The sequence below is a fragment of the Aythya marila genome, assembly GCF_965140915.1.
Source record: "Aythya marila genome assembly, chromosome: 10".
Classification (NCBI taxonomy): domain Eukaryota; kingdom Metazoa; phylum Chordata; class Aves; order Anseriformes; family Anatidae; genus Aythya; species Aythya marila.
Genome location: NC_139051.1, coordinates 18,494,561 through 18,638,739, shown reverse-complemented (window position 1 = coordinate 18,638,739; position 144,179 = coordinate 18,494,561). Strand labels below are relative to the sequence as shown.

Below are 144,179 nucleotides of genomic sequence, written 5' to 3'. Positions count from 1 at the left end.
CCAGCTCTGGAAATGGAAGGCAAAAGGCAGCTCAGCTGCTGGCTGCAGACGATAAGGGCCCTCAGTTGACTTCCAAGCTCAGACTAAAAATATAGGGAAGGTATAGGGACACTCCAGAGTCCCTAGCATGCACTCACTGTCACCCAAAGGAGGGTGTTTTGTAAGTCTAAAGAGGCTTGAGATGGATCAAACCAATTCTTGAAACTAGCTCTGTTTCAGCTGAGTGTAACTGCAAAGCACCATGGAGAAGTGCCATCACGGAGCCAGGACAAGATTCACACACAACTGGCTGAATGGTGCAAAACCAACCCTCAGCAGAGTTGGTTCCTGTAGGCTCCTGCAGTCCCAGTGCTGCAACTGAAAGGAGAGCCCGTGCATCGAGGCTCTGTCTGACTGCCCTCATGGGACATTTTCAGTCTCGGTGGGGAGAGGTAGGAGTTTTTTAGAAGCATAAAGGAAAAGCGAGCCTCTTACTATCTCTTAAATCTTCCCTCAACAATGCGATTCAGAGCCAGAGCCCTTCCAGCAGAAGAGAGCAGGGCACAGAGATCGACTTTAAGTACAGCAACCCCTAGATCACTTGCAGCTTAAGGTGTTTAGTACACTTGACCTTTTGTTATGAGACAATAAGTACATTTTCTTCACACTTACTTCACAGCCTACAAGTCTGTTAAAAAATAGACCAAACCCAAAGCAGTCATTTGCTGTGACATTTTTGTTCCTCGAGCAACACAACGCTCCACCTTTATGTCAGTTTTCCTGTGGTTTGCTGGGTCGAAAATCCACGTCTAGCCCATGGGAGGTGAGTCATTTCCCTGTGCACTTCCACTCCTGCTGCAGCTGCAGCCATCGTAGGCTCTAGACGATGAACGTATGTAAAGAAGAAACATGCAGAGAGAACTATAATAATCTGGTAATAAAAAACGGAGCATGGTTGACAATAAGGGTATTCTTATTTAATTTCTTGCAACCATATCTAGTGATGTTAGTGGTTTAAGCATTACTATCCATCATCCCAACTAGAAATTATCTGACTTTCTGGTTACACGCGTTGTTGGAGCTCAGCAACACATCACAGTTACTTCTTCCCATGCCATGTGCAGGACAAGGACCTCAGTGACTATTCTGTGGAGTGGATGCCGAGCACAGCACTTTGCTCAGGCTCTGAACAGTGGGATCCCAAATGAAAAACTTCTGAAGGATGAATTATTAGGAGTGTCATTACAGCAGGAACTCTGATGGTTATCATGAGATAATCATCACACAGCTGTATTTATAAGACATGGGGCACAGTCTGGTGCTTCCTAGTCCCGAGTGACATGATCTCATAACCACACGCCCCTGGAGCTGTACCGTGGCTGCTGTTAACTGAGCCCTTTACGGTGGGGAAGTATGCATCTCTGTGCTGGAAGAACATGCAGTTGGCAGCTCGTAGCTGTAGTTTATGCAAAGCTGTTTGTTTCTTGTAAACAGATTTATTTTCCTTCAGTGGTAGGGACCTAGGAGAACGCAGCATATAGCAGCAAAACAGAGAGCATCCTCTTGCAGAGCAGTAGCGGGGGAAGGATGGACTTCCGCTGTGGGCAGAGTGCTCCCACCAAGGTTTTTAAATGAAGAAGTGTAGTGAATATGTAAGGCTACATAAGGTCAGAAAATCTTTTGCTGCCTCTGTGAACTCCCTGCTATTTGTGCTGCAGTGTTTCCAGACACTCTGCTCTGAGGCTGGGCTAACAATTCCTCACAAACAGAGGCGATGCCGCGTTATTGATTCCCCGAGTCTTTTTATAACTAACTGGTCACTGCTCACAAGCTACAGCTCTCACCCCATCCTCTGCCCTCTGACCAGCAGCAAGAAAGATTAAAGCGGTCCTTACCCTCCCCATTCAGGCAGATTTGTCAATACAGAGGCACACTTCACAGGTAACTACAGAAAATATCCATTCCCAAAGCACACACCTGACATGACCCAAGTTACCACACTCCCCTTGCACCAGCCCAGCAGGGAAGAGAACTGGGGACAAGGTCTGACAGCCAAACTCCCGCAGGACTTCTCAGATGGCCACAGGATGCACTTTCACCCAGCCTGGCCCTCTGTTTCTCATCAGGAAGGAAGGATGGTGCCCACTCACCGCCCACACTGTGGCCGAGGAGCAGCTCCAGCTCGTGCAGGCTCCCCCTGGCCTAACCAGGTCAGGGCCTGTGAACAGCATAACCACAGCCACAAGCGTGGTGATCAGAAGGGGCTGCAAAACATGCTGGAAACATACAGAAATATTTAGGTAGCTTTCTGCACTAACTTCCATTTTTCTTTGCTGATGGTGTCCCTGGTACCTATGCTGGGTGAACCCAAGTCATGGCTGCCCTTTGGTAGAGCAGGGTCACACCCCTAGGGCCGGCTGCCTAAGGGTCACTCATTCCTGATTTCCCTCCTCCTCCTTCTCCAGCAGCTGAGGCAGTGCTGTGCCACCCTTCTGCTTTCTCCCATGCCAAATTCCTCCGTGCTCCCGAAAGAGCACAGCTCTCTGACCCAGGCTCCAGCAAGCCTGATCCTCCCAACTTCGCATGAGAGGAACCCACAGCAGGACTTCTCAAAGCAGTGCTGCAGCTCTGCACAGCATCTCATGCCTTCATCCCGGCCCAGCCAAAACGCTGCCACTCTCAGCATCTCTGGGAAAGGCAATGGCTTCGGGAGCCATCCCACACCGTGCCCACATCAGAAACTGCCACTTACCTGCTGCCTCTCGCTCATGGCCTGTTCTGCTTTTATTGCTACCCTGCACGTATGCCACCACGGGGAGGTGGCAGCCAGCCTGGGTCAGCCAATGCCTGTGGCCGCATCCAGAATTTCCCCTGCCAACACAGTGCTGGGGCTGCAGGGAGGGGAAAACTGTCTGAGCCAAGGGAAGGATTTTGTGGTGAGGGGCGAGCCTGGGAGCTCACACAGCTTGTGGGCAGGGACTGGGCACGGGTCCCTGCACCCACAGCACCGGGGCTCACTGCCCCTCTCAGCCAGCAGTGCTCCATCAAGACAGGCTCATGAGTGATGCCGACTTATTTAGCAGAACACAGCCCCAAGAAAGGAAAAACCAGTGCCAGAGATAGACAGGGAGACCCAGATCAAAAAAGCAGAAAACACGTGTGTGCTGGAGCCAAACACGATGTGAAGTTGGTTAACAGCACTAATCTTTTCACAGCTTAAATCTTTAATGCCACTTACGCACATTTACAAAAGCGGGGTTATGTTATCACTGGTTTGTTTGATTTGATTCAGGGGAGCTAGCAAGTCTGTTTTACACATTTTTAGAAGATCGCCTAGGCTGCCCAGCACACTGGGTGGCTGCACTTCCTGCAGTCAATAAAAATCAGAAAACAAACAAAATATGCCCAGCAACTCGACACGATGCATCTTGCTAAAAGAATGCCAATTCCAGATTCAAGTGGCACAGACGCCAGTGCCGATTTTCATTGGGGAAAGCTGCTGTGAATTCATAATGCAACATTTCCAGCTGAAATAATACGCAGACCTGTGTGAACCAAATGTTCACAGTGGGCACATTTTTTCCTCCTACTGTTTCCAAACAAAAATCAAACATAAATAGTAAGAAATCAGCCCATCTCTGGTAATGAATGGCAGCATGAGAACATCAGTAATGTTTCCAGTGAAAACCCTTCTGGTGCACTGAATTAGGCTTTTCCTAGGGAGGGGCAAGAACCTTTGTGATTGAAAAATTCATTTTCTGGTAAATCCATGGGCTACGGAGAGAAGGAACTTTATTTTTTTAATCCTGACTCAGCTTTTCATTCAGCCTATCATACCTTTTAAATACCAAATTCACCGCTCAGTAAGAACCTGGCTCAGCACTGTCAGGAATCATTCTGCTAGCAGGGAGTCACGAGGTTTAGGTGCTGCTTTACCTTATGGTTCCCCCATTAGGACCACAGCTGGCTCCTCCCCACCCTCCTCATCCTCGCCCATGCCCCCATCTGCCTCCAGCACCCTAGCAAGCAGCAGCAGCAGGACGGGGCTGCAGGCTGCAGGTATCCAGGCTGGCAGCACCTGCCTGAGGAGTTCTCTCTCCCACTCCTGCTGTGGGCAATTGGGTGAAAAGGACACAGGGACAGGATGAGGACATGCCCCTGGGTGATGGCTGGGAGCCGCAGGGGGGGATGTCAAACTCTGGCACGCCAGCGCTGCTGAGCACCAGTAAAAGAAAGCAAACAGCACTGGAGCAGGGTGTTTTCTTTCCATTAAAGGCCTGGACGAGGAGGAGGAGGAGGAGAGAGGGGCCTCCTCAGCAGCCTCCTCACAACAGCTGGCATTGTCCGCAAGAGAAGAAGCAAGCGAGGCCACATGAGAAGTCGTCCACCCCTCAGCAAGCTCTGGTAACTCCAACAGGGAAAAACACAACAGGAAAACACCCTTAGAAACCTTCAGTGTCCATCCAAGGGGCCGAGCAGCACAGACACTCGCCCAGGGTGTGTGCGGCCTCCTGGCAGGCAGCAGCTGCGGCCTGGGAAGACAAAATTCATGAACCAGGCAGCAGCGAAGCTGAGAGTGGCCACTTCAGCAAGGAGCTGGCAAGCCTGGCCTGCAGAAACCTGAGCTCCACGTCCCACAGACAACGTCCTCAGTTACACAGGCACTCGGGAGAAGCACTTACTGGAGCTGACGCCTTGGGTTTTGCTGTGTTTTGTCATATTCCCTTTCTCTGCCACAGAGCTGCCAGGATCCGAGCCCTCCTCGATGCGTTTCTGCATTGCTGGGTGCCTGGACCTTGCTGCCTGCCCATCCTTTCCATGGCACGATGCCTGCTGAGAGCTACACGTGCACTGAAACAGCAGGAGGAGGCAAAATCCCAATTTTTACCCTCAAAATATATCTTTGCTCAATACACCAGTTCTTAATGTTCAGGTAATGCTGCAGTGATGAAAGGTGTGAGCTGCAGAACACCAAGTGAACAGTGAGAAGTGTTAAAAGGCTGTGATAAAATTCATTTCCAGACCCTCGGGGAAAAGGAAGAAGCCCATTTCCCCCTACCAGAGTTGAAACCTGCCTTGCAGAAACTGAGAGGCTGCATTTCTTTGAGAGGCTGCCTCCCGCTCCCTGAGAAACCCCTGGACTAGAAATCGCTCTGACTACACAACAGTGGTGATAAATGAGGATAAATACATATTAAGAGATGGAAGAGCAGATAAAAACAGATGTTGGCCATGCAATCAATCCATATAGTGAGAATAACCACCCGTAAATAACTTCCCCTACTTTACTATCTCTTTTTCCACAAGAATCAGTTGTGTTTTCTCTTTTTTCCCCCCATCAGCAATAAATGATATTTAGGGCTCTCCCTTAAACACCGAGGTATGCACAAGAAAAAAGTACATATCCTGCAGCATTACCTGGGAACCTCAGCCAGAAATCAGGACCCCATGGGGTACATTCTGCACGGAGCAAAGCCCTGGCACAGCACTGGCAGCAGTTTTAGTTTACAGGCTGCGGTCAGGTTCAGAAAAGCATGAGAGCAGCACGGCAAAGGCCATGAAGAGCAGAAGAGGGACCCTGTGGTGCCTCTTCATGAGCTACAGCAGCGAGGGGACTCCTCTCCCAGCAAAGCTGCGGGCGGTCAGCAGCTGCTCCTATCTGCTGTGCCAGAAACAGAAGACTTCTCCCACCAAGGGAAAAAAGAAACTAGGTGAGAGGGACCTCGGTACACATGGCACGGGAGGGCAGAGCAGCCTCCTATCTTCTCTCAGCACATCTGTGCCTGGCCGAGGTACCTGGTGTTGACAGGTTGCTTTCCCCCATCAACACCACACGGAAAGGTTAACAGATGCTTCATGGTCAGGTGATGGAGACCTGTTGTTCAGGAGAACAGACAGAAGCCCATATCCTCTTCTCCACGCTGTTTTCCCCCAGGATTTACAGGTATCGCTGCCCCTGGGCCCTGCAGGCCCATCCCGAGGCATGCTGCCTGGTGTCTGGGGTGCCAGGAGCCACACAAAGTGTCCTTCCCTCAACCAGCACAGGCCCCTGGGCCCGGCTGCTCCCAGCTTTGAGTCAGGGAGCCTGCATTTCTCCACAGTACAGCCTGCGTGCTCCTTAGGACCCCCCATGCTCTGTGTGAACAAAATAAAGTGAACAAATCAGAACAAAAGTCAAAAGTCTGTCCTCACCTGCAGCCCACCTCCACGCACCCTTTGCAGTACCCCAACCACATTCCCTTAGGAACAGCAGATAAATACATTTATTTCCTTGCTGTGCCACCCACCCCCTTCCCAGGAGTGCAGGAGGACATGCAGACAGACAGACAGGAGCCTGGGCTGTCCATATGTCAGAGAGGCAAATAGCAGGCTTCAGCAGTCTTCAGCTGTTAGCTGGAAAGGAAATATTCATGTCATTTTTCATTAGCATCTATATATCCAAGAAGTCCATCTTTAATGCAACATTTGTTCTCTTGCAAAACAATAGAAGAAATCTTCTTTTGTATCTATAGTCTTACACCTGTTTTGTCAGAGGTAAATGAAAAACAGCCAATGTAACGAGAACACGAGCAAGCACTGGCTTGTGTTTGTCCAGCCGTGGGTGGTTCCCAGCAATTTACATTCCTGGAGCCACACACAGAGGCTGGAATTCCCTCCCCATCCCACATCTGCATGTCCTGGCTGGAACCAGAGCCCTCGCACCATCCACAGCTGGTGGCAGGACAGCAGCCCTGTCACAGCTCAGAGCTCAGCATCTTCTAATCAAATCTTTTTTTTTTTTTTTTTTTTTTTTTGTGAAACCACTGGCAGTAATGCTTTCAAAGATCATTTACATCTTCAGAAAGATGTTCCCAGGGTGTTGTTTGGTTGTTTTGTTTGCTTTTGTTTGTTTTGAAAAGCAGAAGCTAAAGACGAAAAAAAGTCTTTAAAAGGATGTGTTTATCTACTGCCTTTGTTTTTTCAAAGAAATGAGAAAAATATTTTTCAGGATTAAAACAAATGTTTGTCCCACTTTTCCTCACCAAGTCAATGTTTAGTTTTCAATTTATTTTCAATGTTGGAAGAACAAAATTATTCTGAGATTTTCTGTAGAAAAATAATTGCATCTACATGCAATCCTTAATTGTATCCTTAACTCAAGGATACACAAAGATAGTGTAGTGAGAATTAACCCACTGGAGAGTTTCTCTTCTGGTGGAGATTTGTACCTGCTCATAAACCAAGCAAGTCACAATCCTGATGATTCTACTCCTTTTCAAGGTCATTTTTGAGGATTTTTCTTCATGTGTGTGTTTACAAAACCACTTCACGTATAGTGCGTTCCTGCTGAGGTAACTTGCTAGTATCTAGAGATGGGCTTTAAACACGGCAGGATCCAGGGACCCCCCAGCTCCTGCCATGCGAGGGCCTCGACCATCGACCATCCCATGGTGACCCCTGACCCCGACGGCCCTGAGCACAGCCCAGATCAGCACCTGCAGGGGCATCGGCCCCAGTGCCCCACGCTCTTCTGGTAACCGCCACCAGGAGAGGCTTGGGTCACAGACACAGGCTGGGTTTGCCTCTGTACAAACTTGTTCTCCCTCTCTGGAAACACAGGGATTTCTTTCGCCTCTCTGCCTCTCCACTTTATTTGCAGGTTGTCGCTGCTGGGCAGCCTCAGCTCTGCCTCCGTCTCCCCTCCCAGAGGCTGGCTGAGGTGGCGGCACGGCGCGCAGGCGCTTCCCAGCTCCTTTTCCCATGGAACTTGCTGTGGTGCTGCAAAAAGCATTACTTCTGCAAAAACAGCTCAGCGGGATTTGAGAAGTTTTATATCCTTGTTTACATTAGCTTGTTGGATTCTCCGAATAAGAGTTTAGCTTTTGCTGAATGATATATTTCACCTGGCAGAAGAACTGATGCTCCATTTCTTACAGAGGCTGAACTCCCATCCACTTTAAAAGCTGTCTGGCCAGCATAAGACCTGGAAAACCATTTAATGGAGCCATTTAGTACTGAAAATGGCCCAATAGATGCATGAAAAGAAGCTTGTTTAAATGTTGGAGACAATTAGGGCATCCCTTAAATTAGACAGTGGCAAATCTTTCTCCCTCCCCTCCATGACTCGCAAGCAGCAGATTTGACATAATTATTTTCCCCAGAAACTAAATCATGCTTTTACCCTGGAAAAACAAGCAAATGCATTGTATGTTCTCATTGTCATGAGAATGAGTTACTTAATAAAAATCTTAACAACTCAGACTGTAGAACTATTTCCTTGGATTGCAACACTGAAGGATTGTATCTAAAGGCTTTCTGTAAACTATTATAAAACACACACTGTCATTCCCTGAACGTGGAGAACCACTATAATCCTTAAAAGCAGCTAGATACAACACCACAGCCTGCAGACATAACTCTGGAGTCCATCACAGCAGTATGAAAACTTTCATTTTTAAGATTTTTGATTAGGTCTAACCCAATGCCACCGTCTGTCCCGCATTTGGATTAAACTGCATCAAAACATTTTACACATGGACAAGGAAAATAGCTAAGGAGAAGCACAGCCCAAAGGTGGGCTTTCTGCAGGTAACCCATCAATTTCAGGAACAGCTCTGTCTTCTTGCATTAGAACTGTTCTTGGCCAAGGACCAGAAGTGATGTCTGGCCAACCCAGCGAGGCAGCAGAGCTCCCCGCAGTGCCCTCACAGGCCGGGCACAGAGGTGCCTCAGCACCAAGAGCTGCGGGGTGCTGCAGCTGGCCAGGCTCGAGCAAATTCATAGCTACAGCTCTCTTCTGGGTCTGCAGCAGTCAAAACAATTAAATATGACAAAAAGTCATCTCTCTCTGCTATCAAGAACAGGTCAAACCCAGTTACCTTGCAGCCTTGCTGCTCTGGTCCCTGTCCTGCTGAATGCCAGCTGCCCCCTGCTGTGTTGCATTTAGAGTGAAGCGCTCTTATTTTCTCCATCCTACACATTAGGGTCACGACACCGAAACTCTAAGGAAGGGGATCAGAGTGAGCAAACGGCCGTAGCCCAGCTCCGAGGAGCAGAACACAAAGCCCCTTGCCTGGAAGATAACCTCGGGATATTTTGAGAGTACTGACTTGCGGCCCCGAGGGGGGCAAAGGCCAGGGACACACTGCCTCTCATCTTATCAGGGTACGTTGGATGGGGGCAGGAAGCCACATTCTTTACAGCTAAAGCTCCTCTGCCCTGGGAGGACAGCAGCTACCTCTATTTTTCAGACATGTATACCGGGAAAGACAAGAGGAATTAAGTTTTCTAGGCATGTTCAGTAACCGAGCTATGAGTGAGCTGCTGTATGTGTAATTAAGAGCAGTTTGCAGGACTCACCTCAGCTGTTTCCCTGTCTCGCAGAACAGCAGCAGCCCACAGCACATCCCTGGCTGCAGCCTCAGCCCAGCTTCCCGCTGTTATATCCAGAATGAGACAGAGCAAACAGCACGGATGCAAACGTGCCATTTCTGCTCTCGGGTCAAGAATGCAGAGTAAGGCACGGGCTCTCCATATGACTGAAAATGAAGATGTCTAGGGCAAATACAAGAAACACTTACAGTGCTGTTCACATTTTTGCAGCACGCAGGGTGTCTGTTGCTTACAGAGTACCCTCTATAATTTTATGGAGAGCAAAAACACCATGGGTCATCTTTCTTGTTCCTTTGATTTATTTTTCTCTTCCAAAAAGATTGCAATAGGCATTGGAAGCCCCAGGATCACATTTGCAGCACTTATCTGGGCTACAGGAAAGTCTGTTATTAACTTCTCCACCATACACACGCTGATTCACAGGCACAGCTCCAGGTTATCTTATCTGATAAAAGAGGATGTGTGCTTTTGGACACCATGTTACTGCCCATAAATACATCCTAGCCTTTTTTTCTTTTTGTTTAAATAAGCATTTAACATTGCTAAAAGGGAAATTCATACTTTAAAAGTTCACATCTCCCAGAGAAAAAAAAACAACTCCCCTACATAGAAAAAATTGAAAATGAAGAAAGAATTGTAAATCTCAGGAAACAAACAAAACACTCAGTATTTTCTGTAGAAAATATTTCCCCTTCTTTTAGTATACAAAGCTTATTGATTTTCCTAGAACAAGCAAGGGCACCAACAGAAGCCCCAGCCTTCTCGTGCAGAAGCAGGGCCTGCCCAGCTCCCACAGCCTCTCCTTTACCCACAAGCAGCTCCCCCAGCCCCAACCCAACTGATGTGAGGCAAGGTATTTTTCCCTCAAGGTGTGAGTTCAGGTATTTTTGCACCCTTAAACCACCACAGACACCGTACCCTTCTCCTCTCCTTCACAGCATCCTTCCTGCTGGAAAGCAGCCCAAGCCCTACATCCAGCTCCAGTGTTTCAGAGAGAGAAGTGCTCCTACAGCGCTGTGGCACAAAAGGGCAAAGAGAGGTCAGCTTCTTGGTGCTATGTACCTCTGCTTTAAATTTTTGACATATTACTTCCGTTAAAAAACCCTCAAAGCTTAGACTATATTTTTATATTTATATATATTTTTTTTCACCCAAGTGGAAAAAATAAGAACAGAAAAAGCATATGATGTCTTTAATTGGAAAGGAAAAATCCCCAACACATCCATGCTGTCCACATAAAGAACAAACAAAATGCTTGTGCTGATGAACTCGGTACACGCAGTACTGCAAAGTTCAGATTTCCTGCCAGAGTTTCATGTCGTCCACCCAGGCTAAGTTAAAGTATTTCTTTAATAAAAAACAAACCCAGGAACTCTGATAAAAACCTGGTTTTAGTTGCGACCAAGGTAAAATGCAGACATGGAACAGAAAACAATGTTGTAGTTGGACTCGACTGCACGACCAAATCACCTGAAAGCAAATCCCTTGCAGTTACTGTGGGCATTTTAAAAAGCGTTTGTTAACTTTGAAATGGATAATGAAAAATGTCTCTTTTCCTAAAAAGACAGCTATATTGTTGTGTAATGAAGAGCAGATGTCAAAAAGTATTTCAAAGCCTTGAAAAAAAATTAGGAGAACTGCATAAAGGCTGCAGTCCGGAACGCTGCCCGTGCTGCCGTGGCACCCACACAGCGGTCACGCCACGCGCTGCCCCACAGCACCGTCCCCAGGGGCTCGGCCACCCCATCGAGGGGCAGCAGGAGGTTTGTCTCCATGCAACCGGCAGCATGGAGGGAAATCACAGGACAGATGTGAAGGGAAGCTGCCCTCAAGGGTACAACATGAGGCACAGCCAAGCTGTGGAGATGTAAAACAGCGATGCGGAGCTCTTCTGGCTCCGTGGCGGCCCCATGCACAAGGGAGGATTTGGGCAGTGCTCCTTCGCTCCCTGCAAGCCCAGCGGGGCCAGGGCAGGAGCCAGGGTGCTCCCACCAGGAGCAGAGGGCTGGATCCTGCTCTGATCCAGAGCAGCAGAGCTGCTTTGGCTGCAGGAGGCTTTACCAGCTTACACCGCCGAGGAGCCAGCTCGTTTTTTAAGCACGTGTTGAAAGAGCAAAACTGGGTTCAAGTTTCATGTACAATTTTATTAGAGGCCAGAATTGAGGCCAACTGTTTATCTGGTGTTTGGCCTAAGTGCTGATAAAGACTTGGCTGAAATTTACATAATCTGCCATTAATAAATGCAATTTACGATGGTCTCAAGCAAAGACATGACCACTGCTGGCTCCACGAATGGTATGCTAGGCAGCGGCCAGGCTTTTAGTCAGTACAGAGATGAGACTTAATTCATTTCTTGTCCCTAAATGCTAGTTCCTTAGGTCAGACCTGAGACAAAGGCGTGCATTAATCTACAGGCTCCACGTCAGAACTGCTAGGCTTTACTAACAGGAACTAAGTTGCTTTAGTGCAACCAAATGCTCCAATTCATCATTCCAGTGGCCCATCTAAAGCAAGCGTTGGCTCCAGGAACCACCCTCCCATTACACTGATAAGCCCTGAACCTGAAGTGATGGATGTATGAGCTTAATTTTACACACTAGAAGCAGTTACGTGGAGAGCAGTGGGACAAATCTCAGCTCGTAAACACCTTTCCCGAACTGGAGGCATCGAGATCACAGACAGAGAAAACTTATTACTCACTTTGCTCCACCCACTCCCTGCTGCAACACACACACCAGCTTTTTTTTTTTTTTTTTTTCCCCCATGCACTGTGGTAGTTTGTGAGCAGGCACAGAGGCTGTCTGTGCGCTTTACGCTTGCACAGCCCTTACCCCATACACCAGGATCCCAGCTCCAGACTGGGTCTGCTCAATGCTCCCTAGAGGTCAGCAGCTGAACGCCCCAGTGCAAAACACTGCAAGGAGAAGCAGCAGAGGCAAGCTGACAACAACCTGAATGTACAGCAGTATCTCCGGTTTCTATTGGTGATGTCTAACCAGAACAGAATTCGAGGAAATATATTTATTTGGCAAACGTCGCCCTATTCATATGCAGCGTAATATAAAGGTGCATTTTCAATTGCCTATAATGCATTAAAATTTGCACTTAAGAATAATGGAATGTATACAGATCTGAGCCTTACATAAGCTCTGCATGTTTAAGGAATGTATATTCAAATGTACATACACATTTATAGTTTAAATTCGTCATTTGAAGAGTTCCATGTCCCTATCTGAAAGCCAAGACATTTCTTTTCAAGATCTGTGATGAATGAGATCCAGATACAGGGTTGTTTCACATAAAGCATTGTCAGTGCCAAAAGCTTCATCCAAAGAAAAATTCCAAGAACAGTTATGCGGATCTAAATATCAAAGACCTACTTCTGCTGTATTCCAAGCAAAAAAAAAAAAAAAAAAAAAAGACATCTATAAATGCATGGATAAATCACTTAAGAAGTACATGTCAAAGGATATTAAAGGCAGGCACCTAAAATAATTTCTAAAATATTGCTAAATGAGTAATTTTTGGATTGTCCTTTCAGGGCTTACTGTAACAGTGCTGTGATTTAGTTCTAAAAGATTCTAATGTGTTTATTTATTTTAATGTGGAATTTAACCATCAGACTTTAATTCCTCTAGATAACACAGCTCTACAGCAGGACAGAAGTCAAAGGAGATAAAGCAAACAACAGCAAACACTGCAAAAATTCCACTGAAAAGCATTTTTAAATTCACCTGGGTTCTTTCCTCCCTCGGTCTCCACATACTTTGAATTACTCCAATACTCCAAAACCAATGCCAAAATTCTTGGCATCGAAAGCTTCACCACTGCTGAAGTTTGGCCGCAGGCACAAAGCTGTCAGGAGCGAAACGTTAGCATTTTCTCTGGCAGCTCTCAGCAGCAGACCCAGGTGACAAGTCCTCCTCCTGCCCTGTCCACCCTGCTGCCCAGCTGCCAGCCCTGAGCACCTTTGGGTGGCGGCAGCCCACCTCTGTGGGTCACAGCTCAAGTCCAAGCACTTCCTACCAGTGCTGAGAGCAGAAAAGCCTGACTCATGGATTTGGCTGCTTCGCATCTACCCACTCCTTTGAGTTCAAGGAGTCCTTCATGAAAGAGAGTGTTATTTTATCTCGGGAGCAAAACAAAAGGGGAGCCACCAGGGCGTCCAGCTGCAGAGGCGGCACAGCACTGCGGAGGGCAGGCACCACACGCAGGGTGAGGCTCAGCAGGGTGGGTTAGCAGCTTTAGCTGAGCAGTGCTTGCAAAGCCCTCACTGGCACCAAAACATCTACACAGAGCAGCACCTGATACTGCTTTGGAGCAGGCCAGCAAACTTCTATTGATTTAGCAAAGAAAGAGTGAATCTTAAGCAGACGCCAGTAATGAAGAATAAGCCCAAACCCGAGTCTCCAGTGCACCTTTTGGTGAGTTTGTGCACCCACATTGCTGGCCGGGTGCCAGTGGAGAACCGAGGGCCACAGACAGCACACACAGGGGCTGGGCCACGGGGGCTTGTAGCTCATTTACAGACTGGAGTGAGTGCCAAGGTGAGAAGCAGTGAAGGGGCAGAGAGAAGAACCACAAGGAAGCTGCAGGGCTGATCGCCAGAAGGAAGGGACCTGGCAGCAGGCAGGGAGATGAGCACCATCAGACAGCCTCTGAGAACACACAGCAGAGGATACGCCGACTACCTGCAGCACCAGCGGTGTTGGGGAACTTGGGCTGCCTCCTGCAACTGCTTGTATCTGCCAGCCACGGCACTCTGAGTGAACCAGACTGAGCTGAACCCAGCTCACAGCCACTAACGGAGAGAAGAGTTCGGCCTTTGCTGAATCAAAGACAGACTGGCAGTGCTAGGGGGGTGAGACCTCACGGTGCCTATTTGTGCTTTGCAAGTAACAGCACCGCTGCCGTGGGTTTTTTTTTTTTTTTGGCCAAACACCTCGACTCCAACCCTCGGCAGCCAGGACAGAGGGAAGGACTGGTCTCCCCAGAGCTCTGCAGGGGGCCCGGCTGTCGCTCCAGAGTCCCTCTGGAGGGTCTGTCTGTGACTGACATGGCTCCCTGGCATCCCAGTAGTGCAGCATAACGGGCATTTCCATGCCAGAGCTAAAACCAACCCGAACATGGCGTAACTGTAACCACTTTTGTTAATAATCATGAGAACTGATCTCAATTAAAAGCAAGCAAGCATTACTGTGCTTATGTCATTAACCAGTGATGGCGTCCCTTTAAAGAACATCTTATATAAATAAGACTTGGATGACTTATAAAGACATATATAAAATAATTAAAACAGCTTATAATAGTGCCACAGTTGACAGAAACATTCCATGACTTCAATAGTGAATATAAAAATGCTGCTTGTAAACAGCAAGGCTATTAAATTTGCTTTACAAGCTCTTTGTCATATGTAGCATATCTGGCATTTGGCCACACACTGCATGGACCTGGTTCGCTTGCCTGGGCGAGATGCACAAGGTAGTGGCCCTCCTGGTTTTATCAGAGAATTATGGATGTCCTTGGCTTGAAGGGGTCCAAGAGCACACCAGATTAGACAGCAAACAGACTGCCATAAACAATAGAACTGCTTTGACAGCGTGGAAGAAGAGATCCCCCAACAGACCCAGCCCTAGCTTTCTTGGAGGTTTTGTGCTGCTGGAGCCCACAGGAACAGGGTGCTCCGCAGGGCTCACTGCCAGCAGCCCAGCCGACACACCACGGGGCAGCCAACATCACCTCCTAGCTGCCTGCTCCGCTCCAGGGGTGGCACGTCAGCGTTTTGCAGCTCATCCATTAAGTTGCGCTGAGCTGGGCTACGTGCCGACTTTTTTTTTTTTTTTAATTTTGTGAACATATGCAGAACCTAACAAACATACCCATGTAAGGCTGCTTTCATCACAGATTTTACTGGAGTTTGCTGCACTCAAGTTCTCTCCTCTTCCATTAACTCCACTTACACAGGATCAGACCCAGCCCTACTTCTCCTTCAGACTGCACAGAGACAGCGCTAGCAGCTGGGGAGCTGTGCTAACCCACCCTGTGAGCAACACCCCCAGGGAAGAGCCAGCTCCAGCTCAAAAACCCAAATAACTGTTTGCATGTGGGGACGGGCTGGGAGGTATAATCAGAGGTAAGACTGCAGTGAATACTGGCCTCAGCAAAAATCACAGACTTTTTGATGTGCCATAGAGGAGAATTTGATGCAGCCCTATAGTAAGTTTTAAAGACAAATCCAAGTGCTCTCCTAATAAAGTGAACACAATTTACATTTTTCATTGCTTATGAAGCTGATCTGGGCCTCTGGCTGTATACAACCAACGAAGCTTAATATATCTCCATACATGGACAATTATTAGCTACCCTTTCTTGATATTATCTATCAAACTCAGTAATTTTCTTCAATGAATTTCAAAGCTTATCACGTAGAAGTGCTTCAGGACACCCTGACAATTCCTTTGTTCACGTAAAAAAGCAGTTGAAGAAAAAAGTTTTTGTTGCAGAAAAGCAGTAGTTTCCTTTGCAAGAACACCCAGAACTTTGCTTTCAAAGCCAGCCACTACTTTAGCATTCTTCCCCCAGCACCGTTCTCTGTTGATCAGACAGTCTAATAAGCTGGTATTAAAAACATACATATTCCTTTCACACTGTCCTTTGGCAAGACCTTGGTGTTTTTTCTTACGTTATTCACTTACTTTTTCCAAGCAGCGTTGTGTTTTGAGCTCCCCCCACTTTTACCAGAAGGTTTAGAGCTATGAATCTCAGGCGTCTGTCAGTCAGAAATGTGTTTCCCATCTGGATGTCTTTCAGTCAAATTCAAGCCTCAAGAGACCTTTGCACTAAAGTGATTCTCAAAACAGAAAAGCTGTTCAGTGCACATGAAGAGAGCCCACCACAATTACATGTATAACAGCGGAAATTAATAATGCTATCATGCAGTTGTAATGGATCTAGTGCTTGCTGGCAGCATTGAGCAAGGAAATCTACATAGATGCTTTCTGACTGACGCGCAGATACGCTTCCCAGGAAATGAAAAATGTGCCAGTTTACCTTCAAGATGCAGAACCTACCAGCAGCACTTGATGGGAATCATATATCTGGACTGTAACAGTCATCTACCATAAGACAATCCTATTATTTTTTCTTTCTCTTACGCTCTATGAGTTTCTTTGCATCGCCATTATTAATACAACAATCCTAGATTTTCCACATAAAAAGGGCATTTCAGATAGCTCATATTTATGGGGTGCAGACTATTACAATTATTCATCACAGAGGGAGATGCCGAAAATCAATGAGATGCATTGCAGATAAACGTAAGCAGTTTTTATACAATGCACATGGGTATGCCAGTATTGACACAGCATAGGAATTGACTGATGAACATTTCCAGACGATCATATTTCCTCACGGTTATAACACCACTTTATCAAGCTGAATTCAATCTTAGACACTTCAGTGATTCACAACAACTTAACAGAGGCAGCTCTGTAACTTAACCCAGCACATTACCTCTTTCCAATCGCAGGGTAAGTGATGCACAGTATACAAGAAAATAAGCAGGTCTCAGAGGAGATGCATTTATCTGATTGATGAGGAAAGACTTTCAAACTCAGTAAGTTCATGATACAATGGAAATGAGTTGTGGGACTTCACACAAGAATATCTGCTCCTTTATGCAGGTATTCCTCGTGGTCGTTGCAGTTCTTTGAACGTAATCATATTTAAAACCTAGATTCAGCCTTGCTACCACCATGGGACCAGTATATAATTACTATGGTCAATGAAAGCAGCAGCAAATTCTAGCACTCCTCCCTGAAATGTATCTGCATTCTCCCATTTCGATCCAAATAAAGAGGGAAAATTGCTTATTACCAGTCTAGTTTTGAAGCTGTCTTCTGAGGTGAAGACAGTGGCAGGAAAAAAATAATATATATATATATTGCACCTATAATAATATATATATAATATATATATATTATATATATATATATATATATATATATATATATATATTATAAATATATATTGCACCTCCTAACTTCCCAAAGGAAGCAAAGCTGTGCCCTGACACCCTTCTGTGCCAGAGGTGCACACAAGTCCTGGAGCACCCTTTGCATGGTGGCCTCATGCCTCTGCCATAGCACGAGAGTGTCACAGGCTGGTAAGGCCTGAGGTCACCATGCTGAATGCCCTCACCAATCTGCTCTCTGGGGAAGTCCCCATCAGCAGTAGGGCACACGTCTTGCACATCCGCTCTCACTCTCCCAGCGGAGGATGCTGTGGAGCTGCCCACCAGGTGCCTGCACAAAGTCACTCACCTACAGCGACCTGCTCAGACAGTCCTCCTGGGTATCCGTCGGAGCAAAGGCCAAAGCTTAGGGAGCCTGAAAGATCATAACAATAAGCAGGAGCCTGGCTGATTGCTCACAGATGAGCAAGCAGCCCTTAATATCACAGCATCTTTTAGTAATTCTTTGCTTTCTTAAGGAGACACTAAACAGTAAGGTCAGGCATTTGCTTTCAGCTGAGGAAGAGCAGCATAGCTGTCTTTCTCTGGGCATCTATTCAGCTCTTAAAGTAGAGCCTGAGCATATGGCAGCAGTGTGTACAGTTATGGAACAAAATAAATAAAAGTCTTACCTGAAATTAAATTAAGCCAACAGAAGGAAGATCCCTGTGACTTGGCCATTTTAAGCATGCAATGATTAATTTCCCTAATAACAATGAGGTAGTGTCCTCTAGTGGTTAAACTACTGGACATGGAGTTCCGAGCCCAGCAGGCCAGTCTTCACCTTGCGGTGCACTTACTGTAACCTCAGCAACTCTCTTTGCATGAGTTCCACGCCACCATTAAGGTGCCTAACATGCATTTGATTTAACAGGAATTATGAAATAAATAGGCCCAGAGTGCCCAAAAATTTTCAGGAACTTGGGTCCCAACCAACTTTTACTGATGCCCTACTTGCAATGCTTAGGGCATTTTTTATTTTCCTCATAGGAGTTGTGAAGACAGAGACATCTCCAATCTGCTTCTTTGAGAACAGAACAGGCAGGATATTGAAAAAGGCACCGACAACCCTTTGGTGCATGAGACCACATGCGGACAATGCTGGGAGGCCCACAGTGTGGAATATGCCAGCTTCATTTCCCAAATTTCTCCCTAAAAAACAGGACAAACCACTCACTGTGAAGACTCATGAACATGGATCCTGGATTAAGGGGTCTGAAACCCAGCACATCATAGGGTCAAAAATACTGAATATGCTCAGATTCCATGGAACATTACCATCCCGTTCTATCATAATCTTATTATCCAACTTCTTTAACAAAAGCAAAAAAAATATTTAACTGTTCTCTAACATAAAAAGAGTTTCCTGATTCTGGATGCAAATCACACCATTCTTTCAGCTGAAAGCTATTCCTGAAATAACAATGTGCTAGACCACTTTTAACAGCTTGCTTGAAAACACCATACCAAAGCCAGGAAATGTGTGTTATGAGATTTCAGCTACGCTGCCAGCCAGTTTTAGAGCAGAGAACAGGTGCACCACAAAACTTAACTTTGATTAAATAAAGCATTATGTATTTTTACCTGGAAAAAAAAAATCACATTCCATAAGAAGATCAGCTAAAAGTGTCTCTTGTAAAGATTTAAAGATTAGATACAGCAAAGCAAGCCATTATCATTATAACAAGGTGTCTAGGGCTTTTTGAGATCTCCTGCATATAATGTTTCAAACTACACCAACTGCACTCCTCAAAATATAGCTAATTTCCGATTTAGCCCAGATTTAAATGGCCAGATCCTGAACACATAAAATCAGCTTAAGTTGATTAAAATTATTGTACTTAATATAATTGCATCAGATAAATACTCATAACTAAATTAGTCTCATCCAAAGCCTGTAACATATAGTAAAACAACAGCATGTAACACAAATTCAGTCTGAAACCAGAAAGGATGGAAATAATTCTAATCAGATATCTCTGCTAAGAGAATGCCATCCAGCCCTTAAAATAAATATTCTCAGCTCATTGCAAAGTTGGTGGATTTCCAAGCAATAATGATTGTGATACATTGAGACACGTTTCTAGGGAACTTGATGAAATGCTATAGTTCAGAGAAAAAATTTTGACCTAGTGGGAGTCCTGGAATTTTTCAGAGCATTGCATATTTCTCTCTATTTCAGCCAAAACCAGCAGGCCAGCCTTCAACATTAAATGTTTCTCCAGAGCACTTACAGCTTCTACAATGGAGACAGAAAGCCTAATCACATTTTAATTGAGCCAAATCAGACTTCCAAATTCAACACACAATCAAGAGAGATTTCCTCCAGTTAAAATATAAAACCATCAGGCCCTTCTACAACAAGCAAGTAACTTAGCAAAGACAGAACAGAGGGCTTAAATATGACCGTGTGCACAGATGAAAGCACATCTCCTAATAGCATTACCATCCAGAGGGTCATTGGTGTGTGTTCTCTTCAAGGCACTGGATTTACCTCTCCAAGATTATGCAACCTACCAAAACAGCTGGGTTCCCTGTTAGCTTATTGTAAATGCTGGTCACCTTTCTCATTACCATACTACTTCAAACTCCTCCTGTGGAGAGAAGGCAAGAGATGGTGGTAAGACTGCCACGGGACCAGAGAGGCAACTTACTGGAAGCAAGCCGGGCCACACAATTATGGCACGTAATGAGATATAGACCAAGAAGCAGCTCATGAAAAGATTTACACTGTAGCTCTAAGCTTGTTAAGCTGCATACTCTTTTTTATTGTTTTGCTTTATTGCAGAACACCTAGTTTCTTATAAGTGCAATAAAGGCTTCAGTAACAATTTCAGAAATACACCTCCTGTTTTTCTACCTGTTTAATAGACCTGCAACATATCCGTTATGAAATACTAATTCAAGACACGCGTCTGACGGCCTCCATTCTATAAACTCCTGACTACTGCCACAGCACATACAAGGATGGACATTGTTGCCTCCAACTGCAATGATCGAACCACTGGGCTGAACAATAACGAATGCTTTTGCAAAAGCAAGTTTTTACTGGGTCACTGGTAGTAGGAAACTTGCTTCAACAGCATGTAATTAAGTCACTCAAACTGGACTGAAGCTCCCCTTGTACAGAGCCATGAGGGAAACCTGCTACAGGCAGTCACGTTAACTCCTGGCAGTCACAATAACCATGGAGCTTGTTTGAGCTCTCAGATAACCAATTGTTTCAGTCTCTGGGGATACCAGTGCTGTAGATGGCACTCCTAAGCAGTGGGCTAATGCTCTGAAATATCCAACATCAAGCTGCTTAGAAGTCCACAATTTCAGTTCACTTCAACCCCAACTTTTTAACATCCCATGGAGTCTCAGAAGACTTCTTCATTCTCAGGCTTAAGTACTAAAAATGACAAGAGAGATATAAAGGCAGCAGTGATCATTATTGATGTTTAGTTGTGCATATTCTAAGTCCTTCTTGCACCTCGTTATGATTCTGTACTATTCCCCAAGACATATCAAAAGCCCTTCCCAGTTATGTCCATTTTCAATCCTACACAAAACTCGGAGAAGCATTTTATGGTAGTAGAAGTGCCAAGATGCAGCATAGACTTTTTCCTTCCACATTAGTGTGCAATACGCAGTTGGAAAGGTGAATGCTGAAGAACACACATTTAAAAAAAAAAAGTGTCAAAAAGCTCATACACAGAAACATTGATGGGACAGCACTGCCACCCAATTGTCTTCATTACTTGAAGAAACAAACATGTTTTTGTCCAAGAGCAAGTAATGCTCACACTCGGTCTGACAGTGCAATGACCACAGAATCCCAATTCAAATTCTGATAAACAGTTATTTTCTAGGGCAGTTTCTTTTAAAAATAGAAAAAAAAAATGTGATCCTTTTTTTAATGACTAATATTCCAAGTCCTTGTATACAGCAGGTTACTTTTAAGACACTTAAACTTTTCCCTCAACTATTTTGAAAAAAAATTAGAGGGTTTTTATTTCTCTCATCATCGTATGACTAAAGGAAATTTATCATTTGGTTCAAGCAAAGTATTGCTATTTCCTCTATGGAAATGGAAACACTAAATCATACATTTTTCTCACATACCATATTTTGAAAGGTCTGCATTCTTTCACGTTTCAGACTGAAACGTTCCCACAACTAAAGCTTTTTATAAGAGCATTCAACTCTTAAAGCTCTCCCACCTCCAATAACCAATCAAACCAAAACACACACCAGTTTTACATGTAACCTCGTTCATCCAAAATAAATAACTTAGTCTGTTCACTGGAGATTTATTATCTTAATGTGCTCATTTCATTGTTGGCCTTGGCAGAGATGTCCAGGTTTAGAAAGACAGTCAAAATTGACAAGCCTTAAATCCCACTGTTACAAAATTCTGTTAGGTAACAGACGGAAAAGATAATTAGCCACTACTCAACCATCACATGCTTAATTTGGAGCCTTTCTCCTATCATACACCCTCTCAGAGATTTTATCTTCATGACAATAATGGCTATTGTTTACAGCCACAGATTCTGGAACAAGCAAGAAACAAAAAGAACTCTTAAAATATGGAGAATATTCTATATTCTTTTCTATATTGTTTTTTAAATTCCATGGTTTGGTTACACATTAGTAATTTATGGCCATAAAACCATGAATGTGAAGCTAGTGTGAAGGAAGTTATCTTGCTGACAAAAAGGCAAGCTTAAGATTTTCCTACGCAGCCTCTTTTTGTGAGGAAGAAGGAATTGTACAATCCTTGGTTGAAGCAGAAACTGGTTGAACAGCCATCACGCACTGCAAAATAATTATATGTATGCATATACCAACAATTACGATAGGTTTCTCTTTAATTTCCACTCAATCAAAACTGAATCTGTGTTGTTTTGTTTTGGTTTTTTACACCTCTGCTCAAGCTTGTGAAGGAGTACAGAAAGAGTATTGAGGGTCTTGGTAATCCACCACACAGGTCTACAAAATGACTTTCCAAAACAAGCAAAAGTAGATGAAATATCATTTAACATCAAAATGGCTTGTTGAAATTTGTACAAGTTTTGTTAGGCACAACAAGAGTTTTATTTAGATAGGCTAAAACAAAGTCCCCTATAAGGTCTCTAGCAAAAGAATTAGCTTCTAGGATTTGTCGCCTCACTCTGGCTTTCCAAGTTAGTTACTCACAGGAGAAAGTCTTTCCAATCGTCAGATTTGAACTCCTCAGCCACTGTGTATTCATATCTTTCCTATTGTTTTTGTTGCACTCGTTATAACTAGTTATAGTTTCATCAATTTCTAAACAGCACAATAATTTAAAGATTAAAGATTACATGTTTTCAAAGAAACGTGTACTGATTTCTTCATGGGATATACAGACTAGGCGCAGGTAAAGCAGAGCAGGATGCCACATACTTGGTAACATGCGGGTACTTTCAAAGAGGAACTTTCACACAAAGCATTCTTCCATTTACACATTAACTGGCACTAAAAATGACCTGACTTCTGGTTGATGACACAGAGACTTCATCCTCCACTCTTCCACTAAAGAGCAGCTTGAAAACCACCCATATAGAGTGCAAAAGAGAAGCAAACTATTTTCACAGAATCAGGGGAAGTATCATTACGAAAGCAGCATATTTCTCAGATCTACAATTTTATTCTCAGTGGAACTCTTCCAAATTGTCAGAGAACTGAGCCAGCTCTTTGATTTGCAAAGCCTTTTCCACTCGCGTTTAAGTAGATGAACTGCAAAGCAGCTACAGCAGAGGAAGAAAGAAATGAAATACAACCAGAGCTGTAAGTACTAGATCATCATGAGTCCAGGCTGGCAAACCTGAGCTGCTGCCCACAAGGGAAGGAAAAGATTAAAGCCAAAAACAAATGAATAGAAGAACATTTCTAAGCATTAGAACAATCAAATTCGAGTCTAACATAACCTTCACTCGCTGCCATTCTCTGATGGCCTCAGGGTCTTCCCCCTGCCTGTGCAGAGCAATGTTAGCTTTCTGACTTCAGACAGCACTGATTAACAGTTGCTGGACAAGGGCGAGAGACAATATTATTCTTCTCCCCAGTCTGAACTACTATCAAAATATAGCTGCTTGGATATTACTCCCCCATCAAACCTAGAACTGTTCTTGATGACTAAAATGAGCCCATGATTTCCTGTACACTCTCTAAAACAGTGCTGAGAATTATATATAAAAAAATACACTTCCACATTTCCAAATGTCCGCAACCAGCTATAGTGTGGGGCACCAAAAGGATGCTCTAACCTCCAAAACACCATAGGCCAGGCTTCTAAGATGTTGTGAGCACACAAGAACTAAAGGAGCACATACATTTTGTGGGGACAATAACATTGTCCACTGTGGAAGCAAATGTTTGTCAACCCACTGCACCTCAAAGATATTTTACTGAGGCACACTGAAAGACTAAATTTTCCATAGTCTAAAATTTCAAGGTCTTTGAGCATGCCTCAAAAAAAAACCAAACAAAAAAAAAAACAAACAAGAGTTGTACCTCTGTTGTGTGACCACTATTGATTTCAACGCATCCACTGTATGGTAATTTGTTGTTTTTTCCTCCTAGTAGTCCTTCAGTGGTGAAAACTAAATCATATCCAACCCTCCAAACATTGTCCTTGTTGTAGAAATGCACAATAAATCAGGCCCAACTTTGTTAGCTCTGACCTTGCCAATGCTTTATAGGCTTATGTTGTCCACATCTAAGCTGAAACATTCCTTGTCCTTAACTGGAAAAATATTGTATGTGAATTAAAGCTTACAAACGTTTTTTTTTTTTTTTTTTTTTTTTTTTTAAAAGCAATAACTACCATCCCTTGCCATTCCCTCTTCCTTCTTTAATAAAATTGTCCTTAATAACAAATCACTCAAATAAAAGTACATCATATTTAGTTAAGACTGCATGACTGCCTAAGTAATGACTGCTCATCTCTAAGGAAAAAATAAAAGGTTAGTCTTTGGTTTTGCCCACACCCTGAAAATGTTTAATTTCAGCAAATATTTTGAGGAAGCTTAACAGTATGAAAGGGAGAGAACGTGTGTAACTCTGTAGTGGCAAACAATTTGAGAACGACCACAACACAAGAATGCCCAATTTTTCTTGTACCATTTGGGAAAAATCAGCCTTCCAGTTTTAATAAAGAAGAATATAAAAAAAACAGATGGCAATTGTTTTGAACGCAGTTTATTGCATTCTTCATTCGGTGACTCAGCTTTATTTCTCAGGCTGTATAGACCCATTACATCAAGAACCTCAGGTATTTAAAAGTAAGATAGAATTACTGCAACTACACAGTGAAGAATGTATCTATTATAGCTTGTTAACTTTCAAACATACACATTTACTTTTCTGAGGTCAAAATAAGGTAAACTTCCTGAGCTCTTTGTATTGTTCTCAAGCATATGAAGCCAGCTTTAAAAACATGTCTGCAGTTCATCAGCACTACTGCTGCCACACTTCATGAAACCCTTTAACTTAATCAGTACACTGGCATGGAAGGCTACATGTTTCTACTGTGACTCTTGCCATTCACATTCCTGCTTTGTGTATGCTGTCCATCTGTGCAAATTACATTTTCATGAGCAGACAGAATGAACAGCAATTTGCACCTATTAAACAACAAGCAGCAAAATGAAAAGGCTAACAATGATCGTTTGTAATACCTCTTCCTTTATTAACCAGGAATTTCCATAAAATGAGGCTACCTAGCTTTTCTTTTTGCAAATCAAATAAAGCACCTTAATTGCCAATTCAGACAGTTCACTATTTCTTATAGTACTGTTACTATCTGAGCAGTGATTAATAACCATAATGATTTTAATAATGCAGTGTATTCAGATTTCAATTTAAAGTAACTTGAGACTACAACTTTAAGTATGTTTACTGCAGATATTATTATTCAATGAGCATCAGAGTGATAGCTAAACTGCTGGCTGTCGTGCAAGAAAATGTCTGTCTGGAAATACTATATAAAAATCAGACAAATGCGCTAAAAACTATTGTCTATAGTGAGGTATTCTAACATACCAGTACAGTAGGAGACTCACCTTTACAGCTGCCCTTCCATTCCGACCGTAATTTATCTCAGAACTCAAGTTTCATTTCAACTTTGCATACGAAGTGAAGAGTGGGTCTTATACTTCTTGTCATGTAAAATTTAGAAGTTCTCCTTCCGTAACACTTTAGGAAACACACTGTAACTTCATTAAAATCAGGTCCTTTTTGCATAGCCTTGTACATACCCTGAACACTTACACATAGTGTGCTGTAATTGCTACAGACACCTAACTTCTGTGAGAAAGCAAGAGTTCTGGAAAGTTTTTAAATAGCATTAAATCAAGCTTTGCTCTTCATCCTTGTCTTATGGTTTAAGTAACTATGCATTCAGAAAACTGTCACTTTCCTTAGACATAACATTTCTCCCACAGCACATCTTTCATTGAACATGGGGTGTCACGTCCCTCCCACACCACTTAACCAGTAAGGAAATACAGCTCACATTTTAATCAACCAAATGAAATTAGACTAGATTATAAAGCATGTAGTTACTCTCTGGACTTTTAAGACAATAAATGGAAAACTGTCCTCAGCAGCAGATACATCTCCATTAGAAGTTATATGAGTTGTGTAGTCACAGTTCAGCAGAGGACTTAGCGGTTTTCAAATTAATTTATCAGCATATCATCTTGTATCTAATCACAACGAATGGTGTGAAACCCTGATGACCCATGGAATCTCTACAGCTCCTCTACAGCTCTACCACTGATCAGTTTTGTTTCAATATAATACTCCCTCAAGAGCAATGCAGACTAGAGAAAATACAAGAGACTTCTCCTGCCTTTTAACATAGTCACTGCACATTGTACTCGTTTTTACATCATGATTTCGCTGTATTCTCTGTAAAACTTGTACCTTCTGCTAACTAAGGCTTGGGTGAAGCATGCACAGCTCTTTCATAGATCTATAAAATAGAAGTCTGAAACTTTGGGCATTTCCAACTTGCAAATAGCATTAAAAAAGCTCCTTTCTGGGAACTCCTAAAGCTTTCTAACACTCTCAACAAGAAATGGAAAGAATCACATGGAAAGTTTGCTTGAGATGTACTGGTTTACCTTTGTTATTTATTTGAGTTACCGTGCAGAGTTACTTTACTGTCTTGCGACTAGATGGATTTATGAGTCAGTAATCATAAGGAGTGAGGAGAAGATGGAATTGGAAGCAAATTGTCTGGAATGTATGTTCTATCCCTCCAGAAATCAAAGCACAGCTGAGTTTTACTATGGCTTCCACTCCACAACTGCATCTTGCTGACACAATGTTTACATCTAGAAACAATAACAGATGAGGAAAAAAAAAAAAAAAAAAAGACAGAAGATTAGCATCATTTACAGAGCAGATGATACTGCATACCAGAAAGAAAAAAGGCCCAAAGTGGGCTTTCCTCCTTATAAGAAAATATTAATAATAAAAATCTGTTGAATGGTATGAGGTGAAACACTACTTTGGCTTTACAATCTCATCACACAAATTTTTTTTGAAATGTGAGTACATCTAACTTGTGTTTGTAGAATTTTGTTCTCTGATCCCAACACGGTAGGAATTACATTAAGCACATTAATTGCAAACATAAGTACAAATCTTTAAAGCATTTTCTCCAAGTTCCACATTTAGAACTGCCAACAAGGTGTCCAGAAGTTTCGTTTTTTCTTTAATTAAAAAAGGTGACTTTGAGAAACAGTAGGCAGGAGAATTCACCTCAGAATTAATTTCAGAGCTAGTATACCATGAAGCTTAAGCGATTTATCCAAAAAAAAGAAGTTAGTTCCATCAATACTTCTGTTTGCAACTTCCAATAGTTTAAGGATTTCCTCTACTAGTACTTTAGGAAACTGTTACAAACTCGCATTAAAACAGGCAGTGCATCGTGAGGTCTCATGGGGCTACCCAAAAACTGATGCATGGCATTGCTAAGACCAGAGCAGGTTCAGAGTTGGTATCACCACACCTGACTTACAGACAGGGGCCGGAGCTGCTGAGCTGTGCAGAGAACCTCTCCTTGGGGGGCCCAAGGGGCTGCCTGTGCTCATGCACCCTGCTAGGCTACAGCTGAGCCGCGGCCAACACTCGTGGCAGCAGCTTGAGACCTCCTATGAGCGCTACAACAAAGCCTATAAGAATCTACGGGTTTTTAAGAAACATCACTTGGGTCTTGCAGCGTTCAAATAATTAAAATTTAAGTGTTCCGGAAAAAGAAAGCAAACGGGAATTAGAATATTGAGACCAGCTTATTTGCTTCAGAACTTCACCATCTTTTCATGCCTACAAAGCAACAAGCAGGGCTGTGTCTCATTATACCCATACTTCCTCTGCTAAGCCAGAGCAGCGTCACCATATGAAACTGGGAACGATCGTAGCAGTTGCATCATGTCACCTGCAGCTATGCCTTCCCCTCTGCTTTCGATTAATCTGCACTTCTCTGATTATCACAGGATGTTGTCTTGGCAAAGACTAACTCATCTCATTTACAATAGCACTCCAAAACAAGCATAAGATCTCGAATTTGAGAACCATCAGACACACTAGTTTTTGTAAGTCCCACAGAAAAAATACATCTCCATTTACTTCTGGTATTTGTCAGCTTGTTTTGATTTTTAAAGGAACCAAATTAAAATCAAACACTGTTTCCCTTCCTGAACAAGCTATTACGAATTACTTCTATTCAGGCAGCAAACATCTTTCTGAACTGGGACCCCACTGAGCTGCTTATCCTAAAACACAATTATCAATAGGAGTTGCTGTGTACCCATGCCACTTCCTCAGGCTCTCAGGTGCACACACAGCGCCTGCCTTAACACACCCAGTTCAGAAGATCTCATACACTAAACAAGCAGTAGCAGCTGTAACTGAGGACCGATATGAACAAGCCTAAACTCCACTAAGCTTCTCTGTGGGGAACTTGTAAATAGCTGGATGCAGCTGTAAAGTGTAAGTCAGCCGCCAAGCAGCAGTACTACAGATATCTGGCCACTGGTGAGTGGCACCCACGCAAAGTCCTGGGCACCATCATAAAAAAGCAGCAGGTTCTCAGTGACACTTTTGATGGGTGGCAGCCATAGGAAAGATTAGTAAAGAATGAAAAGCTGTGGAAGATGTAAATAAAAATGCAGATACCAACAAGATACTACTTGGTTCATACAGAAAGCTAGGAATCTCCTGTTGGCTGCAGCTCTCAAATGTCATGCTGTATGTAAGGAAAGTAGAGAGCAGGCTATGGCTTTTCACTTCAGAAATTTTCAGTTTCCTTGTTTCTTCTCTGCTTTTACCTTACGTCCATCTTGCCCTCCCCTGTAGTGGCAGCTACAGAGTAAAACCACAAGGGTAAAACTACAGGCCAAATGACAAACTACCTTTTGGATTAACTCCAGTCTTTCTTAAGATGGCAAAACTTCAAGAAAGGTGACATCTTTTTGCTCTTACAAAGCATTGCATGTTATAACTCTACTAAATACTAACTTGAAGACACCATAAAGACATTAAATATCCTTCTAGGCTGGTCTTGAATGCATCCCCTTCCTCCCCCCCATTTTTATGCCAAACATGAATTTCCAAAATAAAGATAATCAGTTCCAGTAAAGCTCAAAGGATGTTATGTTCAACGGCAAAATAAAACAAGAGTTTGGATCTGATTAACGGAAACATGTAACTAGCTTTGTATCTGACAACACAGTTGAACTAATTACATGTAATGTTAGTTTTGAAGGGGAAAAAAAAGAAAAGGAAATGAGTGCCACAGACCATCACACTGGCCAAATAAAAATACTGCAGGAGTGATAACACAAGATGTGCCTCATCACTAGTGGTCTTTCCAAAGCTGTGCTTACTCCACCTCCAAACAGAAGTTTGATCTCAGATGAGATGTTGGGAGAGGTCAGAACTGCAGCAGGCTAGTAAGTCAGAGTCACAGCCCCACCACAGTCATCTCCTATTCAACATCTATATCAAATCAATCTTTTCAATTAAGTTCTGTCATACTGCCATATTCTGATTGCAGTTTCAGAAAGTCACTATTATATGCAGGATACAGCATTTTTGCACATTCAGGATGTGGTAAGCAAGCAAGGCAGGGATTATTTACTTTTTTCTAAGCACAATCTAAAGGTGGGTACCATCTAAAGGTAAGTACCATGCTTGCAATGAGTTGGAAGCTGAGTAAAAACAACCTCCTATTCTCACTGCTGTGGTAAGCATAGAGCCAAGCAGTAAGAATTAGTCCTTCATACTGCTTACCAAGATGTCACATCTCTTTTCAGTTAATTCTATTAATCTCCAGGAAAAAAAATTACTTTGGCAAAATTGTACAGAAGGAAAGGAAAAGTGGATGAACACTGGATGGGAAATCCAAGAGATTACCAAAAATATCATGATCAATGGAAAACAAAAACATCGAAGTCACACCTATTTAAAGATAAAGGTGAGTACATAGCAGAAAACTTTGGGCCTGCCTCTAGCTGTGGAAGACACAAGCAGTGCTAAATTCAGGGCAAGATCAGGGTAGAACATCACTTGGGGTTAGGCCCTTTATTACTGTTTCTGATATGCTTTGCACTTCATAATCAGCCAGGGAGCATAAGAAAGATCATTTCCCATTGGGTAAAGATAGAACGTGAACTTCCTTCTTCTGCAAAGCAGTTTTCTAGAATGGAAAATGTTTGCAGTTATTCAACAACTGGCACAGCACACAGTGCCGAGACCCTAGACCCGGCAGCTTTCTGAACTCAGCAAGATCCTGCAGCTCCTGGCAGAATAGCATATCCAAAATTACTACCTTAACTACATCTGGGTTTGTCAGTGTGCTCCCACGCTATGTTGCATGTAGGATGAAGTTATATAGTATGTAAGGCACAAGACATTTGTGTCACTTCACAGACGACAAGAAAGCATGCAGCCAGCACTGAAAAGAACTGCATACCTCGTATGCACAAGAGAGGACAGTAATACTGGTGAAAAACTTCCTCAGACAGCAGGACAAGGCCAGGGGCAGTTTAAGAACCCTTGGGCTTCTCAAGCTGCGAAGACCAGCAAGGAGTAGGGAACTGGGGTGCCCAGACAGGTATTATTTACCAAAAATACGTGTACGTATTCCCCACCCTGCACACAATAAGCTGACTACCAACTCATGTTCTTAAACTCCGTATTTTATCACAATTGCAGCTGACAGCATTTATCAAAATTTTCCTCATAAATCTGGGACTTCAGAATCCAGGATGTTCAAAAAATTAAAAAAAATCTCAACCTGAAGGTCAATAAAGAATTTGAAGTTACCACGTAATAATGTAACACTAAAATGTAATCAGTGTGAGACTGCTAACACAATGCCTAGTGCCTCAAACACCAACTTCTGCACCATACCTGGATTGTAAAAGAAGAGAGACAAAAGCTTGGAAGTCAACATACCAACTGTCAAATCAGATGTATGACAGCATCAACTCTTCTCATTTTATTAAATACATTCCAATGGTAGACAACTAAGCAGAAACTCATTTGTACATTAACTGTAAGCTATTAGACAAGCCTATTTTTTTCCTCAATAATTTGAGTCAGAACCATTGTCTTATTATGAAAGAGGACCTACCAGCCTTTCTTCAAGAGATGTTTTTTGTTGTAAGTTCGGGTATCAGTTCTGAAACACTCCTCCCTTTTATGGGAAGATTTTAGAGTTACAACTGCAATTAAAAAAGACTCCAACACAAAAACAAAAACAAAAATATCTCCTATTTTCTCAACAAAATCTGACTATACAGCATTATCCTAAGTGCCTCATAGTTCTTCGTGTTCCACAAACATTTTTACTGAAGCTAAAAATTCTGATGGTTGTCGACACCTGCAAATGTTTCCATGACAAAAAGTTCATTGCATCTTTGCCTAATGATAACACTACATTAATTATGAATCATACAATATCTGAAGTTTAAATTCAACTTAGAAACAGTTTTATCAATTCTTTCTGAGGAACTGTTGACATTTGTCTTGGTATAGCTTCTTAACATGTGGGAATTCATCTTCTGCTTCTGACAAATCTAGTATTACACTAAATTGAAAAATTAAAAAGTATGAATGCGTTGCATTTGCCAAACACAAAATGCAGCCACGAGTTATTTCACACAATAGAGACCGTAAGTTTTACACAAGCCTTTGAAAGCTAATAGGTTCTTCTGCAAATATTTATTTCAATAACTTGAAATAGATATTTTGAATTTTTCTGAAATCAATAATTTCAGAAAAAAGGACTAAAAAACTGTTTCAGTCTTAACAGAATCTTAGTTTACAGTTCAATACCTGTAATAAAATAATTAAAATAGGAGTTATAATATAGGCAATAGAATATAAAGTTGTTTTCTAATTCCAAATTAACACCTCTTGATGAGTTGTTAAAGTGTGTTTGGATACCAAACTCCCGAGGTCACTTTATGAGGTGAACACATTAACTCAGAAGTCCTCCACTGTTGAGGAACACTGAATTATCCACCCCTAAGACTCGCTGCAGTTTTAGCTACATTTTAATTATGGAAAAATGTATCTTCCTGTCTTTCTAATAGTGTTCCATTCAACATTTTTGACAGCAAAAATACGTGCAAAGTGAAGGAAGTCAATCAGCAATATTCAACATGATTTTAATCTCCACTGAGGAAAAACAAACATACAAACACAATGTATTTGGGAAAAGACCATATGGTACTATTACAGGGGCTTAGTTCATAGAAACGTAGTTTAATTTTATAAAAATTATATGAAAGAATAGCAACATCCTTCAGTAACACAGTATAGAAAAAATAAATCTCAACATTAGTTGTACATTGACCACCCATATAGTAAGAAATTTAAAAGTGCCTTTTAATAACAGTGTTGCAACTCAATATTAGTGCAATATGCCAATTCTGTTTTAAAGCAGATATTTATAGCAATTGTGCAAGTTCTTACAATTAACAAACCCCATAAATCAAAAAATAACAACTGAGGTAAGTATTCTGATTAGAATTAAACATTCCTCAAATAACTTACATACTGATTCCACTACAAGGAAAATATTGGTGTCCCTTCACAGAAATACATTAAACTTGTACTACAAATCAGTGATACTCGGAAGTTAAAAAAAGCTCTTGCAAAATATACACTTTAGTACATTTATGACCCAATGCTACAAACAGTACTTAATGCAAAGTATACCAACTTAAATAAAACAATCTTTAGAGTTAATGTACCAAATTTGCTTCTGAATACATTATTTTGCTCTCAAATTGCAGTACCTCCTAGAAGCTCTCGTATATGGTTATTAAATTAGCTTAATGTAGAAATTTCACAGTATTTTATTTAAATACGAACAATTTGGTTACTGCAACTGCAGCTACGACTACCACTAGTCTTCAAGCAACTAAAAAGCACTAGTTGGGGAAAAAAAAAAATCAAAATTTACTCTTATTTTTTTTATTCAGGACAAGAATCTGCAATCACATACATGATGTGATAACAAAAGGTATTCTGTATTTCTACGTGATGTTTTCTGCTAGAATTCTCAGAACTCTAATATTAGTTTTATAGTAGTGTTTTTTGTTTTGTTTTGTTTTTTTTAAGTCTGATTTACAATGCATAGTAACTATTGCTTTTTATATGCAGGCCTCATTTTGAGAGGCAAAAACCAGACTTAATGCTGAGCCCTTACCACTCATTTGCATAAGAAGCCAAAGATACTTCATCTTCTACTTCTTGATCTGTTTAAAAGTACTATGAAGTCACTATCATCAATAAGAATAAAATACAAATTAATGAACTTCCATTCTAATAGGCTGTGGCTTAAAAGCCAAGCAACTGAACTGTTTTCCATAGTATTGCACGATAGTGTTAAATCAACAGTTGAAGACTGCGCAGAATACACATGCAGTATTTAAGAAAAATGTCAATACATTTAGTCCAGATTACTCCCACCACTGTCAGAACCGTATCATGTGAAATAGGTCTGGGACAGTCTTTGGATAACAACTGCATAGTTCTTTCTATATAATAGAGTACCTATAACAATAAGAAACAATTAAAGCTTTCTACAGTAGTATTATGAACTGAAATAAGGTCCCCTTGAGTACGTCTAAATTAGCTCAAAAGGATTTGTTGCCTTTGCTCAAGATAGTTTCAGATGTTAAACAGAGTTAATCTGCAACCGTGTGTTATCTGTGATACATTATTTTAAAGGCAAGCTGAGTCCTTTCTGAATTTCTTATATTAACCTTGATAATGATGCGAAGACTTCCTGCTCCTAAAACAGTATTTTTTTTCCTAAAATTTAGTAACTTATTATTACAGTGACAAGTTGGTTAAGTCTGTAACGGAGTCCCTAATCATCTTTTCTACCTTGGGATTTTCAGCTTCACTGGCCACTCATTCTTTATCAATAAGCCCCAGGTTGTGCAAATTGAGGATAGAATCAGCAATAATCCGTGCTGTCCTCTTCTGGTAGCCTCCAGATGTCACCATCAGGATCGGGATTCTGCGGCTTCTGGCAGCCTTGAATACAACTTCATCTCTCTTCACAATTCCCTGCATGTTTACAACAGTTACAAAAAAAAGTGATACAAATATGATGTTTTAGTTCTAACAGACAGTCTGTTGTTTATGGAATTGCAGTATGGGATGCTTAATCAGCAATTAAGCCCTGCATTTTATATTGGAAAAAAAAAATAGTTTACAAGCCCTGTTAGAAACTTCACGTGCAAAATCCTTTCACAAACAACAAATACAAAATCTTTGTCTTGGTTTTTGAAGATACAATAGATAGAAGTTGCCTACTGTAAATTCCTGTAAGAACTCCTGCCCAGGAAATATAAGTTTTAAACGAATTGACCACAAACAAATGGAAATGAATAATATGCAAATGTAGCTGAAAAATATTTTGTAAAACCATGCACCAGTAATAGTTTCTGTATAGTCTGACAACTCTGCAAAAGAGTAGAGTAGGAGTAAGGGCTAATAACAGAAAATCAAGACAAAGGAAACTGAAGGAACAGATCCTTAAAGGAAATAACAGAATTCTAGAACAAGCTGTACATCCCCTGGGAACCATCACTGGAATCAGCAAATACTATCCCCACACAGGAACTGGAAGCAGTCACTATTCAGGGGAACCAGAGTGCCTCATTTCTCCTCCAAGATCTCTAGTGGCTGATCCTGGAAAAATTGAGGGAAAAAGACATGGGCTTACTCCCACAGCCCGCTTGTTACCAGAAAAAAAAAACAAATCAACTGAAAATGACAGCCTGCCACACTTGTAATTTACAAAGTTAAGAGGGACTTACCTGCTACATATCATGTTTTCTGGCAATAGCTTGGAGGCATACTTTGCGTATAATTAGCACTATAGCAAGACTTTAAAAACACAAAGAATATCCACAACTGACGACTGGACTCATGAGCCTTGAAGAAATGAACTTTCAAGGGTCAATGCCTTCATTTTTAGCATTTCCAATAGACTGGGATTTCAAATGTGGTGAACCAAGTCATCCACTCCCTAAGCCAACTAGATCAGAGAGAAAAGAAGGCACCTGAACCAGTGGTTGCAAAGAGAAATGACACACTGCCTTTCATCTCTGCTCATGACTGGAAGGCTCATTTACCCTTCTTTTCCCTCCTTCCTACATCTTATATCTTTCTTCTTCTATATGGCATACAACAGGCTACAGCAACTCATTGTTCTTGATGATTAACACTGTTCCACCCTGTCAGAAATGTGAAAGGGCACATCTAAGTATTTCTTATGTAGCACCAGCTTCCATTTCTCTTGATGGCCACTGCTTCCCAAAAAGCTCCGTTCCACCACACGAGATCCTACACCTCAGGCAGTATCCTCTCCAATCTGAAAAACAAGTCCAAGCCTCTCAGCTCTTCTTTTCTCATCCAGAGAGGCCTTTATACAGTCACAGAAACAATACCTGGTGATTCCAACCAGTTCTCAAGTTCCTCCACCCCAACCCATCAGGGATTTTGCAAGAAGTCAGAAAGCAAGGAAGGACAGGCTGCTCAGTGACAGACAAGAAGAATGAGGAATTGTATCAGAAAGGCAACACAAATCAGTACAGAACTAGAGCTCTGTAGAAGAGCTTTTGAAAACTAAAGCATTGCAAAACAGAACAGATCGAATGATGGCTCGATTAGAAAGGATTCTGAGAGCTCACAAATCAATAAAGCATTTTTTCCTGTATTGAACCAGTAGACAGTAAAAAAAATCAAATATAAAAACAGGACAGATTTGATATGCTGTCTGAGGAGGATGAGCCGTCTTTCTTTTTTGACAAAAGTGCCTAGCTGTCACTATCTCAGGAAGGTGAAGGCCTCTATGCAGCTACACAGAACAAATAAAAATTAAATCTGAAACTAGATTGGAAAGTACAGTTAAACTGAACTGAAAAACAGAGTGATAGTTGGAGAGAAATGAGTGGTGAAAGAGGAAAAACCATTCATTTCTAAAGAGCACAGACAGGCTGCACAAACTGCTAGACCTGGAAGACACCAGAAGAACAGTTCAAAAAAACAGAAGTGCCACAGAGGAAGTTACTTGTAAGATACATACTGGGGGCAGGTGACAAAGGTGTCAAATGTGCTATATGAGGGGAAAAGAGACAAAGAGAAAGAACCAGATGCAGGAGCAGAACCACAAGAAAAATAAGAGCTAGGCACACTGTGAACACATACACCCCTCTGAACACTGCCTGTTCAAAACTGGTATATTTTAGAGAGAAAATTTTTGAGAGAAAAATATATCATACTTAAACAGGCACACGACAACAGAAATATTTAGAGCCAGAAAAAGACAACTGAAAACATACGGTAAAAGAGCAATGGAGATGCACCTGTAACAGAAAAACATTTTGGTTTTACTTTGAGGTATGTGTCTTGCTTTCATCTAACAAATTGCCACAAGTAATGCACTCTCAGGAGTGCCTCCAGTATTAATTGAAGAGTGAGAGTCTGTATGTGTTTTAGTATTATACAAACCTGAGGTGAAATAGCAAGTCCTCCCAATGGATCGCCATCCAGAATGTCAGTCCCAGCATTATAAACTATGATGTCAGGTTTTAGTTCATTTAACGCTCCTTCCACGTGAGTATGTACCTTCTGCAGATATTCTGTGTCCTCTGTACCCCACTCTAATTCCACCTTGCGTTTTATGGCACCTAAAAAAGTTTGAGTTACTGAGCAAACAAAGGATTGCTTTGGAAAAAAAAAAAAGCAAGACTTAGTTACGTAAGTGATGAAAAAAGACATTTTGATAAATTTTGTAAATACACTACATTTTCACAGAATCTTTAATTAAAGAACATTATTCAGCTACTTGTTTTTGCAGCAAATGCAAGTTCGGTGACCTTGAAAAAATTCCATTGAAGACAGAACTCAATGCAGGAAAAAAAAAAAATCTCTAAAGCACAAGTGGAAAATGTTACTGAAAAGTGACCAACATACAAATCCATTTACCAATCAGCAAAGAAATCATTTAAAAAAAAAATCATTTAATTAATCCGAATAGAGCATAAGAGAACACTGAATTGTTTTTGCAGAGAAACAGCTGGAAAAAAACCACCACAAGATAAAAATAAAACATCTTAATTTGTCTCAGTGATATTTATCTCAACACTGAAAACTTAACAGCAAGGGATCATGAATGTACGTGAACTGCTTTCCGCATAACAAGATTTAGCTTTGCCCGAAGCGTTTCCAATTTAATGTTCTTACCTTATAATCCTAATAGAAGGAGCAAATATCTATTCTTAATTTAAATCAAATTATTTGCAATGCTTCTAGGAAAGCATTAGAAGTAGAAAAGAAGGGTTGAGAAGGCAGAAGAGGAAAGAAGTCCAAGGTTATAAAGCCTAGCTTTCCGTGCCTTTAGGCAGTCATGTGTAACGCTAAATATGAATTAATCAAATTATGTCAAACGTGTTTCAAGATACAACCTCCACCTCAGCATATCCTATGCCTTGACTTAAATGATTTGGAGCTCTAAATCCTAAGTGTGGATTCAGAACCCACCAAGTGTGCATGGAGGAATTCAACACACAATGACACTTATTTGTCGCAGTGATTGCTGGGTAGTATTTCCCTGCTTTCCTTGTTCAACATTAGCAAAACGTTATTTTTCTTTAAACTGTTTTTACTGCAAACATTAGTTTTCAAAATTTATTTCTCCTGAATTCTTCTCTTATTGTTCTATAAGTGTTTATAAAAGTCTGCAAAGTCGTCCTGTTCTGACCAGCACCTAGAGGCTCTTTGAGGCGAAGATTCCGCTAGCTGGAGAGAACTTTACGAAGGAGGTAAATGCATTAGAATAGGGAACAAACAAGCGTCATTCCAGTAAAACCATAAATTTGAGACAAACAGGAATAAGATTCCATACTGCTGCAGTTATCTTGACTTCATCTCCAACACAAAAAATTACACTGATTAGTTGTTACCCAGATCAGAGTGACTACTGATTTACAGTGATGGACCTAGAGGTTAAACCAACACCTCTTTGCATTTCATACCCTTTCATCCACTTCTTGCTAACTTGTGAATAAAATTCTGAAGCTTTGAGCACAGGTAAAATGACACCCTAACCATCAGCAATGCTTTTTGAAGGCCTGAATTTTGAGTTTAGGTTGTCAGTCCTCTAGCCCAGTGTTCATGGAAATAGTCTTTTTTCACATTTATCTTCTTCCTAAGTTTCTGTGCAATTCTAAAACATTTCTTTTCAGGGAAACAGCATGATGATCCTTAAGGCTAAGCATTAGGCAGTGTCAGTCTTTTTTTTTCCCCCCCCTAATGAAGTAGAGAAAAATGTACAGAATAGACTTCTCTAATAAAGGGGGGAGAACACAAGTAAGAGATCCAGAGAGACAGAGCAGCTAAGGGCTCAAACTCTCAGGTCACATGTTTATCTCCCTTCAAAAGGCTCCCTCTCTGATTTTGTTTTCAACCAGCCATCTAGCATGATAATTTTTCAAGAATTTAGTGAATTCTTATTTAGGTACCCTTATTCTAACTACAAGGAATTACATATTCATGTGCCTCTGGCCACAGCTTTTGGCACCTCATGCTTCATCTGCAGAAAGGGAGTGGTAGTACTGCCATCTTCAAAAGAGAGGGCTGAGAATTGAATCAAACTAGGATCCATTCTAACAGTACTGCTGCCAGAGTAGGCCTGCACCTGGGACAGCTGGCATTTGAGAAGTCCCAGGTCATCAGGAGAAACACAGAAGAAACATTCTGTGCAGCTCAAATATAGGGTACAGAGCAACAGGCACAACAGAGAGACTCTTCAGGCAGTAACTTTTTCCCCCCCCAGGAAAAAAAAAAAAAAAGCTCCAATAAAATTTGTAGCAATCCCATCATTTCAGCAGCTTTGAAAGCACAATCTGCCTCAATGATGATAAGGCCTAACCCCCAAAGCCCTCTGAGTTTAGGCAGAAAGTGATTTCAAGCATATGGAAGTAAGAAACAGTAACTGAATTGCTATGTAGGACTAGACAATGTGCATCTACACTACAGTGAATTTAATTTGCTACCAATTTTAATGGACACTATGTATAAAAGCAAAGAACTCAGAAAAACATATTGAAGGAATAACTGAGAAACAAAGGGCAAACACCAGATTCACCTCCCGGGCCCCTAACATTTGGTATTTTAAATTTCCTAACAAGGGCTTTGTTTTGGTCTTAATTCATCCATTAGAAATGTTACAATTTGATATGTGAATAAAGGGATGCTTATGCCTTTTTTTTTGTCCACACAATGCCCACACCTTGTGTTCCAGAAATTCATCCCAGAAACGAAGGAAGACACTTCATTCTAGAAGTGAGGGAAAGCTACAGAATTAACACTATTGTGATATATCAGAAAATCACCAAAAGTGGTATGTTCAATGTGAACTTAAAAAAAAAAAAGTCTCATTAACATACTTGCAAGGAGACTTCTTAGTAAATGAAAAAAGTTCAGTATTACAGTAATTCTTTCACATTCTGGAACATGAATTTTAATTATACTTACGTTTAGCAAATCCATCCCCCGGATAAATATATCTATTGTATGCATCCATAATATATACTCTCTGATCATCCATGAAATCCCTCTCATGGCCGTTTCCCTAAAGGAAATCCAGAGTTAGTTCTTTCTACCACACTCACACAGAACTACATAATCTGCAAATTCTAAGGTAATTAAGACTACAAAGGCCAAACATTTAAAACTCCTGTGGCATTTCCTTATTTATAGTCTTCAAGGTTATTTTGAGGTATAGAGCCTTGTGGGCTTTGACAGTATCAGTCCGAAGGCTGCAGGTATTATCAAAATCAGCATCCTAGTGTCTCTGTGAAGGTAATTATAGATCTCATTGCACATACAAGAAAAATAAGTGAAAATTAAAACCTAATTGTTTTCATCAGCATCTCAAAAGCAACCATGGCCAGGACTGCAGAACAGATAACTTTCCAATTGTATGAAATGCCACTTCCAGCATTCAGAATGGATTCTGATGCAAGGATACTGACATCCTAGTACAATGATAAAAGATCAGACTGCAGTTCCTCTGATAACTCACATGTTGGTGAGATAAGTAGTCATTGGAAAAATTAGAAACACTAAATACCCAATTTAATTGTTGAACATTTTATTATCACCACAAATTCCCTACAAAAATATTGTATTGGGTGGAAAGCTGGATGCTCAAGAGAAAATTCAGATTTTGAGTACTTCCCACCAACCCCATATCTGAATTTAAATAGTATTCTTTTGGTTCTCATTTAGAGTTTTTTCAACAAGTACAATATCTCTTCACAGCAATCCCCAAGATACTTTTATCAAAATCAATGTATCATATAGGACCTGACCACTACTTTATTAGAGTGATTCATTTAAACTATAGAAACAGAAACCAGAAATATCTTCAGTACTTCGGGCACATCACTTACATTGATTTTGCAAACCTTCCAGCAAATAGTTAAGCTATACTTCTGCTATGACTTCCTAAACAACAATCACAAAATGCAGAAACAAATGGCTAAAGCTAGTCAATGCACATGAAAAAGGGGAACTGGAAGCATTACATATTTTTTTAGGCTATTAAACTGCATCTCCTACATATTTCTTCAGCACCTTTGGTACACACAGAAACATTTAGGAGTACAAGAGCCTCCTGGTCAACCATTTTCTTCAGAAAGGTGAAACTCAAATGCACCGAGAACTGGGACACTCAATATTTGGGGATGCCTGCGTACTTCAAAAGGATCTGCTAAGCTACTACTTCACACACCTCTTAATCCCAAAAGAAAGGAAACAATTACAGTAAGGAGTGATTTAGAGTGTCAATCAAGGTCACTAGCATGACACCTGACAGCCAGCAAGTATACTAGAAATCTTTTAAAGGACACAAGAAACAACAACATCTACAACCTGACAGAGGTGCCCAGAGAATCAGAAATGCAAAACATCTTTTTGCTGCATGAATTATGCCTTTGTTTCCTGGCAATTTTAGATGCCTTAACTTGCAGATAAGAGAAATGACAGAAGATGGAATGCTTCTGAAGCCCTTAGGCTTCTTCACTGCAATGGAACCACTTCATAAGCTATTTATTTACACATACTAAAATATCTTCAGTACTTTAGATTGGACAATTTTAGCACATTAACTGCTTTTCTAAAAATGCCATTTCCTTCCTTTTAGGATTTTTTTTTTTTTTTTGAAAATCCTACTAAAGAGGACATTTGTTCTCAGTACCTACAGAAAATCACTCTATGAGTTGTAGAGATTTATTTTTTACTTCATTAGCCTGAAGTCAATCTTTCTATTAAACACTGAAGATAAAATTCATCTCCTGCAAAGGTTGCAGCAACAATCAAGCAGCTGAACTACCCGTAATTCCATTTTAAGAAGTTTCAGTTTCTTCTGGGATACTGAACTACTCTTCAGACTATATGCTACCAATCAACATGCAACTCAAAAATAAATTTACATCTAGCCACACGATGGAGCTACAACTCAGTTTAATTTTATTGAACTGGCTCACCAGCCCATTGGAACATAAGATAATTAAACAACTCAACTGTTAACAACTTCCATTGTCCATGATTAACTTTGTGTTCTGTGAATTGACATTTTATGCTACTATAAGAAAAGTGGTCTTTATCACACACTTGTACTTCTAGCAAAACATATGCAGTACTGAATACAGGTAAGTTACTCACCTGGTGAGCATCCAGATCGATAATTGTGGCTTTGGACACCCCTGGTACTCTCTCAAATAAGAACTGGATATGCGAGCAAAGAAAAGATGAAGAGATAGTTATAAATGCAGGTGACAGATTAACGGAAGACTAGAAGTTTGCACAGTGTGTTATAGTTTTGGCTTCAACGGCATGTATTCCAAATGACTCCAAAAAAATTGATTACAAAAGATCTAATTATTTCACATATTTTTGTGATTACATATTAAAAACTATACATTTCCGTGGTATGAAATGCATGAACAGCCATCTGTGCAAGTATTTACCTATCTGTAGGAAACGTTGGTGGAGAAAGGGCAGAAAAAGCTTTATATTTATATCCTCTTTCTCACAAAAGGTATCAGACAATGTAGGATCAAGGACATACAGCATTACACAGTATTTTACGAAGGAGGTTCCACATTGGGCTTAAGCCCAGTGGCACCGAATAACATATTAAAGTCCAGGAAAATAAGTAAATGCTGCTATAGCAGTGCTGGCTCTATGCAAGCATAGGTGGTATGTCTCTTCACACCAGCCAAACAAAAAGGACAGGTCCAGCTAGGGACCATGAAGCTATTTGTGGCATTGGTGCTGTCAGAGGCAGGAATGGAACAAGTAACAGCACGGAGAAAGGCACAGCAATAACTGTGGGTTGGGACAGGGTGAAGCAATAGCTGCGTAGGCCCCCAAATGGTGAGAAGCCATTTTCCTGAGACACAAATGATGGCACACACAAGGCTTATCAGCTGAATGGGAGGCACGCCATTCTGATGGCATCCGATTGTGTAAAATCCACCATTTTAAAAAAGCCACAGCAGGGACTGTATACATTAAAGTCACTTTTTAAGCTAGTATAACTCATTTGTTATTCCATGTCTATGAAGAAAAAATAATTCTTTACATCTTAACTTTGCCAAACTCCTATCTTTTAATACAGACATGGTAAAAAAACAAAGATTTTGTACAAACTGTCATCCGCTATAATTTCTCAATCTGTATTTTAAGGCTAGAGAAAATAGAACACTGGATTACTTTCTGCAAATTACAGTGTACAGAAATTAGGGTGTTATGTCATTTAGTGTGCTGCAGTCATTAGGGCTTTTTTATGTTTTGATTATTACTGATATTTTATAAATATTTCAGTATACAAATATACCATAGTACACTTGATAAAAATAAGCTCTAATTGCAGAAAGCTCTTGCTTCAGCCTTTCAACAGCTAAATAGCACATGAATTCATTCACATTCAGTGATTATTTTGGAGACATCCACGTTTTTATTCATGAATTTGAACTACTCTGAGGGCTGTACAGCACAGCTTGATTCAGAAACGATTTCTGTTTCTGCAAAGTCTTTATTGTAGTCACTGAAACTCATTGAATTTGCAGGTTCAACCGCAAGGCTGAAATAATTAATGCCGAGGCTATTAAAAAATCTGGTTTGAGTGTGTTTTTTTGTTGCCAGTGGTAGTTGTTTTTTTTCTTCAGGATTATTAATGCAATTGTAGTGGTTCGTATTTACATTCAAGATCCTGCAACCCCTGCAATTCTTCCTTCCACTTAATAGCTGCATATGCACTGTGTTCTGAAACGTTAAGTATCATAACATTTTCCTATTCCTATCCATCTCTAGTTTATATTTTCTCTGATTAAGATGTTAGAGATTTCTCATTAATTAACGTGGAGATTTTTTTCCATTTGCATTAGCAGTAGTAAATACAATTTTAAGAATATTTCTTACCTTAATAGCCAGTGTGATATCAGCATATGCACAAAACCCTCCACCTTTGTCACTTGAACAGTGATGAAAGCCACCTCCTAAACATAAAAATGTGGAAGAGGTGAAAAGCTGGATACTAGGGAACATGCATGGTCTTTACAAAGAGACAGATCACATCAGGTGTTTTTTCTCCTTTAGGAAAAATCTTGCCTAGAGTTGTCAATCCCTAGCCTAGCACCACAAGACACCTCCTAGGGTTTCTGTACAGGTCTTGTAGCACCTATCAGGCCACCATGCAAAGGATCAGCAGGTGCCCAGTTTGAAGGCCATTGTCCCTTTTACCTAGCAGGGACTGAGAAATGCACATGTGAGGTAGTGCCCACACAACAAGACGTACTGCTAATGAAGCCAATTAACATTATGGGCAAATGCAAGGACACGCGGAAAGTTCTTTTCCCATGCTGAATGCCGAGTCAAAAAATACCTAAGAACTATGGCTTTATCAGCATTTGCACATGCCATCATATTTCTATTTACACAAACAGTCAAGCCAGAAGGAAACTTTAAGAAAAGATCTTTAAAACAAAGTTGTATACTACGTATAACAAGTACTTCATCTTGCTCCTCCCAAAACACATACTTTTATATATTAACCCAGAACATTTTAACCAAGAAACCTGCTACAAATATCTAGGCAAAGAAAATTAACACTCCCTCTTATATGTCAGGAAATGAAAGATTTTTTTTTAAATGTATTTAATTTTTAATATTGGATATTTATTTTTTCAAAGATTACATCTTAAAGTATTATTTGTTACTAAAAGAGGAATAAAAAGGTAGTTTAATATTAGACATGTTACACAGCAAATCTTCGATTTCAAGGCAGAAATTTACTTTAAAAAAAAACAAAACACAGGAAAGCTGCATAGATGCAGAATTTATTGCCTTCAGAAATATCAAGAAGTATGGGTAAGAAATAATGGAAAATCCCGTAACTGATGAGCTGCGTGAAAATGACAAGCTAAGTCTTACATGACAAAATATTATTTCAATAGCTTACTACTGGTTTTACATTGCTATTTTAACATGAGCAAGAGAGCAGATTTATATTCACTACATTCTTCATAATTTATACATTTAAGTCTTTTCCAGAAAGAACTGCACAGCCTAAAATAGGGCTGTATTGGTTAGAGTCAACTCTCATGAACATCAGCCAATCGCTCGATTTGGTGTTATATAAATAAATTGGCTGATCATGTCTAGGCGAACTGTTGTATAATTTAATGGAAGGTTTTATTGAAATATTTACATCTGATCTGGACATCTTTATCCTTTTCTTTTCCTCATCACTACAAGCCAAACACTGTTCCCTATGTAGGTATCTATCATATCTTTACCCAGTTACCTTATTGCTTTCTAAAATAACTTTCATTTAGTTGTAAAGTTGCAACATGGGTGATAGCGAATAAAAAAATCCACTAGGACTTTCACCATTTTTTCCTTTAAAGTTGATTTAAAATTAAACACAACCCAGTCACTTTGTTATTATAAACAGAATACACATCACACTGAATGAAAATAATGATTTTAAATGTAGTTTTAGGTATCACTTAATGCATTACATTTGTACTTACCCACATTGATTGCCCAGCCTCTATCAACAGCAAGTTTTCCTGCCTTAAGAAAATTACAGTAAGAACTTGATGAATGAATGAAGCAAACGTTTAGCACTGTCTGCTCCTACCCCAAACGCAGCTCTTGACATTCTAACATGCCCGTTGAGTTTTCACATGTTTTTACCAATGCAGGTCATTCTGAATCAGAGTTCCGAATACAAGCCATACCAAACTATTCTCAGCATAATTAGTTGAAAAAAATATTGGATATCACATCTGTATTTCATTCTCTGGCCGTCAAACAGACTTAAAACTAACTGTGCTTTGAGGAGACGAACACTGACCCCTAGCAGTCAAACTAAAAAGTGAAAGTACAAGTATTGGTAGGAATAAGAGAGAGCAAGAACCTCCTAATATCCTTCCTGCTCATGTAAGAAATAGGAGGAACTTCAGCTCCAAATCCTGAAAATAGAGATCAACATAGCTTCAGCTGTGGGTGGGGACACAAAAATGCCACAGTATGAAGTGTCCTGTGGCTATGTTTTTTTTTTTTTTTTTTTAAGTAATGTAACAAGTACAGTGTAGAACATTAATCTTTTGCCTTTCAATAAAAAAAAAAAACCTGTGTCTGTTACACTTCTATAAAGTCAAAGGACATTGAAGGAAGGGAAAGTATTAACAGAGAGAAGATAATCAAGGCTTAAATTACATTTTACAAAAAAAAAAAAAAAACTGACATTCTGGCTAGGAGGACTGAAGCAAGCATTTATCTACAGGTTAAAATAAGTTAAAAAGAATATATTACTAGCTACAATAAAAAAGGAACATCATACTATTCTTTTCCATGATTATGGAAAAGAATATATTAATTTGTTAATATATTAACAAATATATTGCATATCATACATGCAAGGAAGTTTGGACAGTTGAGAATTATCCATCACTAGCATTTGAACAATTCTAGTTTAGTATTGAGGAAACTTGGATGGTAAATATTATCCTACTAAGAAAATGCCATCCTAAATTAGATCTTGAGAAAGACTATAGTTTCTGAACCATAATACCAATTAAGTTACAGGGAAAGCACATTATCTGTTATTTAGCATACTTCCCAGGGATTGCTCATGAACAACCAATCTTCCTATATTGTTTAAAATCATTAAAAAGAACAAAAACAACAGGAATTTTCATGATGAACAGGACCATCGAGCACAGCAGAAGATTGTCTGTACTTCTGACTTACACCGTACAAATTTACTGTCTTGTGAATCAAAACTGCTTTTCTAGTACATGGGGGTGCTGGTCAACACTTGCCTGAATGTGGCCCAGGTGGCCAAGAGCATCCTGGCTCGTATCAGGAATAGCACAGCCAGCAGGGCTAGGGAAGTGATTGTCCCCCTGTACTCTGCTGTGGTGAGGATGCACCTGGAGTGCTGGGTTCAGCTCTGGGCCCTTCACTACCAGAAGGACATCGAGGCCCTGGAGCATGTCCAGAGAAGGGCTACGAATCTGGTGAAGGATTGGAACACAAGTTCTATGAGGAGCGGCTGAGGGCACTGGGGGTGTTTAGTCTGAAGAGGAGGCTCAGGGAGACCTCATTGCTCTCTGCAACTGCCTGAAAGGAAGGGGTGGGGAGCTGGGGGTCAGCCTCTTCTCACAGGTAACCAATGATAGGACCAGAGGGAACGTCAAGACCCTTGAGAAATATCAAAGGTAGTATCTTAGCAAACTCTGCACTCTTCCCTGTTACTTTTCACTACCACCATTTCAGTCACCCCTTGTAACCACTGCCCCCCAAAGACAGACAGCATGACCAGTAAAGGAGGACACTGCACATTCCTGCTCAGACAGGGTTTTGCAAAGCAGACTCATCTTGATGACCATTACTGACTGTGGTCAGCAACACAACGCAGAAGAGAACTGCGCAGGAATCTGAAGTGAGACTGAAGGACTAAATGGAGACGGAAGGAAGCTACTTTTTCCTCTGAGTGAGGACCAAAAACTTTTAAACACTGTGGACTGCATTAATCACGTGAATCCAGAAAGCTATCTTTTTTCCCCTCTCTACTACTAGCCAATTCATAACATAAGGCTTAAAAGATAAATAAAACTGCCAGAACTCACCACACACTCCACTGAAAGAAAGCTGACTACACAGATATCAGCAAAAACGGTTTGGTGCTATCTACCAGCTCCTGGTAAATTACCAGGAAAACAATATTCCAGTGACTTGATGCTGGCTTGCAGTAAGGGATGCGCTGTATTCAACTTCCTACATCTCACTTTCGCCAGTTAACACCTGTTAGGGGAAGCTGTACTTTGCTACCTCACCTCCCATGGTGCAATATACCCAAAAGTTTACCCACAACACTTTCAGTAGTTTTTTGTTTTTCTCCTGCTTATGCAGGCTTTCAAGGCTCCAAAAAAATGTATCTGATGCTGCTATGCTGTACAAACTCTTTCACATTATTTCTTTACCTCACTTCGACGTTAAGTAACATGTACATCCAAGAAGACTGAGCAAAGGAAGACCATAAAAGCAGAATTAGGAAATGGATTTTAAGAGGCAAGAACAACAGCTGGACAGTGGCCAAAAATGGGCAAGACATATACAACTTATTTTAAAATAAATCCGCTTCCCACTCACGAATCTAAATTAAAACCAAACTCTGCAGCCTTCTCCTCCTCCCAGAGATAATTCTTACTTTTCAGAAAGTTATATACCCTCTTATGCATCCAGAACAACAGACCAAAACTTCCACTGGCTTTGTGTCTGAAGCTCACCAACTTTAAATAAATAAATAATAATAAAGTGCATGCCTTCAAGAACAATTAGATAAACCCTTAGCTACGTATGCCATGTTTCCAAAGCTCAGGTCAATAAAAAATATTACAGAAAAATAATTGGAGTCCTTATGTTACACACCTTGGCATCAGAAACCTAGCTTGCTTGAGAATACATTCATAAATACACAAAGTTCCACTTGATACTGTCTGCATGAGGTTCATTCCCTTATGACAATATTTCTGCATAAATGCCCAGGATAAGATATTTTACTACAAGCAATTCAGACTACTGCTGATACAGCATTTCTTGAGGACACTACCATGGCTCCACTGACTTCTGGAATTAAAAAACTTCTAAAGGTAGCAACAAGATATGGAAGAAATACAAATACATGCTCAACATTTTTCTAGTTAGTATTTTCAGTCTTTAACATTAAGCAAAACATAACATTTTTTCAATTTAAGCAACTCTTGCTCCTCCACAATAAATACACATAATTGTATATTGTTGTCAACTGTGCTGCAAGTTTTTTATTTGTCTAATTCACAGCATGCCCAATAAGCTTTGAAATCTGAGAAGGTACAGAGAATAAAAGCCTCCAGTCACTTTTCGATATACACTTGCAAATCAAGCGGTTCAGCTGCAGATTTAACAGAACACTAAAATATCTAAATAAATGGCTATTTTTTCCACCGATCATTCTACCTTAAGTTGTTCTACAATTAAGACATGCAAATACAACATAAAAGCAATATAGTTAATATTACCCTAAAAATCTGATTATAGTTGGCTCTCTATCATTTCACCCAGGAGGACTCAAACTAAATAGTTCCCAGATCCGCTTAGACACAAATGAGAGCAGTGACTGTTAATCTCACAAGCCTCACCAAATACTTGGGAAAATTGCTTCATCAACCTTTTAGATTCCCTTGCATCGTTCTCTCACACTGGACTCTCAAATCCAGTATTTTAACTGTTTCTGAATACCATGTTGCATTGTCTTTTTTGCAGTAATCGTAGAAAACCTTATTGTATTATTGATGTCTTTAATGAATTCTTGATACATTCAAGAATGTAAACATTTAAAAATATGAAACCTCAGTTTGAGTGCACAGTTGGATTACTGAGTACCTATATTACAGTTGACAGAAACAGGAAGCTACCCAATAGCCTATTTCTGAAAATAATGCTGTTAACTTTATCATTCTATTATAGCTTCCCAGTCTTGCTCACCTTTAATATCTAGTGGTTGCAATAAATTGTATTCTCCTATCTGGCATAAACATATTCTGAAAGGTTTGCCAACCCACAGAATAATGTTCTTCAGTAACTGGCTTCAAAGAGATACAGGAAAAAGCAGTATCTGCTTCTGTCCTTTCCACATGCACCCAAGAACAGCTGCCTTCAGAAAGGGTAGCTAAAAGGCAGCAAAAATCCATTTGTATCATAGTATTATGGATTTCAGATTAGATTATTTGTTCTCCATTTATGTAACTGTTACAGCTCAGTGCCTGTGAAGGGAGGCTGGGACAGTTAACATCTCCTGGCACCACGCTGTACAGTTTCTGAACTCTAGATCTACACTGACAAGTAATGAATAAAGGGCAGAAAGGATTCCATTAGTTAGAGATTTAAACTTATTAAGGCATCTTTTCCTCAATATGTGGTTTAAATAACTCATTCCTGGTTTCAACTATTAATTGTTTTCGTTCTTCGTACTTCTTCAACATCTCTAATGGGAGTTCTCTGGCAAAATTAAGTGTCTGGTGACACACAGCTCTTCTCCCCAGAGCACTCATTTAACTAATCAGAAAACAAATCTGTTAAGGTGAAAACAGGCCACATCTCACCCCAGTTCAGCTGAGCTGCTTACACAGTATCTACAACAAAAGAAAGAGTAACTTTCTTCATTAAAAATAGACACTAACTATTCAAAACCAAGCATAATGTGATTTTTAAATGTAAACGCTTACCTAATACCTACAGTAACCAAACCACAGCCATTAGGTAAGCATGTGCTTTCAAAACACCTTCTACCTGATTGTTTTTGAAGCCTCCCATTCCTAGAATTTGAGCACAGTTCAAGCTATTCAGTTTCTGTATTTGCTGTAAGTCCTGCCATCTCTATCATGGCTTGCACAGGCTGCCCCTTACTACTATCTGAACACTACAGACTATAAAATCAGGTTTGCCCTTCACCTTGGTATTTGCCAACAGGCGCCAAACTTTGCTCACTTCAGGACTGTACACTAGTTTACTTCCCTCTGCAGGACTTCAGGGTTCAAGGCTTTGCATTATATAAAGCTTTATAACTCACTGGTTTACATAAATAGGATAAAAAGTCAATCAAGAACACCTTACCATTATTGTTCCTCCTGTCTGGGTTCGCAGAGGTTTCAAAACTTTTCTCTGAACAAGGAAGTTGGGAAGGAAGAGAACCGGTGGAATTTCTGTGATGGTAGCCACAACAAATGACCACTACAAGGTGGGAAAAAAAAGTTCCAATTAATGTAGCCTGTCTTCATGATGACACTTATGTATCTCAGCAATTGCTATTTATTAAGTTACCTATCTACAAACGATAGAATGAAGAATCATTCAATTTTAACAGAAGACAATCATATGACTATCTCAGTTTTCTGGTATTCAGAAAAAGTCCTTTGACTTCACAATTATCAATGCTTTAACTATAGAACATTACTTTTTGGAGGTAAACAGGTGGTATTTCTCAACAGTTCATTTGTAAATTTATAATAATATTTATCATTTATATTCAGGTATCATAATATCTTTTCATCAAAGTGCTTTAGTTGCTTTCTAATGCTTGATAAAATACTGCTTTCAGTATTATTATATTTCAGCTTTAAAACAAGCACAACGTAACAAACCAATTCAATCCGGGCATTCTAAAATGGAATTGCAAGAGGCCACATTTGGATAAAATATACATATTTTTATCACAAATCTGAAAGGTCATCATAAAAGTTCAGCATTTAAACACTTGAATTTAAAAAAATAATAATCTCAGTGGGAAGAAGCAGAAGCAAGGAAGACTCAAATCAACAGCTATCCTCCTGCAGGTTAAGTGATTGCAAGAAACCCATAAATGGTGTCGGTAAGGAATAAACAAAGCTTTCTATTCACAGTTGAGGATTTTTACAGAGCAGCTCCAAGTCCAAAAACATTCACTGCTTTGGACTTCACTGTGTTTATGCAATTCCTGACATATGGGGGAAAAAGAAACATCTGACTGTAAAGAAAGTCTGATTCAAGAATACAGCTGCAGAGTTCAATGAAAATGCTTCTCAAGGAACACCACTATAGCATTTAAGAAATGTATTGCCTCAGACTGTGGGTAGTTATGCTTTTTTTCTTCCGTGTGCTAATTTTGTTTTCTAACATTTTCTGCAACACGTTTACAGAACAGCTACGTATATGTTTGAAAAAGAACTCAAAAGGAATTGGTCTGATATAATTGCAGACTTTTTTCAAGTTGTAAAAATAAGAAATGATTTTGAACAGATGAGGACTATATTAACTATGTTTTCCAGGCCATCAGTTAGCTGCCATAACATAAATCTTCACAGAAATAAAGATTAGCTTCCTTTGATACAGAATAACCCATCAAATGTGAATTTTTAAAAAAATCACTATTTTCTGCATTCAAATGGTATATATTATACAGAAACATCAGCTACTATTTCTTTTGGTAGATACTTGCTCTCACCGTCATCACCAATTTACTGATTCTGTAATGACATTCTAGTAGATACATAAATCTGTAACTTTACAGATTCCTACTGCTGATCAGAGGATTTAAAAAACTATTTATTTACATTCCTGTGTTTCATATAAAACTATGTACACATGTAAGTCTCAATTAAACATCACACCCTGTTTTCTTAAAAGGAGTAAAGAAGTTGGGTCAACCCTTAATTGGTCTATTTTCCTTCAATATCCCCTCCTCCCAAATTAACTACTAGGCAGTATCATTAAGTTTAGCTAAGAGCAACATCCCCCAGGAGCGTATTACATCCTCCAAACCCCTAAAACTGAAGAAACCTCAAGAGTTCTCAATTGTCCTTGTTTAAGCCCAGACTCTGTAACATATGCATTTAATGAGCATAGTCCTGCAGGACTTTATAATAAAATCATAACCACTATCAACTGTTATTCCTTGACTATAAAAACCTCCATTCTTAATATGGATAAACAATTTTTCAACGTATTTGAATATGTGGTAGTAAGGATGCAAGGACTAAAAATTAAACTGCAAAACTAATATTAGGAAGATAAAGCTAAAGTAGTTGCTTTTATGCTGATCATCTTGGACTAATACAAAAAGCACACGAATGACCAAAATCGAACTCTGAAGTATTGCCTTTCATGTTACGCATTCATCGCATTCCAGCATTTTAAAATAGCCAACAACATGTCAAATTAAAAATATATATATTCTGTAATATCTAAATTTAAACCGTGTTTAAATCTTTGATAAGTTTCTGGAGCAGGTCCCAGCTTTAAGAGAAAATTCACAGACTCAAAAATCCAACACCAAGCTTCCAACACAATTTTTTATTTAGAAGGTCATTGGGGATGAGCTATGCTCATCTTCAATAGATGATGGAAGTACATTTTTAACCTGAATTAACATAAAAACAAACAGGAGACTAAGAAGCTTGCAATAGTCACAGAAGCTTCCAGGTTAAGGTATGATGCAATATTATTAATAATTATTAATAATGTATTCATGTATTACAGAACTGATAAAATCTACTGGTAGCCAGGTGCTACTCCCGAGAAAACCAACCAGCCAAGAACTGCAGTTTTTTGTGTATCAGCCTTCCAACTGAAGAGTTAGGAATGCTAACAAGAAACAAATCACTGTTCACCAAATGCTACCTCATCCCCTTGTTTAAGAGGCTTAACAGACACTTCAGCTGCAAAGAATGCTCTACTGCACTAGCACATTAGTGTAAACACTGAAGCCTGTCAGGTATTTCTCCCTGTAACTGAGTCCTCTTGTTCAGTGTTCTATTCAAATACCATAATCTTTACAATAACATTTTTATATTCCTTCACCTGACACATTAACTCTCGCACAAAAATTTAGGTGAAAACTAATACATTTATTTCATCTCATGATTTTCTAAATGAATATTTTCCAGAAAACAACTACTAGCCTTCACAAAAGTTTTACCAATGAAGATTGAAAAAAACAAAAAAAAAACAAAAAAAAACAAGGAAAAAGCATGACATAGGAAGCAGAGAATGGGTGACAGCATGAAACTGCATGAACTGAGGACAGGAGCAGGGGAATGGTAAGGACCTGCAGTGGTGCTCATTTTACCCAAACCAAAACCACATGTTTTCAGCAACCAAGTCATCTGTGGTCAACTACAGCAATGCACACTGCCCAAATCCATTTTGTGCTGTTTTCTTGAACACCTCAAACAGCCAGAGATATCACAGGCTGAACTGATTGTACAAAGCTTCTTCTACTGCTTTTATGCCCAAGAGCCCTACCACCTTTGCTCTGTGTCTCACAGCAGATGCACTCAGACGACAGGGCATGAGCCAAAGCACACAAGCACTAGAAAACACTCTCTGTAATCACAAGATCAGAGCCCTCCAGGCCCATGTAAAATTCATTCTGAAGAACCTCTATGCTCCTTTTTGAAGGATTATATAAGTCTCTGATGTGATACATTGATCTCATACATAACAAGATGTCCACATGGCATGATTTCTATTGATTCATTTTTATGAAACACATCCACTTTTTACTAGACATAAAAATTTACATTTCCAAGAAAGTGATTACTTTTTCTTAATATCTACCTCATTTGCAAATATATGAGAACACACTAAAATTTGTAAGCTCAACTGAGTATCACCTGATTCAGGTCACTTCCAGAAAAAGCACATCTCATGTTTGACTGACACACAAGCATTACCCATGTTATTCACATTTCGGTATTTGCTCACTTATGTTATCGTAAGACTTCTGAGTCAGATTAAAATGTTTCAAGTGTAAGACTTAGGAATTGCAAAACGAGGTTAAACCTCATTGCCTAGAATTTCAGAATGGCGATATACATGAAATTCATTATTTTCCATAACACTAGAACAAGATGGCGAGAAGAGACAAAGAGACAGCAAGCAAATTATCCGAAGTCTAGTCATTACTTTACAGACCTTAATTCTTCAAAGGAGTATCTCAGAGGGGAGAGTCACCTCAATTTAAAACACCAAGTTTTGTTCTAAGGAGTGTTCATATTACCTTAAGCAGGCAAACAGGTACGCCCCTTCTCCCAAAACAGAACTGATTTACAGTACACTGCTTGATCTACTTTGTGCACAGCAATTTTTTTTTCCCACTACAATCAACCCCAGCCCAAAATAACTACTTTTGAATTATGAAATGCAGAATCATCCTAGGCAGTTTCTTCAGCTTCTTTTAAGGTACCAAACACCATTTCTTCTTGCAAGTGCATGGAAATATACCACCAAATTCATGTTCAAATTTTATATGACATAATGCAAAACTATGCCATTTTTTGGTAGATCCGTATCTGTCTGAACTAAAAAAAATAGAATAAAGTAACACAGAAGACTTCACATGAGGAAGCAGAGAGGATGCCTTGTGCCTTACCACGTCTAGCTATGCTGGTTTTCGTTTGCAACTAACCACTTTCATCTTTGCTGCTTGGCAGGAATTCACTAGCTTGACCAATATGACATCTTTCAATTCCTACAACTGTAGGAAATACGCTCTCAAGTAAAAGGGCAACATGGGAGATAAAATTAATGACATCTGGAATTGCAAGACAATACTGGTTTTGAACACCAGGACACAGGTTATCAGACAATTCTCTGTGAAGCCACCCTACAGGTACTAAAAATATTGTATTTCAAACAGAGCTATGCACATTACATCCTGCTCCAAAGAAGTGACTCAGTAAAAAGAGGTGGGTGGTTCCATGGAATTAAAAGCTCAATATCAAGAATAGCTGCAATAAGATCAAATCTAATGATGTATGAAATTGCAAGTAACTTCCTAGCAATGAATGAAGAAGCCTAAAAGAACACAGAAAAGGATTAAAAGTGAGGAAGTCACACAAATAATAGATTTCTTACACAGAAAAATAAAACATTCCAGAAATAGCAATACAAGGACTCTTTCATTGAGGAAGGACAAAGATGACTTAAAGTAACTTCTTTTGAATTATGAAATGAAAGATTATTTTTAATATAAATCTCTCCCCTTCCCTCCTAGTGAAGAGCTGCCACCAAAAAGCAGTGTCACCTGCCACTATGCAATTCTTTCTACGGATAACAATACATTTTCAGAAACAATGATCTCACATGTTTATGCTTTAAAGTTAAATGCAAGTTTAACAAATGGATGTTTCATTTTGAAACATCCGATTCATGCTCCCTTTTCTTTCACGAATATTTAACCTTGTATGGGCCACTACTGGAACCTTTACACAGATAACACACAAGATTATGCCCCACATTGATCTTTTGGCTCTTGTATTCCATTGACACAGTCGGTCTTTAAGTATGAAACCACTGTTTCCCCCCCCCTCAACAGACTAATGACAGAATTCCTACTTGGACACTCTTCTGAGATTGTATAAAACTCAAATCCATAAAGAAATCCTCACATTAAGTAATATGAAATAACATATTCAGTTTCAGGGCTCTTCAATAAAATTTCAACCTCAAAAACAGATTTTACTAGAGTAAAACAAAACAACACTTCAAGGCCAAATCCCTGGTACTAAGGAGAATATTATTTGAATCTCAAACATCATAACTTCCCTTATGTTTCAACTTTGCTGAAATATGCCTATGTAAGATGGTAGACCCTCTTCCTATCCATGTTCTGTAATTTGGCTTGCCTTGTATTTCTGTGATTTTCTTTCACTATTCTCAAAGTGAATGTTGAATTCAAAATATGAAAAACTCATCTATAATCTGTAAAAAACGATCCTATAATGAATCAAGTAGGATACATATTACCTTTCACATTGTTTCTAGACACTTAGCTTGAAAGACACATTAGTAAGTACAGCACCTTTAGTTTATTAAGGTAGCGCCTCGTGTGAACAACCAAAAGATCTTCATCCGTAGCTTCCCGTGCCTGTACAATCAAGTCATCTCCAATTAGCTTTTCTTCTGAAACAACAGGAGAAAAATTGTAGTTGTCATTGTATACAATCACTTAACTCCCCATACTCCACATTGCCTAAGAAGCTACTTAGACCTTGACTTAATTCCTAAATCTGTAACATAAATCAGTGCAACCCTTTGTGTTTACTCAGTGTTTATATATTTCCAAATACATAATCTATTGTAAGCTATTAATATATATATATTTTTCAGAAACTTTTCACAGTGTAATCATGGTAATGTCTTGTTTAAACTGAATGAAAAGACTGATACTAACAGAGGATGGACAGGAAGAAATACAAGACACCTTACAGTCTAAGACCTGATACACTTGAGAAATCTTAGTACTCATACATCAAATATTCCTTTAATATGCTTTAAGAAATTCCACAGTTGATACTAGTATTCAGTTCCCTAAATCAAAGCAGCACCAAAAAAAAAAATAATTACTTGAATATTCATGGAAGTGAACATTTACACGTAACTGTGGTATCTGTCACACTCCTAGCTTCATTTAATTTCATGAAATACCAATGAGCAGCTATTAATTCTTTCCCTTAGAGACCAAAAGATAGTTTATTTAAAACCTGGTTTTAAAAGAGAAAGTTGCAAAACGTCACTCCAAGATTTCTGTATATGAACAAAGGTAACACAATTGAATGCATACTTGCCAGAAAGTTCAAGTTTAGGTTGACTTAAAAAACACAAGCCGTTCAGAAAAAACATTGTTGCTTTTCATGATTGCTACATTAACAAATGTATGCTACATCAACAAAGTGTATCAACAAATTGCTACAACAAATATAAGGCATCATGCTGACCTTCCCAGACTAAATTTAGTATTTGTTACAGGACTGGAGTTTAAAACTATGCCTTTCCTTCAATTCTAATACTTGGAGTAGATGAAAATCAACTCAAAAATATGACAGATTTTGTTCTTAGTGTTATGCAAGAACAGCACCTGCAACAATATTTACTTTGGCAAGCTTATGTTTTTCTGGACTGTGGCTTGAGAAACATTTCATTCATGTCAGACATAAAGCCAAAATACTAACAGCTTCATTCCTGAGGAAGAAGAAAGTGAGTGTAGACAGATTTTCACTGATGATTTTCTAGAAAATAATAGGAACTGTGCAGATCAGCTGTTAACAGAGGTTACTACAGAGCCAGAGAACACCAGGAGTGTCAGAGATGATGAGGGAAGAGTAGACATCTCATGTAGAAAAGAGCTAGAGGAAAAGACTTCACACAGAGAAGGAGCAGAAAGGCAAAGGTTTTGATTCAGAAAATACTTGTGGAATCCAATACATGGATAGTTAACTGCTAGAAGGCAGATCCAGCTACTAAATGGTGTGTTAGAATTCATTCAATCTCAGTTAAATGAATACAAGGTAGCCTAAAATAGTAAGGGCAATACTACACTGCAAAAGATCATCAGCTGAAGGAGTCATTAGGACCACATAAATGGAACAGGCCTGGCTCTTGGATAACCTTTGTCTTGGCAAGAAAAGGTGTGTTTTTTGTTTGTTTGTTCTTTTAACCTCGATGAATGAACTTAAATTTTAGATAAAAATGTCAAGTTTTTATAGGATCTCCCTCTAACTTGTGTTCTTACATTTCTATTTCCTTCAAGTATTTCTGTATCTTCTAATTTATTTAAGCAGCAATAACAAAAACCATCACAAAAAGTTCTGCCTGTCAGTAGAGGTCTCAAAGTTCCTCCCAGTCATTATCAGAATAATATAATGACATTAATAAAAGAACGTATTTATACAAGTTGCTCTGATCTTTCACACTGGGAAGTGCCATTTGCCAGTAGACTGTCTGCAGTCTCATGAGTAACCACATTACAGCCCGCAGCAAGCTGGTCATTAACACTTGTAGTTTCACAAGCCAGATGGAATGTCTTCTTTCTCGTTACACCAGGTACAAAAGCAATGGAAGCACACTGGCTACAGAAATCTGTACACAGTACTCCCAAACTGCAATGCAGGTCTTGCAAGCCAAACTGTAAGCTTGCAGCTACCATGGGAAGGATTTTCCATTTAGTGCGACAAAATTGAAGTCTGCATTCAGTTTTGGATCAAGGCTTAGTCTTCAAAAGAAAGAACTCGAACTACAAATAGCAGCTATCTTCAAGGGGAAACTTAAAGGAAATGTTCTCATACACTAGCCTTGCACTGAAAGAAAATGTAAGAATCATTACGAATCTGTATCAAAACACGGCACTAAGCCAGGTACATAAGGCACCTGACTCAGGCTGTGCTTGAAGACAATATTCTGGCACTCACTTTAGAGGTAGAAATAGTTCTCATATCCCACATGAATCCTTCTCATAACGGCCAAGAAATGAAATTCTGTACAGTTCATGTTTCCCTTTGCATCACAAAGGCCTGGAATATTTCAAGATTGTCTAACACATTGCTATACTTATGTTTCTTCCTACTCCTTTTAACTCAGACTTGTAAAGCTCTGGGCCAGAATGAAGTCAACCAAGCTAGTTACTCTGACTAGTATTATTCACACCTCTGGGGAGAGCAAATCTCTTAATGAACTTGTATTTTCAATCAGATTTCACAAGTTTCACTAAGTACAGACACCATGATAGAGCCAAAAACAAAACCACAGGCTTTATTTAGTAAAGCAGGCAAGAACTTACATTTTCAAAGAACCATGAAATAAACCTTTGTATTCAAAAGCCCTGGTGTAGGATGTTTGCTCTAACAAGACACAATTTCATCTTTGCAGTATTTCATGTGGAAGACCTTCAAGAATGTGTAACATGTGACACTCAACCTACCTCAAATCCTACAACCAATTTAACATGTAAAAATTAATATCTGCATATACATCAGAATATTAAAGCACTGCAATAGCGACTAAAGTGCATAGCTTAAATCTATCCAAGGAGAAGTGAAGATGTACAGTCACTAGTATATTGGCAATTACTAACAGAAGCCTGCACTAATTACACTACTTTTAATCAATTTGTACAAATGTTGGTCTGAGTGCTATATTCTCTTACCTTACCTTTCAAGAAGTTAATTACTTTTCCCCACTTCCCTGCATCAAAGGGATGCAGTTTCTCCAGTCCCATGAACGTGATGTTGTAGTCTGGAGAATATACGATAGGCCAGCATCCTGATGGAACGTCTTCATACAACTCGCTTCTGTGAGGCCTTTAAAAGCAAACACCAAACTAGTCATTGCTTCTAGGAACCACATACACAACTCAATATTTTGAATTTATATTTTGAGAATTCAATTAAAGTTCTTATTATCAGCTTTTCACTGGGAACGGTTCCTGGCGATGCTATTTCCCGTAGTTACCGGAAGGAACACCTGCTTGGTGTTTCACAGCTCTTCGGCAGTGGGGTCAGGCTGAGTAACATAACTCGCTTCCCACCAGCACAGTCAAAACTTTTTAAATAACCAGTAGGGAAGAGAAGCTAGTGAAGAACATATGTTAGAGAATTACGCACACGAAGTTAACTGCAGAAATGAAGTAACGGAAGCATTTGCTTCTCTCCCCTAGTCCCCTTACGTTCACTGAGCAGTACCTCTGTCTTAGCAGGTGCAACCAGCGTTGTGAGCTGACATAACCTCAAATAAACACATCGCCAGGCTCCTTTAGAAGCACACTTGGTGACCCTTTCCTGAAGCACGCGTGCGCACGCTGGCCAGGTCAGGCCGCACCTGGGAGGCTCCTGCTCGCACAGCGCCCGCTCCACCTGCTCCTGCCCCTCCCGGGCCCCCGCCCAGCACCCCAAACACCTCTCTCGCTCCACAGACTTTACTCGAAGTTTACAAGAGGCTTCCCAATTTGCTGAGCAGACAGAAGGGCTCTTTGTCAGATGAACAATACAAACAGACCTCCCTTATTTCCAGCCGAAACACGCTCAAAACCGCCCTTCTAACGCACGCCCCCACAGGCACCAAAGCACAGCGGAGGCTTTGAGGCAGCGGCCCCACTCCCCGCACCAGCGGGGCCCCCCCGCCTCACCCCCCGCGACAGGCGGCCCGGCCGAGCCGGGAACATGCCGCCTGCCCCTCGGGGCTGCGGGAGCCGGGAGCGCAGATAACCGCTCCCTCCCGGCTCCCCCGAGCCTTCCAGGGCCAGGCCGGCCGCTGTCGGCGGCTGGTACCAGCTCAGGCCGCCCCCAAGAGCTGCCCCCCCGGCCCCGGTACTCACATCCCCGCCGGGCAGGCTGCGGGCCGCCCCGCCCCGCCCCACCGGCCCCACCGGCCCGCCCCGCCGCGGGGCGGAGGCACGGAGGGCACGGCCCCGGGGCCGGGCCGTGAGGGAAATGGCGGCCCGCTGAGGGGTGGCGCGGGGCGGAGGCTAGAGCAGGTCCAGGGCGACGGGCTCTGCGGGCAGGAAAACGCGGTTCTTGTGGTGAAAATGAAATGAACGAGGCGTTAGGGAGTGAGGAGGGACAGCAGGGGGGAGCAGGACGAGGAAAGCTGAGGTGAAATCGTGATGTTATCGCGATGAAGGGCTGAACTCCCTCGGGAATCACTGCTAAATTTGGAGCCACCATACACAAGTAAAACGAGCCAAGAGCCAATTTCAAGTCAAGAGCCAATTTCTAAGTGTACTTTACTAATCCCCTTTGAACATACAGAAAAAGCAGTTCCTCTCCCATGGTACAGCTGAATCAATACCAGCATCATGAGCAATGGCCCTCCATAGCAGCAGCGCCTGTCAAGCAGCCCATAAAAATGCAGAAGTACTCTTTCCTCAGGAGGAATAGCGCCTCTGTACGAGGGCTCCAGACAAATGTCTCTCCTTGTGAAATATGCTGGTTTGGGCTTGGCATGCGTTTCTGATGGATGCCTGGACTTCACCTTGGTGTTTATTCAGCAGCAGGAGACCGGTATCCTGAGAAAACATTCTGTCCCTCTGACATTATCATTTAATTAACATTTCTTTTTGTTCCAGCCCTTCATGCACATGCCTCAGCACTAGTTCAGCATATCTACCTTTTAGTCTGGTACTGACTGCTTAATGCTTGGTGTTTAATTAAAGCTTGAGTTGCTTTGTTAATTAGTTACAAATACAATAATATTTCATTTTCATTTAAATTAACTTCTAATCATAAATTAAAAACATTTGCAGACTAGCTTCCTTATTTGTTGGATATGGTAAATTGTTTTTTATATACGCTCTGCCATTTATCATTCATATCTGAACTGTGACATCCACACTCCTCAAAATGGAAAGTTGACTTCACCATTAATTTTTTCACCCCAACAAAAACAAATGAAAACATCTTCTCTGTGCTGGCTAGATGTGACATTAGTTGCTTTTGTTTCCCTCCTGTGCTACCGTAACTCAAGCTCTCCTTACCCACAGACTGATCCCCAACAGGCCTCTTAGGAGCACCTTTTTCTTTCTGCTTCAGTGGCAGAGATGTGCTTGATCTCTAAGAGGCACCCTAAGAAAGTGCTCTGCACATTTAGACTAATAACTGTTCACTCTTGCTGAGTTTAAAATGTTAGAAATTAGAAAATATTGTTTATAAATCCTCTGCATTACTGGATGCATTTGGGCATTCTGTGATTGCAAATGCACAGTGCCGCCCCAGAGGATGAACAACCCAAGTGTGGAAACATTTACGCTTAGTTTCATTACTGCAATGAGTTTCATTGCTGTCAGTTACACTACTAAGTTTTTAAACAAATCACATGGGGCATAATATTGTTGTTTGGTCTTATCTTTTTATATAGGAAGGTGACAACTTCCTCATGAAGTAGGCCTAAAACATGTACATGTACAACAATGACCCGTACTGGCTTTCGGCCATTCTCAGAGCTTCAGGTTCTGCCAGCAGAATTTTCAAGGCTGGTGGATTAGGAAACCTTACAGCATGGTTGAAAAAAACAGAGCAGAATAACTAACATTTTTGGTTCACTCTCAAAAAGTTTGTTTAAGAAGATTTGGGTTTCAAGTGATATCACAATAATTAAAATTATTTAAAATATGTGTAAGTGAAATATGTTGATCTAAAAAAAAAAAAAAAAAAAAAAAGACAAACCAACAGACTTTTAAATTAATATATATTGACAAAATGTACTGGAATACCCAAATCCATATTTTTTGCTGAAAGATATTTCCTTTAAGAGTTCTGCTGAGTTCTAATCTTTGCTTTACAATTAAAAAAGCAAAGCAACATATGTAAGTCAGCAGAAACTATGAGAATATGACCAAAGTCATTCAGAATAAAGACACATACCTATAACAAGTAAAAAATAGTTACACACAGTACAGAACACAGCCTTCCTTTTTTTTTTTTCTTTGAATCCTTCAAAAATTAGGCCCCAAATGCATTGTAAAAGTGAGAAAATAGATTAATTACAGCCCAGCTTGTACAGTGTACTGATGCTATTTTCAGACTGATAGCTCCATTTTCCTGAGACAAAGGAAATGTTTTATCCTTATACAGTTCTCCTTGTGTTGAGACAAAGTGCGACTTGAATGGTTTTGACAACATTATGGATAACACTGGTGTCCTGTGGTAAGGGAGTTTATTAATTGCTGCATACTTGAAAGCACAGGCATATCGTTGTTATAATAAATAACCATCAGCCTATTAACTCTCAAGGTTGGCCTGTTTAATTTGCTCTTTGTCATCCAGGAGATCATTCATTTCATGCTGAAAATCACAAAAAAACACCTTTGGAAGGAGAGACTTCCTTTCGAAGATAAATACTTTTTTATAATGTGGCTCTAGATTGAAATTCACTCAGGTAATAACCCCAGCCTTCCACAGAACTCTTTGCAAGCTGTTCATATGATTGGACTCTTTGAAGTCCAGGGATCCACTTGTGTGGATCCATTTCAAGATGGGTCCCGAGCCCAGCATACTAGCAAAAAACTTATTTCAGTAAACAGAAGAATGTGTCTGAATAGCGTCCCATATGAAAAAAGCTGATTAGGTTTGCCAGTAATTGAATCTGGTTATTACATCTGTTCTTACAATTTGTTGCACATTCATTCCTTAGAAGAAAGACAGAATTTGGCAAACTACCTTGTTTTTTGAAGGGACAGTAAAAGCCCATCATCAGCTTCTCAACCTCCCATAAAACAGAAAATGCCTTTAGTTCTGATGTTTCATTGTGTTAGAATGACTAAAATTTGATGATTGTTGAAACATAAGTTGTTGGGTTTTTTTTTTGTTGTTTTTTTTTTTTTTTCATATTAATTAACTGGAATTGGAGACAAAAGTCAGTGATAGCAAATCCATAATAAGAAGAAAATTGGGTCTATGGATGCATGTAATGAATCTGCATGTAATGAATCCTTTGGGTCACCGAAGTATGATGCCAAATTAAGAGTCATTGCACCTTAAAGTGTTATTTTAACCTCTTACAAAGTGTCCAGGTCCTGCCTCTAACATTCAGAGTTGGAATAATGCAAGAGCTGGGATAATCTCAGTAGGTTTGATCAGGGCCCGACTCACACAGGCATGCTGCTCCTCTGTATGGAGGCAACTCAGCCACCTCCAAACTCTCGCCTCCATCTCGTCATGGCAGCGTGTAGAAAAAAGCAGTGTGCAAATCATCTTGTGCTGTGGCTGTGAGACGCAAAATGTCCTTACTTTAAGGGGCAAGGCACCCTCAGGACAGAAGTAAGAGCCATATCACAGATAATTTGCTGTCAAACTATTTTGAGTTAAATCTTTTGAAACAGGTGGCATAAAGAAATATGCTACAGATAAAATCAGGATGAAACACTTGTAAAGAACTATAAGGAAATGGGACTGCTTTTACATTGGGATGTAATTACTTTTTCTGTATTTTTTTTTATTTTTAAATAAGAACTCATTAATTAAATTTTCTTTATAAATTCATCTGTTTTCCAATTGGAAAATGGTATTCTGAGAACCTGTGCTTTAATCTCTTTGATCCCAAGGGCTTTGATCTGCCATGTGATGACATGACTGAGATCAGGCATTTACTTCCACAGTGTGTAGAAAATGTGAAATTATTGATTCCTATAATCCAGCAGAGCAGGAAAAGGTCTGTGCTTTTTTTAGCTCAGAAACTGATAGTTTTCTTTCCTTATTGTTGCTCAGAACAGCTGGAAATGCAAGGCCTGAATGCTTCTTAAAGACATCATTATTCTTCTCGCATCCTTATCTTCACTGGTACTAGCCTGAGCCCTTCTCCCTTGCTGAATGGCATCTAACTGAAATCCTCAGCTTCTAAAACAATAGAGCATGATACCACTAGCCACCGCTTTGTACCTTCAGGGTCATGTAATTTTCAAAATGAGAAATACAGGCTATCACAACAGAATTCAGATGATACAAATCCCAGCAAAGGCTGGGATTATTCTAATCTTTGGGATTATTCCTAAAAGACTTCAGGTTGCCTTCTCAAATTCACTGCAGTGACTCAACCTAAAGCTTTAAACCAACTGCTGAAGGAAGCCAGGAGGCTCGATTTACTCTCATGTACTGTAAACATCTGCAAGTCAATATAAAAATGGAGAAAACTGTGTTTAATGCAATAAGGTGCTTTCCAGAGCAACAAGTTTTCAAAGTCATAATACATTTGCAGGTCCCTTCAGAGGTGCAACCAGCTACTTAACAGGGTGAACACAAACAACTGAAACACAATGAATTTATGAAGAATCATTATATGTGTGTATTACATAGAAACAGAGATAACAGGAGTATTATGGGAACAAAGATAGACTAAATACACCCTGCTACAGTGCCAGTGTAAGAAACGTTTGTTGGAAAGTATCTAGGTCAGGGATCTTTGATAATATCTACACAGAGGAAGAGAAAATCAGAAAAAGATAGGCCTTTTCTGTTTTCCTCACCACCTCCTATCTCGCTGATGGTCAGAATTAAAACAAACCCAAACCATGTTTTCTAGCTGCCTTAGCAAACAACAAACAAACCTACAATAGCAACAACTAAACCCTCCCTTAGTGTTTAAGGAGGAATTCATTTCTGACTTTAATTCCACAGGAAGTTACTTTGACAAAGACATGCTGATCACACAACCTGATAGCAATAAACCTGGCTCGTTTCTAACACTAATAGGCTGCTCATCAGTTGAAGTATGTCAATGACCAACAATTAGCACCCTTCTCATTTAGCTACTGTGATTACACCCATCCTTGTATTAGCACTGCATTAATTGCGGTTTATACCATCTTGATTTGTGGTGTGTGGTGATTAAATGTAGCAGCAGGGGGTAAGGACTTCTCTGACTCCCTCGACACCAGAAAAGCTGGGGAAAACCAGAGCAAAGCAGGGGCTGATTCAGCTCCCTGGCTACTGGCTTGCCCTGTGCTGTAGGCCTCCCATTCTGCTTCCCTACAGCTCTTCTCTCGCATCAGTGAAACTCTTGAGAGTATTTGAAGCTCTATCTCAAGCTTAACCATTAATTTGTTCTTACACAATAAGGAATTAATCACAAGGTGAGTTCTGTATGGTCATCTGCGTCTCTTCTAGTGCCTCAACAGAAGATCTTGATCTTTGTGAAATCCGTGTGTCCTTAGGCTACCAAGAGGTAGAGAAATTCTGCGATTCTGTGAAATCCCCTGTCTGAACGTGGTGGAGCCCTCAGGGATTTGTAGTTTCACATCTATGTAAAAAAGCCGTTACAGCCAAGCACAGTGAACCAAGACATGCAGACAAGTTTGCTGTCTTCCTGGCTGTCCCCATGTGAGAATAGAATCAGTCTTGCCTCTGAAACTGAGTCCTTCAGAAGTCGAACCAAAGCCTTTCACAGATGCTCAGTATTAACATGCTGTTTGGGGGTGCCTGAGGTTGGCATTCGGTTACAGGATTGGTTATGCATTCAATTAATGAGATAAAAATCTAAACATATTAATGTCAGAAATCCCTGAACAAGCCCCTATAACAAGCATTTCAAATGACTGAGACTTGTGAATTTTGCATCAGTGCCTCCATTGTCCATCAGTGTACACGCCTTATTAACGCTGCTACTCCTGTAATTATGCCTACTGCAAGTTTTCTGGCTTGCAGGAACGTTGGGGAGGTCAGTTCACTGGTGGTGATTCTTGGGTGGTTGGATGTGACGGAAAAGGAAATTAATTATCTTTCTCCAGACCACATTTTGAATCATGGGCAGTAGATAAGGCTCCAGGGCATGTACTTCAATAATGAAGAGAAAACAAAATATCAAAGTATCAGCTTTTCTGTGCTCCTGAGTAGGGCAGGGGTTCTTTGGACAGGCCTATGTCCGTATACCAGCACCACCTGAACAGGTAAGTAAAAGCTAAATAAAGTCATACATGGGGGGGAAAAAAAAAAAAAAAAAAAAAAAAAAAGCACGTTAATTCTGCCCAAATAGCCTGTTTTGGGTAATTTGTACTTTTTCTATATTTTTTTATTCCTAAGTTTTAAGCATATTTGTGTTTGAACTTGTCTGTACGTTTTATAACAGCCTGTCCTCGGGCAAGCTGTTACTGGTTTATTTCGATGTTTGCATGACTAAACAGGGGGGTTTGGGAGGGTGGGGGAAGAACTAAGTTCTGTGTTTCCTCCCCAAACCAATTAACCTCCTCACAAAACAGTATTTCCCTCTCCAGTGCAGGGATCATCCAGACTGGAAGCCATCCTCCACGTAAGCCCAGCCGAATTGCTGCAGTGTATCTGATTCCTTCAAACTGTCAAGACAGTTAAGCCTTTGCAGAGGCCCCTTCTTTGTACATCCAACTGTGTGTAACCTGATGGCCAAAGGCACAGCATCGGTCGTCCCTGATGACTTTTATTCCACTGTAGGTGCTCCAGTCGCGTGGCGCAATGCCTGTGTCCCGCAAGGACCACAGAGCCTCGTGGCACGTTTTGGGCATGAGGTGAGCTGGCAGATGTTTCAAGCTACAGCTAATTAGAAGCAGCCTCCCTAGTGAATAGTGAAGTTCAGAAGGAGAGGACTGTGAGTTATTCTAGCTGGGTGAGAAATAAGCCACACACAATATTTTCTCAGACTGGTGCCCTCTCCTGGTAGTGCAATGTGCTTTGGGTTGTCCCTGTTTAATCTCTGAAGACTGAACAGTTTACCTATGTTCTTAGACAATCATTTTGCCTGCAGTTTGTATTCACAAAGACAGAAAGGATAGCTGGGAGGAGGGAAAGGAGGTGAAGATCAGTTCAATGTGGAGACAGAGCTTTGGACACCTGCTTTTCAATATCAGATATACGAGCTGTTGGTTCATTAATCAAAAACCAAATACTCATGCATTACAAGAAGGTTAGTTTCAGCAGTTTGCCAAGTAAATCTGTCCATTTGACTGCATTATTAAACTCAGTATCTAATATCCATTTATAATGGTGTAACTAAAATGCAATTAACGTAATTTATTATTGATGTAAGCTAGCACACTGGAGATTTGCTCTGTTATTAGGAAAAAGGGTAACACTAAGAGATGAAGAGTAAATGACAAATAGTAACAAAATACAACCACATAATGTATATGAACACATAATCAGCTTTAATCAATAGACAAGTATATATTTGGGTCACCAGCCTGAACTAGAAGGCTTGCCTGATCCTTACCTGCTCATGCCCCACATGTACAAAGCTAAGCAAGGCCCAAGCCTGCCCTTGGATACTTACTTATTTTATTTTTTCATTCAGATATGGAAAAAGTTAAAAACATATTGCTTGTCAATTCATTACAGTCCCTTCTGAAAGAAAAGTAGATTTATCTGGTTGAAAAGATAACCTTTGCCCCTTAGAAAGCTAAACAATTTTTTTTCAAACCTTAGTCTGAACTGTACCAACCCAGTAGCAGCGGAATAGACTGCAGTCTGCAGCAGGACTCAGGACAGTGTTGCAAAATGCCAAAGTAGCAAAAACTACTGCAAATGCAATCAAATGTGAATTCCAGTGAATTCCAGGTCATATATCTACTTCTCAGATATGCTTATTTCACAGATCTGGATCAATTTATACCAACAGATGCAATTTAAATATAACAATTCACTGGACTTGCAGTGTACAAAGATAAGTACATGCATAAATCTGCTGGGGGGCAGAGTGCCTGTAGTTATAATGATGCAATTTCTTGAAGAATTTGGGAAGTCGATAAAATAGTTCCTTTACAGATGGTTATTGCACGGAAGGAATATCTTGAGCTCTGTTGAATTGCTTTTAATTAAATTATGTCATTTACAAGAAGATCTAGGATTAAGGAAAGGGCACTGTTAAGAGACTGAGATATTGCTTAATATTTGAATTATGAAGCAAATGTTGTTATTTTTTGCAAATATAGTACTTGCACATGCACATAGTCCCGCAATATAACCAATCTATTTAGTTCACCATGAGACAAAACTCAGGCATAAATTGGTAGGAAAAAAATGGTTATGGAGCCTTCAGTGTAATTTTTTTCAGTAGATTAGCATTACAGTCATTAAAGCTAAGCAGATGCGGAATCACATATGAAAGAAAACTCCATGAAGGTCAAACAAGATGTGTTCTGAACTCAGTAAAACTAAGTCCAGCATTTTACAAAGCTACGTAAATGTGTTTTTTTTTTTATTTGATTTTTAAATTTAAAAAAATGAGAGCTGTTCATTATTTATACAGAAAAATCTCATTTGTCTTCTGCTTTTCATCAAGTGCTTTTCAATTTGAAAGGATCATTTCATTGTAATTTAGTGAAATGTGAGTGAATAATTTACTACTTTTCTCTGCCCTCCTGTCCTACTAATTAGTCAGAGCCCAAAAGTTCATACTTTCAAATAATAACAAATCTTTATTCAAATAATTGGCAATAATCAGAGACTCAAAGCCGTTACAACAGTCAGTTTTGAACAAAGAAGGTTCTCTTTGTGAAATGAAAACTAATAAAGGAAAAATATTTTTTTCTTCTACTTATGCATCTCTAAAAACCTAGGGCTTCCTGTAACATACTGCTGGGAATCCATATGTGATTTCATTTGACAAACATGGAGCTAAAATTGGCATCCCTGTAACTAATTTACAATGCTATTGCATAAAAATATGGAGAGAAAATTTCACAAAGAGAAACTGCAAGCTGCAGAGTTGCTTTAAAACTTTTTTCCTCTATGAATTATGCCAGATACCTAGTTTTATAAGACAGCATGGCACTTCTGGGGCTCTTATCTGAGACACTCAAAGGATTTTACAAATTTGAGGTAGAATACCACAATAGTAAAAGAAGTTAATATTCATATGTTTCACTCAAGGTGTTCCATGCCTTTTACATTAGGAATAAGAACAACATTGTTCCACAGTTACTAAAATGAGCCACAATTTAAAAATTGCGTGGAAACCTGATGCTAAACACTTCTCTGGGGTCTGGGCTGTAATCACTGCTGCAAACGACTGTCTGGCATTTCCACTGCAGAAAAATTTAAAAACTGCAGCATCAACCTGGAGCAGATTTCATCTTATAAAAACACCTTGTCTTGTAGGATTACTGTTGCTTATACTGTAGCTAACCTTGGCACTAACCTTAGAATGTGTAATGCTAATAAATAAGTTAATCTTCCTGTCTCATTATCACCTGATTAGTATGCTTGTTATGCAGACAGCTGATCTGAGGCAGCGAGAACTTGTTCAAAAGGAACCAAAACCAATAAGAAAAGGAAATGGGGGAAAAAGGAGAATACAAATGTGTCACTGGAACCCTGAGAGGAAACGTTTATAAAGAACATAAACGGTGTCACCAAGGTGCGAGCTATTTAGGAGAAATAAAATGGAAGAGTGCTGATGTGCCCAGGGTGTTCATAAAGGAATAAAAGCTGACTGGCGATATTTGGTAAAAAGCAGATCACTTTTTGAAAAGGCAACAGAAGTCTGTTCAAGAGAGTATCACCAAATGGCACTGAGCTTGATAATCCAAAGCAAAGGAAGGCAAACTTTCTGCCAGCGTTACCCAGCTTGTTGTAACAGTGGGCTTCCAGATTCTTGCATCAGAAACAAGAGACTTGAAGATGGATTCAGGGATTATTGAGATGTGGCCCTATTTTACCTAGTCTCAGGTGAGATAGAATGACCCTGCCTTATTGTGAAATTTAAAGTAAAACTGGAACTGATACTTTTCTACTGTGTTGTGGGGTTTTATGCTTTTTTATTATTATTTTATTTTATTTTGTATTAAAACAACTTATTTAGATTTTGACTGCTGCTGAGCATTGAGAAGAATTTTTGAATTGTGCTGGCTTCTCTTTTTCCCTTTGGAGTTAGTGATAAGTTAGAAGAGGGCCATGCACACAAGCAGTTCAGATTTTTCATTCTAATGTGCACTAGCATACATTCGTCAATGTCTGATTGTCATCAACCATTATGCCACCAATTTGTCTAGTTCTGTTTCCATGAAGCTCATCACAGCTTCCTCTTACAAAGACTTATGCTAAATAATTTTGTCATCTGCAAATCCTGCTGACCTCATTTTTTTGTACTACCCCTCATTTCTGCCTTTCCAGATAATTAATGAATATATTAAGTACTAACTACAGCACAGATCCTTGGGACATACTAATATTAACCTCCTGCTGAATTGAAAACTGACAGCCTAATGAATTAAATTCTCCACATAAGAGCAGTGTTGACAGTAGAAATCAGGATGACTTGTGCTTCATTCCTAATCTGGAAAAAAAATCATAAAAAAGAAACTAACTTCTGCAAGTACAAGCACCTGCAATTTCTACAGCCTTTTATGGGACTTCTGAAAAAAACAGGCTACTGAGCACACAGAGTTTTAGGGAATTCAATCTAACTGCTATTGCCTAGGCTTAAAGAAGCTGAAAATATCTTAAGTAAAGACCAAAAACTTACATTAAAAAAAAATAAATGTCTGATCTCTGTATACCAGCTTCACATGGCTGTTTGAAGAATCATGAAGCTATCAAACAGTACCTTAAGCTTTTGTCACCTGTAAAATAGTTAAAAGAGCATTGGCATGACTATCCTTGCAACTCCAAAGCTTGCTTGGGTATTTCACGGAATGATGCAATCATAGTTCCGGAGACGACGACCTATAGAATTTAGAGTAGTTTGAACCAGATGGTGCAGTCAGACTTTGAAATCGGATCTGCATAGCAGATTTTAATGTGTACATGATGTATTATATTCTGTTGTATATTCCAACAGCTCATGCTTTTTCTTTTATCATTCCACGGCAATAACTTAAATCTCCTTTGGAAGGACTCGCCATCCAATAACAGAAATTTTTAGGTTTCTTCAAGGTCAGCAAGATGTCCTTATTTTTTGTACTTACATGATATTAGAATGGAAAATAAAATTTGTAATTGCGTTACAAATTGTAATTTGTAAAAACTTGAAATGTATTTTATGTACTGCTTGTAGGTATGGGGAAATACAGAAGTATGCTGCTGCATGGGTAAAGGGGACCTGCTGTGGTCTGGCCTCACCCCAAACCTGTGTGCAACTGTGGGCTCTACCACATGGAAAGGCTGTGAAGGAACCTGAAAGCGACTGGAGCAAGAGCTGGAGGAAAGGAGGGCTGAGGTGTGTACTGCAAGGGAAGGCTGGGGCAGAACAGGCCGAGAGGCGGCTGGGCTGTGCCCTGCAGCTCCCTGAGGAGGGGAAGGGAGTGGGAGGTGCCAGGGGGGCTCAAGCCTGTCATGGAGAAATGTTTCTTCACCCCCAGGGTGGGCAAGCACTGGGACAGGCCTCTGGGAGGGTGCAGGTGCCCAAGGGGCACAGGACAGTGCCCTCATTTCCAGCACAGAGGAAAGGCAAAACTGTTTTGCAGGAGGAGAATGGGGAAATTGGAAAGATTCTGCGGTACAGCAACCGGTCTCATGCTGATGTTTAAAGCACAGAAAATAGCAAACCAATTCAGAGCAGTGTTAACATTTAAAAAGACTCAGAATTACTGTACCTGAATGCCTATTTAAAATTTCTGAGGTGTACATACCGGATTTGAAAGCAAGTAACCTTGAAAAGTTCATATTTCATTCTCCTTAGTACTATTACCTAAGTCATTAAACATATTCACTTGCCTATTTATACATTATATTAATTATTTTCAAGATTTAAGACCTCTGTGCTTTCCTAAATTTCCCTGATGTATTTAAGGGGAAACAAAGGTTGGCATTTTTGTTTGTTTGTCTCGTCTCTTTCTTGTGAATTCTCATCACTCACGCATTCATTCAGTTGTTCAGTGAATACCTCATTAATATGATTTCTATCTCTGTATAAAGGCACACGGCAAAAACACTATTATGTAACACTTTGAAAAGAGCTATAAATAGCCTACTTTAATAACCATGAATTTACATTAGAAAGGTAGAGAAACTCTGAAGTGAAAAACATTTATTTTTATCTGATGTTACTGTTTCATAATCTCAGTGTTATCAGACACATCCTGAATAATTTAGTAAGGTCTTGGGGTTTTATACCATCTGGGAAAGTCTTGCATATCAAATGGGTTTGTACAACAGGAAAAGAGGTTTTGAAAGAACTACATTTTTCTTTTGGGACTTGATCATGCTTACCTGGTACACATAGAAAAACTACCAGTGACATCCATGGCAGATTAGAGAATGCAAAGAATGGCAGGTTTGGCTCTTAGTTTACGTTTTTGTCCTTGTTCTTTTTCTAAACACAAGTGGTTCTTTCTGAATAACTTGAAATAAATCAACTTTACTGGAACTTAAAATTTGCTTTCCTTACTACCGTTATCTGGCTGCCTTAATTATAGAAATTTACTGAATTTATGCCTTCGTTCGGCCAAACATCTTCTTGTGATGCATCTTGGAAGGAAAATACTGGCAAGCATAACCAAAGTGTTCGGTTTTATAGTTGTTATAAATCCATCATTGACTCTGTAGAGAATAGTTGTAAGGCTGAGGGGATGTTCTCATAAAATCTTCAATAGGCGTATGAAGACACAGAAAGTCTAATACAGTAAATTGAACATGATAACTACTAGCAAAGAAAGTGATAAAGAAATAATTGAAAAACGAATGTTGTTTTATATACTGTGTCTATGATACCTATTCTGAAGTAATGAAATGTAATGCCCGCTCTTGCAATTCAGTCTCTGCAGGCAGACAGGAGCAGCTGAACACAGACATAATGCAGAGGCAGCTACCTCCTGTCAGCAGGACTGATGCCAAGTCAATGCAATTTTTGCCAGTCAAGCTTTGCTGTGTGCATTTGTCCATAGGTAAGATAATCCATATAATTTTTAAGTAATGGCTGGTTATAACCAAACGCTCAAATACAAGGAACAGCTAATTCCCACCACCCTTTCCATATTAATGAGGGATCCCAGTTGTAGTATCTTATTCCTCTGTTGACTGTTTAAGTACATTCTTGCATGTAGGACTACTTTCCATACTTCTTTGACTGATGTTTTCTGATGGAGATAGTTTCCAGGGTGCTGCAGCTGTGCGGAGGGAAGCTGACAGCAAACTAAGCACAGCAATGAAAGCCATGGAGCTTGGGAAGGAGCTCCATGGCCAGGAAATACATGGAAATACTTTGAGAACACAGATGAGTAAACAGACACAGTGGGGGCAGCTCAAGTATCATCATATGAGGCCTGATAAGGAGGAAAGAAACTGACCATTGTTCCCAGCTACTTCACAGGACAGAGTCTTACACTTCAACTTAAACAGTGAGAGCACCAGGAAAAAAGTCCCATCTCCATTATTCTTGCCTGAATTTACTATTAGTTGTCTTTCCCCAAGCCTGTTAGCTGCCCTTTTCGTTTCCTACTCAGTTTGCTGTAAGCTTCTAGGATTCCCAGCCAGAGCTTCATCCTTAACCGAACGGTCCTTTTGTTAGGTGTGCTACTATTACCTCTCTTTAGACTCTAAATCGCGGTAATTGATTTGGAAGGTCCGTGAGGGCAGCAGCACAGAACATTTTGGTTGCTGCACTGCGTGAGCCCCGACTCCCCATGTGTAACCGGAATGCCTGCACGGTTTGATGGCGTGTGGTGTGTTCACCTGTGCACAGGGGGCACGGGTCGAGTAGCTATAGAAAGTGTAGCTTATATTGTGTGTAACTTATGATATGCAGTATCGTAACTTACGATATGCAGCTTATATTGTGTGTAACTACGATATGCAGCAGTTATAGGGCATCTGTGTGTGGTGCGCTTCAGAATAACCTTCCCATTGCCCTGTCATTTTGCTGGCGTTTTTCCTCTCGATGTGCACTCGTTTGGCGTTGGTTTTGTTCGCTTGTTTTGCTGAGGGCAAAAGACTTCATTTCTGAAGACTTCACGTTATCGGGGCGTTTAACAACAGCGAGAGCCCGAAAATCCAGCCAGGTGCTCGGCGGCCACTTTCGCTTTCCGAGGGCGCCGTGGCAGCCCGGGCTCGCTGCGTGCCCAAACTTCGGCACAGCCGCGTGCGGGGCGCCCTCACCTCGCGGCTCCCTGCGGCCGGGGCAGGCCCGGCCCTTCCCCAGGGGCCCGACCCGACCCCGCGGGGCCCGGCCCGGCCCCTCCGCCCCCGGCCCTGCCCCGGCGCTGACGTCCCTCCGCCCGCGGCTCCCGGCCGCCCTTTCCCGCTCCCCGCCGGCGGCGGCGGCTCCCCGCGGCGGAGCATGGCCCCCCCCGCGCCCCGGGCGCTGCCGCTCCCAATGCTGCTGCTGCTGCTGCTGCCGCTCGTCCTCCAGCGCCTCGCCGCCTCCCCCAGGCTCAACATCCCCAAGGTGCTGCTGCCCTTCACGCGCGGCACTCACGTCAACTTCACGCTGGAGGCCAGCGAGGGCTGCTACCGCTGGTGAGTGCGGGGCGGCGGGCAGGGAGCCCCCCGGGGGGCGGCCGGGCGGGGGCGGCCCCTTTCGGCGCGCCCGCTGCAGGGGGGCTGCGAGTGAAGGATGGGGCCGAAGGGGACCCTCAACACCCGCTAGCCCCGTACGTGCCCCCCCCGGCGGTCCTGCAGCCCTCAGTGCTGTGGCACCCTGCTGGGGTCCGGGCTGAGGGGCAGCAGGTGCCCGGCTGCAGCGCAAGGCTGAGGTGGGGCGGAGAGCCCGCTGCTGAGGCCCTGTGTCAGCTGGGCAGAGCGAGGTTGGGTGCCCCTGGCTCCTGGGGGCCTCCAGCACAGCACCCAGCGCCCCGGCGGGGAGGCCCACGTGGGAGCCGAACCTGGGTTGGGTCGCGCACCCGGGGTTGGCGGCAAACGCCTCTGTGTGCACAGGTGTAGAAACCGTGTCACGGCCTGCACGTTAAGTGCACGTTACCTGCTCCTTACCCTTCCTTTAATGCGCCAGGACTGTAATTTGGATCAGTAATTGGCAGCAGGTCCCTGCCTGAAAAAGCTCTAGCAGTCAGGAGATGTTTGGGATGATGCTTCTGTACGTGCCAGATGCTGGTAACACTTTTTAGTTGTTATTTTGTGGCTGTCAGTTACTAAAATAGGTTTTCTAGGGCTATTTGTTTGTGTGAGTTTTTTTGGCGGGCCTATGCTTCTCGTCCCTGAGCTAGTTACAGGCCTTTGATCCGTGCAACTTATGCATGTGAGGATGTTCCCGTGTACGAGAGCGGTAAGAAGAGCTGTGCCAAAGTTGACTGGGAGCAAGTTACTCAATAGAGCTGCATGTTGTCATGTAGTTTAATTTTATGGACTGTTTTAGCAACAAACTCATAAGTACAAGGCTTTTCTTACTGTAATCTGTAAAAACTGAGTCCTTTAAAGACTTTCCTGTGTGTAGTAAGGTACATTCTAGAAGGGTAGGAAACTTGTCAAAATGCTAGTAAAATCTGCAAGGTGTAGATCGTCGTCCCCGTTATGCCAGTGCCCTGCTGGGGGATGGCTGCAGCCACTCATGCATGTGCCAGATGCTGTCTGTCAGAAGTCTGCAGGTGTTTGTAAATCTCCGGGACCTACAGATGAAAAGAGGTAGGAATGTGCTCCAGGGAAATGCCAGATTTGGTCCGCACACATCTCCGCTGAGGGTGTTTGTAGGCACTTCAGAGCATGGCACACTGGTGCTGTGTACCAGCTGCAGGTCACAGCCCTTGTGCAGATGCTCTCCAGTCCGCTTTTCTATCCTCTCTTCTGTATGCCTTCAGAGATTGATTTTAGTTGAGAATTAAGGAAACTACACTGACTTCATACAGTGTGCCATTGTTTTCTCTACTGGGGTTGTAAATGTGTATTTCTTCACTTCTGCTTTGCAGGGGCTGGCAGGATGTGGGTGGTAGAACTCAACATGTGCTTACAGAATGAGCAGAGGAAGCAGTAGCTGGGGAGGGTTGAGCAGAAGCAGAAATACTGCAGTGCTCTGAGCACCTTTGTTAGGCTGCATCTGTGGCTCATTCCCTCTATATCCATGCCCTTGAAGGCCTTAAACTGTGGGGTATTGAGAAGAACCATACTTTGGAGGGGCAGGCTGCTCTGTATTGACTGGCTGACAAGTTTCCTGTACCTCCCTGAAAAAGTCGTTGGCGGTAGCTATTACTGGAAGAAGGCCGTTGAACTGAGCAAGTCCAGAAGTAGCAAGCGTAATGACTTCAGAAGTAGTGGCTGTGTCTGTAAGATGGGGGGGTGGGCTCACATACTTGAAATCAGGAATTCAGAGCGGAAATGATCAGACTGAGGCTGTGTCTGAGGAAGGGACTGAGGTGCTGCTGTAGTGTAACAGCTTTATATGCTGCCTCCTACCCCCCAACCACCCACATCACACAACCTATCTGCAAATGGTGTCCCTTGAGTTTGTGAAGAACTGCATCAGTCATCCCAAGCATTCCGAATTCATACCTAATTTCTTGAAAAATCAGCCTATAACATGTTGTGACTTAGTTGCTTTCCAGTTTTCTCGTTGCTCTGGTACTTCAAGAGAAACCAAAACCTACATGCAGTGCTGATGTTGCAGTACTTGGCTGGCAAAGGGCATTTGCTAGCTCCTTATCTTGTGTTTCTGATACTGGTTTGTAGATAGGTCTTATCAGTCCATGGGATATACATGATGGCTTACAGTACTCCAAAAAAATATGTTACAGTTGCTGACCAAGGTCTGTAACTTGGCTTTGAGGCTGGCAATCTAATCTCTGATACTCTGTTTTTTTGTTGTTTTCCTCTGGGTGCCTGTTTTACCAGAGGCCTAAAAATACATGTTCTCTGATTCTGACTGAAGAATGCCTAGTGTGAGGTACTGGCTGTCATTTACCATGTTACGAGGTGACTTGTTTTCCTGTGATTGTTAGCTCCTGCTAGCCTTGCTCCGTTCTTTGGTTCTCAGCTGTGCTGCATTTCCTCCTTTCAGGGCCATGGCAGCAGGTAGCAAAACGCTCCCTTGTCTCGAGGAGGTGCCTGATTTCCCAATGCGTTTTGAAGCTCCTGCAGACAGCAGCAGGAGCTCAGACTCAGGCTGAGGTACCTGTGTTGGCTAACTGACACAGGTCCTGCTGCTGTCCACATCACCTGCAGCTGGCTCCTGAGGATGTTGGCTTGAAACTGGAACGGGTGGCGTGAGTGCCTGGCATAGATCTTCTGCCAGAGCTGAAGAGGCACAAGAAATAGTTGTGGTTTTTCTCTTAACAAATGTGTCACCCTACAGCGTAGGTTTACTGCTGGGGAAACAACTTCTGAATCTGAGCATATCCTGCCTGGTAAGGAGGACGGGCACAGCAGGGACTCTTGTTTCTTAGTTTGGCAGCTTTTGCTGCTGAACACCTATGAAATGCTTTTTAGACTTTTGCTCTCTTCAGTCGTGGGTCTCATCTCAGTGGCCTAAGCATTAAGGGTGACTACATACACTGAGGTTTAAACAGACGGGATTATTTGAAATAATGCAAAAATGTGACATCTGTATTTTGGCATTAAACTGCCATTTTCCAGTTTATTTTCTAATTTAAAATCAGGCTAAGCTAATGTCAGGACAACTTGTGCAGACCGACCTTTGTTTATTGCGTTCTTTTAGTTGCGGTTGTGTGTTTTTAAAACACGATGCTGAGTAGCAGCGGGGCAGCGCAGCCTGCTGCTTTCCTTCAGGCAGCTAGGCAAGGGACAGAGAGAAGCACTTACAGCGAAACGCCTTCGGCCACCTGTTGGCTTGACAAAGCATGCAAGTTGCAGCTGGGCTGGACTGCAAAAACTATCACTGCTGGCTTAATCTGCTTCCCCTGAAGCTAGCAGGCATGTCAGTTGATCACCATTACAAAATCTCACAAGTGCTTCATCCTTGGTTCGTTTTGTGGTGTGTGATGTTTCCATGTGCCTTTAAAGAAGAACCAAATTGAGGATTTTTTTTTTTTTTTTTTTGCCGCTTTTTGTTTTCCTATTACAACGTGAGACATCCTGGGAGAGGACTGAGTGAACAACAGAGATAATCTCCCGCTGGGTAGTTGAAAATCCTTAAGATTTGAGGGAACTCTGCCAGGCTCCCTCTGTGCTGCTTTTGGAATGGATTCAGTTCCCATCCTTGCTTCTCTGGGAATCTACTTTTTATCATACGACTACAGTTGCCTGTGTGCTGCTCTGCCTCTTGTGTGTTCATTTCTGTATGCCAACAGCGGTAGCCCTGGGAGCGACTAGCAGTAAGGCACGCGCTGTATTCCCCAACCCAGTCTTACCAAACTCCTGAAAACCTTTACTATCCACTTTCTCTCTGGTGACACATCTGCCTATGTAATCCTAAAATACTCGATCAACTGACAGTTGTGGTGCATCTCTCTCTGCAGAGGTGGATTTTTGCTCATATAGACAGTTGCTTTTAGTCTGAAGATCTGAAGAAGCAATGCTATGTGATGAAGAAATAAAAATTAGCAGAGTATTGCTACATCTAAGGAAAAATATTTGCCGAATTTTTAACCAGATGATAAACAAATTAAATATACTCCTTGAAGTATTCCTTCAAGGTGATATTGCAGAACAGTCCATGAAAAGTACAGGAATAGGGCCAGGTATATCTGTAAATTATAACCTTGGCATGCAGTTCTGTGTCCAAGGGAGGAAAACTCATGAATGAAACTGAAATCAGCAAGAGGGCTGGCTGTCTTTATTGCAAGTTTCCTCAATTCCTCTGCAAGTAGGATTTTATCCAGAAGGAAATAAATACTGGGGCTTCTCTTAGCCCCCCCTCTCCACCACCTCGCTCTTCTTTCTAGCTCCTCTTCCCCTGCCCTGCTCTTTCTTCTAGACGCTGGTATGGGATTGAGAGCTAGTGCCAGAAATGCTTCCCGTTGCTTGCTTCTCAGGATCTAATTTTGACCTCTGACAAGCTTAGCTTTCACTATCACACACTGACGTGTTGCTGAAGACCTGCTGTAAGTGGGAGATGATGCAAACTGCTGTCTTTGCTGTCATTTTAAAGCAGAAGTTTCTTGTCCATCTAGAGCACGGTAGTGATCCCTTCGTGTATGACAGCAGAGTAATGCCGCTGCAATACGCAGCCTTTTTGATTTATGCCGCACCCTTTGCGTATTTGGCCCTGAATTAGACATTGTTTGAAAACAGAATGTGTGTTTTTTTAATGTTGCTGAGTGGTATCGAGGGGTCATCAAATAGGTTACAGTGTTTAAAGAAAGAAAGAAAGACAGAAAGACCATTGCACAGACCATTTCATGAAATAAATCACAACAGGCCCCGCTTCACGTAACAAGTTCAGGCAGTTGCCTAAGATAAACAGACATCCTATTGGTAATAAAATTAAAAATGTATTTGTATTAGGGAAAAATGAGTTATAAAATCAGCTGATATTCTACCGCTACCATGTAGCCCAAATAGTATCTAATCACTCCAGTGTCAACTGAGAGTTAACCCATAGCCGGCTGTAAAAGCTTAGAATTGGCTTTATAATTGGAGCATGTGTAAGTTTACAGCTAAAATTTCATACAAACTTCTAGTTTTTCTTTGTTCCTGCCTTTTTCTAATCTGAAAAATATCCCGTAATTAGGTTTAGTTTCACAACAGTGCTGTTGGTGCTTACTGTAGTGGCTGTGTGCTGCGTTACATGATGATGTATTAAAAGAACAACCACAAAACACAGTGAAACCCCTGTTGCGTACTAAACACAATTTCAGAGTACAGAAAAGCAAAATATCAAGTTAGTTAATAAATCTCGTAGCAGAGATTATTCAACAACATGAAGAACTAAATAATAATAAAAGCCAATCCCATACATATATGCTTGTTTAAAAAAAAAAGCCTGCCTGCTTATGAAGGGAGATCTGCACCCTCAGCTTAAAAAGCCTACAAACCAAGTACAAAAAAAAACTGGCATGCTTGTGAATACCCATGTTGTTTAAAGAAACTTGCTAAATGTTGGGAAGCTGCTTCATGCTTGCCTAGGTAGCCACAGAATAACAGGAAAATAACTAATTGGTCATTCTTTAATTAATCACTGCGTAGGAAATTCAAATGTACTAATAATACAGAAAGTCATTATTTTAGGAACAACGTAACCAGTATAAAAATGCTCATGTTTGTGTGCGTTGCTTTTAAGTAACTAGAATAGAACAAACAATTTTAAGGTTTAAGCTTTTGATTGGGGTTTAAATTGTCCATTGCTTCCTGCTGCGGGTTGTCATTCCCTTGATCAGATGTAATATTTTGAAATTTCTAGGTGAGCAATTGCTGCTGTTGTTACAAAACCCTTTAAAACTTGTCTTTCTGTGAGCAAAACGTTGGAAGCACACCAATGGGATGAATTAATAATTCATTGGAGTAATGGATCTTGCCCAAGATAAAAATATGATAATGCTCCGCAGTGCCTAATGAACCTGTGCGGCTCCATTAGCGTGCACAATTAAAAATGCTCTGACTACGCTGTGCCCTTGGATCACCCGCCTGGGGCCTTGCTGTGCGGACGGGTGCGGTGCGATACGATCCAGCCCCACATGCAGGGAAGCAGAGAGGTGGCCCCAGCTGATTTGCTTGGGCTGTAAGAAATGCTCTCTTCCTGTCTTAGTGACTGCCTGGAACAAAATGGGGTGGTAGTGTTTGGCTTGACTGGGCTCGAGGACCAAGTCGTGCTTTTTGTTACTTAGACCTGCAGACCCTGGTTTTACCTTACTGCAGGGATTGCAAGCCAAGTTCCTAGACTGCAATTGTTAACTCCAAGAAAACTGAGCGTGTTGTGATACCTTATTTTTTTTTGAAATGGGAACATTTTCAGTCAACAAGAAACTTGTCTTCCATGGGTTGTTCTGGCTGACTCTGCCAGTAACAGCAGTGGGTACAGCTGGTGCCTGCTGAGAAGGGCCTACAAGCTGCTGCTGCTGCTGGCTCGACACCCCCCACCAGCCCCCTGCCAACTTAAAGGCTGTTTCCCGTAGCTCCCAGGTAGGTGGTTTTGAACCTCCTCCAAAGAAAAGCCTGAATCAAAGCAGCTGTACCACCTTTACTGGGTGGGATCCTGGTAAATGGTTTAGATTGCATCTGTCAGATAACTGGATGGCTTCATCAGAGCTGCTGCAGTCAGCTGGGAGAACAGCTCCTGGCTGGCTTTGTCCTCGGGGCGTGCTTCCACTGTTGTAGCCCTTCAAAGGAGCAGCAGTGATGGCTGCCAGGCACCACGATGCTCCTGATGGGTGGCATTTCTGTGACCTGTGTCCCTGTGGCAGCTCCTGCAGGGGCGGCACCAACAGATGGGATCTGCCCTGCTCCTGGGGCACGGGGGTGGCCTCCTGGTGACAGCTGTGGTCACGGCTGCTTTGAATACTGGCCTCAGCTGTACATTGGTACACTCAAATTTAATTTCAAGAAGCTTAGTTTTCTAATATTTACTTTAATTCCTCCCCTCACCCCGAAGTAAGAGCTGGGCTTCGTGTGAGCTTTCCTTGAGTTAATTTCTGGAGCAGTTATCTTCAGAAAAGCCATACAAGTCAGAGCATTAAGCAATAGATGCATCAATTTTAGGTCAAAATTCCTTCCGTATGTGCTTAAATTTCACCAAAGATACGACTTTGGATGTTTTACAGCATCACATATTTTAACTAAACAGAGTAAATCAATACTTTTTAATTTCTTAATTAAAATAGTTTTCTCACTTGTTCAGGCACAGCAAGCGTGTGTAATTGTGATGTTCTGCCATCAGGAGCCCCCCGCCCCCCTTTTTTCCAGAAGGCCATCTCAAACACCTGGACGCCAGTGACAAGTAGTGAATGGAACTTTTTTTAGGGCTGTTAGCTACAACTGTTTTACCTTCTGCTTCAGTCCTGTGTGCGTGTGGGTTTGCTCGTTGTTCCACACCTACTAAGCTAATAAATAGCCAGGCCAGAGGTTTCGTAACTCTGGAAATAGCTGGAGATGGCTCTTAGGCTGAATTGCATTTAGCGGTGAAGTTGCCACAGTAGAGGGAAATGTGCTTCTGTCTGTCTGGGCTCTGGTGGACCTCTGGTTTGTGCTTTTCCCCCTTTTCTAACCCAGGCTCGCTTCTGCTGAAGCCCCTGATGAGCTGTTGCACTCCATCTCCGGTGAAAGTCAAATTCTTACTATGTAGGACATCTAATGTAAATTATTTAGATGGTTTTTAAACCAGCCCTTTGACTTCTCTCTAGCAGCAGTTTAACTCCTGCTAAAGCAACTACATAATCTTGTAGGTCCTCCACCAGGCCAGAGGTTGCAAGCATAGAGCCAGCAGACCAGGGCGAGCTCCAGTGTTCGCGGAAGGCTGTTGTCCAGGCACGGTCCTCGCAGCCCACACGTCTGACAAGCATCATCTTTGCTGAAGATATAAGTAAGTTCTAACTTTTGTAAGCACATCATGCTTGTTTTTGGGCATCCTGGCATCATCTAGAAACAAAGTAGAGATTTAAAAGTGCATGAAACAACAAGTGTCCATTCAGATGCACAATCATGTTGCACTTTCCATAGGCTGGTTTTTAAAGTTCTGTTTCTTAAAGGCCTGGAATCAGTATTGATGAAGCATCTAGAGAAGCAGGTAATTTTTTATTTATTTATTTATTTATTTATTTATTTATTTATTAAAAAAAAAGAAAGAGAAAAGAAAAGACAGTGATTGTGGAGGCTGAAAATACTTTGGCCTTTAGAAAGCTGGAAATTGCCTTTGTGTCTATCATACAATGTCGCTGGTTAGTTCATACAGTGACAGGTATGCAAAAGCAGATGGCTGAGTAAATATAGTGCAGTCACTAAATCAAGCAGGATATAGGGTTTTATGGTCTCTGGGTAGCAGTCATTAAGTTCTCTAGGACACAAGCTGTGTCTGACAGTTGTGCTGTACAAACTCTTAATATGCACTTAAAGTGTCTGTCACTGTTAGCGTAGTTGGAAATAACTTTTTTTTTTTTTTTTAAGATTTATTCTGAAGCTCAGTGAGGAAGGGAACTGTGAGGAAGGGAACTACTTTTCTTGCTTGTTTGGCCACAGTTACCACTTGACCGAGAGTTTCTTAGTCAAGGTCATGACCTTCACTTCCCTCAATGTCAGTGTCTTGTGTCATCAGCTTAAATTTGGGGTGAATTTTGTCTTGCTAGTGCTATTGTTTGGATGCTGAGCACTTCCAGTGCTGCTGATTCATGTGCTCTTTTTAACATCTCTTCAAGCGACTGGACAAGTTCTTCGTTGTGATGCTATAGTTGATATAATTCATGGCATCCAGATTGTGTCCACAACAAGAGAACTTTATCTTGAGGATTCACCACTGAAGCTAAAAATTCAAGCTTTGGATTCTGAAGGTAAGCAATTTACTTGTACTGAAACTCTTCATTGTTTGGTATGTGCTCTGGTTTTATTTGCAATACAATTTGAATGTTAAGCCAAGCAGAGCAATTCAAAGGGAGTTCTCTGGATAATGCTTTCAGTGAGCTATTGTTTTCCTTTAGGTATAAAACCTACATACCCAACTACCTGAATAGGAAAATCAAATGCTGCTTGATTTCTAATATCTTTTTCTTGTCTTTTTTCCTTACTTGCCCAGGACAACTAACTCTGGTGCTAAGAGTATTTTAAAAATCAGGTTTTAAAATCATTACAATGAAGATATCAGCTATTAGCAATCCTACCTTCAGGTCAGGAGCAAGAATGTAGTGGAAGAAGACGCAACACTTGTTCTGATGAAATGTCATGTCAGGATTTAACTAGACTGAGGAATATGAAGTCTTTTTTTTTTTTTCCTTTTGAGCTGAGATGTTCTAATGAATTTTGTGAAGGGACGTTTTGAGTCCAGTCAAGCATACAACAGGATATTCAGAGATGATATTAAGGACCAACCACCTGTTGGTTGGATCAATATTTTTGATTATTATAGAAGCACTTCTTATTGGGAGGTATAGTTTAGATTTAATCCATATCCAGCACATATGGATCAAATCTGTAGGAGCATAAAGCTTCTGCTTTTGATATTGTCTCTTGCATCAGAAGGAACTACGGTTCTGGTAAGAATTTCATGCTTTGTTTCAACAATCAATTTTTATGCACATGTGAACACTCACATGAACTAAACGATTTTTAGGACAGCTAGTGGAAAGGAAATGATATGGAAAACAGCTATAAAAGCTTGAATTGTTCATTTTGAATAGTTAATGAGCCCATCGTATGTTTGTGTAATTGTAAAACCACAAGTATCAGGTTATGTATGACAATAATGTTAATAATGAAAAGTGATTTTGTTTTCTTACGCTACATGTAAGACCAGATTCTTGGTTTGGTATTTTGACAACCTCTCAAGAATACTCAGTGGACAAATTTGCCTTGGAAGCCATCCAACTTTGAAGTTTGGACACAAGCAGTGGTTTAAACCCCAGGGTGAACTTTTAATCTAAATGATTGAAACAAAATGTTTGTTAAAAGCCTTAGGACTAAACATCCCAACATAAACTTAGGGGATTGGAATACATTTGAAAGCTTTGAAAATCAGTTCCTTTTCATCCAAGTAACTTGGGTGCCTGTGCTTCTGAATTCAAGGTGTGTGTTTTTTTTATTTGTTTGTTTTTTTGTTTTTATACTTAAGAAATAGGAAAAACTCAAAATAAAATGTTTATTCAGTTCTATGAAAATCTGGAAAAATCCACTAAAATCCACCAGTTTTGCTGAGAATTTGCACACCACACAGAGACTGAGTACGTTGTATTAGTCTGTGTACTATGCAACCTAGGTTAAGAAGTTATGTACCAACTGTGATGTGTTAGGGACAAATAGTGATCATTGCATCTTATATTGCCAGATTATTGCATCTGGTATGCATTAGATCATTTTATTGATATTGATGCTTCCACTCCTGTAAGAGCTGATATACCTTCAGGAATAGTTTTGTTCCTTACTCTTCTATACATATTTTCCAATTTTTTTTTTATTTTTTTTTTAATAAATATTTTCTACTTATAAAAAGACATACAAAAAAGTCATGTTTTTTTTTTTTTTACCTGTTGAGCTTTGCTGAAGTTATTTTATTATGAATTAACTAGAGAAGAGTTAAATAAGAGAGAGACTGGTGATTTCCTTTTCAGATCTAAATAAGTTTGAAGAATTGTCAGAATAAATTTGAGCTCTTCTATTCAGTTTCTTTAGTGGTACTGTCACATCTCCACATCTAGAAAGACTTTCATAAGCAAGAGTAATTTAATTCATGTGAATAAACCATTTTATTTATGGGAACTTAAAAAACCCCAAACCTTCTAGTAATCCTTTTAGGTATTTAGAAAGGGTAGAAATCCCTTAACTTGAACAGAGTTTGTCATGCCATAATTACACTCATATGACAGACCTTCAGCTTGTTGAAACAGAAGCCTAACAAAATGATGATTGTCCTGAAATTTACAGCCGTGTTTGAAGAACTGCAGCTTTGTATTGCCTGGCTATTGTAACAGTGCATGGAGCTCATACTTTAGGGAGATTGGAATGTTTCCTAGTTTTCTGACTTTCTGCAAATTACATTTTGATTGTATGTCATAGTAAAGTTGTAAAAATTATATATTTTTTTTTGTTTTACATTTAAAATCTTTGTGTTGTACTTGCCCCAATTCTGTATGATGAACTAGCTGTAAAAAATCAGGTCAAAGGGATTTTCTGGAGTAGGAAAAAAATGTTGCTTTTAGTTGACTATAACACTGTTTTAATGTGAAAAAAACATTTTCTCTACCAATGTAGCTTTTTTTTTTTTTTTTTTTTTTTTTTTTTAAGTATTTCAAGACATCTTCCAAAAGCATAAGATAGTCTGCTAAAATTATTGTGGATATTTTTTCAGTCTGGGAATGACAAGCAAATTTATCATAGGACAGTGATATAAAGGGAACTGAAATTGAATTAAAATGTGAAGTTACTGCTACGTAACTAGAATGCTTTGCAAGCATAATCTTTGTAAAACTGATTAAAGTAGTCTGGCATAGTCTTTGTGAAAGAATTGCTGGGGGCAGTTGGGGATCTGAAGTATAGTCAGTCTTCTGGAGAGATGATACAAAATAATTGTAGTTGTTTGATATTCAACTTGTTCTAAGAGCCCTGTGATACCACCACTAAAGGTCAGTAGGGCTTTTGTCTATGGATATCTGAAAGTCTCAATTGTTTCTCCTTGTTATTCTTACAGGGCTTTGAGGATGTTAGGAATACAAGTTAGTTCACTAAAAGTGCTTGTAATACCATCTGTGAGGCATCTGGAAATCTACAGTGTTGTGAATTTTTTTCCCCCTCATCCCAATTCTTTCTTATTTGCTTCTAGAGTACCTTACCTAACTGCAGCTTTGACAGTAGTGACCACCTTTTTCTTTTTTTTTCCTTTTTTTCTCCGTTCCTCTTCTTTTTCCCCTGTAGTAATAGTTGAACATCAGGTGGCAATTCCCTCCATAACTCTTCAGGAAAAATAAAAACCCTCCACATGTACAGTCCCCAGTTAGAGAGATCTACCCATAACTCTTGAGAGCAAATGGATTTTGGGTGGGTCATCAGTGATTTTCCCTTCATCCAAGGTGTACTTGGTCTTCTGTGACTTTAACTCAAGGAGACCCAGCAGCTCCTGCCTCTCCGACAAGTCTCGAATCTGCACTCGCTGTCTCTGTAACCTGATGACATAGGAAAGCTTTTTTACATCAGTAGTTGTATAAAGGCTGAATTATTTTCAGAGCACAGGTCTCAGCCAGCAGCGCCCTTTGAAGAGCCTGCGAGGGTGATGTGCTGGCTGGCTAGGGTGGCCTGTTTGGCACCCTTGTGATGCTGCAGAGGGGTAGGGACGCACTCGGCACCCATGGCAAGTGTTGTGTTACCTGTCTGCCTCCCTGGTGCTGCCTCTGGCAGGGTTAACCTGTGGCTTGCAGCTGCCATCCATGCTGTGGAGATCACTGGTCCTGTCTTGAAGGAGTAGGACCCTGCATCACCTGGGGAATGCCCACCACAGGTTGTCTCCGACAACCTGAGTTTGCCTTTGTAGTGGGGGACCCCAACAGGAGCCACGGCATCCAGGCCCAATGAATGGCAAGTCCAAGTCTGTAAGGAAGCGTTTGTGCTTGTGGTACCACTTTGCTGCAGCATTGGCTGTGTCCAGGCATCGCTTCTCCATGGTGCCGTAACTTGCTTTGTGCTCCGCTGGCCGGCTTTATTTTCAATTGGAGCAAGAAAAAAAAGTGTAGTACAGCTTTGCAAAGCCAATGCATGTATCATTAAAGAAAGCTAGACTTGACTGTGTGTTAAATAACACAGTACCAATCAATTTTAATTATATTGCTATGTGCATTTTGAGTTTTTTGTTTGTAGTCCTATTTATTTGAGACTCAGATATTTGCAATAAGTTGTGTACAAGTTGGAAAGAGAACATAGGCTGTAAATTGTGTTGTCCTGTCTTAAAATATTCTTGCATCTTAAAGATGTAATTAACATTAAAGCATAAGAATTTGAGAATAAATTTGCTTTGATTCTTAGTTTTATGTAAACCTGAATGTCAAAGGGAAGAACACGATTGAAAATGTAGTTTAAAACATAGTAAATACTGGGATTTATTTGTCCCAGCTGACACTGCAAGACCCATCTTGAAGATGAGATGTGTGTATTCAGTTTTATTTTTGGAAGATGAAGTGGTATATGGCATTGCAAGCTTGACAGACAAGTGGTTGACAGAATGATATTGAGTTTGCACAGGTCAGTAAAGCAAACTAGATTGTGATTTTTGTAGTTAGATACTGGTAGTTCTCTTAGGGATAAGATAAAATTCCTAGGGAAAAAAAGCTTGTGTTCCAGGAAGACTTTACGGGTTGTTACTTGTTTTTGTTTTAATTTACTTCGTTGTTTCATAGGAAACACCTTCAGCACATTGGCAGGATTAGTCTTTGACTGGACAATAGTAAAAGACACGGATGCTGATGGCTTCTCAGATTCCCACAATGCCTTGCGGTAAGTTCATTTACATTGTCCGCAAAAAAAAAAAAAGCAAATCTCCTGTCCTTTAGGTTTGCAAATATTTCCCCACATCTAGGCAGTTAACTAAGCTGACCTCTAAAATAATACTTGTGTTGATTGTTTTGTGTCTATGTGTATGTCTTTTTGTTTCCTCTTTTTTTTTTTTTTTTTTTTTTTTTTATGCCTACTCAACTTTCTGGACGCTCTCATCCCCGTTTAATTTAAAAACTGATAGCATTAATGAGCAGCCCAGGTAGCTCTAATCCAATAATCCAATGAGTAGAGAACATTTGGTGCAAAGATTTAAAAACAAAACAAAAAAACACAACAGAAGTCAACAGAAAGGGACTTCCATTCCAGAAAGGAGTTCTGTTGGCTCATAGAGCTTCAGGTTTCAGTCAACACCCAGTTCTGGCACTGAAATAGCTTTCAGAGTAGCTAACATTTAAATCCGAATTGGCCAAGTGACTGCTTGCAAGCTAGATATAGCTCACAAGGCTAGATGGAATAATTCAGTGAAAGATATTCAATATAGTTCCTTTCAGACAAGCAATGAACGGAAAGCAGTTGCTTGATAAATAAGCCATGATGGTTGGTTCATTACCAGGTCTGACTCAAAGAATAAATTTACTGGAGTTTAGAAGTGCTGTGTTTTATGGAAACTGCTATCTGAAGACCTTAAAAGTGCTTTTCAACTCATTAATGAGTTCAGTGTTTTCCAGTGCTCTTGTATAACAGTTTCCCTCTGTTTAATGGAGGTGGACTTCTTGCTCAGAAGTCAAGGAGCTCATCTGTGGCAGGGGTAGGAAAAGAATCCAAACTGTACGGTTTTATTTGCTCCTACAGATATGTCACCAGACCATCTCTTGCTGCTGTTTTCTTTCTCTGTTTATTCACTGTCTTCTCTATGTCCTTTTTTTTGGTGTTGATTTTGTTGTTTCTGGTCTTCAGCTTAAAGTAATTGAACTTCAGTGGCTTCAAACAGAAATTTCAGTTTGCATCCTTACTAAACTACTGAAGGCTACTTACCATTATCGTGATGGAATATTTTTCAAGTCATACTCTGAGAGTTTTATCCTTACAGTGACACCAACATACTCAAAGTAAAATAGTCAACAGCACTGGGATCCTATTCTCTAGCAGTGTTGTGCTAGGATTCATTGTATTAAATGCTATACTGAATTTTGACATTGCTCAATGGGGATGTTAGCAAAAATACATCCCTGACACCCGTGAATCTGACCAGACTGCAAACACATGAAACATGGATTTTTCTCACAAAAAAGGTTACAGATGTTTCTCAAGTGCAACATTAATCAAAACTTCTTAACGTACAGTGATCTTGTAATATTAAATATTCGAACTCATTTGGCAGAGGCTTCAGCTACTTCAAAAACAGGTTCCAACAAAACGTAGATAGATTGTAGGGACATAGTAACATAGGAAACTGTCTTCTTTCAAAGAACCTGGCTTTATTCATAGGATGCTTGACTATGATGTAGGGAAATCAGCTCACTAAGAGAATAAATGAGTATGGGGAAAAAAACAAAAACCAAAAACCACAATACCTAGTAAATGCATCCAAGCTTCTTCATATCGGTCAAAGTTGTGTTCTGGTTCATTAAGCTGTTACTTTTATAAACATAAGCTGCTGGTCTTTCACATCCGCTGTTCCACAATAATCTAGAGAGCTTTTGCAGTCTACACATAGTGTAAAAATTGGAGGGATCATTGTAGACAACATGTGCAGTTTTCTGATATCATTTTAAGGCTGACAAACAAGCTTCAAACAAACTTTTATCAGTCACACAAATTAACTGCAGATATGTACAGGAATAAGTAAAATTTGGATATCTGGTCCCAGGCAGACATCTTAAATTTGCTTATGACATGGAAATTGGATGTGAATAGATGGCAGTGGTGTTTCTGTGTGTTTTTACAAAGATTGGTTTAAATTTTTCTGCTCATTTCTCATTTCACCTTTCAGTATACTCAAGTTTTCAGAATCCACTTATATTCCACCCTCTTATATACTGGAGATGGAAAAAGTTGCCAAGCAAGGAGATACCATTTTGGTGTCTGGAATGAAAACAGGGAGCTCTAAATTAAAAGCAACAATACAGGAAAACGTCTATAAGGTAAGAAACTTGCATGTGAAGTTCTATTTTTTATTATTTTTTTAACATTGGACTATAAAACTAAATTATAGGAGTACTATAAGTTTGCCCTGCTGTATTGTTCCTTAAGACATCAGTTGCCACTGGGGATATCAGCGCTGCCTTAGCCTTATTGGATTGACTCTAGAGTCCATATCACAGAAGGTGACAGTATTAATTTTGATCTCCATGGGAGGGTTGGAGTTTGCAGTTGCCCTGATGCAGCTGCCTTACCCAGGACAGTGCATGTCCCAGACATTCTTTCTAAACCTGACTCTCTGACAAAGGCCCTGAAGCAGAAGAGTACGCTTCAAGTGCTTCTGTAAGATTTTATTACTCCTGATAGTCATTCCTATTACATATATAATTAGAATCATGCTGGGTAGTGCGTTGGCCCTTTAGGTTTGTTTGTTTTTAACTGGAACTCTTTAGTTCTTAGAATGAACAAGTAGCCAAAACAAGGATTGTTATCTTGTATATACCTTTATTTCCTGTTATGCTTGAAATAAATGTCATACAAATACTTGGTTAGTTTCTAATTCTACCTTATTAGGTCCTGGTTTCCCAGGAAGGTCTTTGGAATACAAATGTCAATGCTACAGGAGTGCTAAACTGCAGTATTGGCAGTCTTCCCGGTTGTTATATAGAACTGTTTTTACTTTGTAACTTGAAGTGACTGAGTTTTTCAGTTCTCTCTGTTAACAGTATGGCTTTTTCTGTAATAGCAATTACACACACAACCATCTCAGTTGTTTGTAAATCCTGACTCCAATACTTGGCATTTTTCTAGTATCAGTTCAGTTTCATACCTAAAAAATCTCTTTGTATAAAGCGTGTTTTGTTTTGTTTTGTTTTCTGAGGTTCAGCTCATATCTGCAGTCTGGTTTTGCAGTTTTGTTTTATTACATGTTGTACTTAAGTCTGGCTTAAATAAAAACATTATCTTGGACTGTCAAACCTGCACCTGTAAAAAGTGTTCTGTGGAAATATTCTAAATCAGTGTAATACAGGTAATGTGGCAGAAATGGTAGGACATGTTGAGAAATGTGTTTTTGTTACAGGTTTAGCCCTGATAAATAGTTCAGATGAATATAGTTACTCTAAAATTATACAGTATTAGTCTGACTCAATACTTTTTCTTGAGTGCTTGTAGCTTGGTTGGTTTTCTGTTTTAACGTTTTTCTGAATTAGTTTTGAATGAATACTGTCAGTGCAATTGAAAAGATATTACTGCGTTTGCAGTTTTTTGGCTTGTGATTAATAGTTCATTTAAATCTTTCATTCTGCCAGACAACACATTTTCAGTGAACATCCCTTGAGCAACCACGATATAACTTACACAGTTTAAATTATAAAACTGTATGTTGTCTATTGTATTTCTAATGTAATAGACCAGTGAGTTTGATACAGATTCCTTAATGAAGTTTTAAAGGATCTCTTTTATGGAGCTGCCTTGTTTTACAGTAGGCAAAGAGAATTTCTGTATGTCTAAACAGTCGCCATGCATCTGTCTCAAGTATTCCTATATCATTCAGAAGACTAAACTAAAATGATGTCCAACACAGACATGTTTTTCTTCAGCCTTGCACGATACTACTGAACCATGCATAGATTGGAATTGCTTCTCCATTTTGGTTGCTGGGGAGACTGGCAGTAAAGAGAGAATAAAATCAAAGAAAGTTGTTTCTGGAATGCGTCCAGAAAACTTTCATTTCACTTTTCCTTTTGAACCATGTCCAGATTATTCCTCCTTTGCCTCCGTTTCTCACTTTGAAAATGGGTGGTGATAGTGAGTATTTGAAGTACAAGGCATGCTTCATTAACGTTTATGCTTTGGAGATCCATAGCTTCTAAATGGTACAGGGATCTAAGTCATCGCCAGGCTCCCCGATGCTAAAACAGGACTTAGGAAAAAGAGTGACTAAAGAAAGTTGTGCTTGAAATTGTGACAGTGGATGAACACAGCTAAGCTACTGCTGCGAAAGCAGCTGCATACTGCCATGCAGGATAGGCTTGCACAGCGGTATTAATGCAGGTGCTGGGAAGATACAGGAGCACGTTCAAGAGCAGCATGGCTGGCTTCTGTCAAGCACGTGGTGGGCATCGCTCTGCATGTGCCCGTCTGGGGCTGATGGAAGATCCCTGGTCCCTTTGAGTGATGGGAAAGCTCTGACAACCTCCTGGCACACAGAGCATAATTTGAACAAGTTTTGTTGTCTCTTTTGGATTAACTTCTTTTTGGAGTTGATGCATAGAGCAGATCTACATACAGCTCATTGTCTTCTGCATTTTCCTGTCTTTGCAAAACTTGAGATGATAATAAAGAGCTACTTACAGGAAGTAATATCTTTCATTATAGATTCTAAGCTATTGCTGCATGTTATGTTTCAAACAAAGAAGTGAACTGCTTTTTCTTTTTTTTTTTTTTTTTCTCAATCAATAGCATGTACATCCTGCAGAAGTCAGATTGCTTATTTTGGAAAACATCCTTTTAAATCCGGCATATGATGTTTATCTTCTGGTAGGAACATCAATTCAGTACAGAGTTCAGAAAATAAGACAAGGGAAGATTACAGGTTTGTCCTCTTATTTGTTTGTTTTTAACAAGTGTGTGAATTTTTCACTGCAGAGAAGTTTTTAATTGGGTTTCGATAGGTTTGTTACTATATAACAATCAACAAAACAATGAAGGTTGTTTTTCTAAATCACAATGATACAGCCATTTAGGATTTCTCTCATAAAAATTATGACTATAAAGGATATAATCTCACAAATTTGTTGAGTACATGAAGGTAAAGGTAACTTAGAATAGGAGCGAGTGCTATCATAGAAAGAAGAAACTGTCTGATTTACTAATCTAAATTTAGTTTAAGATTTTTTTATAACAGGGAATGTTTTATTGACAAATGGATTTGCTCCATTTCTACAAGTGTTGGTTAGCTGGCTCTACCTCCACTTAAAGCTGTGGAAGTTTGTAATTACATCCCTTGTTTACAAGGAGCCTGTGCTGTTGATAACTTTCCTTAAACAGAATGTAAACAGCTAGATGCAAAATATTTGACTAGGCACATCAGCAGCTTGTAGAGAAGAGTGAAGCAGCAGAAATCATCAGTAACTTGCAGAGAGTAACTTCACCACTTTGGAAGCTGGGAATGAATTGGATGTTAGGTCTGAACAGTGGGATGATTCCAGTTGAAAACTGAAGCTTCAAAGAAACGAAAGTTAGGCAAAGTAGCTCATTTTGTGTGCATGTGTACTGAACACAGAAATGCTGTTTCGGTAAGACATTAAAAATACTGATTTAATGCACGCACTAGGCATCAATAAAAATTAATCAGCAATAATTAGCAGCATCCAAACACTGACACACTTGCTTTTATTGTTTCATATGTTGTCTTGTTTTATGTGCAGAATTAATGATGCCGTCTGATCAGTATGAGCTGCAGCTCCAGAACAACGTGCTTGGCCCTGAGGGAGATCTGTCTTGGCCGGTTGCCCAGTTGGACCAGGCAACATCAGTTGTAACTGCAGTGCAGCAGGGACAAACTAATCTCGTACTTGAGCACAAGAGTATCCTTCCTAGGTGATGCTTTTCCACCCAGATCCTTGTGGCAGGAGACAAACTTTCCACCCTTGGCAGCGCAAAATGATAAAATTACTTATATTTGTACTGATAGCCTTGAAAATCAGGAGCACCTGATGGAGTATAGAGAGCAGCACTGCTGTGAATTCAGTCTTAAAAGCATTGCCCAATGCCTTGAAATATTCTAAGAAATCAGGTTGGAAAAGATCAGTTAAATCATGTCTGTTTTCCTCAGTCAATGTGGGAATGTGAAAGGGCTTTATTTAATTTTTGTATTCAGATCAGTATTCTCTGTTGGGATGTCTCCAAAATGCTCGGTGTCTTTGAGGATAGTGGGGGTAACATTTATCATTAATATACAATTAGCTCTATATATCTCAAGGGGCACCCCTAGAAACATGCTGATCTTGACTTTTGTCAAAACTTATATGTTCCTTTACTGAAACTTCAGGTATTCGCATGCAAGGGGTTTCCAGGTTACCAAACAGCACTATATATGTTGTAAATCCTGGTTATTTAGGTTGGTACTGGCTTAATTTTCCTGATTGCTTAATAGCGTTTCTTGTCTTTGTTCTTTTGTTGGTGTATTTCTGTGTGTATATATACCCTTTTAGTTCTTGTATGACTTATCTTAGAAAAGTCATTCATAAAGTTAACTCAATGTGAAATGGGTTTAGTAGTGAATAGTTATTTTCTTTCAACTCTTTAATCAGCAACTTAAAACAATTAAGGGACATCTTAAGAGCGTGGCCACCAGAATTCTAATGCTTTTATTCATTACAAAAAGAGGAACTGAATGGTCTGTGCCGTTCAATATTTTCTGTTTTGTAGGTTTTACGATTCATCCAGGTGACAGATGGGTCCTAGAAACAGGCAGACTTTATGAAATTACAATCGAAATATATGATAAATCGAGCAATAAGGTGTATTTATCTGAGGTAAGTGAAATGTTGATATGCTTCTGAGTGTCTGTCTCCTAAATTCTGTCTTTTAAATTAGTTGAGCGGTTTGTTTATGTAGAGCTATGACTTTCAAAGCTGCGTGTTTTCTTTCCCCTGTGCTTTTTTTTTTTTTTTTTTTTTTTTTGTGGTAGTTCATGTGAAAGTGCCCCTTAGAGTGTAAATGCTGTAGAAAAACTGGAAGAAGTGTGCTTCACATGTGTAGCATAGGCCCTGCACTAGAAATTGCAGTTGTGGAGAGGCAGTACTAATGTTGTACTTCATCCACTCCTCCACCTACCTCCCCCAGTATAATTTTGTTACCTGTAGAGGCAGTCTTTCCTATTGTAAAAGAACAAAGCATAAGATAGGCTTATTATACTCCTGAGAATCTAGCTGATTCCTTTCAGTTGATTATGGGAAAAGCCTAGATGATTAGCTAGCATTAAAACACTTAATTGTTTGGGTAGTCAAATAAGATGAATTTTAGGTATTAGGTACCAAATATATTGTACTCCTTAAAAAAAAAAAAAAAAAGATAGTTCATTTGCAAGCAGAATAATTTTATTAAATGATTGCTGTTCAGAATATTGAGTTTCTGTGACTATTAATTTATTTGTACCTGCTTCTCGAGATATAGATTTGAGTTTCTGCCAAATCTCAGAAGATATGTGTTATTGTGGCAGTATAATCACATGTTCTTTCACTTTTGTGTTGAAGAATTAAAAAGTAAGAAATTATTGTAAAATCCGAATTTTTAGTGCTATATATATTGCTACTTCTGCGCTAAATTACATCTTGTGGTTATCATAAAAAGTACATATTTTCTGTGGAGTTAATGATGTGTCTGAAAAGTATAGTCTTGTTGAAGGATGGAAACTTTCATAGGGTAACAGTTCTTACTCAGTTTCAGATGAGCTTCTTTGAACTTTGTTACTGTAGGATTTTCTCATTGATTTGTTGCTAATGTTTATGGCTGTCTACGGCATTAATGCTAATTATCTGTGGTGATGTTTATGTAATGTTTTGATTTTAGAATATCAGAATTAGTACAAAGTTCTCTGAAGAGTATTTTGAGATCCTGAAGTCGTCTATGAATGGATCATATCATTATGTGAGAGCAATAAAGAAAGGTCAGACCGTTATTGATGCTGCACTGACATCAGTAGTAGATCAGGTATGTCTTTACAGAAAACTGTTCTGCTTTTACCATTAGGCTTAAAAATAATTTACTTACACAGTAGTGACTATAGTAGATGGCAGACCTTGTAAAAGGAAAGCTAAGAATTGCATGGATCTAAGCCATCGTTGTTTAAACAGATTAAGAAAGTCCTTACTTCAGGAAAACTGTCAATTAAGTCAACAGAGGATTTGCTTAAATAAAGTCTGTGGGATTTTGCTACTGAGTGTGTGGCAAATACCTATTGAACTAGTGGTGCACAGCACTTATGTTTTTTTTTATGGCAGATACCTTATGTGGGCACATACCATATCCTTGTGCAGGTGCAAAGGTCTCCTCACATTCTGAGTGAATTTTACAATTTATTGTGGTAGGATCATCAGTGTCATACCCTGGCCTTGTTCCGCATTCAGTTACATTTGGAAAGTTTTCTGTCATTTGGTAAGTGTTGTTAAATGCTGGAATGAAAATCTGCCAAACGTATCAGCCTAAAAATTTCCTCAAATTAATATTCATTAACTTTCTGCTAGTTGCGCAGGCTGCTGAACGTATGGCTAACTAGGACACGTGGTGTGAAAGTGATTTGCTTTTGCTTGAAATTTGGAAAGATTCAACATTTGAACCCATTTGCTCTGAAGTCTTTTTAGTTATTCCTTGAATAAGATTTGATAGGTCCTTGTGTATGATACACCATGCTCATTCTTTGTGTCAGAGAGGTATTCTTGAATGAAGTGAGGTCTGGTGAGAGCTGTTGAAGCTTTCTTTAGTAACACTAGCAAGAAACAGTATATTGTGCAGGCGGGTTATGGCATTAAAATTACAGCAAAGTTATAAAGGCCAGTGTTTCAGGATGGACTGAGAAATGGGTCTTCTAGGCAGAGATTCAGTTTTACCTCCTGCAGAGTAGAATGAGCAAGGAGTAAATGCATTTATGGAGTTATCAGATTAGTTCTCCAGATGAGAGTGTATTTCCTATTGCTGTTTGCCTTTAAATAAGCATGGACACTTGTATCTCCATAGTAATATTACTCACATAATTGAATAGCACACATCACTGCCATGAGCTTACTATTTGCTCACAAATAATGCTGTTCATAAGGGACGCTTAATTGCTTTCTTTTCTATATGAGATGTTTTCAACATCTTGTCTATATATGACTAAGCATTATTTGCAGGAAGTGCTATGATGTCACTTATAACACTGTACTGTTAATTTTTGTAGGATGGAGGAGTACACACATTCCCAGTTCCAGTGCGAAACCAGCAAGAAGTTGAAATTTATGTTCCAATAGTTCTTTCACCCAGCATTTTGACGTTTCCCTGGCAGCCAAAAGCAGGAGCCTACCAGTACACCATACAGGTATGCCAAAGATGTATCTAAATGCAGAAAGGATTGCTCAAGCAGATGCAGTGAGGCCTGTAACTACTTCAACTACTTACATAGAATTGACATCGAATAATTCAGGCACAGTGATATCCAAACTTTTATATGGAGGAATTTTGTTTTGGTTATATTTGTAGGAATTAACGTGTAGATAAATAAATAAACAGCCTTTTACTTTTTACTTTTCACCTGCTTCCAATTCCCTCATGAGCCACCTGTATGTGCACACAAAGAGTAGTTTGAAATTAGAGAAAACATCATATATACGAAATTCCGTGCTAATAATTAGAGACTGACACTTTCTGTAAAGGGATGGAAGTATGAAAATGGAGTATCAAGAAACTGCAAAAAGGGTGTGTCGAGGTGAATGAGCAGCACCCTGCCAACCTTTTCAGTCAGTATCCTTCACTCTTGTCTATCTCATGCTTGTAATAAAAAGTTACAGGAAAGGAAAGATAGTTTCACTGACGGTATTGCCTTTTAAAGGGTCCTTGTTACATTTCTTGTGCTCTGTTTGCTCCAGTGTTGTCAATCTTTCCCATAGGCTTTGTAAAGCAAATGATCTGTCTTTTAGTATCTTGTGTATGTTCTACTGGAGAGAAGAACCTCCTGCTTTTTGAACTGAGACTCTCACCTCAATGCAGTATCCTCAAGATCCTGTGCTCCATGCACAGTTCCTGCCTCTCCTTTTTAGCACAAAGAAGTGCTGAGTTTTGAGTTTATCATCTACTAGAGAGTATACAAAAACAGGCAGCAGGACACATGGTGTTTAAAGTAAATATATCAATTTTGTAAATATAAATTTGCATTCTCTAGTGCAAATGTGAAGTTATTTCCATTGAATTTGAAGTTGTCATCTGCATTTTAACTTTTGTGGGATTAGTAAGAATTCATTCATGCCATACCCAACCACACCAGCAGAGTGTGGTAAAAATTCTTAGTACAAATATGTATTTTCAGTACTTCATCATAATTTCTGCTAGAACCCAGTGAGGGAAAGTAAATGTCTTTTTTTTTTTTTTTCCTGTTTTCCACCTCCTTTGTAATTCTATTCTTGTCTCACCTTATTTCATATATATAATCAAATTTCTCATTAGAGAACACTCGTTCATGTTACTCAAATAATCTGTATCAATTAGCTTCCTTTACTGCGATTTTTTAAAATAAAAAAGATCTTTTTTTGACACCCAATATTTAAATTAGCTTGTATTTACTGAAACTGGGATCACTTTGTCAATGCCCAGTCAACAATACTCATGGTTGTTTAGAGTGACACACAGCTTGACTATTGTTCCTTCTTGCACATTATTTTTTTCCTTCTACTTGGTAGATCTTGAGTCAGGCTATACTAAATCAGTGAAGAGACCTGAAAATATGATGAAAGAGTTTTTTGGATCTAGCCAAATTCTGCTTATAGTTAAAGTAACTCCCTCCAGATGGTGTCAGAATGACTTCTAGGTTTTACTTTCTCAGCTGTCTTTGTTGGTTCCTTTATTCATATTTGTGCTAATAAGATGGCTTCTGCTGCAAACATTTAGTTAAAAATAAATAAATAGGATGAAGTTATTTCCTTACATGCACTAGAGAAGTGAAATGGCATTTTATGAAGTACATGGATTTCAAGCTAGAGGTTATTTTTTCTAGTGAGGGCGTCACCCTCAGTGGTAACAGTTTGTGAAGTTCAGCTTTGGATAACAACTAGGCTGAAGCAGAAGTTGGCTTATTCTCTCTTAGAGAAAACTGACTGCTTGAAAACAAAAGTATAGGAACACATTTTGTCTGTATGGCAGGGAGATGTGATGCTATAGTATTATCAAGAATTGGGCTATTATTATGTGTTCTGTGTTCTGCTCATTTCCCTGTTTTAATTGAAAATACAATTACAAAATGTTCTGAACATTTACATTCCTTAGCAAAACATTTCTTGCTGTATCTTATGCATCATCTTCTTAAGTATTCATCCACTTGTCTTTGTTTGGTGCTCTTTGTGTAATCAGATTGTGAATGTGTTCATAGAAAGGAAAAAGGGAAATTATCCTTTTGATTTTTCTGGTAGAAGCTATTAGGTAAGCCACTGTATAGTTTAGATTTATTTTCTATACTGTACTTCTAGTCAAGATTTATCTTGTCCACTTTTACATCAGTTTAATTATGAAACGGGCTAGAGCAAATGCTGAGGAAACTAAAGAAATTAAAAAAAAAAATCATGTTCACCTTTAAAACAAAATGTTCACCTTAGTTTTCACTCTGAGGCAATTTTGATATTTATTTTGGAGTGTGACAGTCACTTTTTTTAAACTTGCTTTAAAAATGCCTTCTCAATATACATTGACACAGTTTTATTAATGGACATTTCACCTAGCTTACAATGTTATCTAAAAGCTATATATTTTACAGCATTGTAATGATTTTCTATAGTAACTAGTGTGTAACTAGTGTTTAACATCAAGGAAGACAATTCTCTGCTTATGCTGGCTAAATGCTTTTTGGCCCTTGACTTTATGGAATACGAACCTGCAGCAGATACAACCCTGTGCTGTCTGCCAAGAGCTGTTTTTCAGTGTGTGTAATCATTTGTCTCTATTGGCATGGACCATAACCCCAAGTAACTAGTTCTTATCCTTCTGTGGAATAATTTTGGGTTTATTGTTTTTTGTTTGTTTGTTTACATATGTGTTTTTGTGTGTGTGGTAGTGTTGTGCTTTTTTTTTTTTTTTCTTTTTTTATGGGAATCTGCATGATAAACCTGAGCTTATAAGTTTGGCAGTAACTGACTCTTCCCTTGACGCTTTTGTGGGAGTGTAGCCTGTACATCTCGCAGACCCTCACAGTGCTCACCGCAAGCGTGGGCAGTTCCTATGCATATTAGCTGATTGGTTGCTGGATCAGCATGTTTGTCGAATGGCTGCAGGTAGATGTGCTTATTTGCAGCATAAAATCAAAGAAGTAATGCCAAGAAAATGTGTTTTTGTTTGTTTGTTTGTTTGTTTTTTTCCCCCGTTGTCCCGTTCCCTCCCTGCCTGCCCTGCTTCTTTTCTTTTCCCTTCAGATAACAATTCTCATTGGCAGAAACTAGTCAGTACAGAGTATCAGGTTAGCAGCTCTGAGATCCAACATCGTTGGATCTATGCTTTGGCTATCAGTAACTGAAAAATAGTGGGAGTTTTCAGATGTACAATAATCCCGTGTGCCAACTTGTGAAATCATATGCTGAGTCCAAACACTATCAGTTTCTGGGAGCGTCAGATTCCTGCAGCTGGGAGGTATATTTGGGTTAGTAGCACTGGTGAGTATGTAGGATATGGGCTTGAAGAAACCAGAAAATAAAATGAATGAAGAATGGTAATCTTCTCATTTTGTACTTGACCTTGTTTATTTGATAGTTCTGAGGTGTTATTTTACTTATATCCTCAATAATAGCATTGTTCATCAGTGTGTTCCTGGCTTCTCATGCAAAATCTTCAAAGCCTAATTTTTTTTCTCTGTATTCTAGGCACATGGTGGAAGTGGAAATTTCAGCTGGTCCTATTCTAACCAGGCAGTTGCTACGGTGACAGTCAAAGGAGTAATGACAACTGGAAGCGATATTGGCATCAGTATTATTCGGGCAAATGATGTTCAGAATCCATTGCATTATGGAGAAATGAAGGTAAAACTTGGTTTTCTCTGGCTGCTCTTAAATACAGCTTTTGGAAAATAGTAGAAGTTGAGAATCCCATAGGCCTTCTTCCACTTTCCAAGATTTTCCCAAGAGATTTTCCTGCCTGCCCTGGGGCAGGTTAAGTGATTGTTTTCAGAGTTTATGCTTCTTCAGAATCAATCTGTCTCTTCTGTATTAATTGTAGTCCCTTTTATGCCTCCCTCCTGATTTCCTTGGTAAGTCTCTTTTTTGTTGAAAGCTCTAAGCACAATAAGTGAACAGTTGTTCTCTGCTGGTCTAGCTATCTAAGCAGACAAGCCAAACTAAATATATTTTGCAGGGTAAGAGGTGAAAATTTTCCCTTGATATAAAATGACAGGTATCATCAAGATGTGCAAGGAAATTCCTGCCTGAAGAAGTGACTGGGATGTTATACAGTGCCACTTAACAATCTAGGTACTAAAACTGGACAAGGAAAAAATAATCCTTTAGAAGACTAACAATGGAAAAACATACCTCCTGAGAGGGGGTGTGCCTTCTCTGTGTATATCATACCCTATTCCTAGCATTTTGTCAGGGTGGTAAGTGTGTGATGAAGAATAAAGAAAATACAGGAACAATATATGTAATTACGCATAGGGCAGTGTGTGCAAGGATAGGTGAGGAAGCTGCTCTGTTCACTACTTCCTGTAAAACTACAATCTTAAATACTTCAGCATGTTATTGATTGGGAAATATTTTGTTGCATCCTTTGGATGCAAATCATTTTCATTAATGAAACTGTGTCAGTGCTTGCTGCCTGTCAAACTGTTTGGAGATGCCAGACACTTAATGTGGTAGAATAAAAACAAAGTATTACTGTGTTTTGTAATTACTACTGTGAAGCAGTACTAAACTACTTTCACAAATTCAGATGCTTTAATCTATGCTTTAAATCTACACCTCTTGCAAAGACCTAAGCATTGGAATGGAAATGTGACTGAGAAGAGGAATTTTGCTCCTGACCTCTTTAAAACCGAGAGTATACTGAGCATGTGTGACTAACCTGAGAACCAGAAATAATTTGTCTAACTGCATGGTCATAAATGAAATAGGTTTGTTTGTGCCATGCAGATACTATTGAGGCTGGCAATCAACCTCTGTCTGGCCAAGGCTTTAAAATGATGATAGTCCTTGTTTCCGAGGGAGCACAACAATTGATTTAGGAATCATGTCTTGCAAGCCTTGGGGCAGTGCACCTTCCTTCCAGTATACATGCATGTAATTTAGCAACTGGTGGGGAACAAGCTGATTGCCTTCCAAATACGTAAATTAGCTATACAAAATACCTCGTAATTTTAAAGTATTGCCATGTGTAGCACTGCTGTTATTGTTAAATTGCACTTCTGTTTTACCAGAGTCCCATCTGACAAGTGTTAAAAAATATATATATAAAAAATATATATATATGTATATACATGTGTATATACATATATATATATGTATAAAATATATATGTACAGTTTTTGATCAAGACTCCCAAGTCTGTCCCAGAGTGAAGAGAGAGCTATGTAGGCACACATCTCCTTATTCAGATGTTTGTGTTGGAAAAGATACTTCTAACAAAGCTTCACTTGGAACTACTGCGTCTGCCAGTGTTGCTGCTGTTGGGTGTATCTTGTTGTTGTTTTGTTTGTTTCTTTTGGGGAAATTAGCTTGTGTTTTTTTCTTGCATGTGTGTGTGCTCAAATTGACTATATCAGTTCAACAAGATGGATTTGAGATAGGTACTACACTTCTGCACTTCATGCTTGGTCTTTAAATGTCTTTAGTCTTCATGACTGGTCATTAAAACTAGAGTTTAGTTTATGAACTTGCTCTGAAGTAGCTTCCCACATGACCAGGTTTCAGCAGTGAAAAACAGTGACAGTTACTAGCAAGAGATGCAAGAATGAGGGCTTTCAGTTAAAACTTCTTATCCCCAAGCATAAGTCAAAGCCTGAAGACAGAAAAACGTACTTCTCTCTATGTGAGCTTTCAGAGCAGTGTATTGCATAATCCAAATTGGTTATTTTTGAATGCCTTTGTTCTTGTGCTAGGAGTTGCATAGAATATCTTTGAAGGATTCTAGTTACTGACCTCAGTGAGCAATAGGAATAGTCAGCTGTGTTCAACAAGGGTTACAATAGTAATTCTACCATATGTTTCAATATTCTGTCTTTCAAGATGTTTGCAGCTGGTTAGGAAACTAAGGTATTGCAAATGAAAAGCTTTGATCATAGTGATTGCTAGGAAATACGCAGTCAATCTGTGGCAGTTTCTTTAACAGTAATGGGGAAAAATAGCAGCAGATTACAATAATAAATAATATAGCTAAGGCTTGTTCATCAACATGTTATATACAAGAGCATGCAAGTTCAGTTTCTGCCAGTCTTACTTCAGGAAGTAACCCTTTTAATTTCAAGGTATCTCTCAGATAAGCATTACTTGTGGAAGCAGAAGGTTGTAAGATTAGGCATTAGAAATCTGGTTACTTATTTTAGATTTCTGACATTACTGGGGAGACCTTTGAGCCTTGGATGCCTTTGGAAATGTTTTGCCAATAGAAATGCACAAAAAAAAAAAAAAAAAGGCAGTCAAATAAGCTCATGTGAGAAAGGGCCATTAGTTCCCCCAGCTTCTGCAGACCTGCTGTGAGAGATCCAGGCTGGAGGCTGGGGATACTTGCTGACTATGTCAGGTCTAGCTCAAATATTTGCCTTGTAGAAGTCAAGCTTGGATGCTTGAGCTGGCCCAGTTGGTTATGGTACCTCCTGGAGATAACATGCACCTTAATCCTCGCTTTATGATTCATGCAGCAGAAGGGAGAGTTGTGCAAGTAGCAGTAGAAGGATCCCCAGGCTAATGAGAACTTGAACTCTTAAAGGACAGGAGCACTAACACAGTAAGAAGCTTTCCATGGCCTTTTTTGATACATTTCTGTGGTAGGTAAACACAAAAGCAAGTTTGAATATGAGAGAGAATACTTTAAGCCATCAAAGGGAATCAGCAACTGAGACATGACTACAAGAGGGCTAATTAAAATAAGGAGAGCATAGTGAAGTCTTCCAGTTCACCTGGTGCCTTCCTGCAGATTTGATGCACCTCTGTCTTATGTTTCTTTCCTCCTTCAGGTGTTTGTAACTGAACCTAGTGGGATGGAGTTCACACCATGTCAAGTTGAAGCACGTGTTGGCCAAGTATTGGAGCTGCCCCTGAGAATTAACGGCCTAACCAATGTTGAAACAGGCGAGACAGTCCCACTGAGTGACTGCTCACACTTTGATCTAGTTGTGGAAGTAGAAAACCGTGGCGTGTTCGTGCCATTGCAAGGTGATTTAACCCCACCCCTCCCTGTTTTGGAACGTAAATTAAAATGTTACTAAATCATATACCTCCTTTAAATCAGTGTTTCATCTGCTATGTAGAGTATTGCTAGAGATATGCTTTTAACTTAGAAGATGGGGATCAGAGTAGGTATGCAGTTTTATTTTGAGAATGTATTTACTTTTTTATGCAGAACTCCTTTGATATTTTTGATGTTTTATGGGACTCTGAAAGCATTTTGGCAACTAATTTGTTGGAAAAAGTGCAGTATGTCATGTCTCTACTGATACGGTGTTTTTAATATGCTTCTCTAACAAAGATGAATGTGTTTGAGGTAGGGCTGGAGGATTTGTAACACTAAGACTAAGAACTGCTTTGCCCTTCTTGTCCAGCAGTGCTTTCTGTTCTATAAGACGGTGTTTGCTTGCAAGAAACTAAGATGATCAGCTGATAAAATTTTGCCAAAGCTCTATTGTTCTTAAAATCATTGCTTTAAGAAGTGTAGCAAGAACATGGAATCTGCATGTTATTTTCAGAAATTGCCATTAGTATTGCTTGGCTAAATGGATATTGAGCAGTGTGCTTGTTCCTGAGTCTGCTGAATTTAGTATGTTATTCAGATGTACTATTAATTTTTTCCCAGTTCCTCTTGTATGGAAGCTCTTTCCTGTGCTAGTAAGTCAGTAAAACCAGTCTGCATTGTGCCATCTGTTTGCCTGAGACGCAGCTATTTTAAATGTCAGTGCATAATTTGCTCTTGTACTGTTTTACTTCCTTGTTGTTGATGTTTTTTTCTGCAAAAAGAGGGGTGAGGGTAGATCCCCCAAACTCCAATATATTCTGAGTAAGCAGAAAAGTTGCACAAAAATACCTTAACTTCAACTAGAGAAAACAGAAACTGTAGGCAATGCAGCATGTTTGTGCAGGAAGGTTCGTCTGAACCATGCCACTTATTTGTGCTTAGTGATCCAGTTTCATCTTAAAACAGCAAGATCAAATTATTCCATTAAGAGAAATAAAATCATATTAGTTTGTACCAGAGAAAAGACTCATGACCTGCTTTGGACAGGCTGAAAATAAAGAAGTTTGAGAGACATGAATCGTTCAATTGTTGGGTTTGAGATGAAAGACAGTAGTGAGTGTTTTACTTATTCAGATGGAGAGCGTGTCTCTAATTACTTCTGGTAGAAATGCTTCTGCTGAGAAAAGCTATGTAGAGCTAGCATTAAAGTGTCTAGGCATTTCTCTCCAAATATATATTTATATGTTTTTAATTTGTTTGATAGGAAGGCTTAAGCCAACTGCTGATTTTTGTAGTGGAGTCAAAGTGAAAGCTGAAACTCAAGGATACACTACACTTGTTGTTAGTTATACCCATGGCCATGTCCACCTCAGTGCCAGCATCACCATTGCTGCCTATCTACCATTAAAAGTAAGTGTTCTATTTGTTTGTAAAGCGATCTATACCTTAAAATGCCTTTAAGTGACAAATCACAACTTGATATTATGTAAATAGTAGGATTAAAAAAAAAAAGTTGGATGGTTGATTTGCAGGAAAAGTCTTATGCTTTGGTCATTGTGTTTTAATCGTCATCTATGGAGCATATATGTGTATATGTAAATGTTATATTTTTTATTATATATATAAAAATAACGTAGTGGAGTTTGTCTACATAGGTACTGTGTCTGCAACCCAGAAGTTAATTCAGTGGTGAACTAACAGATTCTTTCAACTTCTGAAGGGGAAAGTGAATTTGAAATCCTTGCCCATTTTTCAGATTTTTGGCAGAAGTCACAATTGCTTCATCTGAAGAAATACGCAGGACAGTTAATAGGAATAACCCTCATCTGAGTGAACTGCGGAGGAGTGGATATTTTGAGGGTGGAGGATAGCAAGCTTTATAGCACTGAGTTCCTCTTTCTGGTTAGTTTGCAGTTACCTGACTTCTACAAATTATTTTTCTTCTTTTTTTTTTTTTTTTTTCTTTTCAATTTATTTTACTTTCATGTTCATCTTTTCATTGGAAGAGTAGTAAGAAATTCAGGGGTAGGGAGCAATACTGCCAGGTAAATTAAATGCATAAATTAAGTTGTTAAATAACCAAATTTGAGTATGTAAAATGCTGAAAAACAACACTGTAGTACAACATCCAGACAATTCATTCATGAAACTGAATCCTTTAGAAATTGTGTATCTTTTTTTTTTTTTAACAGCCTACTTCAATTAGTAAAATAACTGTTCAGTATACGCTAAATGGATTGAAAATGATGTGAGACTAATCTTTTTTCAACTGATCATTTTAAATAATTAACAATTGGATTAAGAAGGTAATAAGGGTGCAGTTACGATTCTGTGTACATAATAGTAAATAAAAGTAAACGTAGTTTATGATTTCTGCTGTAATAGTATATAAACTTTTTTTTTGCAAGAATGGAAAGCTGACATTCATATATGACAGTGAAAAGGAATGCTTTTTCCCTACAAATGAGAGAAATGTTGGATAGTTTATTAAAAAAACAGTAAGGAAAAAAACCTGAGGACAGGGTCAGTATTTGGAAATATAAAACAGTATACTTGTGTCTTCAGAGGTCAAGCACTGAATCTGCAAAACTGAATTTTAATAATTTGACCGTGGCTTTTTTCCAAAATCTGGAATAAAAGTTTGTGCAAATCATTCAGACTTGACTGTAATGATGATTTTAATTTTTAAAGATGCTTTTCTGACAAAAATCTTAAATTGCAGAGTATAATTCATTGAAGATGCTGAAACACCCTGAGCAGTGTGTGTAAGCTTTTCTGTTGTTAGCCGTATGAGACAGTCTCTTTAATCAGGATATTTTTCATATGTATGTCATCATTCACGTTTACTAGCAAACCCCTTAGGGCATTATAACGCCACTTTCATCTATAAAGTAAAACGATTCCAGTGTACTTAACAGAGCCAAAATATACTGACATGGAGAATAGATTAAGTACACTTTTAAAAAATCTTTGCTTACGTATTCTGTGCTTAAAGAATAGAGATAATTTTTAAATCTGTGCTAAAATAAGCTTCACAGAGTGAAAAATTTTGCTTTAAAGTGTAGGATGGTCATTTCCATGTTCGTTTCCCTCCTTTCTATAGATAGAAATATTTATGATGCCCCAAAATGGAGGATGCATGCATTTTTCTGTCAGATGTCTATCATAAAACAATTTATAGTATAAAAAGTGAGGAAAAATAAACAGAAGTCAAAGGGCAGGCAGACACTCAAAACTAGATCTCTTGTTTTTCCCATTGGGCTTTACCTTTTCCCATTACCTTTTATATTACACATATAACCAAGGAGTAACTGGGAGGAAAGAGGAACATTTATGCCAACTCTTCCCATGCCTCCTCTCTCTTCCTACGCAAAGGCACCTGTGGGAAGAATTGAACCATCTCTTGTTAGCTGTTATTTCTTTCTTACTAAACTCTAAGTCAAATGGGGTTGTGGAACGCACACTACAAATGGTTATTGTGTTTTAATATGTCAGGTTAATTTCTGTGATGATAAACAGCACAGTCTATCCCAGTGATGCACATCAATCTGAAATTTCTTGTAGAGGTTTGAAGTAAAACTTGTGTAAAAAAACAATTATGAGCACAGAACTGTGCTGGAGAGAGCACTGTAAAGTGAAAGGAATTTTGAAGTGTAAAACTGGATATTATTTCATTCATTAAAGTGCTGTAAATTTGAAAAAATGTATTATCTCTCTGTGCTCAGGAGAGTATATTCAGAGTCATTCTCCTGTGGTAGCTCTTCATGAAAGAGATGCAATTAGAACATAGTTAACTTTTCTCTGCATCCTTGGATTCTACTGAATAGAATCTGACCGGGTGGAATCGCTGTAGGTGATGCTAATCATTTTGGTACAACTCAGTTCTTAAATAATCAGATGTACAAACCACTGTAAGTAAAAAACACAGACCAATCAAAACAACAAATAGGATCTTCTAGGAAGTTTTTTTTGCAAAGAGCAGTCAAAGTATTTGTGAATAGAATCATTAATCCCTAACTGTCATTCATTCCAGACTGTTGATCCTCCATCTGTTGCTTTAGTGACTCTGGGTTCCTCTAAAGATATGTTATTTGAGGGAGGACCTAGACCATGGGTACAAGAGCCTTCCAAGTTCTTCAGGAACATCACTGCTGAGGATGAAGAAAGTATTGGCCTGTCTTTATTTGGACTTCCTACATCTCGGAATAACATCCAGCATTGGGTTAGAGTATCTTGCAAAAGCCTGGGAGAGCAAGTAAGTGCCAGAAGGTGTTTGTATTGTCCTCCATCAAATGCTGAGCTAAGGCAATTGAGAACAGGCTTCAGACAGATTTATGATACCATATACCTTTTTAAATAATGAGTAGTTTTTATAATAAACCAGTAAAGAGCTCACATTAAGTACATTGTTTATGCACTTTCTTCATTGTGATGCTGGTACAGGTTTTAGAGAGTTATTTCATAATGTTATGTTATAAAGTGGTTTATGATGGGTTTATTGCAGTATAAAGCCAAGTCACACTAACCTTATGTTGTAGAATGCATTAGAACAGATAGATCCAAATAACTGCAGCTTGCTTCAGTTTACATAAACAGGAATGTAGCAGAAGGTTACTGCACTAGACTGACTCTTCAGTATGACCTGCTCCTCTGAACCAAGTTATCTGCCAGTGTAATTGTGTTTATTCAAACAAATAACAGTCATGTGAATGCCTGTAGTCATGTTCCACCTGGTCTTGTTTTCTCCAAAGTGCAGAAGTGATTTGTCCTGCTTTATCTACCTTGGTCAGTTTATGAAGCATTTAGCTTTGATTTCTTCTTTTTTTTTTTTTTTTTTTTTTTTTTCTCCTGTAATTTTGTGAGGCCTAAGTGTTTCAATGTGGCTGCCAAATTGGTTAACTGGTTTTCTCAGCAGACATTGTACAAAGTATAGCTATTTTATACCTGAAGAAGGGCAACAAAGCCAGTGTGGGTCCAGAAAAGAATTTTTAAGAAGAGTTGCCGAAGGTACTGGGCTTGTTTAGCCTGTAGAAAAGGAGGCTCAGGGGAGACCTTATCTCACTCTACAATTACCGTAAAGGATACTATAGTGAGATGGGGGTCATCTCCCATGCACAAACTGATAAGGGGAAATGGCCTTAAGTTGCACCAGGGGAATTTTAGATTGGGTATCAAGAGAAATTTTTTACTGAAAGAGTTGTGCAGCATAGGAATAGGCTGCCCTGTGAAGTGGTTCAGTCACCATCCCTAGAGGTTTTCAAGAAAAGTATAGGTTTAGAACTTAGTAGTGTGGTTTAGTGGTGGACTTTAGTCCTAGGTTACAGGTTGGACTAGATGATCTTTAGTGGTCTTTTCCAACCTGAATGTTTCTGTGATTCTATTTCTGTAACTGGGGGTTGAGAAAGGACAAAATATATTTTTGTTGACTGTGACTGTGAATGCATTGGCTGACTCTCCTCGTGTTGTCCAGAACAGATAGCATCTGTGCGTCTTTGGCTACCTAAGGCAGATAACCAGATCTGCCACAGCCTGCTGGGATAATCTTCTCTGTGTTTATGTCCAACTTGTTTTGTTGAGGGCTTAAGAGGGCATGTAAAATAAAGCTCAAGATGTTTTGAACATCTTCAGCTGGCTATAAATATTGTCTTTGAGCTGTTCTGTTCTCACTCTGACAAGAAAAAAAAATCAGCCTGTTAGCTTTTTAAGTTATGAAAGGTTTGTTTGTGTCAAGCTAGATGGTAGTAAACATGAATACCTAGAAGAAGTTTCCAAGAATAGTACTTTGATAATGGCATAGAACTTCTCTTGAAATGCATGTCCTTTTAAATCTTGTGTCTTCAATAGTGCTATAAATCCACAAGAAACATATTTTGCTTGTTTTTTTGACAGAGGAGTATAATTGAGATGTGTGAAATAGAATGTGCCTGTACTGAATAGTCTTTTACTCTCTCCTCACTTTCCTGTTTTCATAATTTTATAGGCTATTGCCTTAACAGTTGGAAACAATCCCACAGTGACCAACCCTTTTCCAGCAGTTGAGCCTGCTGTGGTGAAGCTTATCTGTGCTGTCCCTTCACGACTCACTTTGACTCCTGTTTATGGAAGTCCTCAGCTTGATCTCTCCTGCCCTTTACTGCAACAAAACAAGCAAGTGGTAAGGCTAAGAAAAGAAACAGAAAAAAGTGTTATTGTAACATATAAATCAGTCTTTGGACCTCTACATAAGAAACAAAACAGTTGATTTGAAGATTGAGAGGGTACCAGTAACTACAGGATTGTGGGCAGCACTTGTATCATTAACTGCTTTTGCAGAGAACAGTCTAAATGTGAGTTTCCTGCAGTGGTTGTTTGAATACATTTATAAAGAGATGTTATCAGAAAGCAGGAGTATATGCAAAAGCACACATATTGTGTCTTCTCACAAAAGAATCACTGTGAGGGTTCAGTGAACCTGACCTGTCTCAAAACTGGGGCTAAGCAGAAGGGGAGAAGCGAATGAAAGCAAGTCGAACTTTTACAACAACAGCAAAAAGAAGGCGGGGGGGAGGAGTATATATGTTTCCAGTGGTTGTTTTTAAGGATAATCTTTTTCCCTGTATCATTTCACTCTGATCGAAATACTCTATTGAGTATATATAGAGATATTTTGCTGTGCATTATTATTACAAGTGTACATTTGTATGTGCAGTGTGTATTGTTCAGTGACATCAGGTTTATTCAGTTTTGCAAATATGGGTGGTAGTGCATGAACAAATAAGTATGTATAGATTAACAAGCATTAAAACTTTCTTCTGTATCCAAATGAATGCTGTCATACCTTGTCTGCCGAGTAAACTGTTCTGTTGTGTTCATATTGCTTAAGGATATTTGCAGGTCATCCTAGTTTCATAAAACTAAAATACATATGGAGTTGAGGAATCTTTCAATGTTATTTCTTTTACATAACAAGATAAGAAGTTTTTGCATATTATAAGTTATTTTAGACTTCACCTATATTTCTAGCTCTATACATGTATGTGTCAAGAGCTGGACTATATCAGTGCACTGTTTTTGCTAGCACATTACACGAGATGAACATGAAAATCTTGTGCTATATCTTCTGACTAATAGCAACATTTTTTATTTATTCGAATTCCAAATATGATATACCTGAGCAGTGTAGTTTGGTTTTGGTTTAGCATAATTTACTGGTTTAAAACTAAGCAAAACCAACAGCAAAAACCCCTTGCAGTTGAAGTACACTTAATGACTTTGCATTGATGGCTTATTTTAATGAATATGACTCACGTGATGAATAAGTGTTACAGAACTCAAAATAATTTTTTTTTTTTTCATGATTAAAAATCCCCTTGCATCTTTTCAGTTCAAAATATTCATTCTTTTTCAGGTTCCTGTTTCAAATTATCGCAATCCAGTATTGGATTTGGCTGCTTATGACCAACAGGGAAGTAAATTTGATAACTTCAGTTCCCTGAGTGTTATCTGGGAATCAACAAAAATGTCTTTAGCTAATATTGAGCCTAATATGCCAATGGAACTGATTCTGAAAGAAGATGGAAGCAGTCAAAAGAAAATGCATGGTAAAAATTAGTTTAAATGAGCATTTCATTATTTGAAGAGTCCAGAATTAAATCTATATGGTAGTGTCTGATCTTGATTAAGAAAGTAATGTAATCTGCAGTCATATTTCAGCTTGTCCTAAGCTTGCATTTAAAGCCTGCATTATTAAACAAAAATAAACAAAAAGCCCATTTTTAGTGAGGAAAATCATTGTCGTCTTAGAATGAAAATGGAAGAGGTGAACAGTTTATACTTTGTCTTTTTCTGCCCCATAATCAGATTTATTTTGCTTTTGTTTGGTTCCAGGCTTACAAACTGTTTTAGTTCATCACAAGTCTGGAACAACTGCTATTTCTGCAACTGCAACAGGATACCAACAATCTCATCTCAAGGCAGCTAAAGTAAAAATACCGGTACTCAGAACTCTTTTTTTGTTGTTTTTTTTTTTATTTTGGGGGGAGAGGCGAGGGGTTGGGTGGGCAGGGCAGGATGTGCAATTATTTCCTTGTGATGCTTAATGTGTAGTATTTCTACATATTTATTTTCCTAGTGCATAGTAACCTAAAAATAAGGCAACTCCATAACCAGTTCTGAAGAAAGATTCATACCACTAGATTTTCTTAATGTTTATGGCTCTTTTTTTTTTTTTTTTGTCTTCATCATTATTTTCTGCTATCCATATCAAATATGTCCTATTCTTTTCCCTTTACATCTTTCATTTAGTTTTCTTTCAATCCATACTTCTTTAATGAACTGGTGAAGCTCAGCTACTTATCCTTCACCAAACAAACCATGAGTTTAATGCCGTTTTTGCACGGGAAGGCAAATGTATTATTTCCACTTGCAAAACAGGGTAGGGATGTTATAGGTAAGCAAAGCAAAAGCTGGCTGATACTGTCATATGAACTGTATGTAAAATCTGTGCTCCGACTAATGTTCTTGTTCTTTGATCTCCATTGGTCAGGGAGTAGAAGGGAGGGGATACTCATTTATATGGTGCTAGCCATATAAATGAGTTGTAATGACAGAAGTCAATAGCCATTCCTTACAATACTTAAATCTGTAGACATTTAACACATGGAAGAACAGCAGTGTAAAGTAGTGATGATAAGCACAGAAGGCAGATGTAAACAGTAGCTGCTTTTCTGTTGTTGGTGGTGGTGATGTTTTATTTTAACTAAATTTAAGGGCAAATTTCAGCCTGCGGAACACCCTAACATGCATAGTAACTAACTTAAAATATTGTGCTTCTCTAAATTCTGTTTCAATTTTGGTAAGCAAGATTTAAGTAGTTCCTTGACTCTGTACAGTTCTGAGTCATGTACCATAAATACAGAGTTGAGACAAAGTGAATTACGGCGCTAGTGGTTACAGTATTTTTAATCCAAAGTGGGTCACAAATAGACATTCATAATGTGAAGTATCCTATGTCCCAGTTTTCTGTCAGTCAAATTCTGCCAAATCTTGGACTGACTATTACTTCAAGTTACTAGATTAGAGAGGTGGTTCTGTGCCACCTGAGATACTCGGTTCTGTATCTTTTTCTCTTGAGAAAATTGAGTTGTAATCAGGGTGCCTGGTGTTCTTCAATAATTCTGTAATTTTATGTGCTCTGCTTCATTGCATCAATATTCAATATTCTCTCTCACATCTAGGCATTAGAGTGAATTCTCTAAACTTCCTATCAAGTTGATAGAAGTTCACATTATTTCAGTATGTGATATATACATGCATAATGGTACTGAAGTTCTCATGTAGTCTTTGTGTTTGGGAGAAAGCTTTTCTGCTCAAAGTGTAGTTGTAGGCATCACTTCTGCTACAGTTACATGGATTTATGTGTTGCTTGTGTAAATTAGATGATTCGCTTTTTTTTTCAAATGCATTAGAAGTCTGCTATATTCTGCTTTCAAAACTGTCCATACTTATTTTTTTCTAACAGACAAATAAAAATCTAATAGATGGTATATTAAGATGTCTTGATCACTGTTCCCTGTTTAAGTGGAACAGTCATTATGTCGTTAGGGCTAAGATGACATCCTTTCTACATCAAGGAAATCACTCTACTCATTAGGTGAAATGGGCACATAATACTAACTTCCTCTGAAAACCATTTTCCCTTTTTAAGCTAATGTTGTTATGAATGAATGATTAGAGTTGCATCTGGTCCAGTGTTTATGTACTTAAATTTCAGGAAAAATTTCTTTTGGTGGCCTGCTAGGAAGAATCCTAAAAAGATCTTGAAAGAGAAGAAAATAATCTCTTTCCACTTGCTTGTTCTGTATGAACTTAAAGCAGGTCTCTGAGTTAATATCCTATCTGTATGTCAGACGTGGTTAATTGATCCTGTGAAGTCTTGAGTGAATAGGCCTTTGTTCTTTAGCTTGGACAAAGATGCAGAATATGATAGCATGTCCTGTATCTGACCTTACATGAAGAGGAACACTAGCAGCTGAGAAGAACGCTAGCAGCTGAAACAATTGCTTGATCTTCTGGATGTTCTATTAATGGAAACTTCTCCAGATCTGGCTCTTTGTTCATCTGCTTTAAGAATTCTTTCCTGCATATGAAAGAGACTTGTATCATTTTCTAATGTTTAGTATTTGCTGTCACACCTGGTAAATGGAATTGTTTCTTTTAGTATGAACCTCTTCTACCTGTGTCTGCTGCTATTGAGCTGATTCTAGTGGAAGATGTAAAAGTCAGCCCTACTGATGTCTCCATTTACAATCACCCTGACATACAGGTAATGCATTATTTTGCTGATTATTCTAGAATATCAAGAATTATGACATGGGTAAGGATGCCAGTTTTAGCAAAGTACGAGCAAGATGCAATTTAATTTGGGGTGCTTTTTTGTTTTTGCAGGCAGAACTGTTCATCAAAGAAGGTTCTGGATACTTTTTCATTAATACCAGCGTTGCAAACATTGTCACTGTGAGTCATGAGGAAACTCAAGGTGTTGCTTTGGTGAGTGAAGTAACATAATTTTATGTCTGTTTGGCAATCTGAATGTTATTGTGTGTGTGTGCGTGTGTGTGTTCCAAGTATTGGAAAGGGATTGGTATTGGATGGGATGACTGTTCTAAATTCAGTCTCATACTTTCAGAGTGTGCAACCTCTAACCCCTAACAAAAAGGTTACAAGCATTGTGAACAGGATTACACATCTTCTAGAAAGCTAACAAAGCCTATCTGACACTTGTAGTAATATATTGGTTTCATTCTGTCATATTTACACTATTTTATTTTTATTCTTTTAGTGGAGATGTAAGAAATCCCTTTCACACTTAAGGAGAGAATGCATTATGTGTTTGTTTTTTTTCTGTCTCCAATTTTTCTTAAGGGGAAAATATAATTAACTACAGTAAAATACTACAGTGGTGCAGTTGTGTACTCTAGAGCAGAAGGAAGTCTTGGCTAAGAAATGAACTAAAATATGTCCGCACACAATTAGCTTTTATCACAGCAATAAAGCTAGCTATATGATAGCCTTGCTGTGTTTCAGTGCGCTGGCAACCTACATAATCTTTCAAAGCTATTGGTCCAGATCAGCTGTCCTTGCTGCTCTATAAGCATATAAAATAAAATTTGTGTGTCACACTTGCTTCTCCATTTTGTTTGGATGCATGTTAATGTATGCCCCCAGTGTATGCATCAGTACCCTCCTTGGGAATGGCTGTCATTTTGACAGATGATATTTATTAGGACTTTATTTTAATTTTGAGGCAAAAGTAAGAGCGGTGCCCTCAAAGAACAAAATGCCAACTGTTCTAACTCCTCTTATTGGTTACTCCTGTAGTGCTGCCAAGTAATGCTATGAATTTTATTAAATTCCTTTGAATTGGGAGGCCTGGTTGTCAGTCACCCTTTGTTTCAGAGAATTATTTTCCATGAGTATGTAAGAGTAGGACACCAAACATCTGTGCTGTCTCTGGCCAAAGTGAAGGCCCCTGTGGTGGAGAGAATAGTCAGGATTGTCCCTGGAGTGTGTGTAGCAAGGTCAGGCAAAACTGCAAGAGAACTGCAGAGGTAATGCAGACAAAAGGATGGAAGTGTGACCTTGAGGACGTGTATGGAGAGAGGACTTTAGGATGGGTGCCTAGTTGTGAGAGCTTTTGCTTGTGAGCAAAGCTCTGTTTCTTTATCACTTGGTTCTTGCTGTATGCTGGTGAGTGTAATGTAAGTTCTTTGTTTAAAAATAAAGAAAAAAATGTATCCAAGAAATACCTGACTAGTCAATTGTTCTCCCACTTGGAAAGATCTTCCACCAGTAATAACTGTAAAGAATCTCCTAGGAAGCAGTATTAATGCTTTACAGGCATAATATCTATCCTTATTTTTTTTTCCTAATAATTTTGTTTTTCTGTCCTCTAAGAAAAGTTTCATTGATACATTTTTGTTGTCTATTGTTATTCTGATGGCAAAAGGAGAATAACAAAATGTCACACTTGCTTCTAGATGAAGATTTTTTAATTCAGTTGCTGCCCAGGGCCATTTGCACTAGCTCAATACTATGATACTGTTTAACTGCATTTTACGGCTTTAATTTTGCTTCAGTGGAAGAATTATCTGTGTCTAAGGCTTGGAGACTTCTGCATCCGACTAATTCTGCCCTAGAAGGGAAACAAATTTTATCCTGTGAATGACAGACAAATGAAAATAAGAAATGCTATAGTAGAATTTTCTTTTGACGTTATAGGTGCATCCTCTGCTTCCAGGATCAGTGACTGTAATGATTCATGACTTGTGTTTGGCTTTCCCTGCACCAGCTAAAGCTGAAATTCATGTATCTGATATACAGGAACTGTACGTCCGAGTTGTTGACAAGGTTAGTAGCTTTGAACCAGTGTTAGTAGATGATCCAGATTGTCCTGATACCTTGTGCTGATTGTAAGCATACACGTAAGACATGTACAGGGTGGTACTGTGTAGTGGTTAGGGCCCTCTGCTACAGCTCTATCACCGTAGAGAAAGTTTTACCTCCCTGTACCTGTTTCTCCCTCCCAAATTTATGTTAGGTCTTAATTGTTCAGAGTATCAAGTGTCTCCTACTATTCAGTGCAGCAGCAATCTCAACTTTTGTATTTACACATCAATGTTAATTCATAATTTATATGAACACACTAATTTACATTTCCTGTTGTTTGAAGTGCTTGAGAGCGATTCTTTTAGGAGCATGTTTTGCCCCAAGGTCGTTTTCCATATGTTATGCTTTAAAAATGAACACAAAAAATGTCCACCTCACTTTACTTACCAGCTTCAGTAAGTCTTATACAAAATAAGTGTTGATATTCCTAGATGTTTTAATTTCAGCTTACCAGCTGAAAGGCCTGAATTCATTTATTTAATTTGATACTAACTGTAGCTGGCAGGGATTATTCTTTAAAAGCAGTGCTAATCTATGCTTTGGGCCTTATCTCTAATATTCTACAAAAAGTGTAATATAAAATAAAACATGTATGTCAATAAATAAGAATTATTTTTAAAATAGTTGAAAAATGACTGGATTTGACTGTATTTCAGGTGGAGATTGGAAAAACAGTTAAGGCTTATGTCAGAGTTTTGGATGACTCTAAGAAACCTTTTCTGGCTAAATACTTTACTGTCATGGATCTAAAACTAAGGGCGGCATCTCAAATTGTTTCACTTGTGTAAGTTCACGGATTTGTTTTTTTATTAATCTGCAAATGTTTATAGGCAGAATAAGAAAAATGAATAAAGATATTTGCTTGGGGGCACAGTGGTATACAATGAATGGTCTTTTGATAATGCATTTACTTCAAAAGTTGCGTTTCTAAAGTAGAGCTTCAAAGTTTTGATTACCTGTTAAATGTCCTCAAAAAATTGCTTAACTTAACCCTCTAAGTCTCGTTGGCTGATTTATGAAACTTCCCATGTGCTGTAACATTTCATGGGGCCATCAGCATCTCGGAAGGCATGACTTTGCAAATAACATGAGGTGAAAAAATGTATTTGTGGAGACATGCTATCAAGCTCATTGGCTGCTTTTTATAAGCAGGTAGGTTAAATCCTTGTATTGTCTAGAAGCTTCCTATTTTCCAAGCTCTAAACACAATGATTAAAATCAGAGGTAAAAAACTTTTTGGACTGATTTTTATTGTTGAAACAATGAATAATAAAAGCATTCGTCTTTGTATGGAGAAGTATGTGCTCGTTTGTGCATGCATCATGCAGTACTCTCTGGCTGTATCTATCCCACTCCATTAATTCGTGTTAAGGTGTGTACTTGAGGCCTGTCCCACAATTGCCTGTACCTGTGAAATTGTTACTGGATTCCCTGGCAGAGTTGTGGCCTGCACCAGCTAGCACTCTTGTTTCTATTTCATTTAAAAATGAAATACAGGCTACAAAGAGCCATTTCATTGTGTTTCATGTTGAGTTGTGGTATTTACGTAGTCACTTAATAGTTCTTATGATGAAACTGATATATACTAAATAAGTCCATTGCAGTTGTTATTCATGTACTTTATTCAATGAACTTACATATTTTACTGTATTTCCTCACTACAGCCCACTTGCTGAAGCTCTCGATGACCATACTGCAGCATTTTTAGTGCATGGGGTGGCCTTAGGTCAGACTAGTCTTATGGCAACTGTTACGGACAGAAGAGGACAAAGAATCAATTCAGCTCCACAACAGATTGAAGTAAATCATTTCAGATTAAATATGTGTGTAAACAAAATCTGTTATGATAGCACAGGAATAGTATACTTTTGTTAATTTATAATCTGCCAGAATAATCTGTTTACTTTTTCTGCTCAGAATTTACCCAAATGTTAGTCTGTTTCAGATTTCAGTGTTTTTCAACTGCAAACGATGAGTTTAGTTTCTGCATGCTCAATTTACTGTAATTACGCAAATAAAGCCCCAGTTTTACACTTGTACGTAATATATCTTGACATAATTTGTCTGATTAAAATGGCATGAAGACACGTATTCATATTTCCATTTTTAGGTCTTTCCCCCATTTAGACTACTGCCAAGGAAAGTGACCCTGATTATAGGGGCCATGATCCAGGTAAGGCATTTTCTAACATATTTTCTTTGTTTTGTAATTTCTCTTTTAAAATAAATGTGTACAACTTACTTTTAGGAGTAAATTTTCCATGTTAGCTCTGTTCTTACTGAATGTACTGATGGGCTGAGGTCAACTGATGGGCTGAGGTCAACTGCATGAAGTTTAACAAGGCCAAGTGCCGGGTCCTGCACCTGGGGCGCAATAACCCCAAGCAGAGCTACAGGCTGGGAGAGGAATGGTTGGAAAGCTGCCAGGCAGAGAAGGACCTGGGAGTGATGGTGGACAGTCGGCTGAATATGAGCCAGCAGTGTGCTCAGGTGGCCAAGAAGGCCAACGGCATCCTGGCTTGTATTAGGAACAGCGTGACCAGCAGGGCTAGGGAGGTGATCGTCCCCCTGTACTTGGCTCTGGTGAGGCCGCACCTCGAGTACTGTGTTCAGTTTTGGGCCCCTCGCTACAAGAAGGACATCGAGGTGCTTGAGCGGGTGCAGAGAAGGGCGACGAAGCTGGTGAGGGGCCTGGAGAACAAGTCCTACGAGGAGCGGCTGAGGGAGCTGGGCTTGTTCAGCCTGGAGAAGAGGAGGCTCAGGGGTGACCTTATCGCTCTTTTTAGGTACCTCAAGGGAGGCTGTAGCGAGGTGGGGGTTGGCCTGTTCTCCCACGTGCCTGGTGACAGGACGAGGGGGAATGGGTTTAAGTTGAGCCAGGGGAGTTTTAGGCTAGATGTTAGGAAGAACTTCTTCACTGAAAGGGTTGTGAGGCATTGGAACAGGCTGCCCAGGGAAGTGGTGGAGTCACCATCCTTGGAAGTCTTCAAAAGACGTTTAGATGTAGAGCTTAGGGATATGGTTTAGTGGAGGGCTGTTAGCGTTAGGTTGGAGGTTGGACTCGATGACCTTGAGGTCTCTTCCAACCTAGAAAATTCTGTGATTCTGTGATTCTGTTCTTTCCACCAAGAGAGCAGTTTCATTCTTAAACCACCTTGCGTATGACTGTATTGCTGGATCAAAGGTTTTGTGTTTGTTGGCATTAAAGGGAGCATAAGCTTTTCCAGTGTAAAATACCAGGATAGCATTAATAAATCTGCCACCTGCATGAAGTTAAGCATGGTGAACTAGTTATACAAACAGGAACGCAGAGTTGTACCATGTGTGGTAAAGAGGAAGTGAGGTAATTATTTTTTTCTTGAACTATCTGGCCTAGACCTAGCACCAACTGTCATAGTGTACATAGCACACAGTATGTTTCTGTGCTAGTTTAATGTACTTCCCAGTCCAGCATCATGGATGGACCAGCATGCAGGCAAAATAAGTTCTGAGACTGTCTGGAAAGGCTCAGACAGCTTTTTCTTACTGATTACATTATGGTGCTGAGCAGGGAAAGGTGTACACTGTGACATTAACAAGAACAAATACCTGATGAACAAATTCAGTTGTTCTGCGTGTTATTAATTACAGATAACTTCAGAAGGAGGCCCTCAACCTCAATCCAACATCATTTTCTCCATCAGCGAGGAAAAGATTGCATCAGTCAACAGCGCTGGACTCATCAGAGGAGTGGCAGTTGGGAATGGGACAGTAACAGGAGTGGTGCAAGCTGTTGATGCAGAGACAGGGAAGGTTGTTGTGGTGTCCCAGGTGATGTATTATGCTACTGTTTGGGGCTGACAGTCTCTAACAACTCATGAATTTGGATCAAATAGTCTTTTTGCATTAATATTGCCATCTTGTGTACTTGACTATTTTGTTTTTTTTTTTTTAATCTCCTTAAAGAAAGCAGAGGTTTTTCCTCTCTGTGAGCTCACGCGTTTGCTGACAAAGGAGATAACTTCAGTAGATAGCTAAGTGCTAAATCTTGCTGTATCTTAACACTAAGCTCTACTGATAATCCAAGGAGACTTTACGAACAGTCTGTTTGATATCTTTCAACTTGATTTTTTAATCTAGAAAAGCCTGTGTAAAGAAGCCTTTCTAAAACAGCAGAAGGTTAAGGCAACACAAGGAAGAAAAATACAGTTTAGCAGCATCTTATGTCAGTAGATGTCAGAAGGTAACTTGCCTAAGCAATCTGTTGTCTCTTAAGCCATAGGCAGGCCATGGAGAATAACATGGTCTTGTGCTGTGGTTTAAACCAGTCTGTGGAGTTCAAGCAATGAATCTCTGAATTCCACTGAAGTCTGTGTCCATATAACTTGCTACTAGCAGAGTGTGTGGAAGCTGTTGAGCAGGCCTACAGGGAGCACAGGTTCCTGGGACTTGCATGATGCTAAGAGCAGCATGTGCTGTGCCAGAGCTTATGGCTCTTCATTTGATGTCAAGGGAGGAAGGCTGCTGCATACTACAGAGTTCTGCTGCTTGAAAGATGTCACTACAGTTCAAGAAGAAACTTAAGTAACTTAAAGAAAAAAAAAAAAGTGTCTGACTATATATATACCTGTACACAGACATCCACTCTGTAATGAGGGAGCAGCATCCTGCCCTGATGTTTGTCAGGAAGCAGAATAAACTTAAAGGTTCTACTGCCCAGTGACAGCCAGATCGTGGAGGGACATTTCCTCCACGATCTACAATAGAAATAAAAATCTGTCAGGAATATAAGGATATTGTGAAGAGAAGACATCAGAGACATATATCATCCTTTTATTTTTGATTATCACCTTGGGTGTTTACTGTTTTTATTTCCTTCTAAATTATTTCAAAGTGTTTGTTGTTGTTTGTTAACTTTTGGGATTATTCATCTGTCTCCCAGCAAATCCTATGATCTAGTCCCTTGCTTTCTGTCATTTCTCAGCTCCATCATTTATCATGTCAGTAACCATGAGCAGAGTATGTGTGTGTTTTAATTTAGATGGCATCTTTAAATGCCCGTCAATTTACCAGAAAGGTAGTTCTTTTGTAATCTCTTAGTCTAATATTGACTTATATCCATCTGTATTTTTCTGTAGTAAGTCACGTGCAAATCACATGTCATTATCTAATCTCTATTGTCAAAATAGTGAATGGATCCCAAAAGTGAAATACAGTTCACAACAAATGTTTATAATGCCTGACCTTCTTCATTTTTAGGACAAAGTGGAAGTTGAAGTTGTACAGCTGACAGCTGTTAGAATTCACGCACCAATTACACGAATGAAAACCGGTACACAGGTCAGTTGATTAATGATTAGCTTTTATTGCCTTAAATTTTTGACCTGCACATTGTGATCACTCCTACTAGAAAATTTGATAATACCACCCCAGCCCTGAGTGGCCTCCTGTTCTGAGGGTTACCACTGCTGATGCAGGAATTTATGTGCTTTCAATGGCAAAGCTCCAGAGCTGAACGTGTTAAAAAAAATAAAATGGGACAAGTTTACCTTGTACACATGACTGATTTTCAGAAATCCAGGCCCTGCTGAAGAAGCATTATTTAATCAGTTAATCTGAAGAAGGCTTCTTTCATCTTCATTCTAATTGTAGTGGAGGCTTTCTTCCTTTGTATATTAAAAATCTGCAGTATATCTGCTGACATATTGCACAAATACTGTTCAAATTGTTTTTAATAATTTGTGCTCAGACTCTGTATTTCTCCTAGAAGTTACTTATCCAAAAATAGCCAGAGACTTTAGGTCATTTTGGTGATTTAAAAAAAAAAAAAAAAGTAAATCCCTGTTTTGTGTTTATATGCTATGTTGTCTTAATTTGGGGATATGGAAGAAGGTAATTGTCCTGAGCAAACAGTTAATCAGAGAGAGCATCTAGGCAAAGATGTAGAAAGCATGAGCATATAACTAAGATAAAGTGATTTGATACTACAAATGGAACAAATTAATTAATTAATCTTTTATGTTGGAAAACTGGTACTTGTTATTTTTTGTAGAGCATGTAGCAAATGAGAGAGGATCAAAATGTACTTTCTCACAAGATGGTGTGGTTTGTTGTTTGTTTGTTTGTTTGTTTTTTGAAGTCTTCTGCGTGGTGCATACTTGCAATGTATACAGCAGCCAAACTGTTTCCTTCATAAGTAGCATCTCTTGATCAATTAATTTTAAGTTTGTTTGCTGTGTGCAGGTTTAGTTATCATCCTTGAATTACCTAAGACAGTGGTTTCTCTCTTTCTAGATGCCAGTTTATGTAATGGGCATCACCAGTAGTCAGACACCTTTTTCGTTTGGCAATGCAGTGCCGGGGTTAACATTCCACTGGTCTGTCACAAAGAGGGATACTCTGGACATAAAGACAAGACACAGCGAGGTAACACGTGTGTGTGTGCATGCTTGTATGTATGCGTATCTTGGGAAAAGGAAACTGCCATGTAATGGGAATTAAGAAAATATTGTTGCTTCCACTTGCTCAAAATCAAAGAGCCATTGTCAGTGTTGGGTGTGGCTATTCCTATACTATATCAGTATCAACTTTCCATGAGTAAAACTTTGATTGCTTTCTTCTGTTCAAGGCTTCTTTTCAGCTTCCAGCGAAATACAACTTTGCAATGGATGTTTATGGCAGAGTAAAGGGACGAACAGGCCTGAAAGTTGTTGTGAAGGTCCTTGATCCTGCAGCTAACCAGTTTTACAACATGGCAAGAGAACTGTCTGATGAAATCCAAATTCAGGTATGATGATGTTGTGTAATTTTCTAATATTTCAGAGCTAAATTTAAGCCCGTATTTGAAGTCGGGAATTTTAAATGCAAAAATGTTGTTCTGACCTTGGCTCATCTTTGAGCCCTTACTGTTGTATAACGTTCCTGTATTTGGAAACCTGCAAGTTCCATCTGTTGGCAGGTTTTTGCACTGAATAGCTACGCACTGGTGTAATGCCTGAATTCAGGAGTTTAGGTTTGGTGTAGACCACCTGAAATTGAGGTGACTTTTACTTCTTGCAGGTAAGCAATGTTAGAGTTGTATGAAAACCTTGGTTCTGTAATATCTCCTTGCATGGAGGTACTTCTGAAGTTTTGAATACTTCTTGTACCTAGTGGTTATCTTGTATGTCTATGCAAGTGTGTCAGCTTGGATCAGGAATTAACTTTTGAAATAAATCTCACATTGTTTCCACTTACCATGCTTTGAAGAACAGTTTCAAAGTATGTGAACTGGATTGCTTTATGTGGAACAAAAACTGGAAGATGTGTTTGAGGAATGCACCTCTGTGGATGTTCCATCCATAGGATCACACTAGGGGTTGTCTAAAATAATCTGGGACAACGTGGGGTCTCCAACACTGCTTCACTTGACAAATCTGCTTCTCTGTTCAAACTGCTTGGTAGTGTCAATATAGCCATAGAAATAAATGCTCTTCAGAATAATTTTTAAAAGATAGTGTGTATCACATTCTTAAATATTCATGTTTAATTTTCTGGCGTTTAACTTAAATAACATAAAATGTTATATATAAGATTATGGTTTTTTTGTTTTGTTTTGTTTTGAAGATAAAATAAATGGCTTGCTGTGCACAGCAGTAGGCTAAAGTGCCTTTTATTTTCCAGGTATATGAAAAACTTCATCTAGTCACTCCAGAAGTGGAAACAGAACAGATCTTAATGTCACCAAATTCCTTTATTAAACTTCAGACGAACAGGTTAGAGACTGTTTTTTCATACTCTGATTTGTGTCAACAGTTTATCAAAACTGTATCTTATCTCTACTCTTGGTTTCTTTCAAATCTTGTGTTGGTTAGATAATAGCTTGATAATTTATTTGATATTTAGAACTTTTAGATCCTTATTTTTGAAAGATGTAGAGCCAGTTAAAGCAGTTGCATGCTTCCACCAGAGTTTTTATAGGCAATGAAAGCTCTATAGAAAATAGTTCTCTGCATGTCTCACACAGAGGCTATGGCTAGATTTTGAGATTAAAATGTCCTTCCCAAATGAGATAACATTTTTATAGCCTGTTTGCAGGCTTGTTTTGGGCTTGATATTTGGTTGCTCTTCTAAGCAGTTTATTCTGATTATTTAGTGATTAATTTGCTATATAGCAATTTGTAAACTTTTTTTCCCAGTATCTTCACTATCTACTATTGCAGCCCCTATGTCTGAACTTTACCACCAAAAAAATTGCACTGTTGCCAGAAAAAGAGCTGCTAAAATACAGCTTGAATAGGAGGCTTCTTAGAATAAAGTAGGCTATTTCTATCTGGATGGAGAAGCTTAGGAGGAAAAGAAAAACAGTTATAGTGTTTTGGAAGTTGTGGTAAGTGATACTTTAAAAGCAGCTAATGTCTCAGAATGCCAACTAATGAGTTTATGTATTTGCTCACTTGATTAATATGCAAATACCATGGTGAGAGTTACTCCAAAATTTAACCTTGTCTACAAAACCATTTCCTGGAAACTGATGAGATCCACTTAATCATGTCCCTGACTTTGTCTTTAATACCAGCATTGACCCTGGCAGAGTATCTGCCTCTAAATATCATTTACAGAAAATGACTACAGAAGCTGCATGTAGTAGTAGCCTTTCCCATTATTGTTTGGAATCAAGTTTACATCAAGAAATGATAACACTGATTGGCAATGGGCAACAACTAGGTTTTAGTAAATGCATAAACCCAGATGAGACTTTGTCTAAGTAAGCTTGCAACAGAACTGGATCTTTTCTTTTTTAGATTAGAACACATTCTTCTCAGTTTATATTGCAAAGATTTAGAAAAAAAGCATACCAGGTTAGGGCTGTTCTATGATTCTGTCTTAGATTTGTATAATATATTGGTATAAATATGGTTTTACTTATTTACATGAGTTCCCTGTTTTTTTTTTTTTTTTTTTTTTTGTTTTTTTTTTTTTGTGTGTGTGTGTGGCTTTATTTGTTTGTTTTTTTCCTTAAGGGACCGAGTGGCTTCCCTGAGTTACCGTGTCCTGGATGGACCAGATAAAGTTCCTGTTGTAAAAATTGATGAAAGAGGTGTCCTTAATTCTGGGTCTTTGATAGGGTTATCAACAATTGAAGTAATTTCACAAGAATCATTTGGGATTAACCAGACCATTGTAGCTGCTGTTAAGGTAATATTTTTCTCTTTCTCTTTAGTCGGAGTTATAACTGACGTAGTTTTCTGTTAGTAGGATATTTTTATTACTGCATCAGAGTCAGTTAAATGCATGTTATGAATTTCCTTTCTGAAAAATGTATAGGAATTAATAGCTTTGGGCTTTGAAAAAAAAGTTCAGTGTACAAGCTAGATACAGATTAAATCCCACCAAATTCTTAAATATGGTACATCTTACAAAAAGTCTTTGGGTGCACATACCTTTAAAAAAAAATCCTAAACATTCTACAGAAGTTCAAATAAATAATAAAAAATATATTACTGTTATAAGCATGCAATAAGTGAAAAAATATATTACTGTTATAAGCATGCAATAAGTGAAAAAAGTAAATGTCATCTGCAGTAATGAACATAAATACCTTACTAGAGATGTTGTGTATGATACCTAGATTTTCTAGATACCAGTAGTAACTGTAGAGCCCCCAGATTTAATTTTCTATGCTGTTTCCTAACCATTTAGCTTTTACATAATGAGAGCCTCTGCATGAGAAGACATAGCAGAAGCAATAAGCTCCCTGTGTTTGGTGAGCTGGCAAGGAGCACGTCCAAGGATGCTGTGTGCCTAAACTACACTGAAATAGGGATTCTTTAAGGAAATACAAATATGTAGCAAAACTTGACAGTTTGGTTTCAGGCCAACAAAATTTCTTTCTTTCCCCAAATATCATCTGTTAAACTAAATGCTGTTATATGAAGTATAATACATCTTATTGGATGCTTAGGGCACTTCATTTCTGTTCAGAAGTCCTTGTCCCAAGAACTTTCTTCATCTGGCAACATGAGCTTTGAGATACCCACTGCTCCACCTCTTCTAATCCTTTTTTACTCTGTCAGCATGTTTCCAGTATGTCCCAGATAAAAGAGAAACATATTTAATTCAAGTACTGACTTTAAATTATTTGTAGGTTTAATTATTGTAATCACTGTGAAATGGCTTGATTGTGTTTTTTCTTTCTCTCTCTCTCTCTTTTTTTTTTTTTTTTTTTTTTTTTTTTTTTTTTTTTACCATAACATTCAGTTTTGTCTCCTGGGAAGAGAATGAAAAAAGAGATTGTGGCTTAGTTTCACTAATGCCACTCCTGCTGCGAGGTGGTAGCAAGTAAATTCGTACAGCTCTGTTATAGATGACCTTGTTTCCTCCCTTCACTGCTGGATCTAGCTAGTGAAAGACATCTAATGACTTTGGAGTTGGCTCAAATGACATTTAGTCAGCATATAGTGGTACTGAAGTTAAATTCTCCCTTTGTGCATTCTTTCCGTACACAGTTACAATATCACGGAATTGTGGAGTCAGTGCACTGGTTTTAAGTCTGTGAAAGCTTTGTAGGAGGAACTGTCTCTGTTCAGAATTTCATACCACAGATTTATTTTCCTGTAGTTAATAAAACTATTCTACTTCTATGGAAATAACATTTTTAACTTCACAATAACCCCATGAGTTCAGAACATACTTTTGTCTTCTGTTTATGCATGAAGGACAGAGAGAACTTGAGTGGTTTTGCTGAAGGTCACATGCAAAAACTTGCAATGGAACAGCGGATGAGCTTTAATCTTGTTGTGTCATTGTAAGGCAGAGTATTCTCCTTCATGCCATCCTTCCTTTCATAAGTTCTTGTTTTGTCTATTTACAACTGTGCACAATTAAAAACCAAGCTGCAGCAGCATCCCTTAATGCTTAGACCTTCAACTTCGCTCAGAAAAGACTATCTTATATAAGTCAAGGAGGACAGTGGAAGTAAGGAGTGATAGCAGTATGCCAAAGCTTAGCATGGAAGCAAACTAAGCATAGCTTAAAATAACAAATACTTTAAAAACTGAGATGCTTTAACAATAAGTACTATTTTTCTCAATATTAAATTTAGCAGCTGTCCATGTAGGCCAGTTTTAAATGAAATTTTAAAGTAAAGCAAGCCTGAAGATCTTTAAAGGAAATGTCATTTTTGCTAACTTGTTGCCTCAGCTAGTTGGACAAAACGTCTGTGCAGTGTATCAGCTTGTGGAGTAGCCAGTTACATGTACTGTTTTTTAGCTACTCTTTTTTTTCCAGATGCACCAAGATGCGATTTGCTTCAGGCCAAATTTGTTCTTTCCTTTTTATGTTTTGACATGTACATTTTCAGATTGCAGAGTTTTACATTTCAGCTGAGTCTCTTAGGTCAGAAAAAAAGGGAATTTCCTACAAGATAAGCTTGAGGGCTTCTTTTAAAATAGTTTTCTATATATGTCTGAAGTTTTTTTGCTTTCTCTACCCTTCCATTATTTATTTTTCAAAAGTTGTAACAGAAAGAGCAGATTTCTCTTTTATTGGGTAATTTTGCTAGTTAACTTAGGTAAGTTAAGCAAGAACAGTAATTTTTATTTTATTTTATTCTTTTTAAGTTGTGAAATCTTTATCTTCAGTCAAACTTCCTTTAGAGAAGTGATAATAGAAAACTTTGGGGGTGTGGACATGTGGACAGTCTGGCAGATTTCTCTAAAGAATTTGGAGCAGAATTTCATAACTTCCCTCTTAGTTGAGGAGGGGCAGTAAGGCAGTGAAATGTAGCCTGCTGACCGCTAAGAGTTGTCAGGTGCCAGACCTGAGTGCTTTTGTCTCTTGCACTTACCTTCTATCAGCCCAAGCCTCAGAGGATGGCCTGGCTGTAGCATCATACAACCAGCAGGGTCAAGGCAAGTGTGCCCAGGTCAGAAAAAACATAGCAGCACAGAACTTCAGGAGGGAAGGTGGTGAGTGGGTGGTGTTCTTTGCCACCATGAAGCCCTGTTGTTAGACTGTTGTTAGACTGTTGTTAGACCAACGCAGGCCTGTTTGAGGGGCAGCAGTTTGTAGTCTCTGCAATGTTATTTTGCAGGGATTACCAGGGAACACCTTTGCAGCTACTGTTCATGTTTCCTTCATTGAGCAAACCTTCTCCCAGAGCCAAGGCTGTTAGAAGCTGCCTGTATCATCTAACCTTTCTCACTTAGTGTAGGGGAGCTAGGGAAACAGCAACCATTTCACCCGCTTACACTCACAGTCACTGCAAGTTACTCCTGATCTGGTAAAGTGGGGAATAAATTGCATATTTCACTTCAGGAATTACTGGGAAGGAAGTCTAGGAAAAACTTCCAGGAAGTGAAAACTTCCTTCCAGGAAGGCTTACCAGTTCTACCTTATATGACAAGAATGTAGCTTCTGAGGCGTGTGATGTGGGTTTCTACATTGCTTCAATTCCCAGTGCTCTAAGAGAAAAATATGAAGAAATATCTGGTGGGAGGGTGGAAAGAAGACAGAGCTAGATTCTTCTCTGGTGGGCAGTGTCGGGGCAAGAGGGAATGCACACAAACTGAAATGTGAAATTCTGTGTGAATGTAGCAAAGCACTGAGAGGGCTGCTGAGCAATGGTACAGGCTGCCCAGAGAGATTGTCGAGTCTGTCTTGGAGATGCTCAAAACCTGGCTGCACATGGTTCTGGGCGTCTGGTTGTAGGTAGCCCAGCCTGAGCAGGGTGGCTGGCCTGGGCAACATCCAGAGGCCCCTTTCAACCACAGCTGTTCTGTGATTCTGTAAAATACGGATTATTATACGGATCATAAAAACTCCATGTCTCTGTACTGTTATATAGCTGAACATACAGAAAGTGATTTGTCAAGGAAGCTTTGTATATTTGCATATTAAGACCCCTTTTTAGATGACTGTTATAGAAGCAACAAAAAGGCTATGTTGAATTTTTCACTCCTGATGTTTTACAGGTGTACCCCATCTCCTACCTCAGGATCTCCATGAGTCCTATTCTGCACACGCAAAACAAAGAGGCATTACTGGCTCTACCTCTGGGTGTGACACTGACGTTTACAGTACATTTTCATGATAACTCTGGAGATGCTTTCCATTCACATAATTCTGTGCTTAGCTTTGCAACAAACAGGTAGGTATCTATCACGGCTGTTAAGTATGGAGACCAAAAAGGCCAAGTACACGTAGGCCAGTTACAGCAAGGAACAAACACTGCCCCAAAGATATCAGTTGAAGATGTAACTTGGACTGGGATTAAAAAGGAGAGGATTTTCTCGGAGTCTGTCAGAGGCACTGTGGCAGAAAAAAGAGTTCCAGTTAGTAATCAATATTCTCTAGCAAATGGGAAGTTGCTCAGATAAGCATGATCCCTAGTGGGGCCTGCTGGGGTACGTTTTTGCTTTACGTGACTCTGAATCATCTGATTGCGTACATCAGTGGCCTATATAAACAATTGATCTTATTAACATTTGCCTCGTCTTGCCTCTCCTTTTCTGCTAGTGCTTTGTTACACTGACTCACTTACATCTTATGTAAGATGGTGAACTTTCACGATCAGAGGCTGTCTCTTCAGATGTGCATGTATAGCCTTTGTACAGCAGAGCCAAACCTCAAAAGGACTTTTGCTCTCTGGTTCAAAGAATAATAAATATTACAAAACAACCCTCTTTGGTCATTAGTAAACAATCATTAATTCCATTACTTTAGCATAGTGTGTTTTCTGCAGAGTACTTTACAGTTACAACTTACTCATAATGATTAAAATGGGGGGAGGGAGGGACAGAGGGAGGGAAGGAGGTTAAATGCAAGATTTTCTATCTTTCTCCTACTTAAACGATCTACAGAAATTGCTGTAGCATACAGAGGTCCTTGAGATAACGCTACCCTAGCTTCCAAGCTAGACGTGGCATAGCTGCATCTGCATAGGGGTGATAATTAGCCTCAGACACAGAAGCACTGCTCATTAACCTCAGGTGCAGCACTCCACTGCCAGCTCTACCTACCCAGCCCTACTACTGTCAAGACTTTGCTGTCTTTGTGGGGTTGTGGTAGGATGGCAGCCTCTGTGCTGGGTACGCATAACTACTCTTTGTGTTAGTGCACCTGGGAATGCTAAATTTTGGTAACTACCAGAACTTGTAATCAAATGTGATTTAGCTTTGTAAAGTTAGGTCTGGAAAGCTGCATGTTGTTTTAATTTATTCTTAGCTACCAGAGAAGAAGAAAAAAGAAACCAATTATCTAATTTTTAAAATTCTACATTTCTTAAAATTAGGAAATAATTCTCATACATAATTATGACCTCAGTATTTTTTCAGCATAACCATGTAAAAACTAAAATGTGGCTCAGTAACACCTGAATCATTTTCGTTTTTCCCATTTTATCATTCTTCATTAGAAAATAGCCATCACAGAAAACAAGAAGCCAAACATCTGTAGCCAGAGTTTGTACCTACTATTTATTGTAGAAAGGGAGACATTAGCAAACTTGACTTACTACAAAAGCCTATCTTTTTATCTGCAGAGATGACTTTGTACAAATTGGGAAAGGACCCACCAACAACACATTTGTTATCCGGACTGTGAATGTAGGCTTGACCTTGCTTAAAGTTTGGGATGCCGAACACGGTGGAATTGCAGACTATGTCCCCCTTCCTGTGCAACATGCCATTTTTCCTGAACTCATAGATGTGGTGGTAGGTGATGTCCTCTGCCTGAGTACTTCACTGATAAACCATGAAGGTAAGCAGCACTTCAGTGACTGTTTATGCAGCCATATAATTTGACATCAGCCTGCCTTTCTCATTCTCAGGAAAACTAAATGCATAATTTATGATGTTTGTTCAGCATCAAATGTCACTGTTCTTGTTAATGATAAAAATAGGTTTGATCAACTCCTCTAATTTTAATTGTACCATGCAATATGTTGCTTGTATGGATTTCACGAGCATCAGACCTCAGACATTCCCATTCTCTTCGCTTGAGAGGGCTGGTTTTTGTTTGGTGGTTGTTGTTTTTGTGGGAATGGTGCAAAGAAATGATCAGGATGGTCTGACTTCACTCCCTGTTTTTAACTCGTAGTATTAATGTGTTTTTGTCAGAGTAACTGCAAGCCAGTTGGTGTGCGTGCATGACAGAAGTAAAACCCTGCTGCCCATTCAATGGGCAAATAAAAAAAGATACCAGTGTGCAAAATGAACTGCCTCAGCTAAATGAATTTGTTGCTCAATGTACAAATGACGTATCTTTACAGGCCTGCCAGGCATATGGAGCTCCTCGTTAAGTAGTGTCCTTCAAGTTGACTCCAAGACTGGTGTAGCTGTGGCAAGGGATTCTGGTGTTGCCACGGTCTATTATGAAATTCCTGGGTTACTTAAAACATACAGAGAGGTGAGGCACTGCTAAATCCTACCAGCACTGCTAAAGTTTGTTTGCTTCAACAAAAGTATATTCTATGAGATTTTTAGTTAGAAATATTTAGATCCAAGTGTACATATATTTAAATAGTTTATTTATTTACATTAAATATAGATAAATATACAAATGTAAGTATAAGCACAGAAAGATAAATATAAGCACTCCTTTTTAAAGAAGAAACTATTTAAATGTATAAATAAGCATGTTCCTGCCTAATGGTTGGAAAGTGTACAATATGTGTCCAAACATGTCATTTTTTAAAAAAAATTACTTGTGTTAAAGAGTATAGTTGAGACTAATGGTTTGTGCCTTTAGCCCATATGATTCCTACATTGTACATTTGGTTGCTTGGCTAAGGTGTTCCCAGGTGCTAAGTAATTTCTGAGTAAGGCTGCTTTTATGAATGGAGTTTCACTGTAGGACACAAACTCTTGGGGGTCTTATCTTTTATACATGTAAAGGTACATACATGGCAGTCAATTCAATTTGGTTTGGCCTCAGTTTTTGTAAATTTTATACAGATTTTGGTAACTGTGTACTTCATCCTTTATTTAGATAAGTGTTAATATACCTCAAAGGACTACAGCAATGCATGTGAGTGGAGTGAAAACCAGCTTAGAAGGAGTTGCAGCCTCAAAAGTAATAGTTCTGATTGGAGAAGGAAATAAAAATTTGAAAGGTATGATGAAAAAATTGTTTATGTTATATATTTATTGCTTAATATGTTTGTATATTCACAATAGGTGCTTCTTTGAATGGTCTTTGTAGCCAGTGTAGCAAGGTCTCCATGATCCCCTAATGCCTATTCAGTCCTAGATAACTGAAGTGTTGGTTGTGGTCATATCAAAAAACAGTTAACAGGCAATCAGCTAAATGCTTGTTTCTATACTTAATTGCACTTGCCTTCTCAGTAAGTTAAGCATGCTCAGTAAGAAAAAATATTGAAGTGGTTGCCATCCTTAATTTTTTTTCAGAAACTTTCATCAATTAGAAAGACGTAATACAGAGATAAAACATCATCTTGTGTCTGTTAATTAATAAGCTGTATTTTGCTTGATCATAGTCCCTTTTTGTTATTACCTCAATACTTAACATTTATTGAAATAATATTTTATTGTACCTTATATAAATTATTAGCCGACTAAAAAATTTCCTGCCAGATACTAAAATAAAAATCTAGACTCCCAGGATCATATAGGGTATTCAGCAGACATATCTGAGCTGACAATTCTTTCTAGTTAATTCTTTTCTGTAAATAAATTATTCCTGTAAAAAAAAAAAAAAAATCTTTTATTGTCTCTTTGGCATTAGATTTGAGATAAGCCTGCTATCTGTTATTCCCAGCTATTTCAAGATTATCATAACCTTGTGAAACTATTTTGGAAGGTAGTAGAATAACTTGATATCTTAAGCCATGGTTTTGTTTTACCGGGGAGCCTTGTAATTCTTTTTTTTTTTTTTTTTTTTTCCTTCCCCTCAGGAGAGTGCTTGCCTGCTCAGATTGAAGCCATTGCTGAATTACAACCACAGTCCATTATCACTTGCCATCTAAATTTTAACAGTGATACATTTGACTTCCCAGCACATGATATTTTCATAGCAGAACCTGGATTTGATGCAGTTTCAGGTAAGATTAGAGAAGATGCCGTGATGCTGGCAGACACTTTGAATTCTGCTGTGGTTTAGTCCAAATGCCCAAACAGATTTTCTGCTGAAGCCTCTGAGCTTTGCTGTGTAGGTTCTTAGGCTTCAGTGAGTTGCTAATGTGTACTCTACTTGTTTAAGTCAATCGTTTTCTGCAGTGATGTTTACTTGTTTACGGAGAAACTCAGAAATCAGGGGCAGCCCATTCCATATCTTTCTTCCTGACTTACTATTGTAACTCTGAAAACCTCTGCCCTATACAATACTGAAGTAGCTTCCCCCCCGCTAGGGCGGGGGGAGCAAACTTCAGTATGCTTTTTAATTACAGTGTCCACAAACTAGGTTGTAATTTTGCAAACTACTACACATGTATTTGTAGTTTCATAGACAGTCCAATGATATCTTTAGACAGAAGTGATGGTATTGCAGAACATAGGCATAATATATGGGTTGACACACTTTACAAAGCTAGCAGCTGTCCAGTTCTTACTCCAACTCAGCAGTTAAAACAAAACAAAAAGAAAAAAGCTACCTCGTGTATGATATGACATGCAAATACAGGGCCTGACATTCTTTTCTTAAACTATGGAACCAAAACATTTCCTTCTTCACCTGATACAAATGAGCACTTGGGTGACAAATGTTCCAGAACTGGAAACATTTTCAAGAATAAACAGCCAGTAGCTAAACATACTTAGATGTTCTTTGGCTAGATATCAGTGCCTTTGTCATATACTTAAATGCAGTAGAAGTTAAGACTAGGGATAAAAGGAAAGAATTATGAATTTTAACATCTGGATACTAAGGATCATTAAATTTCACTTAATTATCTGCTGCAGAGTCAAATATTCTTTGTGCTGGATGTTGGCCTTTTAAAAGCCCTGGCACCATAGTTATTGCAGTAAAACTAACCTTTACAAGTAAAATGAGGGAAGTAGCTTAAATGTGAAAGTCCGTAATATATTTGGAATTCTTTGGGTTCTATAATTCAAACATTTCTGGAATTTATCAAACTTCCAAATTTCTCTTTGCAACCTGAGTGCTGTATTTTTTATTTTTTTTAATGAAAACTAGAATTCCTACATACTCCCAAAACAACACAAGCTAGGACTTGAAAGGAGGGAAAATTACCAGATACTGAGGAAATTGAAATAAAATTGTGAAAGTTGTCTGCAACGTGTATTAGTGTTTTATAATCATAACATGACTTTAAAAAGAACAAAATACCATGGATTTTATGGAAATAACATGAATCATCTGCTGGGTTAGTCCCTGTACCTACTACGTAAAACTGTTACACCTTGTGTAACAGTGGCTGCCTCTGATACTTTGTTAGGAAAAGGAAGTAAGGGGAAAACATATATGTAGCCAAATTCTGCTTATTACTTATGCTTTGTATCATCCATACTGTAGGAGGGTTTTTTTCCAGCTATATTTATCACTAATTATAGACTAAGAGGTTCCATACAAGACTAGAAATATAGTGAATATCTAACTTTTAATGAAGCTCTTAAAAATAATTAACCATGCTTTCACAGAACTGATGATGGAGATGGTCATTGACCACTGGTCATTTTAACATTAGATGAAAGCATGATATATCATACTAAGTAACAGTAAAACATAAAGCCTTTCTATCAATATTAGCATAAGTGAACATTCAAAGTGGAATCGAATCTCACTGCAGTTAGAATTAAATCTCACAGGGACTGAAAATTGTCACTTTATACTTTGTGTTGGATGGGCTTCTTTTTTTTTGGTTGGTTGGTTTTGTTTTTTGTTGTTGTTAATCATGATGGTTAGTTTGGGGCAAGAATTCTTTTGCTTTTGTAATGGGATTGTGATGCTTGAACGAGCTGATGCACCCTGTTCAATTTGTCATTTGCCCACCCACCCCTGAACTAGTTGTTCTGGATTTTAGCTTTTTTTTGGTTCTTCTCTGAAGATGTCACAGTGATCTCATTCTGCATGGAGGGAAAAACAACAACAGTTAACAGTCAAAATCCTTTTGTTTTTGTAGGACATTACACCTGTTCCATCACAATGCACAGGCTCACTGACAAGCAGCTGAAGCATCTCAGCATGAGTAAAACTGTGCTCAGGGTTACAGCTTCAATCCAAGGCAGCCACATCTCCGCGGAGCAGATTGGCACTGAGGTGCCATTCAATCCCGGGTTTTATGCTGACCAAACAGAAATGCTTTTAAGTAACCATTACACGAGCTCTGATGTGAAAATTTTTGGCGCCACTGAAATACTTGATACCCTTGAGGTAAGTGTATTGCTGGAAAGCATTAAAGCACAGTTAAAAAGCATTTTGAGCTGTTACATGCAACTTCCTAACCAAATGGACTCTGTGCTACCTTTCCCATCTCAAGATTGAGATGGTTTGGAAATGCTTATTTTTAATGTATTACTCCCCAGTTTTTATTCTTGCTTCAAGGTAGAAGAAATGTGTCAGGCTCACCTGTGTGCTAGCTGGGATGTGTAAACTACCACATGTGCGGGAGCAGAAAAATTTGCTAGATCCCTAGTGGTAGGGGTAGGTATTTGCCCACTTATTTGTTTACCCACAGTTCACGTAGCGCAGTGAACTTTCATTTTATTGAAATGAAAAAGCTTTCATTTTATTCCCCTGTATGGGCTTGGCCCAGACCCCCAGAAGTAGTGATTAATAGGGCAACCTGAATAAACAGGGGTGAAGTGCTGAAGGTGTCAGGGTAAATGTACAACCAAGTTCAGCTCTTGTTGAGGGATGAGTTGGTCTAGGTTTGTGTGGAATATTATTTCTGAAGCATGGCCTGGAAGATGGATGTGTGTCTTGCTTTTCAAACAATCTATTTCAGGATTTTTTTTTCTTTTTTTCTTTGGCAGGTGAAATGTGGGTCACCAATGGTGAAGGCATTAGAGAAGGAGAAATCCTATGGGCTGCCTAGTTATGTGGTCTACACTGTCAGTCTGTCTGATCCAAGGGTTTCAAGCCAGGGAACATTATCAACTACTCTAACTGTCTCTAGTCCTATGACTGACCAGTCTATCACTATCCCAGTAACAGTGATTTACTTGACTGACAGAACCAGTGCACCAGTGAGGCGTAAGTTGATCTCTAGACTCTATATGTGCCAGAATAAACCCATTATTTACATTAATGTTTAAAGTTATAAAATTTGACATGTTAAAATCTGAGCTGGCAGTTCCCATTATCACTGACATTTAAGCTACTCACTATGACCAGAAGACTTAAATACTCATAATTGGTTGTAATTGCTTATTATGACTGAAGCTGAACATACATCCCTTTTGGGCCAGCCCAAAATACTCTGCTGAAATATCTAAATATCTCAGTGCTAAAGTGTCCAACAGTCTTTTTTAGCTTTGCTTTTATTTACTCTCTTGTTTTTTACAAAAATTGGTAAGCAGATCTGGGCTGAGGAAAATAAAGAACACTGCATATTAATGTCTTAAGATGCTCGTGGCAAATTTTGAAGATTACATTGGAAATAGTCATTAGAATTGAAATCACGCTATGTAAGTTGAATAAATGTATTTAGTATAAATACTCAAATAGAAATAGCCAAAAGAAGTTAAAGAACAACTCCTACAGCAAATTGGAGGGATAAGGTGCTCTTTTAACTTAATGTCTCCTTTTAATCGGTTCTACAGATGGAGCAAGTCTATTCCAACACTTCCTTGATTCCTATCAAGTAATGTTCTTCACGCTTTTTGCACTATTAGCGGGGACAGCTGTTATGATCATAGGTAAGAGAGTGAAAGACTGCAGTAATACTTTTTCAATAACTTTATACATACTGTACATTAGTTGTGAGATATAAAGGAATTATTTCCAGGCTGAATGTTTTCTTGTTTTGTTTTTACAATGTCTTTCAGCCTATCATGCAGTGTTCTCACCAAAAGAACAGCACACACATCCAGCATTTACCCCAAGGACAACGCCTCAATGCAGCCCTAACAGTAAGCAGCTGTTGCCCAGTTATGAATGAATTAGTCTTGATACTGCAATTTAGGAATGCACCTCCATTAGCCTATACACTGACTTAAATGATTATGAGCATTGTGCCAGTTTCTAGAAAATTTGTTGTGTCTCTCCTCCCCATTCCCCAACTTTATATTTCCACATCACTAGTTCTTTAGAAAATCTTGGCCATCTTCAGCAACACTGGAAATAGGGAGCATGTTAAAAGTCTGTGAATTCGCGGAAATCATGAGATACATAGAGAGGAGGGAGAGATTCACAGCTTTGCTCCTACCAAGGACAACTAAAGCAGAAGTCCGTTGCTGATACAATGTGCTTTGCAGCAGCTGTCTGGTTGTTCAATTCACATGTCATCAGATTAGCTGCAGCATGTGCTGCATTTCTTGTGCAGTCGGCATGCTGTGAGGTACTGGGATCTGGATCTATCATAAGACGGGGAAGGGCAAATTTTAGGGGGACAAAGGACAAATCTGTTGCTAGACTGCTTTGATCCTGCAGTCATGGTTTGCTTTTATTGCTTGGTATGATGCTTACTTCCTATTTTAATTTATTTGCAGTGTTGCAGAATCAAACTCTTTTTAAAAGCATGCAAAAAGCACCTATTAACTGTAAGGGTCTGTAATAAACTGTGGCAATTAAAATTCGCATTACTACAGATGTAATCAAGATACTGGTGGGCTTCTCTTCTGTTTGTAAATACATGTCTGATACTTCAGATAAAATAAACTCCACCTGAAAGTTACTTGCTAAGGTGAAATGTATTGTGCCCCCCTCGGAGGATTTAATTTTTTAATTCAAGTCCTTAATGAGAATACCTATAAAACTTTTATACTTATAGGATGTCTCTTCAACAGGCAATAAGCTAAAGGAAGGTTACTTCACTCTAAATGGATTATTAGACTTGCTTACCAGATGTTCCAACAAATAATCAGGGGCAGTTAATTTTTTCCTTTTACCTCCACCATTCCTGAGTATGATTGTTTTTCTGATTTTCCCTGTGTTTTAGGTTTCCCTGCATCACCTGTGGTTTCCTTCAGTCCTCAGTCCTCAGGCAGGAGAACAAGCCCATCATCCCTACTCTGGAGTACCAGTTATGGTTCACGTTAGAGAAAACAGCACTCATCATCATGCACTAGGACTAAGGAAAAAAAAAAAAAAAAAGCAGTGCCTTTAATGATAAATTTCAGAACTGTTGCACTTTTGATGCAATTCTAGTCATCTCTTGAGTATAATTTCATATTTTTTCTTAATTTTTCATAATGATTTTAATATTTAGAGCTCTTTGCATTTTTTATGTCATTGCTTCAGTTCTCTTAAAACTTATTTTATCTGCTGTTTTATGCTCAGTTGATAAGGTTGAATGGACAAAAAAGTGTTCATGCTAAGCTAGCTTTCTTGCACTTCAAGCAGGTAGAAGTCTGAGTGATAGTGATCAAAGTTTTTATTTACTTTTGGAAAAATTAACTTTCTTTTTAATTAATTTTTTAAAAAAGGGAAATAGAAAAACAGGTGAAATATGAGCCAAAAATATGAAGGATTGTATATTTCAAATTAGTTTTTTATTTTGAGTTAGACTCAGGAATGTACTGCACTGATAAGTATTCTTATGTTTAGCCTAACAATGTGATCAGTGATTCATCAATATAATTTGCTGTTTAAACATTGGGAATGCTGGAACAACTGTGAATAGATGTGAAGGTGGTTTTTTTTTTCATTATTGTTATTTAATTTTTTTAACTAAAAAAAATAAAACTGTTTTAAATTTGGCTTCCTTTGGGTACAACTGCAGTATTCCCTTCTTGTTATTGTGTAAGCACTTTTTTTGGACTGTGAATGTTGAAAGCATGTGCCTTCTAAGAGGATCTTTCTTCTGATAGTAAATATTTTTAATTGAAGGCAGTTGTCTTACCTGTGTTCTGATCATAAATATAATACGTTTTACATATAGAAATACCTCAGTAGGAACTGAGCCTCCTTTTATTACCACTGGGCACGTGATGCACTGGAAAGTAAGTGGCTTATTTCATAGTTACAGTGAGTGACTTTTTCAGTTGGTTCAGCGTTGCTAACCTCTGGTGTGCTTGTGTACTTACTAATAGAGCCACGCCCAGAATTTTGATCTAACCTATACAGTAAGATATTATTGGTATGACCAGACTTTGGAATACTTGTACTGTAATATCCTACTACTAAGTGCTTGTTGATCTGCTGAATACAATGTAGCATTTCACTGCATATGTATTACTGATTTTTTTTGATTGGTTTGTGACAGTTTTGTTTTTTCCCCTGAATAACTATGATACAGATATAAAACGCACAATTCAGAGTACGTTAGAAAGTACTCTGCTAAATCAGGCAGTTGATCACTATGTATACTCAGATGTGTTATGTTTTCTAAAAAAGATGGCAGTGAGGTACGCTGACTTGAACTTCTTTCTAAATAAATTTAATTTTAAACAGTTGGGGGGGAAGACACTGGTTACAATAGTTGGTAATATTCCCTAAGGATGGAAAATGCCAATGGCATATAGTTTGGATTTCATGCAGTAGTGCAAAAAAGCAAAATTGTTACATGTTATTCTAAGTTTTGTATAATTTATTTGCCTGTTTTAGAAAAATGTGTGCCTTACATGCTACTACTAAAAGTTGACAATTCAGGTGTAAATAAATAATCATTTCTACCTGTTTTATTTAATAAAGCTTTGTAAAATTCCTTTAGTATACTGTTAATGAACTTTCTTGGGTTTTAGCTATTCACAATTTGGCTTTAGATTGTATTATTTGTACTTCACTTCCTACATTTCACAGGATCACAGAATTGTAGGGGTTGGAAGGGACCTCGAAAGATCTTTGTCTAACTTTTGTGGGTATACCTCACTTTCCACACCACCCCTGCCACAATAAGCCATTTTGTTGTGAAAGCATTCTTGATTCTGACTGTAGTTGGCTGAGTATTAAAATACATTCTTCCTCTCACTCCAGTAGTGCAAAAGCTTTTTAGCTGTGAACTCCAACTGCAAACAGTTGAAAGGGAAATGATGGGGGCAAATTAAGGTAAGGTAGCATAAGGTCTTTTTGCATTAGCCTGGAATCACTAAAAGTGTGTGTTTTAGTGTTGTGTTAATGCACTAATTGTGCTAATTAACACAATAGTAGTATTGTTAATATGCATTATTGTGACTGTCATATAAACAGTAGCAGTAAAATGCTTTCTATAGAACATAGCTGGAGAATGAATGAAGCAAAGCTGTCTTTTTATAAAATATGATATAATACAATAATATTATAGTAATAATATAGATAATATAGTATGGTTATATATAGTGTACTAGACATTTTATATATTAACGTGTGTTTATATATGTAAAATACACTTAGGAAGTGGCTGAGAACATTGTCTGAAGTAGGCATCCATGGTATATCAGATACATCATATCCTTACGCATGTCCTCAGTATTTGCAATCATGATTTTACATTTATTAATAATACAATGATTTTTAAATATTTTGACAAATTTTCATCTACTGTTTGTTGTCAGGAGTTTTTCCCAGTCTTCACTAAGTGTCATCAGCTCCCACTGAAGTCAGTGGTGGCTGAAGAGGCAGATCTTTAGTTTCCAGGTTTGTCCAAGCTTTCAACTTTATTTATTTATTAGGAAAAAATATCATCTTTCTCCACTTCTCTTTTAGAGCGAGATGAATGCATCTCAATGCTACTGTGATAAACGTTTCAGAAACGTTTATCTTCCACAGAAAAGTTTTACTTCTCTCTTTCTTCTATTCAGCCTACCAATCTGTCACTGAATGTCCTTTAATATGAACTGCTCCAAGTGGTGGGAATACTTCGGTAAATGTCCACTGTTCATTTCACCTCTTTAGGCAAGTAGTTTTAGTCTCCTGACATGTGTCTTGATGAATTCTGATTTGCCACAAACTGGAGTTAGAGGGAAGTTTAAAAAAGTGGGAAAAAAAAGTGTGAAATGGAGAGCTGGAGCCAACACGCTGCAAGAAGTAATGAGGTTTTTGCCTTGAGACCATTCAAGTCAGTCTGTTGGGCAAATCCTGTGGATAGGATTCAGGGATATAAATTTCTCTGACTATAATGAGATTTAGGTGTGTTTGTTTGATTGGGGGGTGGGGGAGGATGTTTTGCATCTAATGATGAGTTTATCCTCTGTTCACTTACTGCCTATTTCCAAGTGTTTGCTTGCCTGACTGGGAGAAGGGCTGCTGGAAATGCGTATACTGTAAGTTAAATGTCTTAGATGAGTTGACTTATTGTCTTGAGTTCATCAGTTAACAAAAAATCATGATGCACTCAAACAGAAATTGTGGTCCCTTCCCATCGAGCAGGAGTTCCATCTACACTTTTGGTAGGAGTAGGATTTAGTGCATGCCAGCAATGCCATGCACATGTTTATCCCATGATGTTGGTTCTCAGGCAAAGTATTTCTTCTTAACGGGTTGAATAGAGTTTAATTAATGATGAAAAAAGCAGGTCCAACCTGTGAGCAGTGAGCAAAGCAAATGACTCGGACTGCCCTTGAAGCCTTCCTGTCTTTGCATATCCAGCCCAGAGGGCTCTGTGGCAGACATACCTACTGAAGCTGTGTTAGATTAATACCACAGGGAACAGGTTTTGACTTCACAATTGCAAATATGTACGTTGAAAGTCCCATTCCAAGACATTTATGTCAGAAAATGGAAGCAAACAGTGGTAATGATGATGAGGTCTGCAGTGTTCATGTGGCACAGCCGCTCCTGCTGCAGAGTGCAGGGGCTCAGAGGCCTTGGGCCTGCTGTGGAAGTGGTGCTTTTACTCCACGTGGGGCTGCATTGCTTTACTTTAGTTTATTATTTGCTAATAATTTATAACAAAATTTAGACTTCATCTATGCAAAGGTATTTCTGGTAATGCTATAGATTATACTTGGCCTGCATCTTAAGGGGGCTGGGGCACAGTGACGCAGGGCCCGAGCCCCTGAGGCCTGCATGCTGAGGCTGGTCCTGCCCTGCCTGTGCAGACAGACTTCCAGAGCCGCTGGGAGCCATTTTGCAGCCAGGTGTGTGCCTGTGGTAGGCAGAGTAGCATTAATTGTATAGGAACTCCCTCTCACCCCCATTTCAACTCTTTTCGCTTTTTAAAAAAAATCTCTAATGACGGGAGGAGATGAGGGCTTTCCACATACTTTATTTTTTAAATCCAAACTTGGCATGTTGCAAACTTGAATGAGAAAAGTCATCTAAAAGGTGACACGGCTGTGTCTGGTGATTAACATCCACAAGGATTAGGAAAGGGAGGAGCAAATTTTGATTGAAAGCAATTATCATGAAATCCCAGTCAAGTTGTGGTATCTGCATTGAGGGAATTCATTCCTGAAGGGGAAGAAAATGTCATGCTAACAAAACAGGCACTGTTCACTGAAATACGTTTGGCAGATGTTCAAGTACTCAGGAGGGAAGTGTTAGGAAAACATTCTAAATAATATAAGGATCATACTGAAATGCAGCAACAACAAAAGAATAATAAAGAGTACTCAGAATTAGAGTACAGTTACTGTTTCTGAAATACCTCTCTACTAATCAAAGTTAGCCCCAGGTCTCCTGTGCCTCTCTGAGGCAGAAATGCAGAGTGAAGGCCTACCACTCTAAGGCTTTTTTGTAAAGTGACTTAGATTACTGTCCTAGATACTGTCACCAGATCACAATTACTGGAAGATGTTTGCTTGTGGCAGCAGATATAAAATCCTCATGAAAAAGTGATTGGTACTAAATGATGTAATTACCTATGTGGGAGGGGGGGCCGCACGACACAGTGCAATGGTATCATCCATAAGTGTTTTGTTGAATCAGTCTCCAGAATCAGCAGGAATATGTCTGCATGCATTCTTGTATATAAGCTGAGTACTGCCACAAAACAAGTCAGCAAGGTACCTCAAATGGGTGAGGTATAAAGAGCCTATTTTCAGTTCAAAGTTCATCCAGAAAATTCCTGCCCATTGAACAGCCATGGTGCAAAGAATTGTTCAATTATCACTTTAATTATTATCTCCCCATTTCTCCCCTTAAGAAGCACAGCCACATAATAAAATGTTGAACCAACCTTTTCTGCTGAAATTCTTCCTGGTAAGGAGCCAGGATTATTGTGTGGAACTTTAGGAGGTTTTTCTAGCAGCATGTTTGCTGACTTTTGTTCTCTATATGGAGTTAATTTTGTACAAGAAGCAAGATGCCTCTTCCTTCCAGTTCCCCCAGTTAGAGATACAGCGGGAGTA

The 144,179-nt window shown here is 39.3% G+C and overlaps 2 protein-coding genes across 7 annotated transcripts; one reads left to right on the top strand and one right to left on the bottom strand.

Annotated features, from left to right (window-relative positions):
- Positions 1-26,364: 26,364 nt before the first annotated feature.
- On the bottom strand, positions 26,365-60,184 carry HDAC11 (histone deacetylase 11). Of its 6 annotated transcripts, none has more exons than XM_082768209.1 (11): positions 60,162-60,184; positions 59,000-59,148; positions 55,875-55,975; positions 50,150-50,266; positions 45,019-45,061; positions 43,406-43,482; positions 41,645-41,707; positions 39,452-39,548; positions 36,425-36,603; positions 33,788-33,973; positions 26,365-26,712 (listed from the first exon to the last, which is right to left on the bottom strand). In XM_082768209.1, coding segments are annotated over exons 1-10 (987 nt in total). In that variant the 5' UTR covers positions 60,164-60,184; the 3' UTR covers positions 26,365-26,712; positions 33,788-33,814. The 6 variants fall into 6 exon arrangements, 5 of the variants coding, with proteins under 5 accessions (XP_082624335.1, XP_082624334.1, XP_082624337.1 ...); XR_014318179.1 differs by lacking the exons at positions 26,365-26,712; positions 33,788-33,973 and adding exons at positions 33,980-34,600; positions 34,729-35,285; XM_082768208.1 differs by lacking the exon at positions 26,365-26,712 and having other exon boundaries at positions 31,046-33,973.
- Positions 60,185-74,416: 14,232 nt separating this feature from the next.
- NUP210 (nucleoporin 210) lies at positions 74,417-140,618 on the top strand. The gene is made up of 40 exons (XM_082767999.1): positions 74,417-74,694; positions 82,458-82,594; positions 83,424-83,555; positions 88,098-88,194; positions 90,188-90,338; positions 92,800-92,932; positions 93,768-93,926; positions 94,391-94,459; positions 94,771-94,877; positions 95,914-96,054; positions 97,280-97,417; positions 100,935-101,090; positions 104,234-104,432; positions 105,713-105,858; positions 108,482-108,703; positions 110,429-110,602; positions 111,836-112,028; positions 112,315-112,421; positions 114,647-114,751; positions 114,874-114,975; positions 116,707-116,835; positions 117,531-117,658; positions 118,539-118,674; positions 118,985-119,047; positions 120,505-120,684; positions 122,113-122,193; positions 123,148-123,279; positions 123,482-123,640; positions 124,516-124,607; positions 125,856-126,030; positions 129,807-129,982; positions 131,375-131,592; positions 132,104-132,240; positions 132,823-132,946; positions 133,748-133,894; positions 135,932-136,182; positions 136,785-137,004; positions 137,574-137,669; positions 137,799-137,882; positions 138,911-140,618. Exons 1-40 carry the CDS (start codon positions 74,516-74,518, stop codon positions 139,009-139,011), a joined length of 5,676 nt encoding a protein of 1,891 aa, XP_082624125.1. The 5' UTR covers positions 74,417-74,515; the 3' UTR covers positions 139,012-140,618.
- The last annotated feature ends 3,561 nt before the right edge of the window (positions 140,619-144,179 follow it).

Bases quoted from the DNA above. Each gene is read 5' to 3' on its own strand.
- HDAC11 (XM_082768209.1), bottom strand. The intron at 55,976-58,999 runs GTAAGGTAAGAG...CTGTTGTTTCAG, and splicing joins AGTAATTAACTTCTTGAAAG to AAGAAAAGCTAATTGGAGAT. The intron at 33,974-36,424 runs GTTTGTATAATA...GTAAACATGCAG, and splicing joins GACTTGCTATTTCACCTCAG to GGAATTGTGAAGAGAGATGA.
- NUP210 (XM_082767999.1), top strand. From the start codon at position 74,516: ATGGCCCCCCCCGCGCCCCGGGCGCTGCCGCTCCCAATGCTGCTGCTG. The intron at 108,704-110,428 runs GTAAGTGCCAGA...ATAATTTTATAG, and splicing joins GCAAAAGCCTGGGAGAGCAA to GCTATTGCCTTAACAGTTGG. The intron at 136,183-136,784 runs GTAAGTGTATTG...TTTCTTTGGCAG, and splicing joins AAATACTTGATACCCTTGAG to GTGAAATGTGGGTCACCAAT.